Source organism: Bidens hawaiensis, unplaced genomic scaffold (assembly GCF_021521415.1).
Source record: "Bidens hawaiensis isolate Kalapana, Puna unplaced genomic scaffold, B.hawaiensis_p1.1 tig00024648_1, whole genome shotgun sequence".
Lineage (NCBI taxonomy): Eukaryota > Viridiplantae > Streptophyta > Magnoliopsida > Asterales > Asteraceae > Bidens > Bidens hawaiensis.
Window position 1 is genome coordinate 88 of NW_027493901.1, and position 144,179 is coordinate 144,266.

The following is a 144,179-nucleotide window of genomic DNA, read 5'->3' on the forward strand; positions in this document are numbered from 1 at the left end:
CATTCGCATTTGCTTTTTTTGATTTATATTGAACTAAACGCAATACTCTTCGCCAACTAATATCATACACACCGGTTTTAACAAACCAGTGGGTATACCATATACATGTAACGTATATCTTAAACCGGTGGTTTTAACAAACTAGTGTGGCAATATACATATAACATATATTTGTGGGTAGGCCTATAAGCATTCGGGAACTTACTATTCGTTTATGTATATCAATATAATAAATGAACGAAAACGAACAAGAAATTTCACTCGATTAACAAAATGAACGAACACGAATAGAGGTCATGATGTTCTTTCAACTATTTATGAACGTTTGATAATGTGTTCCTTTACCTTTGTTTACGTCCGTGTAAGTTTGTTTATGTTTGTTCGTTAATGACTTTTATTACTTTTCATTAATTTTTCTGATCAAATTTAACCCGGCAACGGTCGATGGGATGTTGAACACGACGGTGGTGACGACCATGGTGGTTAGATAGGTTGAAGACGATGGTGGCCGGAAAAGATTTGTTGATAAAAAGAAAGCAAAATAATGTATATGAAGCTGTGGGATGCAATCATGCAAGTATGAGAGTCCCTCATGACTCAGCTAATGAGAATAATCAAACACTCACGACCCAGCTTCTGATCACAGGTGTCATCATACAAAGCTTAAGAAATTTGTACAACTAAATCAGCCAAAAGTACAACAGTTAATGCATTAGAAAGTTGTCTTTTAATATATATAATAATTATTTAGAATTTTTTAATACATTTTAATAATTTTACAATCCTTCGCTAAATAATATTGAAGTAAATACAATACTCTTGGCCAACTAATATCAAATCAATGGGTATACCATATACATATAGTCGTGGGTAGGCCTATAAACGAGTCGAACATTCGGCAAACGACTGTGTTGTGAAGTGTTCTATGTGAAGTTCGTTTAATAAATGAACGATCATTAACAAGGAATTTCGTTCACTCAACAAAATGAATGAACACAAATGGAGATCATGGTCTTCAGTTTGGTTGGTGAATGTTTGATAATGCGTTTGTTTACTTTCATTTACGCCCGTTTAAGTTTGTTTATGTTTGTTCATTAAAGGTTTTTATTACTTTTTAATAACTTTTTAATCGTATTTCAGCCACATTAATTTTATGATTCTCTGAGGGCAATCTTGTCATGTGTAGAATTTTAATAAAAATGGGAAAGTATGTGATTAAAAGTTCGAGTTAAGTAAATATGCATTTAAAGGGTGGTGTACTAGTTATGTTTGTTGCTTCAATAACGTATACTAGTTAATTTTTTAAGGGAAAATTGGAAACAAATAATCTCACCTTTTGTGTATTGGTCGATAATAATCTCATCTTTAAAAATCACTAGTAATGGTCTCACCTTTTAACTATTTTTGTCTCACTGGTCCTCCGTTAAAAAATACTTAACGTCGTTATGTTTTTTCCCTAGTTTCGAACTGATTTTTTAGGGCTTTTGATTGGAAGAACAATATGAGTCGACTGATGTAAAACTTATTTCGAAACAGTGATTCAAATGGCTTGATTTTTGTTAATTGAAAATTCAAGCACCCGAATTGAAACATTGTTTCGTCGTTTGGATCACCATTTCGAGATAAGTTTTACATCGGTCGACTCGTATCGTTCTTCCGATCAAAAGCCCTAAAACATCGGTTTGAAACTAGGGAAAAAACATAACGACGTTAAGTATTTTTTAACGGAGGACCAGTGAGACAAAAATAGTTAAAAGGTGGGACCATTGCTAGTGATTTTTAAAGGTGGAATTATTATCGGCCAATACACAAAAGATGAGATTATTTATTTTCAATTTTCCATTTTTGAAGTGTTCTATGGGTGTTACTATGGGTGATTAGATAGCAGATATATATTATTTATTATTTATTCCTCTAATTATTATTCCTGCCTGTTTACAAACTAGTGTTCAAGCAATACAGTATGATAAAACTCGTTCAGTTTAATAATCCAATTAGTAAAATGAAAAATACAAAACCATTGAAGTTACAAAATATAAAAAAAAAAGAAACTGAATAAAATAAAATGCTTTTGAACATTTAGTTTTTGTATTAAAAAATAAGTAACTAAAGTAGGTACGCTAATGTGTACACAACTAATAATAACTTACTTTTCAACTATTAATGGAACTTGATATAGACAATAACAAACCTTGTCTTTTACAAATTTCAATTAATTATTATACAGAATAAATTTAAGTAATTCGATGACTATGTATTTACGAAACGTAGCTGAATCCCTTAACTGTAATCCCTACTCCGATGTCCTGCAAAGTTTACAGCTTCTTGAACCGTAGTAAAATTTCTTGAGTCATCTTTAGCCACCACAACGTCTAGTCGTATATTCATAGCCAAATTCGACAACTTGTGTTTGTCAATAAAATTCCATCCATTCAATGGTGGCAGATTATGAGGCCATGATAGCCACACTAATTGCTAGTGAGTCGAGTAGTAGTTCGGTTAAATTGGTAGATTTTATTGTCGGTAACATGTTGTTGGTTATCGGTCTTAAACCCTTTCCCACACATGTTGGTATAGGTTAAACTAGCACTAAGCGACATGTGGACGTCAAGTGGACTAGGAACTTCGTCGGTGTGGTCAAGGGCCATGTTCAATGTGAGCACGATCGCATCAAAGCAGTCAACACAGCTACTCTATAAGCTCTTTCCTGGAACATTTGGGTAGGCAACCTTGATCCCTTGGGCTCGTTTCAGGACCACAAGTGCTTCGTCCATGGTTGCTTGCATAGTCATAACTAGAAACTTGTTTATGGATATGGTAGTGGTGGGGATGTTACCCGTGGCAACATAGTGATGACATGATTGGTAATGTGGCGTTTGAGTGCACCACCCGTCTATGCTATGGGTGGTGGTGGTTTCACCCAAACAAAAGAAGATAAATGTTGTAATGATGAAGCATATGAAGAGAGTAACCTTCATATTGGTCATGGCCAATGTGTGTTTGGATTGTTGGATTTGTGTATTCTTGAAGCGTTATTTGTAATCCTAAAAAGATTAAAAGGTGTTAATACTTATTAATGACAAAATAACACTATCACTTTGATATCTTCTCGCATATTACATCCACATTTGCTTTTGTGCTTATTGATTTAAATCAAAGCAAATGCAATACTCCTTACCAACAAATATCAAACCACTGGCTTTAACAAACCAATGGGTATACTGTGTATCCGTGGGCTGGGCTGTAAACGAATCAAACATTCGACAAACTGGTCAACTGGAAGTTCGTTTGTTTGATAAATGAACGAACATGAATAAGAAATTCCTTTGTGTATCTCGCCTAAGTAATACTCTGAGTTAATTTGACTCACGAACTAATTTGGCTTGAGTAACTTGCTCGTTGGTTTGTTTATATTAGTTCATTTTCTAATTTACTTGTAGTTTGATAATGTATTATTTGAAATTTATTGTTTAAGACGTTTATAAAAATATGAATATATAAAATTTTTAAAACGTGAATAGGGCCACGAGCCAACTCAAGTTAAGAGTCCGAGTAGCTACAGGCTTAGTGTATTTATTCCTTTCATCAAGCACGAACCAAAAATATAGAGTAAACTAGAAGCCAGTTTGTTTAAACTATGCTAGAAGCTCTTTTTCCTGAAACATTTTGGTAGTCAGCCTCGATAGCTCGGGCTTGTTTCAGGACCACACGTGCTTCATCTATATGGCTGCTAGCACAGTCATATCTAGGAGCTGGTTTATGGATATGGTAGCGTTGGCGGTGTTACTTGTGGAAAGGTAGTGATGGCATGTTTGGTAATGTGGGGTTTGAGTGCGTCAACAGTCTATGCTACCGGTGGTGGTTTCGCCCGAACAAAAGAGGATGAATATGGTAATGAATTAATGATGAAGCATATGAGAGGGGTAACCTTCATATTGCTCATGGCCATGTGTGTTTAAATTGTTGGATGTATTTCTTGAGACGTTATTTATAATACTACAAAGGTAAAAAGGTGTTGTTACTTATCAATCAATGACAAAAGCTGTTAAAAAAAACTTATCAATGACAAAATGGCATTTTCACTTTCATATCTTGTACTGTGTCAACATTTGCTTTTGTGCTTCCAGATTTATGCTATTTTAACAACTCTATTTAGAAAATAAAGAAAAGAAAAAGCATGATTTCTATGTTTATATATTTGAAACTATTTTGAGTATCAAAAAGGTAAAGGTACAATGTTGTAACTTTCTTTAGTTTCAACTCCAAAAACTAATTTCAGAATATTAAAAAAGAAGAAAAGAAAAAGAAATCCTATATTATTATTATTATTATTATTATTATAACGCATATTAAAATTACGGTGGCGGATTGCCACCCATGATAGCAACACTAATAGCTAATGAGTTAAGTAGTAGTTCGGTTAAATTGGTAGTTATAACCGGTGGCATGGTTGTATTGGCGGTCTCAAACTCTTTCTCACACATGCTAACGCTTGTTAAGCTATCACTAATCCACGTGTAGATGTCATCTGGACTAGGTACTTCGTAGTCATAGTCAAGGATGTCGTTCAATGTGAACACAGCATTATCAAAGTAGTCAACGCAACTATGCCATAAGCTCTTTTCTGGATCCTTTGGGTAGTTGGCCTCGATACCATGGGCTTTTTTTAGGACCATACGTCCTTCGTCTATGTCTGCTTGCACAGTCATATCTAGGAACTGGTTATGGATATGGCAACGTTGGAGGTGTTTCTCTCAGCAACATAGTGATGGCATGTTTGGTAGTGTGGGGTTTGAGTGCACCACCAGTCTATGGTACCGGTGGTGGTGGTGGTGGTGGTGGTTTTGGACGAGCAAGAGAAGATTAATGTAATGATGAAGCATAGAGTAATAACTAGCTTCATGTTCATGGTTGTGTGTGTTCGGATTGTTTGATTTGTGTATTTCTTAAAACTCTATTTATAGAATACCATTATAAAGTCATTAATTACAAACAGCGTTTTGACTTTTATATTTTTTGCTTATTACATTCACATTTGTTTTTTATTTATATTGAAGTAAATGCAATACTCTTCGCCAACTAATATCAAACCAGTGGTTTTAACAAACATGCGGCTATACCGTATACATATAACATATATATCTGTGGGCATAGGCCTATAAACGAACGTACTGTTCGCTTATGTATGTCCATTAAATAAATGAATGAACATGCACAGCTAATTTCATTCAATTAACAAAATGAATGAACACGAACAGATGTCATGTTTTTCAACTGTTTGCAAACGTTCGATAATGTTTTCGTTTATCTTCGTTTACGTATGTTTAAATTTGTTTATTATTGTTCATTAAATGTTTTTATTACTTTTTAGTAACTTTTTGAATCAGATTTAAGCCAAATAATTTTATAATCCTCTCAAAGGTCAATGTTGACATTTTTAGAATTTAAAAAAAAAAATGGGAAAGTATGCAATTAAAAGTTTGAGTCGGGTGAATATGTACTTAAAAATTGTTTACTCGTTATGGTTATTGCTTCAACGTATGATGTACTAGTTATTTTTTTTAAGTTTTTATGTATGTTACTGTGGGTTAGATAATTGATATAAGTATATGATTACATATATATAATATATATTCATTCATTTAATTACTCCACATCAAATGGTATGGTGGCAAAGATAGTTTATTTTTAAAATGGTGGTCAGGGTTTGATCCTTACTACGAGTGATTTATAAATAATATATTTATAAGATTATTTTCTTCAAGCTTCAATAAAACCATAATCAATCTTAGCTATAAGATTTTGGGATATAGGTTTGTAACACTTTACTGATTTTCAAGCCCGGGTACAAAAGGCACACCGGAGTTAGGTAGCCATTCATTCCCTGCGATGAACTCATTAACGGTGAATTGTTGGGCGATATTTGGATCAGTTATCACATGATAACCTAGCCATTTGACCCTTTGGTCCAGCCTCACAACCCTTCGCGGGTTGGTAAGAAGTCAGTCTTGTTTGGTAAGACGGAATTTGACAAAGAAAATCAGTAGATGACCCTGGTCCAAAATTCCCATACTCCCCATAATAAATAGTTTCGTTGTAACCCTGATAATCAGCCCATCCTGCCGGGTCCACCAAGTCATCAAGAAAAGATTGCATAAACACGGTCTGAGCGCGGGAAACCCATGGTCTTCCTAAAAAAGCTTTTTTGTATTCTCCTATAATGGGCTTAAGATCATCTCCCGCGCGTATTTTACACCCTTGCAGTGAATATCCGCCGCTTTTATTAAGATGCTTACGGCCATTAGACGTCACAACAAACCCTCCTCCGGGACGTGGTTTCCTAAGGAAGATATCGCAATCTTGGAAAACAGCCTGACTAGCGCCGAAAATGAAATCCACAGTTCCAAAAATCTGACATTCTTTGTAAAATTGTCTGGCATTGAACGCATAAAGTGTATCTTGGTAGCCCTCAAAGCTGCAATGGTAGAGGGCTGATGTGTCGGAGCCAGAGAGGAACGCCACCGCTTGCTCAGCTTCCGCTCCCGCTGTGTTTTGAAACGTCAATCCCTTAGCAATAAATCTACGCCCCCAAACTTCTGCAACACAACATTATTTGTTCTTTAAGACAAATACAAAACTATTGAAGTTGCAGTTACAGCGTAACAAAAAAAATTTGTTCTTTAATTTATAAAAATGTATAGAAGGAAATAAATAAAACAAAATAAAAAAAAATTGAATGTTTACTTTTTATGTTCAAAAGTAAATAACTAAAGTACAGAAATAATAATAGCTTACCTTTCAACAACTAATGGAACTTAAAATTAACTATAACGATCTTTCTCCTTTTATCAAGTTTTATTTTATGTTCTGGATAAATTTAAGTAATTGAATATCTATTAAAATAACAATGGCTTAAGTTATATTGTAATCATTTGACTATGTACTTACGAAATGTGGCTGAATCCTTCAAGTCCCACACCTTGGTAGTCCCATTGTTACCACCGGAATGCTTGTTATTGGTGATGATTGTCTTACCTATTCCGTCGCCATACATAGTAATAAACTTAACATAAATCGTATATCTATTTTTAGTTTGAAATAAAGACTTGTTCTTCGTAGACTCCGGCTTTCACATAAATCGTATATCTATGACCCCATATGCGGTCTTGTCCTGCAGAGTTTACAGCTTCTTGAACCGTGGTAAAATTTCCTGAGCCTTCTTTAGCCACCACAGCGTTTGGTTGTATATTCATTGGGAAATTCGGCAACTTGTGCTTGTCTTTAAAGTTCCATCCGTGCAACGAAGGTGGATTACTACCCGTGATAACAACACTAATTGATAGTGAGTTGAGTAATAGCTCGGTTAAATTGGTAGATATTACTGCTAGCTTGTCGTTGGTTATATTAGCAATCTCAAACTCTTTCTCACACATGTCAATGTAGGTTAAACTAGCACTTAGCCATGTGTGGATGTCATCTGGGCTAGGTACTTCGTAGGTGTGGTCAAGGATCATGTTCAATGTGAACACGGTCCCATCAAAGTAGTCAATGCAAGTACGCCATAAGCTTTTTTCTGGATCGTTTGGGTAGTCGATACCTTGGGCTTGCTTAAGGACGTCACGTGCTTCGTTTGTGGCTGCTTGCACTGTCATATCTAGGAACTCGTTCATGGATATGGTGGTGGAGGTGTTACTCGTTGCAATGTAGTGATTGCATGTTTGGTAGTGTGGGGTCTGAGTGCACCACTAGTCTATGCTACCGGTGGTGGTGGTTTCACCCGAGCAAAAGAAGATGAATGTTGTAATGATGAAGCATATGAAGAGAGTAATCTTCATATTGATCATGGCCATGTGTGTTTGAATTGTTGGATTTGTGTATTTCTTGAAGCTCTATTTATAATACTAGAAAGGTGTTATTATTAATGACAAAATGATGCTTTAACTTTGATATCTTCTCGCATATTACATCCACATTAGCTTTTGTGCTTGTATATTTATGTTGAAGTAAATGCAATACTCATCACCAACTAATATCAAACCAATGGTTTTAACAAAACAAAGGGTATACTATATAACCGTGGGTAATGTTGTAACCGGACTAAGGTACAACAAACTATACATGAACTGTTCGACTGAAAGTTCATTCATTTAATAGAAACGAACATGAACAAAGAATTTCGTTCATGCAGCTCATTTGTATAATGCTCAAGTTAATTTTACTCACGTGCTGATTTGGCTTGGGTAACTTGCTCGTTGTTTCATTTATATTAGTTCCTTTTCTAATTTACTAGTAGTTTTGTTAGCTTGTTGGCTAGCTCGTGCAATAAATAAAAAAGATTTGCGTTATTGATATTGTATTGTTTGAAATTTGTTGTTTAAGACATTTTTACGAGTAAAAACTTACAAAACTATTAAAATTTAAATGGTGTCACGAGCTAACTCAAGTTAACAGTTGTAATTCATGATTGGACCATGCGACACTTCGTTATTAGATGATGATGTGGTAAGTTTATATTGTAGTTTTGAAACAATGTTTTCGAAAATCACGGGCATAGTCGTTACCATTTACTCAACCTTAACACTTTTGACAATCGACACTAACTAATACTAAAATTATAAACTATTGGCCGGTATACGCTACGACATTTATGCAAAATTTATTAGTTTGTTAACAAATTCAAAATGTGATCGGTCATTGGAAAGAAAGTATAAAGTGTCACACCCCAACCTAAGGCGGAAATGTCGGGGCGTGAGCATGATTGCTCATAGCTCGAGGTAACTATCATGCAATAATTGTGACGATATCTAATAATTAATTCATTCCAAAAATAACCAAATAATATCCAAAAATAGTAATTTAATTTCCAAACAATAATCCATGACAAAATAGAAATAATCCAAATTATAACTTAAATAAAGTGTTTCTTGAAATGGCCTAAGGTCTCAATCTAGCATTCTAATACTCCAAGTCTTCAGTTTAAACGATAACCTGTATATACATAAAAAATACAATAGTTTTGTCAACAAAAAATGTTGAGTGAGCATGCCATTAATTTTGCAATGATATATATAAATGAAAAGTAGCAAAACGCAAGTAAAGCGGTAAATAAACCAAACCAATGAGCAAATAAGTGTCAAGTGAACCATTGCCAAGCGAATCAGTCGCCGGGTAAAACTAGACGGTCGTATGATCATACTATATTGAGAATATGGTGGACCTCTTCGAATGCACAAATTAAACAAGTAATCAATTTAGCAACTAGGTCTAGCAATTCACACACAATACCACATTTTCTAATGTTAAGATATGTATAATATGAAATATTATAAGTACGTATACGCCCCCAAAACTTTTGAAAATATGTGAATACGGGGGAATGACAAAACTCACATATGATGCCTCTAGAACTCGTGACTCTTTTGGGCGAATGTCAGGTCGTTTTTGGGCATCAAATGCACCTGGGAATTTAACCAAACTAAACATTAATGAAATCCTTGGAAGGGGGAAAAAGAATCAATGAAATCGGAGTTCGTTTGATACCTTAAACAGGATGACAAAGTAAAAGTATCACTGCAGTGTCGGTTCTTGCGCAGTATTGACTTTAAGTAGATTTGAAGGTCTAAAACTTGATAAAATGAAGTGAGGTCGGTGTTAATCTTTCAGGAGGAGATTGAAGGTTAATATAGAAAAAGAATAAAGTCATTTAGTTGAATTTGGAGTGAGATATGGGTCTTCAAAGTTGACTTTCAGCTGCTGGTAGAATCTAGGATAGAGATAGTGAAAGATTTGGTATATTTTGTAGATGTTGGAGTGGAGTGTAAGGTTGTCCAAGATATTGAAGAGTCCAAGAAGTTGACTTCTGGATTTTTTTTTTTTTTTTTTTTTTTTTTTTTGAAACAACAAATTTTTTCACCTAAAATCCCTCTAACCTTGCACTTGCAAGGATTTGAACCCACCACCTCCACTTTAAAAGGTGGACACCATACCACTAGACCATTAGGTCATGGGTACTTCTGGATATCTTTGCAAGATTTGAACTATCTTTGTTAAGTCAACTATCATCTAAAAGGTAAATAGATAAAGAAAAAGAAATGTAGGAAGGAAATGGTTTTGCAACTTTAAAATGTTATTACTAGATACTTGGAATTGCATATGTTATTTAGTAGAGAATCCAAGGGGTTATATTTTTAGGAGAGTTGGAAGTTATCTCAAGAATTGGATAAAAAAATGTATGACTTATATGTGTGTGCATATCTCGACAGATTAAGGAAAAAGGAAGCACGTATATTGTGTTTTAATATGTCTATAATTATGTCATACAAATATGATTTAATTTTGTTAGCTTTTAAAAATATATGGATTTTACTAGGTTATACATGCACTTTTGTAGTATAAATAAAGAATAAACATTAAATAAATCATGGATGGCTGAAAGTGAATACTTATAATTGCAAAATTTTATTAAAGATTAGGATCTGAAAGATGTTCGTACAATGGCAAAATGAAAACAGACGAATATGGTAAAAACCCAAAATGTTACATAAAGCCCCTTTATAATCCTACTAGGTGATGGGTGGGTGCGAGTTGTAGGCCGAGGGGTACCTCGGGTACTCCAAGAATACGGACGCCACCCCCCTCATTTCCATTTCCAGGATGTCGCAACGGGTGTTGCCGTTGTCAAAAGAAGATCAACGTGGTGAGTTGTTTCCGGTTTGTATTGAAGAAGAAGAGTATGGTCGGTTTATTTTTTGTTTTTTAGTGTATGCGTTGTCCAATATATATTTAGTTAATTTAATGTTAACATTTAACATAAATTAAAGTTATTACATAATATTGTTACAAAATTAAAACTTTATTGCCTATATATGTGACTTTAATCCTCCACTTGTGGCCTAGTGGTAAAAGGCTTGGGTTCTTCAATGCAGACTCAAGTTCGAATCCCACTTATGTCACATTTGGGTGGATATTGGCAATGAAGGATTTGAGCTAGGCCTTGTGCAAAGGTTGTCAGTTCGAATCCTGAGTCCACCCGGGTTTTCGTCTCACCGTGTGTTATGCCAGAGAGTTCTGCTCTTGTGGTGGCACAACGGCTGCCAAATGGCTGTCGGCCCCATAGTTTCCCGGGGGAACGTCCAAGCCAAACTCTGAAGCCAGCGTGGGCCCGGTTAAGACAACATAGTCTGACCAGAGTGGGGGCATCGAGGCTCTCCAAATTTGGAGGGTGCGGTAGCCTAAATATAAGAAAGTCGTCGTTCTAAAAAAAATACGGGACTTTAAAGTTTAATACCTAATATTGTTACTTTAGGTAAACGTCAGGGACCAACAACGTAACTATGTCTAAATTATAACTTTTTTTCTATAAATAAAGATATATATATATATATATATATATATATATATATATATATATATTAACTAAATGTATAATCTATAATTTAGTTTTAGCTATATCAAAATGCTTAACTAAATGTATAATTTAATTTTAGTTAAAAAAAGAAAGAAAAGAAAAATAGTTTAAGGTACTCAAAGGAGGGGGTCACCACTTATGATAGTTTATAGGTCGGTCTTAATGTAGTTTAATTGGCATGTAATCCTATATTATTATGCATAAAAAATGATAATTCTATATGATTGATTTATTATGCATTAAAAATGATAGTTTTGAAATCCTATTGCAACACTATTTACATGTTGTATTTTAAGTTTCAGTAATTACATAATTAAACTCACATACTTATTTTTACATACTACACGTTATTTTTCATTTAGTTAGTTTCACGATTAACTCCACAACATTTTATTACGATAACCCTCAAGTTCCAATAAGTTAGCCAAAATAACCCTCAAAAACCAATACTATAACAAACCAAACCGAGACCAACAGACTTCCCATCACGTCTCCATCGCAACACGCATGCTTAAAACAACTGGTTAACTATTAAAGCCAGTGTTCACGGTCCAGTTTTCGCGGTTTTTATGTCAAAACGTGAACCAAACCGTTGAACTCTTAAGCCGAACCGTTAGTAACGGGTTGGTTCCGGTTTGTTTTCATGGTTTGGACTTTTATAAAAAAAATCCAAATTAGTTTATCATATTCTATGGTATAGTTCTCAACCTCTCGTTAGTTTACAAAATTTAACTAACACCAACATATTTTTAGGTTCTCATATAAAATATTTGAAAGGCCTATTAACGTTTTTGCGTGTTTGAATTTGGGTTGAGCCCATTTTTCTTTGTTTACTCAACATTTAGTAATGCATATAAAGTTATAAACACAATAATAATAATTATTTAATTATGTCCCGTAACATATTTGTTTTGACACACATATATAATATATAAAATATTCAAAAAATATATATAATTAAAGCTTCCGGTTTTATACGGTTGGTTGTCGGTACAAACCGTAAACCAAACCGTTCATTACGGTTTGAAAATTTTCAAACCAACCAACTGAAAGTTAAGAAAGAAAACCAACTATGAAACCAAACCGACCGGTTTGGACGGTTTCGCGGTGTCGAACCAAACCACAAACACCTCTAATTAAAGGGCAGCTTGGCCCAAATCATAAAACTTACTAAGCTGACCTTGGTTAAAGCCCAACTTAAAAACCTCCACCAAATTCATAAACGTGAAAATTGAGTCCCTACAGTCATGTTGGTCCAGTATCCAGTCATGACTCATGATATTATTATTGAAGTCGCAAAAGTTTCACTGCAAATTAAATTCAAGTACCAAACATCGATGTTTCTGTTGCATTTAGTGGTTCTATTCAAAGCGTTTAACCTTTCTATAAGCTTTTTATAAGCTTTTGGATATTATCAATATTTTGTTATAATGTGTTAGTTTACATAGAAGATTTTATTTTTATAAATAAATTTTCAAAGAAATTAACTTTTTCTGCAGTTTAAAACGTGAAATTTGTATATATATATATTTTGAATGGCTCCACCGCAACGCACATATCATAGATACTTTTTCTTTCTGAATGGTCAACAAATCCTTCAAATGGGCTACTGGCTAAATTCATCACATCGGGATACACTCACATTCCGATCCGGGAAAACCCTCACCTAAGGCAAATGCCAGTGAACACTCGCCCGAAGACACGACAGTGTGGTGAGATAAAACCCGTTCAGTTCATAGATCCAATTAGTGAGTCACCTACCCGTCTAGTCTCTCATTATCACATGGTACCGCCGAAACTAAATGGTGGGAGCATAAATCGAACCTAGGTCACATGAAACATCAAGTATCTTCCTTACCATTCCATCACAAGCTCATAGACCTTGCTTATAATTTATCAAACGGTAACACTTTTGATAATTTACACTAATTAAATACCGGTTATAAAATCTAAATCTAAACAAATTAATAAAGTCTTCGGTGTAGACCACTAGCTTGGTCTAATGGCAAAGATGTGTGTAGGGTTGTAAACGAACCGAACGAACACGAACAAGGCCTTGTTCATGTTCGTTCGTTAACTAAATAATGTGTTCACGAATACTTATCGAACGAGATTTTATGTTCGTGTTCGTTCATTAAGGAAACTAATGTGTTCACGAACGATTCACGAACACAAACGAACACAAATAAAATTGGCAGAGCCTAGAGATTGAGACCGATGTATTCATCAATGTGAATAATGAAAGCCTGTAAACAAATCGAATGAACACGAACAACCCTTGTTCGTGTTCCTTGTTCGTGTTCATTCGATTTGTTTACAGGCTTTCATTATTCACGTTGATGAATTTAAAAGAACACGGACACTTAATCTAACAAATATTTATGTTCATGTTCATTTATTTAAAAATGGACATTTGTGTTCGTTTGTTTAAAATCTAAACTAACATAATTGAATAAAGATAAACGAACATGTATGAACAAACGTAAATGAACACAAATATAACGAACTTAAATGAACACAAATTAACAAATATAAAACCTTTAAATAAATGACATATCCAGATAATATTTAATTATGGTCTATTAATATTAATACATAAATGAATATAAATAAACAGACATAAACGAACTTTCCGCCGAACGGTTCACGATAGTTCACCGAACGTTCGGTTCGTTTACAGGCCTAGATGTGTGGCTTACAACATTGGCGTAGCTTAGTTGGGCCACCCCTGTCGTAAATTTATCATTTTTCAACCGAAAATTTTTATTATGCAACCGGCCCCCTCCGTTTTTTTTGCGTTAGGTAAATTTATCCTTTTTCAGCCGAAAGTTTTTATAAATTGTATAAATGTACTTGTTTTCGGTCGAAATCTTGAGTTCAGCCCCCTCTCGTTATGAGTTTTTATTTTACATATTAAGTCAGGCCCCCTTGACGCATATGTCCAAGCTTCGCCACTGGCTTACAATAAAATGGTTATGAGTATTTTCGATATTCTTATCGATCAGATTTGAGCTCTAGTCTCACTATAGACGTGGGATAATACAAGTGGAAAAAAAAGACTTTAGCTGTTAAAAAAAAAATTCATAAGAGGGGGTTTTTCTTAAATATTGATTTTTCTCCTGAGTTGATGGCTTGGTGGTGGATATAATCGCGTGATACCACCAGTGACACGATGATACTCCAGTGGCATGTGAGTGTAAAAAAAAAATAAACTCTCCGGTCCGAAGGCAGACGTAATCAATAAAATCAACTTTCCACGAAAGTGACTTCAAAAGTCAGCACGTTTTAATATTCATTGCATATTAATTAATCACCAAACGACGTCGTATCCAGACACCTGCACATTGCACGGAAGGTGTTCGCCCAAATGCCTCTGTGAATTTAATTTGATTCCGATCTCGCATTCACGCTAATAATATATATATAATCTATCTATATAATATATATAGAACTGTATTTGAGATCGAGATATGTTACGGCGTGTTAGTCCACTGTTGAAGTTGATTTCCGGAGCTAAATCTTCTGTGCTGAATCAGGTACGGACATTTGTTGATTTGATTGATTATTTTGTGTTTATATGAATTGATTCAGTTTGTGTATATGATTTTAGTGATTTTATGTTAATAGTTGAGCTTAGTGTTTGCGGTTTGTGATTTTGATTTGATGAGTTGTGCAAGGTTGATTGATCATGTCAATGTGAATTGTTTAAGATCACTATTGCTGATGAGTGTGTTGTTGGAGGAGATTAGGCTGGTAGACGAACCGAACGTTCAGTGAGTAGTTCGTGAACCGTTCCGCTGGAAGTTAGTTTGTTTGATAAACGGAAGGACATGAACAAAAACAATTATTCATTTATGTTAATAGTTTAACCTAAACTGTTGAGATTAGTTGTTGCGGTGTGTGATTTTGATTTGATGAGTTGTGGAAAGTTGATTGATCATGTTAATGTGAATATATGCTTTAGGTGATTTAGGTTTCATGAGCTTTTGAATTGTTTAAATCACCATTGCTGATGAGTGTGTTCTCTTGGAGGAGATTAGGCAGGTAGAGGAACCGTGAATAGTTCGTGAATCGTTCCGCAGGAAGTTTGTTTGTTTGTTTGATAAACGGACGGACATGACCAAAAACAATTATTCATTTATGTTAATACTTTAACCTAAACAGTTGAGATTAGTTTTTGCGATGTGTGATTTTGATTTGATGAGTTGTGGAAGGTTGATTGATCATGCTAGGGCTAAGCGTTCGTTTATTGTGTTAACGAACGAACACGAACAAGAAAACTCCATTCGTTTAATTGTTCGTGTTCGATTGTTTGTGGTTAAAGTTAAATAAACGAACACGAACATGCTCCATTTGTGTCCATTCCGTTCATCTACAATCTTAGAGGATATCAATGTTGGTAATTCCGGACCGTATTCGCAAGCTGGTCGAAGTTGGTTAAGTTTCTTAATCACATTCTAGTTAGAATTTGGTTAGACTTTGTAAGCAACCGAGTTAGGGTTATATATTTTTGAGTTATATTTTCTTGATAATAATATTGGAAGTTATCTATAGCATATTCTTCTTGTGTGTTTTGGTGAGTTATATCAACTCATTCTTGAATCAAGATTGTGTGTGATTTGCAAGCCATGCTTATCAGTTTCATATGTGTTGTTGACTTCTTTAGCTCGAGAAACGACCTACATTGAATTGAAAGAATGTGCCTTTGTGAGATCATTGATTCTTCTGTGTTCATGAAGAAACTTATGAAATCTTATTAATTGCAAGACCAGTATGAGGTGTAGTGCCTTCACTTAAGTTGTGTACATGTATGTTAAATGTATGAGACAGTTTGATAAGCAAGCTTACCAGTTGCTTTAAAGCGAGTTAACAACTTGTTATCTCTTATTGGTGATGTCCTTTTCAAGCTCACTCCCTATAATACCTGCATATGTTGCTATTGATTTGAATAAGATAATTTACATGAATTTGAGTCAGGCAGTAGCTTATTAACATAAATTGGTATATCCTTCTTAATCTTACTTGAGTGTTGCAATGAGAAGGTGGCATATGGATTGAATATTCTGGAAGCATTCAGCACAGATTCCCTGAAGCAGGTATGTAACTATGTGCAGTCATTTTTAGTTCTCTATCCATAAGTTATCTAGTGAAACGTGCTTAAGTGTTTTTGCTGAATCAAGGTTTTTACCACTCAATTGTCAATATCATTCCTGATTGACCAGCATGGAAAAAACTGGTACTTGTTAGATAACTTTTGCTCTCACACATGAAAATGCCTCCATACATGTATATACCTAAACTTGGCAGAATCTCATGTAGCTTTACCCTTGTCTATATTCCTTAAGTGATTGATTCAATATTCTGGTTCGTTAGGTCATTTTTTGGTTTTTTATCTGATTTAGTTACTCTGCTGCATTACACCATTTCTTAGATTATATATCTGGCAGTCTAGTATCTTGATATATAGAATGATTATTTGAAAGTGAGAAGAAATAACTTTTCTTTTTGTATTTTGGAAGTCCTACTTTTAGAACATTTCTTAAATTTCATGAAATTTAAGCTCCGTGTATTGTGGAAAATTTTCTCCATTTGTCTATCTTCAGAAAACTATTGAAAATTTGGGAAACGTGTCCAAATGCTGTTGTTTTGTCAAGTCTAGAAAATTGGAAAACATGTTTAAATTCAACAGTTTTCTATTAATTCCTCCGAAGGTGTGTTTTAAAATATTGAGCAGCTTCAGTTGAAGGCATATCTATAAAAAAATTTAGTAATTAAATAAGTATTATTTTATTTACAAATTAAAAAGTTTATAAATAACCATTATACAAAACTTTAATGCCAATTTTTATATAACCATGTTATTTCATCATAGTAACAAGAACACATCATAGTTTCATTTATTTTTCTTTTACAAGGCAATGGGCATTATTATAACAACCAAACCAGGATAAATATCATTAAGATCTTGAATGACCTGTTCTACTGGTCTAAACTGTGGTGAGCAAATGACATCTTGATTCTAATTAACATAATGAACAATCGAGAGAACATGTTTTCGAATCTAGTAAAAGTAAGGCACATCTCAGTCACAGTTGGAAAAATACTTTAAGTTGCGATGGACAATAACTTCTAACAACCTCAATGATTTGGGAAATTCGTTAGTATAGCCTTCAGCCCATCTTGTATTGTTTTGTTTTATAAATTTTCTGACAAACATACAATCAAAACAACATATGATCATTTCATTGTTAAACCACTCAATACAGTCAGATAGTGATGATGGCTGTATCAAGATATTGGCAGAAGTCCCAAATAGAACAAAACAAAATGATTTGGAAAATGGAAACCACAATATTGAAATACATGCATGATTGTTCTTTATACACCCTATTGCAAGTTTGCAGTGGTTCATCTGTGTCTAAAGGGTTAAATATAAAATTATTTATCCATGAAACGGGTGATCAAATGGTCAAATATGTCAAACGGATTACTGTTATATGTAATAACGCATCAAACTAGAAATTTTTACCTAACCTTATCAAAACTGAATGTCAATGGCAATGGGTTTGACTTAATGTCAAAATCTATAATGGTGATGAAACTTTATGGATTGTAGTTCAAATCGTTGTTTCCTCATTTTCTTGTAATTCTTTCAATCGGTGTTATTGGAACCTAAAATCAACTAAACAAAAATAAAATACAGTGATGTTGTAACACAATGTGGATACAATAGCACAGCTGCAACCAGCAGATTCTATTGACATGTAAATAATTTGTAGGTAACACTAACATGCAATCATGCTGTATATATATTTTTTCATCAAACTCATCCACTAATGAATACACATGCTGAAAGGTTGCTCAACGACTGCATGCGCATTATATACTTCTTTTAGTACTAGATTTATGATACTAGGTATGTGTTCTAAATTTGCAGTGAAAATGCTGTACTTTCTTTTAGTACTATATATCTGATGTTCTATTATATATCAATAAGATAGATTAATTATATTCTGTATATTTTTTCTATGCACGTAGGCAGAAGCTGGAATCGTGTCAAAACCAAGGACTCCAATTATTAACTTTGTATTGGGTAATGAACAACACTTATCAAGCAACTGCAAAAATAACTATATTTACATAACTGAATATTCGTTTTACATGTCTATAAGTTTCTCATAGAGTATGATTTTTTTACATGTTTACCCTTAGGAGGTCCTGGTGTTGGAAAAGGTACGCAATGTACACGGATTGCAGAGACATTTGGATTCACACACCTAAGCGTTGGAGATTTGCTCAGAAAAGAAATCTCTTCCAACACTGAATATGGGTATCATGTTGTCCATTTTATGTTCTAAATTATTAATGTACTAGTTATATAAAAAGTGATATATTCTATGCTTTCAGTACCATGATTCTGGAAACAATCACAAAAGGAAAAATCGTTGCATCAGAAGTGACTGTTAAACTGCTGAAAACCGCCATTGAATCCAGCGAAACTGATAGATTTCTAATCGATGGTTTCCCAAGAAGTGAAGAGAACCGCGTTGCTTATGAACAGATAGTGAGTTTTAACTTTTATCAATCCTCTGTATTTCTAATTCTACTTAAAAATTGTGTATTTAAATATTTAACTAAAATAACTTTTCGATACTTTGTTCTTAAATTTGACATTGTAGCATTTAACGGCTTTTATAGATAGGAATAGAACCGGAAGTTGTGCTTTTCTTTGATTGCAATGAGGAGGAGATGTTGAAACGAGTGCTTCATCGTAACCAGGTGTGTTTTTGCTAAAATAGTTTTATATAAAATTATGCAAATTAATTTAAAACTCTAATGATTATCATAGGGCCGAGTCGATGATAATATTGATACCACCATGCAACGCCTTAAAGTGTTTGAAGCTTATACTCTACCTGTTATTAGATACTACTCTCAAAAAGGGAAGCTTCACAAGGTTTTACTTTATTATTTACATATTATCTTTTTTCTTATTGTTGTTATTAATAGTTTAATGCTCTTTAGGACTTTTAAGCGTCATCGATCATGTGCATGCTAAATTTTGCAGATCAATGCTATAGGAACAGAAGATGAGATCTTTGAACGAGTGCGGCCTATATTTGCAAAATATCAAGGTACCTAAACTCTATGCGTCGCGCTTGCATAGCTAAACTTAAAAAAAAATATTTTGTTGAATCTTCTTTTATGCTTGATAGTTATCGTTGTCGTTTATTATAAACTATAAAGCCGTTATGTTGTAGACCATAGCTCAAAGGTACACTAAATAAAACAATATGTGTGGACCATGTCAAGATGCTTCTTTTGAAAAGCAAACCTGGTAATCTTTTAGCACATGATGTTTAATGGGTCCAACAGTATGAATGTATGATTGTATTTAAGATTCGTTCAAGCTTTTAGAAAATCGGGATTTAGTCTCGGTTCCTTAAATCTTTTAACATGTTTGATTTTAATGATAAGACTATGTGCTGTGATTTAACTAAAAATGTGCTAGTTAAAGCGTTATGTCGCTGCCACGTAGGCAGTGGGGCTTTAACGCTGTGTAGTTCAGGACGTAAAGTCCTATGCATACAGTGAGGTTAGCCCACAACAACCAGTCCAACAGATATTTAAATGATCATTGATTTGGTTGATTTATTTAAAGTAAAAAAAAAATAGTTACACTCTTAAAATTTATTTCATGTCTCAATATGCTTCAGCAATTTTGACTAGAAAATGGACTTAGGCTAAGTTTGGCAATTTTAATGGTGTCTCAACTTGTAAACTTGTCATTAGTGTAGAAACAATTACACTTAAAAAAAAGTCTAGTTCTGGTTTTATCCGACTATGCCTAACTTTAGTTAGTTCCACCAACATTAGGGTAGACAAACAATAAATTTATTCATCAAAGCCCACATTTATTTGTAGTTTTTTAATAGGTTCAAATCTAAATTATTTTCTTAGTTAGATTGGTCTAATTTTAATCTCGTATAGCTATGTTCTGTATAGCTATGTTCTAATCGTTGGTTGTTGTGGCCCGTTGGGGCGTTTTTAATAGAGTTCTTTTGAGAAAAAACAATAAAATGTAATGTAATGTAATGTATTCAAACTAAATCAAACTAGAAACTGGTTATATCATCGTTAAGAAAAATTGGTTTTAAATAATCTTAGCTATGCTCTATTGGCAAATAACTGTCCCAACTTCACACTTGGCTTGTGACAGTCCTAACAAAAAGTGTATTTTTTCCAACGATTCGCAACTAACGGATAGTTATGTAACTTACGTGTCATGCCTAGTGGACCGTTGAAAAAAATGCACATTTAATTGGGCGTGTTATTTGTCAATAGGACATAGTTAGGATTATTTAAAACAATTTTTCTTAAAAAGAAACAAATGATTATAACCATGTAATGCTATCACACAGATGTTTGACAACTAGGCGTGCCATGTAAGCATCAGACTAACGGATGGTTAACTCACTAAGTCCTGGGCCATTGGTAAAATATACACTTTTAGTTGGGACCATTACAAGTCAAAAGTGACTGTAATTTGCCAACAAAGCATAATTAGAATATTTAAAACCAATAGTTCTATCAATTAATCATGCAAGTACTAATCAAAATAAAGGACTTTGTAGTGTCATTTTCTTTTCTCCAATCAAAATTCTGTCTAATTTTCTATGTTATTATAGCTAATTTGATCAATGATACTCTGTTAGTTAATTAAGACTGATTAGTAAGTTAACTTCCAACAACCTAAAGATTTCGATTTGATAATAATTATTAAAATTAGATATCATAAGTATGAAACCGTATGTTACCTACCAACCTAATTTTTAATAAAGATAATTAGATTATTCACTGTTTTAGATTATTCACTTAAACCATATTAGAGCATTCACGTCAGAGTTTCCATATATATCCCTATAATTTAACTATATATATTTTTTAAATTTTGATAAATTTTCAAACGCAACTCATATCTAACTTTTTATCTTATCTTTTTGTTCTTGTAAATCACAAACACTTATTTTCTTATTTTATACACCCTCAACAAAATATAGAGAGTTCTATAAATTTTTCTTATATTATAGAGAATCCAATGTAATGATGCTTTTGTTGTTTTCTCTATGATAAAGAACCTTTGGATATAGAGGCTTCAATGTAAATTTTTCGTTGTTTTAAATAGTAGAAGGTAAATATAACTTTGAGGATGAAAAATCAATGAGTGAATTGCTTAATATCCATTATGGTCGGTAAAACATTGTATTTATGTCATATGCCACTTATTCAGTTTCTTTACGTATTGTCTTACGACTATAAAATAGTCAAAATCAAAATAATATCCTGTTAGCAAACAAATATTTTCAAATAGAAAGTAAAATTTTTACATCTAGTTACTTGATTTTCATGTGTACGAGCGAATATGAATCTTACTGATCAAATAATGAATAAGAAAATATTAGTGATGCTATTTTTATGATGTTTGTACGAGTTATATTTGATATTGTTTTATGTTATTTAGTACAAGTCACTAATTTGGTTAAATACTTAAATGCATTTGAATCGTTTTAATTTTAACTAGCCGGTTACCATCACGTGGTTTTGAATTTTACATTATTAAATATGAATTATTATATATGATTGACTTTCTAGACAATAATAAGTCTCTTTTGAAACCGATGAGACTAGATGGTGGTAACGTCTTTCATATGCATATAAGTAGTTGAGTTGTACCCATTTTGTTGTAGCTATACCACCGATGAGTTGGGTTGGTGGTAAGGCCTTTTAGATGTACATAAGTAGTTAAGTTGTACCCTTTTTGCACCATGCTTAACGAGTTGTATCGATCAGCATGCCATTTCTATGCAAATTTACAGTATCGTAAGTCATGTTGGTGATAAGGTCTTTCATATGTACATTAGTTGAATTGTACCATTTTCGCAGTAGCTATACCATGCTTAATGATTTGTATCTATCAACATGTCATTCGTATGCAGATTTATTTTACAGTATCATAAAGTCCAATCAAAGCAAGTTTTCTGTTATACTAAAGAACAAATTTTTGTAATATTACAAACACGTTATTTTGTAATTTCTTAACTTGAGTGAAAAGTACTTGGTAAAAGTGAAATATTTATGCACATGGTACACCTCACATGGAACTTTTTTTTTTTTTTTTGTTAACTAAATAGTAGTTACAATTTTTGTCTCATATAATCTAGATATGCATACCACAAATTCCATATAGTTCGCCATAAGGTTTCTAATTTTCATTCTTGAACAAACCAGACGATGACACGTACAGTTTTATTTTATCCGTTTTTGTTATTATTTTGTATATTTTAAAATATGATGTCTCAAAAAATTACGAACATACCGATACGACGTGCTTGTATTTATTATGATATTGATATAAAGTTTATTTTAGACGATGTATGAATTATAGTTTACAAGTCATTCATGGATCATTATAAAGTCCTTAATAACAGACACTCTTTTGATTTACTTCAAACTTTCAGACAACCTTCATACGTCTTTTGAGCTATTTACATAATTGTTTTAGCGTTTTAATGTCATCTTTAAAAAAATTTATTTTCTTAATAAAATATTTTACTTAATAAAATGCCCATGCCGATATTATTGAAGCCAGTGTTAGTATCCGTTTTTATGTTATTCGGTTAATGTAAAATTCTATTTTAATGTGTGAATACGTTTTAAGTTAGGAATATAATTTTTTACCGCAAACGAATAAAGTCCGGCTACCCAAGTTACCCAATGACAAAAGGCGACATCATACGTTCACGATCACAGACAGCGCTGGGTAGCTCAAACCCACCATCTCATGTTCCGGGGAAACCCGTCCCCCGAAAATCCACCATGATAAATCCGATTGGAATCATATTCAAACTTGAGAAATTAGAATTTCCAATCCAAATCTCCACTTCTATTCAATTGTTGTCGAGCTAAAGTTCATTGTTTAGGTTATTAATAAAATGAACGGGTGCATTCAATCAATCGTGTTTTTATCTTTTTTTAGCGGCTGAAGTTTTTTTCACCTATTTTACCTTATGTTTAAAGTGATATTAGAATTCACAACCAATTAGTTGTAAGTCATACATTTTTACCATCAGATCAAGCTAGTGTTGTAATTACCGTGCTTTTCTCTCTTTTTCATTCAAATACTTTATTCTTATTTATTTATTATTATTATTTGTTAAATAATAGTTTCACGTGATAGGTCCTTCTTGAGTATTGTGCCTTAAATAAGGACCCATCAGATATTTTAATTGGAAAAATTATAATTATAATATTCTATGGTTCGGGAAAAAAAAATATATTCTGTGGTTCCGGTTTGAGATCTAATTACGTATCTCATTACTCATATCCAAATATAAAATATTCATATAATCATATGTTAAGATCCCTCATGCTAATTTTGGTATGGTAAAATTCGACTTTAAGTGAATAAAAAAAATATTTAAATATATTTTGTAAAATAAAGTCCCTAAATGTGACATTCTTCTGTTTTTTCCTAAATACTTAAATATGAACATGGTAACTTTTAAAATTGTTCAAAGTTCCATATAGTGACATTCAAGTGTTTTGATTATTTAAGACTTAATAGTTCATTACTTAAGAAAAATTTCAAAATTACATGTATTTTAAATAATTTAAGAACTTTAATTTAAAAAAAAAGAAAATAACGTATTGGCGTTTTATTGTAGTTTTTTTGCAAGTAGACGGGATTTATATAACAAAGTTATATTTAATAGTTTTTTTTTCTCTAATAGGAAAATAAGAAAGAGTTAGTTTTTATGGTATGATATTATACAAACATACCACGATTTTGCTCGTGAGATTCAAATCAAGTGTGACATAGAACATGCAATTACGTATGTAAGGTTGTGTGAGTAGATATTTGTTGGGACCCGTTAACATTTGGGGTCTTTTCACTTTTTAAAGGTGTGGATTGTCAAACTAAATGAAATATTTAATCTAAAATAATATAACATAATAATCCATTCAAATAATAGACTCACTTGGGGGTGTGCACACTTCGGTTTGAGCCGGTTTTAGCTAAAACCAAATAAGAAACCGAAACTTATGTTTTCAGTTATTTAAAAACCGTTTAGTTTTTGTTTTTTGATTTTATTATTTGAGGTTGAAAATATTGGGCCAGAAAAATATTGGCCCAAATAAGGAATCAGGGCCTAAATTATTTTGCTATTTGATCACTAATTTATGTGCGGTAATTTTTTTTTTCAATTTTGTATTTTTTACTTTTTTTTCTTATAGTTTTCGTATTTTATATTTAGTCCTTATACGTTTCATTTTTACAAGTTTGTCACAAAGTATGTTTCATTTTTAACCTAAACACTTTTCTACTTTCAACTTTGATCTTTAATACTTTTCACTTTTTTGTAAAATTTTTATTTAGCGTTTTAGTCTAAATTTTATAAGTTAACGCGCTGCAACACACGTATATTGTTCAACGTTCTTATGTCTATCTTTCTTGTTCAACTTTTCGGTTATAAGTCGACTTAGTTATTCTTTTCTATGCTTTATGTTTCAGTCTATTTTGCGTGTGTTAATACGCCACAACAGACGGCCATGTTTGAACCTTTTTATGTCCACTTTTCGTTCGGTTTAACAACCCGCCACAAAGCATGAGTCCAATGCGCCCCCCCCCCCCCCCCCCCCCAACACACAAGTTCGATAAATGTTTAAATATTACTTTTTAATTGTTTTACGCCACATCGCAACGCGATGGAGCTTAATACTAGTTGATGCTAAATCTCAACCCATTTTAAGATTTTTGTCGATTCAAACCCGAGTAACTCTGGGTCGTTAGCTCAGCTAAAGTAGGAATGGTTCTTTTCGGTGTTAGTCAGTAGTCCGTACGTTTCTACCCGTCTAATGTTTTCAACGGTCCCTTGCTTATTATTACTTCAGCCGTTATTAATAATGTAACGTTATTTATAAACATCAAATGGCTACATATTTATGTATATAAAATAAATAAATTATCATGGATTTTGCACCAAACCCACCACTAGAGCCTTGGTAGTATAGGCTGCAAAATTTACTCATCCGTGTCGGCAACGGTGCATAATTTCATATCTTTTATAGTATTATTATTAAATAAATGCCACCTTATCATGCTACACTATTTTAACCACATAATTCCACTTTCAACCTAAATTATCAAGCTACTAGGGTCCGCCAAATAAATTTCAAATTCAACGTTACAAGACAATTTTACAATTTTGTATTTTAAATTTTAAATAATATAATAATAATAATAAAAAAAAATGTTTACACTCCTTGGATTCTTGAATCATGAATTAAATAGTTGTATTTGTATAAGCTAGAAATAAACAATTTTTAAACCTTTAAACGTCAATTTGTTTGCAATATATAAGTTGTTAGCTACTAGAAATTAATTGCTTTAATTGTCCTAATTGATTGGGGTAAGCACTAGACTCGTTGCACCAGTGAGGGGTTCGACGTGGCATATGACATGGATGCATGAGACCCTTGAAACACGCCCCCTCCCACCACCGCCCCTGGCCTAGTCATGCATGACCTGACCGAAATGACCATCCTCATTCACGCCCTCAGTCTCCTCCTCTCTTGTATTAAATAAAAAACAAAAATAAAAAAATGAAGAATGATGGAGAATGAGAAGGATATATACCCATGGTTTAAAGGTGATGTTGAATGACGGAGGAAAGTTGATGTGATGAGTGAGGGAAATGGTGTTGAGAGTTGTATACCCCGAATTGAAAAGAGTTAGCAAATACTCTATTTTACTGCTTTTCTTATTTCAACTTAGGTCCTCCCTTTTAAGAGGTGAAAGTGGATTAGCCTGCATTAATTGGAAGAGTTATGATTTGGCGGATATATTTATTGTTTAATTAACCTGTGAAAGTAAATTTAGGTATAAAAAATGATATTATTATGATAATTGATTTTGGGTAAGGATTGCATCCCCTGCTTACGAATAATAAGTTTAGTAAACTATTCGTTAAATGTTCACCGAAAAGTTCGTTTGTGTATTTATATCTAGTAAACAAATGAACACGAATAAAAAGTTATGTTCATTTAGTTAATCAAACGAATATGAGCACATATATAACATGTTCATTCATTTACGTGTGTGATCGAGTCATAAAAGATTACACACTATGTGATTTCTCAAATAGTAATTCTAAACCTTGTTTTCTTTTACTCTTCGTAACTTGTCCATTACCGCGACCATTTGATGTTCATGTCATAATCATGGAGGTGAATAATGAATTTTGATTTTATGATAATGTATATTTTATCTACGGTACGTTTTACAAGCCGAAAAAAAATTGTTTCTACAAAAAAAAAAAAGAAAGAAAGAAACTGTCCTTTTTATACATTCTATTATACAAGCATGTATTATTATTTAGTTGGCAGTTAGATATTCTAACATCCACATATAACGTGTGCATGCTCTTAATAGAGCCAGAATCCTAACAAGGACAAGAAGTAATATGGACGAAAAATCTATTTAACGAAAAAAAATAAAAATCTAGTTAAACAAGTGACATGGGTTATCCATAACAAACCATAGTATGGTGTAACTATAGGAGGTGTGGTAGGTTCGATTCCTTAACTCTTCAACTAATTGTATGGTACTATGGTGTAACCAATAGTGGTTTTTATTGTTAGCATTATGTAACACAGTTGGTTTCTAATAGCGCCCCATAAATGCCGCATCATTTGGAAGTGGCGTTAAACACCGAAACGTGCAATGCACGAAGAGCGTGAAGGGGCTTGGGCGTCAGGGGTTTAACCGGCGTAAGGGCTTGGGTGTGTCGCCAGACTCTTTTCTAAGCAATCAAACCAATTCTTTGTTTAAATATTACGTGTTTTTGTGAGAATACTTAGGCTCTTCATTATGGTGGGGCTTTAAAACACCTTCACGTCATCGCCACGTAAAAAACGAAACATCGAAGCCCTTTTCTACAACGTCTCGTTGTGGTTGAAAGCCCCTTTAACGCCCCATTATATATACACACACATATATATATGTGTGCGTGTGTGTTGTGTATAAGAGGAAAAGGGCCCACTTTTCCCCCACATAGCGCCGGTCTTCATGAGCCCCCCTGGACGCCCCTTTCTTAGCGCCCCTCGACGGAGTTCAAGCCCAAAGACACCCCTTGAGCGCCCCAAAGCCCCCATAACGAAAGTTCTTAGTGAGAGACTCATGCTTACATGATAGTTACTTTTTTACGCTTTAGTTAAAGCACTAGACATAATATTATATTGTAGGTGTAATTTTTTATTTATTTTTTGAATAGTGTTTGGATCCACCCCATTACCTGAGTGAGACTTCCTGATATGTGATTTCAACTGTCTACACTGATTTTGACGTTTCAAACTTGAGTCACCCAAAAACACCATTAATGAGGAAACTCATCACTGTAAAAAAACCCCTTTGAGTCACGAGGTTTCGAACATGAAAATGAAACCTCGAGTATCCCAAGCCTTAACCATCACCCGATGCCATTAAGCAAGAATGTCAATTGCTATTACAGGTGTATTAATTGAAACGAATATAATTAAAGAAAATTCTAGTAACAAAATACCAAATATTAAGTTGAAAAGTTATGATTTGCATTCTTTTCTTTTAATTGGACACATAAGCATGCTATTTAATAATAAGAATAATATATAGTGATAGTGTTCCGCTTTTCTTCTTTTACGTGTGAAACAAAATAGATAGTAGAAAACGACCGAGCTCAACTGACTATACCCGTAATTTAATGCTTGTTTTATGTGTCGATAGTGAAGAAAACCTAATCTCTCCTTGCTGCCTATGATTAATAAATCCAAAAACTTAAACAAGACTGATATATCGGTGTCAGGTTTTGATGGAAATATGTTATTTGTTATGAATTTGAGACTCGGTGTCAGTTTGAGAGTCCAAATCCTATTGGGAGTAGAATGCAGATTAAGGAGTTGGATTAAAGAAGGTGCATGAGTTTGCCAGTAAAATATGTTTTTATTAACGCAAGTTAAATGTTTCTTTATAAGTGGTTTTTGTCATGTTTGGTGACGCAAAGAGAAACCATAATGATAAACAGAAAAATATTTTAAATTTTTTGATTAAAAACTGAATAATTAAGCAATACAAGTGATATCATTTTATAAGAATTCTAAATTCGACAGGTCTGCTAAATTTTCCAAATTAGATACAGTGAAATAAAAACTTGAAATTAACAACCTGAATAAACATGAAAAGTAAGTTAATTAGTGATTTACGTGTATCGAGCCTAGAAACGAAAGTCCAAAATAATCTGATGTAACAATAGACATGACTAAGTTAACGTTTGAGACTTGATGCATCAGATAGTTTTAAAAGAATGAAATTCCTTCCACATTATAATAAAAAAATAATATAAATAAAATAAAATAATAATAAGTTTTTTTTTTTTTTTACCTTTTTGCACCACATGCTCAAAATCTATCTAAACCCGACAAAACCCAACACGGCTACACCACATTTCACACGGCTCCAGCAATGCAATCCAAGCCCATAACCACTTAACCACCTTCTATAAATACCCACACCCAATCAACATATCTTACACATAACATTAATATCACTTGACTCCAACAATATGGACTCCAAGCTAGCCACATCACTCCTCATCCTAGCCATGTTCCACCTAGCCACAACCGCTACCTCGACCACGGTCAAACCCACCTCGAGCTTCATCAAGTCATCTTGCGCCTCGGTCACTTACCCGGCCTTATGCGAACAATCACTTTCCCCATTCGCCAATTCCATCCAATCCAGTCCGGCCCAATTGGCCCGGACTGCATTGGCTGTAAGCCTAAAACGGTCTCAGTCGACCCAGGCTTACCTAAACAAGTTAAAAAAATTAAACGGGTTAAAACCCCGCGAACGGTCCGCTATAGGAGATTGCCTAGAGGAAGTTGGTGATAGTTTGGACCGGGTCAGTAAGTCCATCAAGGAGTTAAAAAATTGTGACAAGGTCAAGGGTCAAGAGTTCATTTTTCATATGAGTAATGTTCAAACATGGGTCAGTTCGGCTCTAACGGACGAGAACACTTGTATGGACGGGTTCGGGGGCCGGGCCATGGAGGGCCGGGTCAAGTCGTCGGTTCGGGCTCAAATCACTAGTGTGGCCCATGTTACAAGTAATGCTCTAGCACTTGTTAACAACTTTGCTGAAAAGCATTAGTTGTGACTGGTGGGCCCTGGTGTGCTACTTCCACCAATGAACTTTTTTTGTGATATAAAATATATATTAGTAGCCTTGTTAAGTGTTAGCCCGTTTCAGTTACTCGGGTCGGGTTTGGATTAATATCTACGGATATGAAAGATGTATAAATAGTTAAATACTTGTTTTATGTTTTTCTTTTGTTTAGTATAATGATGAGTTGTAAAATAATTAAGTCTCCATTTTGTCTAGTTTTATTTGACCACAAATTATCAAGGATTGCTTTATATCTGAAAGATTATTTAAATAAATTTTGGATTAATTATGCTTAATGATTCCGAATGTCGCATAGCTTTGTCTTTTAAGTATTTTAAATTAATTTAATATTTTTCTAGTGTTATGAAAAAGAAAGTAGGGTTAAAATATCGAAAATGTCGGTAAATATAAAATGAATTTAAAAATCAACCTCACATGGGGAAAAGGAAAGGTACAACCGCATTAGGCTAATTATAAATTCGGTGTAATTTTATTATATTTTTTATATTTTGAATGAATATTTTTAAAAATATGTATACTTGACTAACATGCTGCATATAAACATTTACAAATAAAGTGTGAACTTAAATATGGCCTGGATAACAATGAGCATGAGGTATGTTAGAAAAAATTGCTAGTAGATAGTCAGGCGGTGGACTGAGAACTAGCGATTAATCGGAATTAATCGGATTGGGTATATTTTTCAGTTTCATATATACATGTACACATTTTTACATGTAATTTTCAGTTTTATACGTACACAAACATATTTTGGCCGGGAATTGGCTGGAATCTCGCCGGGAACCGCTGATTTTGGTCGGAGTCTCATCGGGAACCGCTGGTTTTGGTTAGAATCTCGCGGGAAACCGCCGATTTTATCCGGAGTTGACAGTTGATCGATTAATTAGCTGACCAGCCCAAAATTAATCAGTGAAGTAGGGACTAGCGATTAATCGATGCATAGTCGGGATTTTTACAGCACTGGGTACAATAATTTTGATTCCAAGGGTGAAAGGAGTGTTCTCGAGGAGGTCTCAAGACAGTCAGAAACACCACCTCGTGTCCCACGGGCCCGAAAAATTACACCCTGGCTTAGGGTCACCACATCGAATTAGGTAGGCGACAAGAGAAAAAGGATGGGGACTAAACAAATCAGGACCGAATGGCTTGGGGTGAACGTGAACACTACCCCGCCTCTTTCAGGCCGATGATGATCTGGATGGGATGGACACTCTATTTACCCTAAAATACATTAATTTAAAGAACATGAGATGATTAATTTTTTATTTTAAAAGCAGTAATATTATAACTTCTATAGTAAATGATAACGTGTAACAAACAAATAAAAATAGTAAAAAAAAGCAGTCGAGTTTAGAAAAACTGAAAGGTAACGACTTATTTATTTAATGAGTAAAAAAGAAGGGGGGCAAGAAAGCATAATTTGCTGGCATGGTAAATATAGTGGGACCTTCATACACGTGACTTATATGGGCCCTACCCATGTGGTATGCATAATTGATGTCGTTTTGTGAAAATATCAAAATCTAAGTACCAAACTTTTTGAAAATTATTATGTTATTTTTTTCAACATATTTGATTTAGAAAATAGAATCTTCGAGACACATAGCATAACGACTCGTTAGTTAATATGAATACTATAGTATAAATATATATAAAATAAAAGATATATAAAAGGTAATTCTAGCATTCATTTTTTTTCTTTTATGGAAATAACAAAAAGAGCAAACCACAGTCAACATTCTCATGATAGTTCTCTCTTTTTTTTTATTTTTTGGTGCTTTAAATCTTAAACACGCAATACTAAATCAGGCCTCTCATGCCTTTGATAACTAGTAAGAACAGGAAAGTAACTCATGCCATCATTCTCATTGTGTGATGGATCATTTGGCAAGCTCGGAATGAAGCGGGCTTCTCATGTGAGCTGAGGGGAAAATACTTTATTTCTACTTCCTTATCAATTACTCGTTTTCGTGGATAACACATGGAGATGCTAAAACACTTTCTAGCTTTTCCTAGCTCGTTAAATATAAGTCATTCAAAAAAAAAGCAACCTAATCATTAACCACGTCTTTTAAGAAGACAAACCTCGGATAATGGAATTAATAGGGAGTCTTGTCGAACATTGAAACCCGGACACATAACGTTGTTGAAACAAAGATGAAAATGTTAACGTACATGACACCTTTATCAATTAGTCACTCCACCTCACTTGTTGATATAAGCGGTAAGCCAATGGGATCATCATGAAATAAACACATAAGGGGAGTGGCAAAAAGCCGTGTGCATTGTTGGACAACTTTTCTTAATCAATGAGCCACCCCAAATAAGATGCATAAGTAGCCAGTATACTCAAACAATTCAACACAGTTTGAGTAGACGTGGCTTTTAAACATTTGTAGTCATGCAAAGAATTAAAGACTTTCAAGCTATCAAGATATCAAGACACTAGAGATGTCGCTATTTTACAAGGTGTAAGATGGTATATTCACATAACTCCAACAAATTAAGATTGACTGCACATAATTGTAGTCAAAACAGTTTTAAGAATTATATTGAATAGTACAAACGGCATACACAATAAGGGGTCTTTGAGGGTTGGTGTTTTTACACGTTATCAATTTTTAATTATCGTGGACAAGATTCTTTAGACTCATTTTTGAAATAAGTTTTTAGGTAAAAACTAGAAAAAATAAGATGGAGGTGGGCCCTTTTGTATGTGTCGGGGTCAGGTGAGGTGTTTTTAAAGAATAATGTTTTTATAATCGGGAATGATTGCATATTTTTTAGTGTTTTTTACTCCATGGTGGATCATTTTGATATGGGCCATCGGGAACTGGAAGGATCCAAAGCCCAATTTGTTTTTAGCACTTAAAACTTGAAAGCCGGAAAATAAACACTTGTCCGAAATCCCAATTATTTTCTCACACTTATTATTTACCTTCTCCTAACAAACCTGTAGTTAGAGATAAGCTTGGTATCGGTATCAAAATTAATGATACTGTAAATAGCTAAAAATATAACCGGTACAGAGGGAAAATCGGTAAAATACCGATACTGTAATGAACCGTACTGATCCTGAAACCTCAAAAGATGGGTATCGAATTGGTATTGAAGGTTCCAAGTATCATTTGCTCATCTCTACATGTAATAAAGCAAATTCATATTTTCTTCTTAAAGTTACTTTTCTGCTAGATACATTGCCCTTAAAAACAGAAGTGAAATTAGAAATGCCGTTGATCACATTTTCAAATACGGATCATTATCGACCCGGGATCATTTATACTTTATGTTATTAAAACAAAATTTTGCTTAAATAATTATCAAATATGAACCCAAAATTTTAAAATTCGTTAAATAACAAAAACAACTCAATAACAGTGGGAAGCCTTGGGTTCAAGCCCCACATACGATAAGGAGTAAAGAAATTTTCTGTGTTCATAAAAAAACAACAAAGATCATAGAGATATTTAAAACTCGAATCCTAGGTTGGTATGCTTCCTCTTCCTTTTTATATCATTTGGGTCGTTAACTCTTCCTTTACACTTTGGCTTATTACATATTCTACACTCACAATCAAAGAATCCCATGAGTAACATTCCTTAAATGTTAAAAAAAACAAAGATATATTTATTTATTTGCAATGTAATTTGATTTCAAAATAAGGTTACATGCATGTGAAGTGTGGTTGATATGATCGAGTAACAATCACATTTTTCGTTAGGTTTACTGAAGGCTTAGAAGATTTCAGTCTGTTTTTGGTCCATAATTGTTTTCTTGGGGTCCGAGTTATAAACCTGGATCGTTATCTCATATACACCTCTTCTTATGTCATTGAAATGTGTACTAAGCTAATTGCAGCTCGTGGATATAAGTCGTCTTGATCAAATCATGTGACTCTCGTATTCTTGTTTTATTTTCGTTTGTCTGTGTGATGATACTATTACGTTGCGTACGTTGATTGCTCTCATCTATACCTAACATATTTGTGTAGTCTAATATATACTTTGTTGTCGCATCATAACTCTAAGATCAATATGTTGATCGAACTATAACCAAAACAGCTTTTAAATTTATAAAATCAATCACAAATAAAAACAAGATCCAAGAATTAACCATCTTTGGAGGTACCCCCCCCCCCCTTCTCAGTGACGAGCTCACGGTGTCTGTTTTGCAGGTCATTAGAAGAATAACCATCTTTGCCGGACCTAACCCTCGTGGGAAACATCTACTTAACCCTAAGATTATCCGTAATCTGCCGGGGTCACTTAGTGTTTCTTCATTGGCGCCATCCGTGCATAAAAGCTAGAACTAATTTTCTCAGTTTTTTCAAAACCTCTGGAAAGATGGTTAAGGTTACTCCGGTGCCAAGGCCAGCGAGTGACCAAGAAACCCCGGTAACCAAAACCCCAGCTACTGGGGGGGAACACCGGCGAGTACACAATATTTACGAACACTACCCCGGTTACCCAACCCGGGGCAAGTGCAGTAAATAATCCTCCCCTGGGATTCACCGATACCCAGTTGGAGAGACAACAGACGAGGCTCCCCCGCCAAACACTTGATCAAGTTAAAGCGTGGGCGGAAGCACGTCAGAAGGAATTCCAAGCTGAGTTGGATGAACGCTTACGTTCACTCCAACAGGCTGACGAAATCGGAAGCACTCGACAACAGCTCAACATGAGTAATCAGTGCGAGTATGATAAAGATTGGGAAGAATCTGACAGTGACGCAAACCCGCGCCATGGGGCGAAAGGGAAGCGTAAACAAGCAGATTTCCACAGAAGAAATTTTGGAGAAACCTTTAAACCAAAAAACGCGGGTGGAAACCCACGTGACTTCTCTAAAACCTTCAGACCAACTGTTGCAAATGCGGGAACGTCCAAATTTGCAAGGGACATTGCGGAAGCAATTGCCACGAAAAGTGCCAAACAAATGTCCAACATAGGCACATATGATGGTATATCTGACCCAGACGATCATTTGAACAGATTCATAGCGGGGGCAACCGTCAGCAATTGGACGGAACCCACGTGGTGTTACATGTTCCAAATGACGCTTGTTGGGGCAGCCAGAGCGTGGTTCGACCGTCTACCGGTCCATCACATCTACGATTGGGCAGACTTCCAGCAGAAGTTCAGCCAACACTTCAGTCAACAAAGAAAGTATACTGAAGAGCAATGGACGATCCTCAACTGCATCCGAGAGGAAGATGAGTCTTTACTAAACTTCATCACGCGCTTCAATTCAAAAAAGCTAAGTCTGGGCACTATTAGCAAAGATCTTGTTCGCGCTGCTTTCATCCAGGGCGCGGAAGACCCAGAGCTCATCCGCACCTTAACGGGTAAAGATGGCATGCCATCCACGTGGGATGCTATCATGACAACAGCTAAACGCTTCGCGGAAACGGAAAAGCAACTGGGTAGAGATCTTCCCCAGAGCACAAACCTCTACACTCAAAAAACAAGAGAAAACAACGTCCTTACCGCCCGACAAAACAAAACGAGGAAGCTTGGTATTTGGCAGTCAATGGTAAACTTTGACACCTCATCCGGCTCGCACCCTCGGTTAGGCGGAAGGGATAACATGCAGTCGTCGAACCGGAACTCCAGATGGACGCCACTCACCGAAAGCGTCACCGAAATATTTGCCACCGAGAGGCTCCCATGGCCAAAGGCTCCAATAATCCGACAGCGTCACAACGCTGATCAGAGCAAATCCTGTGACTTCCACAGGACAAAAGGCCATACCACGGAGGAATGCGTATCCTTGAAGGACGTCGTCGAAGCATTCGTCAGAAATGGGAAACTCACTCACCTCGTGGCGTAATGGACGCTAAGCAGGCTAATGCGTGTAGAACCCCAGTTGGGGAAAACACGGATGAAACTGCAGCTTCAATGTTGGAGACTACATACTGCGTAAACAATGAGATTCCGAACCAGGTGCATATCGGCTCGAAAGGCTCGATGACACCCCCATCCCAAGAACATGGAAGGGAGCTCAATTACACAGGCTGCATGTAGATCAATTCCAAACTTGTAAAGAAAAGGCCTAAAGCCTCTTCTAATGGAAATGATTCTCTTTATCACATTGACGCTGATGGTCTTACATTTATACTTATGATCTGACCACACTGATATGCCGGTATTCACCGCATAAATAAGTTGGGAAGTCGTTGCGTGTGGAAGGCGGCAAAACCCGCATAAACACAAAACGGCAAAAATTTCTAAGGAAAAGATGAGGAAAACCTTCACGCAGGTCAGTTATAGGTGAAGTTTGGTCATCCCACTAAATGAAAGTGACGGTCCTACCCGCACAACCATGATAGAGGAAACTGAACATTAACCTATTGACAACCGCGCGTCGAAAGGATAACTTATTCAAAACACTGATGCCGATATTCACCGCATAAATAAGTGAGGAAGTAAGTCGTTGCGTGTGGAAGGCGGCAAAACCCGCATAAACACAAGAAACGGCAAAAATTTCTAAGGAAAACCTTCACGCAGGTCAGTTATAGGTAAAGTTTGGTTATCCCACTAAATGAAAGTGACGGTCCTACCCGCACAATCATGATAGAGGAAACTGAACATCAACCTATTGACAACCGCGCGTCGAAAGGTTAACTTATTTAAAACACTTAGAAAATTTCTAGGGAAAAGATGAGGAAAACCTTCACGCAGGTCAGATATAGGTAAAGTTTAGCCAAGTGAAAGTGACGGTCTTACCCGCGCAATCACGAAAGAGAACAAAACTTTAACCTATCATCTGCCACGTTGAAAGGTTAACTTATCCAAACTAAAGAAATTGCTAAGTTAAACTAAAATATGCGTGAAACAAAGATTCAAAAATAAGAGGGAATATACCCCCTTACCTTGGTAACCAAGAAACCGTAAGACAAGTGCGGGTACAGTGTCAAGGCGAAACCCTTCACATACTTAGCACCTGCAGGGAATTGAAGCCAAGAATACCTTGGTAACCAAGAAACCGTAAGACAAGTGCGGGTACAGTGTCAAGGCGAAACCCTTCACATACTTAGCACCTGCAGGGAATTGAAGCCAAGAATACCTTGGAAGTCAAGTAACTATAAGACGAGTGCGGGTACAGTGTCAAGGCGAAACCCTTCACATACTTAGCACTTGCAGGGAATTAAAACCAAGAAGGATCTTCTGGGCCATGCTTGTGGAAAGGGAAATAACATCCCCGCATAGCGGGAACGTTGAGAACTAGATTGTTTGAAGCTCCAAGATGGAATTGGTTGTTTAACATAATTGATCACTATGTCTAAAACTACCAAAACCTCGTGGAGAATCTACACAAATGAAACTCAACGCTCCTGACTTGCGAGGAGGTTACACACCTACCCGCATCATACCCAAAGATCAAGCAGAAAAGTCGGGAATTTCTGCACGTGACATTAGGAAAACCGCGGGAAGAATCCCCACGGAAAACCTTAAAACTACCCTTTTCAAAACCCTTTGCTTAAGTCCAAAAGTTCACCTCATTAACAATTCATGAGAAGAACATTGGACTGGGGGGACTTGAAGAGGTAGGTCCCAGCAGGGCCCAGTTGGACCCGCAAGACTCACCTTGAAGAGGGACGTCTGCGCAAAGACCAACTGGTTCCGCAGGACCCACCATGCTCAGAGAGATGAAGACCTTACTTGCAGTACGCCAGCTGTTCCCGCAGGAAAAGCCTCCCAATGGTGAAGTACCCCGCCTGTTCCCGCAGCTGCGGATACAAGCCATCAGGGAAGGCTACCCGCACTAATAGCAAGGCTACACGCACAAGGCACTAACTCTCAATAATTCAGTAATGTCACCTGAAGAAGGAATGAGCAAGGCGGGAATACTCCCGCCCAAATGAGCCAGTCCGTACGCTTCTGGATGATCTTTTGTACTATACCTGCCAAGGTATGGACAAAATAGACAAGATCTGACCAAAGCAGCCCATGAACCAATCACATGGTGACAGCTCACTGACAACAGTACGACGAGGAGCACGCTCTAGTACAAAATGTCACTATCAGCCGCTGCCTACTCACCAACCCTTGTCGTGGCACGTACATAGCCTGCAGTTGGTGGAAAAGGAATAGTACACAGCCGGCCATGTCACTATCAGCCGCTGCCTACCCACCAACCACCAGCATGGCACGTGCGTAGCCCACAGTTGGTAGAAAATGAATATTATACAGCTGGCTGTACCTGCTTGGAAACCTACCTTCGGCTATAAATACTCCAACACCTTGGAACGGTATCATATACGATCTTATACCATCATATATCTTATCTGCTCTAGCTATTTCTCTTAATATACATTTATATTCAGAGCAATCTAGTCTGATTCTCACGCCGGATGGTGGTCACAAGGAGGTACCCCCCCTTCTCAGTGACGAGCTCACGGTGTCTGTTTTGCAGGTCATCAGAAGAATAACCATCTTTGCCGGACCTAACCCTCGTGGGAAACATCTACTTGACCCTAAGATTATTCGTAATCTGCCGGGGTCACTTAGTGTTTCTTCAGTGTGTGATTCGGTTATCCCTATATATTGTGTGCGGTATGCAAGATTGGCTTTGCGCAACTCGTGATGGGTAAATGACTAAGAATTTATTAAGAGGCGGTCATTTTAACGTTGAGATGCTTAATCTAAAACTTAGTGTTGTACGGACGTTGAGCATCTTTGATGGGTGTCACACTCGGGTCGTATCTACACAACCCGACATGCAAAATTTGATGAAGACGTCTTCCCTTTTCATCAAAACTCGACATCAACCAATAATACTAATCTACCCATTACCAATTTTGAGGAACACATACCCACCAACCCTCCCACACCATCACCAATACCAAAATCCTCGAACCCACCCAAACCAAGCATACCTTTCTGTGATGATATACCGCCACCTCACCCCCTCACTGAACCCCTCAACAGTCCACTTCCCTCACCCTTATCCAGCCCAACAAACACATCCAGCCCGTCTCACTCCCCTTCATCCAGCCCACCATCTGTCCCCGTACCCACAGCCCACTTACCCTCTACTCAATCAAGCCCACCAAACTCCCCAACATCCGGCCCACAAAACTCTCTACCATCCGACCCAATCGACCAACCCACTCCACCTTCCGCAACATCCACAACCACAAACCCAACTAACAACCAACCCATTAACTCTCATCCCATGACCACTCGTGCAAAGGACGGGATCTTCAAACCCAAACACTTTGCTAATCTCTCTCAAACCATCACTCATCCTCTACATCACTCTTTATTCTCTTCCCACATTCCAAAAGGCATCAAAACCGCTCTCAAAAACCCTAAATGGATTCAAGCAATGCATGACGAACTAAAAGCTCTTCATGCTAATCAAACTTGAACCCTTGTTCCTCGACCCGCTAGCACCAACATCATTGGTTCTAAATGGATTTATAGAATCAAATATAAATCTAATGGGTCCATTGATCGCTACAAAGCACGTCTTGTGGCCCAAGGATTCACTCAAATACCGGGTCTAGACTTCTCTCACACCTTCAGTCCGGTCGTCAAGTCTTCCACTATCCGGGTTGTTCTTAGCCTCGCAACCATTAACAAATGGTCCCTTTGGCAATTAGATGTCAATAACGCCTTTCTTAATGGCCATATCACCGAAACCATCTTTATGGAACAACCGCTGGGTTTTGAAGACTCAAACCGACCCAACTATGTGTGTAAACTCAATCGGGCTCTTTATGGTTTAAAACAAGCACCATGAGCTTGGTTTCAGCGATTAAGCTCCTTTCTTCTCAATTGTGGCTTTCACAACAGTCGAGCCGACACATCTTTGTTCGTTTACAAACACCAAGGTATCTTAATTTATCTTCTAATTTATGTTGACGACATCATTATCACCGGGAATAATGCACATTTCATCAACAACTTCACATCATGTTTAATCAAAGAATTTAAAATTAAGGACCTTGGCCCTCTAAATTTCTTTCTCGGACTCGAAGTTCATCACACACAAAAGGGTCTATTTCTAAACCAATCCAAATATGCCCACGACATCCTCACCCGATCCGGTTTACTTGACTCAAAACCGGTTGCCACTCCTCTCACATCCAAAGATGTTTTAACCTCTCACGGCAACCCATTCCATGATCCTACTCTTTATCGCTCTCTTGTGGGCGCTCTTCAATATATCACCATCACCCGTTCTGATCTTTCCTATGCCATTAACCAAGCTAGCTAATTTCTTCAAAATCCCACAACCGATCACTTCCAGCTAGTAAAAAAGATTCTTCGTTATGTTAAAGGCACTTTATCACATGGTTTAACATTTGATCGTCCACCTAACACTACTTTACTAGGTTTTTCAGATGCAGATTGGGCTCGATGTATCGACACACGAAGATCCACATACGGCTATTATTAGTCCAGTAATTTGTATTCAATGTATTCAATGTAAATATGTAGTCAATAGTTTCTTATTTTAGAGGAGTAATTCTCTCCATATTATTAGTCCAGTAATTTGTATTTAAAGTGTTGTAAGATTAAAATGAAATTCAAGTTGACAATAGTGATTTCATAGAGCATGTAAAATGATGAACTAAGGGCATCTCTAATGGGGTGTTTCGAATCCTATGTGGAGCTGTTTTGAAATTCAACACAGGTGCCTTATCCCATTGGAGGTGGGTCCCGGAAGTGTAGTGTATTGGAAAAACAAAACCGTTTTTGAAGATGGGATAATTCACTATGGAGGGAAAAGTAGGTGATGAGTTGGCACTCTGAAACACAAACCTAATAACCACTGGAGTAGAAATAAAAGTTTTTGTAGGTTGGTTTAAAATCTGACATGGCATGCTGAGTTGACGGTTTGAAACAAAAACAGATATGCTGCATTGGAGATTGCTCTAATATCCCTAAAGTCGCTATCTAATATCTTTATGAAAGATTCCTGACATTAAAAACATGGTTTGAGAGGTAATTGGCACATGTTCGATGGGACTGGTCATTCACACAAAAATATATGGTTGCCATATATAGGTCTGAATTATATATTAGAAGGTGAGCCGTTTAATACTATTGATGCAAACACTCGAAGCAATGCCACAAGTGTCAAACAAATGATTCATAGTCTCCTCCAATTTGTCGACCAGATTTGGACGAATCTAGGAAGTCAATTTGAAGAAATCCGCCATACCAAAATATTAACTTTAATAGGAACGAAATGGTTCCATAGTGTAGCTAAAACCCCATATGGTAAAGACATAAAATCAATGTGCATCCGAATAGTCGAATAGCTCTACCTGTGAATAGTGACGGATCAAGGAATTTTTTACGGTGGGCTCACTATTCGGGTCGATTTGACGGTTCAGTTCGGTTAGATGGTTTAGGTCGTTAAGGTTTGTCACATAACAAGAATACGATACAATAACATAAGAGAAATTAAAAAACACATAATACAGATATGATGGTCTTTTCGAATTTGGGAAAAAAAACACTATAGTTATTCTCTTCTAGGGTTAACTACCTGAAGATGATGATTGAAAGTTTGACGACTCACTTTAGAAATATCTCATAGTGCCCGGTCGATGGTGGCTCGGTTGGGATATGATGGAGTTAAAGTATTGAATAACGTGGGTTGTTGCTGAATGTTTTGCTACTTGGAATGTCACTATATTGTGAGCATAGATAAAAGCTATGATTAATTAGCCATTTAAAAAAAAAGTTGTTTAAAGAGGGGCTTGAACCCGGATTCTAACAATAGGAACAAGGGATGTTTACTACTGGACCAGAGATCCAATTTGTTAATGGTTTCACTCACAAAGTATATGTGGGTTCACTATCATATTTTATATATATGTTCTATGTAAAATTCGAAACTCTGTGTGTTCCCGTGAACTCGCACCCTTAAACATAGATCCGTCCCTGCCTGTGAAGAAACTTCTTGATGCCAAAATACCAAATCCACCAAGCCCAAATATTATTCATTAGATTTAGATTTCGACCCAGCATCGCCCTAATATATTAGCATTAGCAACGTGTGATATGACTTGTGAGTAGAGAAGTACAAAAAAAAAACGGGTTTTAGACCAATTCATGGCAAACCAACCTGAACCGGTTTGATTAGAAAATCAGTTTCAACCAAACTGGTTCATGAACCGACTCAAACGGCCGGTTTTGGTACTGGTTCCCCTTTCGAACAACCAAACAGGTTTTAAAACCGAACCGATTAGGTTAAAACCGGATCTAAACCGAACCGAACCGACCTGGACCAGGTCGGCCTCTCTCGCTTCTAAACCGATTTATAAACCGAACCGGTTTGGATCAAACCGGTTTTAACCATGCTTTAACCAAACCGGTTTTGTACAATGTACACCTCTACTTGCGAGTGTAAAGGTATATCGGCCCGTAACAATGATGGGAGTTGTTTTAACTTTTATGGGCTTACTAGCACATGACTGGTGGCCCAAGATTAACAATGGGGCTAAAAACAAATCCAACATGGTAAATTAAGCCTACCTTATTTAGCTATCTATTTTTATTATACTTATATTTCTAAATTATATTGAACATGTATTTGAAACTACAATTCTTAGTCACTTAAGAACAAACATATTTATAACTCAACTTGATTGCCACTAGACTACTAAAGGTCTTTTGATAAACAAAACCTACCTGCCCACATTTCTAAGTGCGTAAACGAGCGTTTGGCATGTTGGGTATGTTGGCCGTAGATCAATTGAAGGTAGAAAAGTTAAAAGAACTAGTAAAAAAGAAAACGTGTGTGTAGTGTTATACTGATTAGAAGAAGGGAGAAAGAGAAGTTGTAACGTGTCAGACCGCTTGTTCGTTTACCAAGAAACGGAGGCGGGTCCTGACATAAGAAAATATTTAGGTAGCGTTTGGTATAAAGGAACGAGAGACGAAATGAAATGTGTCATTCCAAAGGATCCCTTATTTCACCTTTTTATAGCTTTTTTTTTTCATAAGTTAAAACTTTGTAACTTTTAAAATATGTTCCAACTTTTTAAAAAATTAAAAAGTCATAGGCTGCTTATGCTTAAAATAAGCAAATTAAATTGTCGACAATATTATTTATTTTATTTTCTTTTTTTACAAACACGTACTGGTGGATCGATTCGTTCTCGTTTCTCCGAATCAAATTTTGATTTTTATCCATCTGTCGAAGCACGAAATGAATCTGACCTGATCCATGACGATGTTTCCACGGATTTTCGAGATGAACGAACCACGTCTTGATCTTCTTCTTCAGCTGCTTGAGACCTACAATGGTTTTTTGGGGGTGTGGAGGTGACTGCTAAGATATCCTGAGGATTTCTTGTTTACAGACACAAAAAAGTGGTGGTGGCTCTTATTGAGCATGACCCCTTGATAAGGAGGTGGAGACCTCCTTATATAGAGAGTCTCATGGCCACCATCATGGTACCCTAATGGGCCTAGCCCAGTTAGGGTTACCTCCACAAAACCCCCTCAGCCCAATAACAATGTATTAGTCCATATAATAAAATAAGCCAAACATAATAAATTTAGGGTCGTAAAACCGGGTTTAGTACCATACCCCTACAAGCCCCCCCAAGTCCAGCGTTGCTCCTGGGCGCGCAAGCGTCTAGGTGGAGCGCTGGACTTTATGAGGTGTGTTAGGCTATGAGGCGGTTTTTTCCCTTTTCTTTGGCCTTGTCTTTATTGTCTTTGAGTTTTGGGAGGTTTTCTCCATGATGGTGACGAGCTGTAAAAATAATGAAGCTTGCGCGTGAGGCGGCTTACGAGCTATAATAATAGAGCCTGCGCGAGTTGCGGCTTACGAGCTATAACAATAGAGCCTGCGCGAGTTGCGGCTTACGAGCTATAATAATAATGAAGCTTTCGCGTGAGGCGACTTACGAGCTATGAGAATAATAATGAAGCTTGCGCGAGTTGCGGCTTACGAGCTATGAGAATAATAAAGCTTGCGCGAGTTGCGGCTTACGAGCTATAATAATAATAAAGCCTGCGCGTGAGGCGACTTACTGGCTGTAAGAATAATGGAGCTTGCGCGAGTTGCGGCTTACGAGTTATAATAATAATGACAGCTTGCGCACGAGGCGTCTTATGAGCTGTAATAATAATAACAGCTTGCGCGCGAGGCGTCTTATGAGCTGTATGAATAATAGAGCTTGCGCGCGAGGCGTCTTACGAGCTCTAAGAATAATAACAGCTTGCGCGCGAGGCGTCTTACGAGCTATAAGAATAATGACAACTTGCGCGCGAGGCGTCTTATGAGCTGTAATAATAATAACAGCTTGCGCGCGAGGCGTCTTATGAGCTGTATGAATAATAGAGCTTGCGCGCGAGGCGTCTTACGAGCTATAAGAATAATAACAGCTTGCGCGCGAGGCGTCTTATGAGCTGTATGAATAATAGAGCTTACGCGCGAGGCGTCTTACGAGCTATAAGAATAATGACAGCTTGCGCGCGAGGCGTCTTATGAGCTGTAATATTAATAACAGCTTGCGCGCGAGGCGTCTTAAGAGCTGTATGAATAATAGAGCTTGCGCGCGAGGCGTCTTACGAGCTATAAGAATAATAACAGCTTGCGCGCGAGGCGTCTTATGAGCTGTAAGAATAATAGCAGCTTGCGCGCGAGGCGTCTTATGAGCTGTATGAATAATAGAGCTTGCGCGCGAGGCGTCTTACGAGCTGTAAGAATAATAACAGCTTGCGCGCGAGGCGTCTTACGAGCTGTATGAATAATAGAGCTTGCGCGCGAGGCGTCTTACGAGCTGTAAGAATAATAACAGCTTGCGCGCGAGGCGTCTTACGAGCTGTATGAATACTAGAGCTTGCGCGCGAGGCGTCTTACGAGCTGTAAGAATAATAACAGCTTGCGCGCGAGGCGTCTTACGAGCTGTATGAATACTAGAGCTTGCGCGCGAGGCGTCTTACGAGCTATAAGAATAATGACAGCTTGCGCGCGAGGCGTCTTATGAGCTGTAATAATAATAACAGCTTGCGCGCGAGGCGTCTTATGAGCTGTATGAATAATAGAGCTTGCGCGCGAGGCGTCTTACGAGCTCTAAGAATAATGACAGCTTGCGCGCGAGGCGTCTTATGAGCTATAAGAATAATGACAGCTTGCGCGCGAGGCGTCTTATGAGCTGTAATAATAATGACAGCTTGCGCGCGAGGCGTCTTACGAGCTGTATGAATAATAAAGCTTGCGCGCGAGGCGTCTTACGAGCTATAAGAATAATGACAGCTTGCGCGCGAGGCGTCTTATGAGCTGTAATAATAATAAAAACTTGCGCGCGAGGCGTCTTACGAGCTACTTTATGTCCCGCGCCACGCGCAGATGTTGCATGAGCGTGCGCGTAGACTGTGATGTGTGAGCATGTGATGCGTAAGCATGTGTAATATGCGTGAGCATATGTGATGCGTGAGCATATGTGGTGCATGAGCATGTGGTAAGAGGATTCCCAACCTTGAAGTTTGGCGCGTAGCCATACGGGATATTATGAGATTCCCAACCTTGAAGTTTGGCGCGTAGCCATACGGGATATTATGAGGATTCCCAACCTTGAAGTTTGGCGCGTAGCCATACGGGATATTATGAGGATTCCCAACCTTGAAGTTTGGCGCGTAGCCATACGGGATATTATGAGGATTCCCAACCTTGAAGTTTGGCGCGTAGCCATACGGGATATTATGAGGATTCCCAACCTTGAAGTTTGGCGCGTAGCCATACGGGATATTATGAGGATTCCCAACCTTGAAGTTTGGCGCGTAGCCATACGGGATATTATGAGGATTCCCAACCTTGAAGTTTGGCGCGTAGCCATACGGGATATTATGAGGATTCCCAACCTTGAAGTTTGGCGCGTAGCCATACGGGATATTATGAGGATTCCCAACATTGAAGTTTGGCGCGTAGCCATACGGGATATTATGAGGATTCCCAACCTTGAAGTTTGGCGCGTAGCCATACGGGATATTATGAGGATTCCCAACCTTGAAGTTTGGCGCGTAGCCATACGGGATATTATGAGGATTCCCAACCTTGAAGTTTGGCGCGTAGCCATATGGGATATTATGAGGATTCCCAACCTTTAAGTTTTGGCGCGTAGCCATATGGGATATTGTGAGGATTCCCAACCTTGAAGTTTGGCGCGTAGCCATATGGGATATTATGAGGATTCCCAACCTTGAAGTTTGGCGCGTAGCCATATGGGATATTATGAGGATTCACAACCTTTAAGTTTGGCGCGAGGCCTGATGCGCGCATGCACGGCGATGGAGTGGTGACTCGTGAGTGCGCGTGCATGGCGGAGGTCTCTTGCGCAAAACCCAGATGGTGGTTTCCGCGGCGGCACATGCACGGCTGCGGGGTGAGAATCCGCGGGCGCGCGTACATGGTGGCGGAAGTCTGGTAATTTCTGGATCTGCAACTTTAGAACCAGATCTGCAACTTTAGACCTAAAATCCAGGTCTGTAATCTAGACCTAGATCTGTAAATCAGACGTAGATAGATCTGAAGCTCGGAGCAGATTTAAAACCATCACAGATCCGGATACCTGATCATTCGAATCAGGCCGTTTCTTTTTGCACAGATCTGGAAGCCTCTTTTTAGATCTATGGATCTTTTTGAGCTTTAATAGAACAAGCCTTGAAGCCTTTTTCTGTAAACTTCCAGATCTGGGTTTTTTCTGGGAGAGATCTGACAGCCGAGATGAAGATCGAAGGGTAGTTCGTTGCCGTCCCACGGATGGCGCCAATGTCGAAGCACGAAATGAATCTGACCTGATCCATGACGATGTTTCCACGGATTTTCGAGATGAACGAACCACGTCTTGATCTTCTTCTTCAGCTGCTTGAGACCTACAACGGTTTTTTTGGGGTGTGGAGGTGACTGCTAAGATATCCTGAGGATTTCTTGTTTACAGACACAAAAAAATGGTGGTGGCTCTTATTGAGCATGACCCCTTGATAAGGAGGTGGAGACCTCCTTATATAGAGAGTCTCATGGCCACCATCATGGTACCCTAATGGGCCTAGCCCAGTTAGGGTTACCTCCACAAAACCCCCTCAGCCCAATAACAATGTATTAGTCCATATAATAAAATAAGCCAAACATAATAAATTTAGGGTCGTAAAACCGGGTTTAGTACCATATCCCTACAAAATTAAAAAATTATAGGCTGCTTATGCTTAAAATAAGCAAATTAAACTGTCGACAATATTATTTATTTTATTTTCTTTGTTTTACAAACACGTACTGGTGGATCGATTCGTTCTCGTTTCTCCGAATCAATTTTTGATTTTTATCCATCAATTAATCAATCAATCAATCAATCACCTTCAAACACGGACCGGGGCTTCAGGTTCGTCTTTTACTTTCAGATTGATTTAGGGCTTCGTTAGATTAGGGTTTACACGAACGAACTTCGAATTGCTTGTATATATCTTCTTTTCTTTCATGTGTATGCTTAATAATAATAATGTAAGCCCTAATTTTCAGCTACCATTTAATCGTGTTGGATTTGCCTGCCATGTGTGATGATGATGGTGCTATGGCATGCTGATCTATGTTATGTTGAATTAAGTAGTGTTTTTATTTGGTTAAATTATTATTTATTTGTATGTATGTATATATATATATATAGGGTTGAAGACGGTGGAGGGGATGTGAGTGCTCTTACTCGTCGCAGGGGCGTCCTTAAACCTGTCAATTTCAGGAGCAATTCCGCCGCTTCAACTTCCGCCATATCCATTTTCTGTAAGAAAACTTTGGACCTCCTGAATGAGTCCGAAGAAGAACTACTCTCCACTTACTCCTCCCACGAGTTCAAACAAGAAGTTAATGTTTTCTTCGACAAAGATTCCGACATTCAAGTTGTATGTTAACTTTTTTTTTTTTTTTTTTATATAAATAATCGAAGTTTTATATAATTTACTATAAAACGATTACAATAAAGTGGCAGGCAAACGGGCAACAAGCTGCGCCGCAACCCCCTTTTGAACAGCAAAGCCAATCCTGCTAAAAACGAAGCTTTGAGACCTAGAAGCTGAAGAGGTTCCGTGTACGACGCGCTGAACCCTACTCAAAAATTTCACAGCCTCTGGAGCCAGAAAACCAAATGTATCAAAGGCAAATGGTAGAAAGACATGTTGATTATCTAAACAAGCTTTCTCGTGTTTAACAACTTTGCCCGATTCAGCCTTCAACGCAGCCTGACCCACAACAAACCCACGGTCCCTGAGCCCAACAAGAGGAGACACTCCTGTAAGATCCACACAGGCGTGTTTCCCCCCTGCCCACCCGAACACAAGAATATCAGCTGGTCGTAAAGTAGACCTCCCTTCAATAGGATCCGTGAGAAAGTTAACAGGGGCCTCCTTTTTAGCAGAAATCCCTGCCCGTTTAAGAACATCACACTGAACATCCCTAACCAGATCATGTCTGTATTTAATGCCAGGCAATTCTTTGCAATGCACCGCATGGTCACCAAAAGAATCCAAACAGACCTTGCGACAAATTGGGTAAGGTTCATCCGTCGGGAACATAGGGATCATTAACCGGTACTTAAGGATAGCCCGATACTCCAAACCCGACATACGTTGGCCTAATCCTTCAATGGGGATAGCCGTTAGAAAATCCTGAGCCCGAGGAGCCCGAAGGCATTCAAACACCGCCTTTTGGCGAGGGGATAGATCAAACTTCACTTCTAAACTCTTGACGATTCCACTAAATAAGGCACTCGCCACAACATGTTGGGCTTTAGGGGGGGCGGTGTCCTTATTAGAGAACCCGCTAAGATCAAAATCTGGAAGTGAAGTACGTAAACGATCCATCGCACACCCATAATCAGAGTCCAACCAATGAATATCACAACCCCGAAGAATATGGTCTTGCAAACACCACGACTGTGCTCTCGAAGCCACAAAAGCATATGTAGATACATCCTCGGCCGAACAGAGACCCAACCCCCCATAACGGATCGGAAGTGACGCCAACCTCCATTGGAGATCCCCAAAGAACGGACCTCCACAAACCACGATGTCCTCAATCGCCCGTCGAAGACCATTGTCAAATATAGAAACAGCTTCCCCCACATACATAGGTTGGCATGTTCTCAAACCGAACAAAAGCTTGGCGACTCCCATACATGAGCGAAGCAAAAGAAGCTCGCATTGAGGATCCCGAAGTCTTGGGAGACAGCTCATCAGTTCCACAGCGCTAGATGCCCTTTTCATAGCCAAACTGCTATGTTTGTTAACTAAACACACTCACTCATATGATGTTGCTGTTGTTTGTTTTTTTTCTTTTTTAAACTAATAATTATAGTTTATTGGGTTTTGATTTTTTTTTTACAGAAATTTGAAGATTTGAATCTCTCTCCTGAGTTAATGAAGGGACTGTGTGTGGATATGAAGTTTGTGAGGCCCACTAAGATCCAGTCCATGAGCTTGCCGATGATACTAACTCCGCCTTACAAGAATGTCATGGCTCAGGCGCCTATGGTCTCCGGGAAGACAACTTGTTCTGTGCTCGCTATGCTCAATCGCGTTGATCCTACGCTACCTGCTCCCCAGGCTCTTTGTTTGTGTCCAACCAGAGGACACGCTACTGAGGTTAGTTAGTGTTTCATTCTCTTTATATTACTAACTCAAGAGTAGTTGTATCTGCTTGCAATAAAATTTCGTTTATTGGAGACAAAAGAAAAAAAACATTACCTTACATTAGATAGGGACCATCTCTTGAAAATGTTTACATGCTACCTTAAACTGTAAGCTTGATTTAATTACAAAGTATATATATTATCCTCATAGATGTTGTGTTCTTTGACCGATACGCTAATTCAGTTTAAAACAAGACACACCGTTTTTTCTTTTTCTTTGATTTGGAGGTTGTCTGACTGCTCAGTTTGTGATTTCATAATTACAATAATAATATCTTTGATGGTGCAGACTATGGAAGTGGTACTGAAGATGGGACAGTTTACTGGCATAACATCGGATTTGGTTCTTCCTGCCGATATATCATCTAAAGCTAATTATAATCATATCCCAGTCTCGAAGAGAGCACCAGTGACAGCGCAGGTCGTTATCAGCTCACCGGGTACTACTTATCAATTGATAGCACTCAACAAGTTGCGTACATCTAATTTGAAGATCATTGTGCTTGAGGAGGCAGATCCTATGATGGTATATTCTATTTGCTTGTTTTGAACATTCATCTTTAATCGCTTTTGTAATATGTCTGCTAGCTTATCTGATCTAAGTCCTTAAGTTATCAACCTGTTATAGGGTATAGAAAAGTAACGTGTTTGTTCAATGGTGTTTGTATCATTTATGCATATCCAAATTACTGGTCTTTTTTGGCAACTTCAGCCGCTTACATGCAGTTGTTTATACCGCAATGAAATATCTAACAGCTGTCTGCAGCTTGTTATCTGTCATTTTCTTTAACGTATCTGGTTTATTTTGTTCAGCGTGCTTACAAAGATGATGCTGTAAGGATAATGAAGGAAATTGTCAGGTGGAGTCCCAAATGCCAGGTGTGTTGTCAGTATAACAACAACAACTAATTAATTATGTTAATCGAGTTCTGTATATGTTATTGATTTAAGCAAAAACAATGTGCAGGTTCTGCTGTTTTCGACTACATTCAGTGACAAAGTGAAGCCTTTTGTATCAACACTTGAGAAAGATCTTTTTGTACAAGAATTCCACCAATTGTCTGTTAACAAAGAAGAATTGTCTTTAGGTTCTTTCAAGCAGTATAAAGTGAACTTAGATGATGACATCTCAAAGCTTATGGTAATTAGGGATAAAATATTGAAGTTGGGCGATGGAGTCTGGCAAACAATTATATATGTCAGAGCTTCAAATCGTGCTCAAATGTTACATGAGGTGCTTGTTAAGTGTGGTTATGCGGTAACAACAATTAAAAATGCAATTGCAGGCGAAGATCTAGATAGGATATTGAAAGAATTCAAAGACGGGTCGAATCGGATTCTAATATCAGCAGATTTTCTCTTTTCAGGGTTTGATCAGTCTCGGGTTTGTATCATCCCTTTCCATTTCTTATGTTTTTAACTTTTTATAGTCTGATAATTATATTTTATTTCACAGGTTAATCTGGTGGTTAACTATGATATCCCAGTTAAAAATTGTGAATATCCTCCAGAGCCTGACTATCAAGTATACTTAAACCGCGTAGGTAGAGCAGGACGATATGGCCGCAAGGGTAATACTTTTTATTGACCTGTTTATGCTTATTTTAAACTTTCACCTTTTACGATTTATATAGTTGTGTCTGTATGGAACCATTGTTTTTGTTGGCGATGTTGGATTTATTTATTTTTGTGTCTGACATGGTTGCCATTGTTTTTGTTGGCGAAGTGGTTTGGATTCATGGTTTGAGTATTTGTTTTTGAAATATAGAGAGGGTGATTGAATCTTTATGGAAAACATTGAACTTGGTTAAACAAACTATTACATATGTTTGATGATCTAGTTAGTAGTGAATGTAGGACCACGACGTGAGTATACTTTTTGTTAGTTAACCCACCCCTCCAACACACTGGTCTTATAGACCCGCAAGACATCTTTCTTTGTGAACTAGCCATTCCACCTCACTTGTTAATCTAAACCAACGGTGTCGTAATGACAAGGATATCAAGGAGTGGCGAAAAGTGGTACTCAGAAGTGCGTTGTTGCACTTAATTGTGAAAGCACCCCGAATGAAATAGTTATAAAGACTTGTAGGTTATCAAAATATCGAGACACCATAAATGTACAAGGTGTATTTTCAACAAATTAAGGTTGATTGATTGCACATAATAATTGTAGTCTAAAACAATTTATATGGGCTATATGACAGGATCTAAAGCCCAGTTATTTAGATCATCTTTGTTGTTTAGCCCCACCGCCTCACATACTGATACCGTTGCCAAGCAATAGTATGCAAAGTGTGCGTTGATAGTACGTCCTGCACGGGCTTGAGTGATTCCAATATTGTTGAAATCTCGAGCTTCTCCTTCTGAACCTCACCCTCATAGTCTTCCAAGTTGATGATCATTACATCATCTTTCCTCCTCACGAACACTTCCTTTCTCAGATGATCAAGTTCCTGTTTTTTATCATTCAAAAGTGTAAGATACGGTTCCAACTCATCATCACTTTCAACTTGTGCAACCAAAGCTACGAGCTTTCCATTTGCACCTCGAACATAAGCTTCTTTATACTGAAGACTCTCACTTCAATCGCCTTGTTACTTCTAGCATGGAACCCTATTATCGCACGGAACTACGAATTGAACACATCGAGAAGGTCTTCAAACTTTGTCTTCATAACATTCTTGTATCCATCATAGATCTCGGTGGTCAGCATGTCAAAATCAAGCCTGTCTTGAATCCTAAACGTTTTTATGAAAGGTTTTTTTTTCACTAGCTAGTAATTAGTAATGTATCATCATTTCTTTATCACCATACTTTTATGAGTAACTAGTTTTTTTACCCGACGCGTTGTGTCGGGCAGGTAGATAAATCCGGACAGTGGTAAACCCAAGCATTATCGTTCCTAATTATTGAGGCGGTAGGTCGACGTAAATTCGGTCGATTTTGATTACGTGCGTTATTGTACGGAAACTAAAACAAAAAAGTTTTAAAAATGAGATGGACCAATGGGGTCGCGTCTGTTGGTAAAACTCAAGCGTTAATAAAGCCCGAGCGTTGTTGATCCCTGGTCTTGAGGCGGCGAATCTATGCAAATTCGGTCGGGTTTTTTCACGTTCGTTACGAAAACGGAAAATAAAAAAATTTGGCATTCCGTCGATTTTCATACGGTACTGGAACTAAAACAAAATGTAGTAAGTTTACGCAAATTAGGTCAGTTTCTATCACGTGCGTTACGATATCGGAACTAAAATAAAACAAATAAAAACATAACAAAACTAATTAGAAATGTAATTATCAAACCTTTAAAAAAGAAAAACAAAGCATAAAAAAACCAAAAATTATATAAAAAAAACTTGCCTAATGAAGCATTATCAAATGGACCAATCATGCATCAACATCACCAAACTTCTCTTTTATATACATTAATAATAATAATAATATTAATAATAATGTATCATTTTTACAAAACTTTTGCTTTAGTTATTTCTAGATAATAACTAACATCTTTGTTTGTAATACTTATAATTATCAAGTTTAGTGAATGAAATGAACTAAACTAAATCATCTCGATCTTTTTCATATTTTCAAAAAATTATGTACGGCAATGTATCAACTACTGAAAATTTTAATTCGTGAGGCGAAAAAACACATCGCCATCCGTGGGACTCGAACCCACGCCCACGTGGTTAAAAGCCACGCGCTTTAGCAGAAAAGCTAGAACAGCTTCATACTAATTATTGATAGGTATTCTTCTAAAATTAAACTATTAAACTTAACTTGTTTTGACATTATATTGACACAAGTTGATTGGCATAATTATTTGATGGCTAAATGACTAAACTTTAAAATTGCTACACTTAAAAATAGTTGATGATTATTTTTTGGAAAAAAATAGTTCATCATACCAAAACAAATAGTATTACCTTGATTTAATGTTTCCTATTTTTTTACCCAAAGAAATATAGTTTTCACGTCTATTTAGTGAATTGGAAGGTTATGATAGGCCGATAAAACAATCAACCTAATAGCGGCAGATCCGTTAGTTTCCGAGTATCTTTCCATAAGGACCATCACGAGATGCCATAGCTTCACAATATGTTCTTGAAACCAGACTTAGGAATAAAGCCAAGTTCCGTGCCTGACATAGAACAAGCCCGTCCTACCCAACCCGCGGGTACAAATCAGGTTAAAGTTCCTCAAAAAACAGTACCCTTAGTATCATTGTTAAGTGTCACATAGAATTTTATCTCAATAATAAAAAAATGTAAAGTATAATTCAGATCCATCATATCTTTTTTGTGGGTGAATAACCTGATTTTTCTGACCTAGACTGTAGTAGACTTTCGGCTCTCGAACGACCAGTACTATCGGGCATCTCCCAGTTACCTCCTAAAGCATGTCTTCAATGTCAAGAATCTTTCTTAAAGATAATGCCTCAACAATATTAAATATTAATATTATTAGTTCACATCGTATATGCATATTGAGTGTTTTATACACTTCATTCTTTTTTCAAATTCATCACAAATAAATAGAAAAATAAATTTAGTATTGAGTTGTGAGGCGGTGCTTAACCCAACCTAACCTAATTTTCATTAGAAAACTAATTTTTCTTTCTTTACATACACAGTCCAAACAAACGCAATTTTTCACTCTCATTAACAACACAATCTAAACCAATTTTCAACTAAATTACTAAGCTTTATGGTTATTTTTAATTCTCTAATGGTATTACAAATAAAAATAATAATTATTTTGCAAATAAAAAAATAATTATTTTATATCGAAGTTGATAAATTATTTATTTTAATTATAACAGTTTATGAATTCTAGATTTTTTTAAAAAGTAAATTATTTGAAAAGAGATTAGGAATAGAGTCGGAAATAAATATCGATCATGTTAACACTTAATATTATCCATTGCAAAAAGATTTTTTTTATAACTTTATATATATAGTTCTTTTGTAATCAGATAATGTGAAAACTTTTGTATATACTGAACCAATAGTATCATGCTTGTCTCAAAGAAATATCAAAACAAATAATATAAAAATACCCAACCAAGAGTCGGTGGACCGACCTTGGTTGGGGGTGGTTGGTTGAGGAATTTTAGTTTCCATTTTTTTTTAATTTCTTGGTCAACCAACCAAACAAACGAGAGTGGTCTTAATACTTGTAGAAAGCAATGGGGCAACTCTTGGTAACTATTTAATATTTTGTGGATTGCCCGTATATCATTATTCCTTTGTGTGAAGGATATTATATGGTTAAAATTGAAATACGGCCTCTTTCTTGCAAAAGAAAAGATATGCTTAATCTGAAAATTATGCACCTTTTACCGACATATGAATGCAAGGGTGTCAGCTTGTATACTTGGTCTACACTTGTGGAGGAAAAGGGATATGTTATTCGTACATCTTTTGGTTCTCCACACACCCTACATACGATCGTATAGGGGCTATACTAACGTATGGAACCCCACTTGAAAGGAGGTGCGGATAAGTCAAAGGGTGTGTGGATAACCGGTGCCGGAGGAAAAACTTACATTTTCATATGTATATACTTAGTGGACACTAACCAACAACACATCATTCATTAGCATTGGAAATATGGACCGCCCATCCATACAACTCGATAGCCCTGCTGGTACATTTTGTCCTTTTAAAATTGTATGGCAAAAGGAAAATGATTTTTTTTATTAAAGTAGTAGGTTTAATATAAAAAAATAGTTTTTAGGTACTTGACAATGAAGCAAATGACATTCAGGTGTTCAGTCATTTGAGATGGTTTAATTTAATTCCTCTCTTCTAGTGACAATCCACGTAGGCGATGACGTGTAAATGTATGGTGACTGAATCAGCCATCTGAGATAGCTAGATCCAACGTTATTCCTTTACATATTATTCTAACATGTGGCACCGCCATATGAGACCAGCCATTTGAGATAGCCGAATTCATTTCCAATCATAATAACCTCTCACGTGTGTATCGTCGGTGTAACATAATTAATATGTCAATTTTCACTAATCAAACGACTATGTAAACTTACTATATATTTTATATACTATTTCTAATTATCCTAGTAATAAAAAAAGTGTCAATTTTCACTAATCAAACGACTATGTAAACTTACTTTATATATTACTTTAATATATAAAGTAATATAATAACATATAGAAACATTATAGTTAATATAACGATGGTTATACAACACTAAATAAACTTATATAGTTAGTATCATATCATCTATATTAAAAATAATATAATAACATATAGATACATAATAATATTATAATTAATATCATCGATCACTTCCATTTCTTCTGTTTTTACAGTCTGATAATTATATTTTATTCCACAGGTTAATCTGGTGGTTAACTATGATATCCCAGTTAAAAGTTGTGAATATCCTCCAGAGCCTGACTAACAAGTATACTTAAAGCGCGTAGGTAGAGCAGGACGGTTTGGCCGCAAGGGTAATGTTTTTTGTTGACCTGTTTATGTTTGTTTTATACTTTCACATTTTACGATTTATATAGTTGTGTCCGTATAGAACCGGTATTGTTATACGTCCCAAAAATGCAACATTGGACTTGACCATACTTGATAGAAATGTTTATCTATTGGTCAAATGTCCCAAAAGTGCAACTTTGGACTTGACTATACTTGATCGAAATGTTCATTTATTGGTCACATGTCTAAATGAAAACTTGTGGGCTAAAATCAAAGTCATAGTGGTTACCATTTGGCAAAATGGTAGATGTCGAATATTAATAATAAAATCAAGGGGATGTTTCCTTTCATGGGTTGCTTCAGATGATGGATTCTGTCCTAACAAACTGTATACAATATGTTACAGGAGCTGTATTCAACTTACTATGTGATGATGAGGATCGCATGTTTATGGAAAAAATCGAGAGACAATTTAACCATAATGTTACCGAGGTAAATATTTCTTACAGTCTATTCTTATATAATGGAAAACTATATCTATGCCTTTTCGTAATCTATTGATACATGGTTGTGTCATGGTAATAGTGACAGTACGAACATGAACCACATGGCCTGTTTGTGTTTGTTTGTTCGAGTTTAACCAAACATAATATGTATGTATATATTTATGTATGCACACACACACATATATGTTGAGTTTCTATGGAATTTATAAACTTAGTTAACCATTTAACTAGTCACAATTAAGGCGGAAGCGTGATGTTTACAAACTAAACATATGTATCCATGTTTATATATATGTTACAAGTTTATAAAATGTGTACATGAACAACCTAATTTATTCATGTTATAAGATTACCAATAATCTATTTACTAGAAACCCGAAACAAGGATCAAATGATACGGAAAAGCTAAACTATCAAAGCTTGTAAACACTTACATTCTTAACCCTTTAAGAGTTTAGTTGGTGGTTGAAGAAGATGATGATGTTGATGCTAGACTTTCAAAGGGAAAATCCTCAAACGGAATGTACCCCGAGCCTCCAACACACACCAAGCTATGTTAGGAAGTTTGAACACGAAAAACCGAGACCCGAGCCTTCTTTTCTTCCTTGGCCGTAAACAAGAAGAAAGAAAAAGAGTGTTGTGTTTTTTTTTGTTTACTTGAAAGTGTTATTATAATGTATCTTGATCTTGATCTTTTATCATTACACACCATCATCCAACATGGTGTTAGGTTTTTGGTTAAGTTCACACTCAACCTTTTCATGACAAAATATTGACCAAGACATGGGGTGTGGGGCCCACCCAAAACCGGCCCCAATTATTATATATATATATATATTTTTTTTTATTTTATTTATTTTATAAAGTATAAAATAAATATATAAACACCCCATCTTTTATAAACCATTTTACAAAAGAACACATAGTTAAATAATCATTCCAATAATAATTATTTGAATAAATAAATTAACCAATTAATTTATTTAACACTTTCAAGTAATTATTCAGAAACCCGTTTTTCTGAATGTGTCGTGTTCTGTATTTGTCTTATAGATCTTATCTTAACAAATACATAATTGGTGTGTGTCTAACTCGTTATTGGGTATGACCCGACTTGGATCAAACACGGCTAGCCACATTAACCTAATTATGTGTCTCGGGCATACGGTATTCCAACAATCTCCCACTTGCACGAGACTCATAGGAAGTTAATGCTAATGGTGAATACCGCCTAACAACAGGTCACCACCCCTAGTGTGTTTGACTAAGTGCCATTCAATAACATCATCCCCTTCAAGTCCATACTTGATATGATATAGGTAAGTCTTATCATTACATCCCTTTATTACTAGATGTCCTGTCAAATCGAAGAGACACAGATTGATCATTCTCTCATTGATTTAACTTAACAGGCCTTAGACATCTAAACTCTCAACACATAAGAGGAACAAATCCCATCTTGACTGCATACATCCTTGTTGACATCTCGTATGATATCTGAGCTCTTTCTTTTACGTCATCGTGTTACCGAAAAACAAAGAAGAGAGTCAAGTTATCAGACTTGATGAAAAACAGGATTCAATATGCATCTCAGGTCAAAGGACACAATGATACTCGCCTTTACTCAAGGATTACTTATGATCAGTTGCACTAACTCCATGCAGTGATCCTTGATAGCGGATCATGTCCAATATTTGTATCCCACAAATATTTATGAACCTTGGTGGCAAACCTATGCCTTATATTCATCACATGAATATCAACCAATCCGGGTTCATAATAGTCTTACCTTCATACTTGTTCCCACAAGCATGATCGACTACGGACGTTTAGAACAACATAAGTTATTCATGGATTAAACATGCAAATATAGAACATAACTCATTGATTAATTAAACATAATTAATTTTCATGAGATACCCATTACATTCGTTCTTATACAAACACTAAACACAGATTAAATCCACTCACTAGAATACCGAAGTCCTAATGCACAAACATGACCCTCATGCTTTGGCCTATCGAGGAGCTTCGTGAGTGGGTCCGCAATATTTTGATCGGTATGAACTTTATGAATACATATCTTTCTCTTTCAACTTCATCCCTTATGTAGTTGAATCTGCGCTCAATGTGCCTCGTTTTCTGATGAGCACGAGGCTCCTTGATCTGTGCAATAGCACCTTCATTGTCACAGAATATTTCTAGGGGCTCCTGAATGGTAGAGATAATCCCTAGATCCATGATGAACTTTTTCATCCATGCAGCCTCTTGGGCTGCCATTGAAGCGGCGATGTACTCAGATTCTGTAGTGGATAACGCGACAACATCCTGCTTCGAACTCTTCCAAGAGACAGCGCCTCCATTCAAAATGAAGACATATCCCGACTGTGACCGAGAATCATCTCGGTCAGTTTGAAAACTCGCATCCACGTAACCCTTTACGACGAGTTCCTCCTCACCAGACCCATATATTAAAAACATATCCTTAGTCCTTCTAAGGTATTTTAATATATTCTTGACAGCCATCCAATGACTGTCACCTGGGTTGTGCTGGTATCTACTCGTTATGCTTAAAGCATACGAGACGTCCGGTCTGGTGCACATCATTGCATACATAATAGATCCTATTGCCGAAGCATAAGGAACATGCTTCATCCTATCCTGCTCTTCCTTAGAGCTAGGACTTTGGGATGAGCTTAACACGGTTCCTCTAGGAATAGGTACCAAACCTTTCTTAGAGTTTTCCATCCTGAACCTTTTCAGGATTTTATCAATGTACGCACTTTGATTGAGTCCGATCAATTTCCTTTGTCTATCCCTATAGACCTTTATTCCCAAGATATATGTCGCTTCTCCAAGATCCTTAATTGAGAAACGACTACTTAACCACGCTTTAACGTTTTCCATACTTGGTATATCATTTCCAAATAAAAGTATATCATCGACATACAAAATAAGGAAAATGATTATACTCCCACTAGCCCATTTATACACACACGCCTCATCACCGTTTTGGACGAAACCAAACGCTTTGATTTCTTCATTAAAACGATGATTCCACATCCGTGATGCTTGTTTCAACCCGTAGATTGATTTCCTTAACTTACAAACTTTATCAGGATTAGATGGATCAACAAAACCTTCAGGCTGAACCATATGGACATCTTCCTCAAGATATCCATTAAGAAAAGCGGTCTTGACATCCATTTGCCATATCTCATAATCAAAATGAGCTGCAATGGCAAATAATATCCTGATCGACTTAAGCATCGCGACCGGCGAGAATGTTTCATCATAATCAATCCCTTGAGTTTGCGTGAAACCTTTTGCTACAAGTCGTGCTTTGTAAGTTTCTAAATTTCCATGCATATCGGTCTTCTTCTTGAAGACCCACTTACATCCAACCAGTTTGGAGTTAAGTGGACGATCAACCAATTCCCAAACTTGGTTATCGTGCATGGATTGCATCTCGGCGCTCATGGCTTCAAGCCACTTGTCACAATCAGGTTGTGACATAGCATCTTTGTAGGAGATCGGTTCATCCGAATCGACCAAGTAGCAATCATCCACGAGAAATCCATATTTCTTGGGAGGTCGACTAATCCTACTAGATCTGCGAGCAACGTGTGTATGATCAACCATTTGATCATCTTCAACATCCTCGTGTTGAAAGCTAGTATCGACCAACTGTGTATCATCAAGTGATTCTTGAACCTCTTCAAGTTCCACTTTCTTTTCACTAGGTCCTTCCATAAGGAACCTAGTTTCTAAGAAGTATCCTTTGCGTGAAACAAACACTTTTTGTTCACTAGGATCATAGAATATATATCCTATATCATCCTTTGGGTATCCTATGAAGATACACCTGATGGATCGAGCCTCAAGCTTATTTGGGGTGTCACGTTTAACATAAACTATGCATCCCCATACCCTTAAATATGAAAAAGATGGAACCTTTCCATGCCACATTTCATAGGGTATTCGATCCACCTTTTTGGTCGGGGCCATATTCAAAATACGAGCCGCTGTAAGTAGCGCATATCCCCAAAATGACGGCGGTAGTGAGCTTCGTGCCATCATTGATCGAACCATGTCCAACAGTGTTCGATTCCTCCTCTCGGATACTCCGTTATGTTGAGGAGTTCCAGGAGGAGTGAGCTGTGAAATAATTCCACAATCTCTAAGATGACTTTGAAAAGCATCACTTAGGTACTCGCCTCCTCTATCGGAGCGGAGTACCTTGATTGTTCGGTCGAGCTGATTTTGTACTTCATTTTGAAATTCCTTGAATATTTCAAAGGCTTCATGTTTGTGTTTCATTAGATACACATACCCATATCGACTAAAATCGTCGGTAAAGGTAATGAAGTACCTTTCACTATTCCTACTAGCTGGCTTGAAAGGTCCGCATACATCCGTATGTATGATACCTAACAAATCCTTAGCCCTTTCATTTGTACCTTTGAAAGGCTCTTTGGTCATCTTGCCTTGAATACAAGATTCACACTCATCAAACGAACCTAACTCGTTTGTTTTCAAAAGACCTTTCTTTTGGAGAGTATTTATACGATTCTTGTTTATGTGTCCAAGGCGACAATGCCAAATGTAGGAATCACTCAAATCCTTTTTGAGTCTTTTAGTAGAAGTTTGATATAATGAGCTATTTGAGGTATTATCATGAACCAATTCATAAATACCGTTGTTTGGTACAGCTTTAAAATAAAAGATACCATTAGATGAGACATGCATTTCTGATCTTACAAATTTAAAGTCAAAGTTACATTGTCTAAGAAGGTGCACAGAAATAATGTTCCTAGTCAAACTAGGAGCATACAAAACATTTTTCAAAACAACTTCCAAACCACTTGGAAGCGATAAAGTGAAGTCTCCTCTAACGACCACGTGCACCCTTGCACCGTTGCCCATGAAAAGATTCACTTCGCCCTTCTTTAAGTCTTCATTCCTTTTGAACCCCTGCAACCAATTGCAAATATGAGTTCCACATCCGGTATCCAATACCCATGTGTTAGAAGAAATAAGATTTAGCTCAACATTAATCATAAAGACATTACCCGAGGTATGCGCCACATTCCTCTTGTCTTTTAGCTCTTTTAGGTAGACCGGACAATTGCGTTTCCAGTGTCCGGTCTCCCCACAACCAAAACAAGGATCATCCTTATGACCCTTCGGTTCCATAACCTTTTGTTTCTTTGCCATAACCGGTGATTTGCCCTTACCCTTAAGATGCACAGGGGGACCCTTTCTTTTTGCTACCTTAGCCTTAGGATTGGGTTGAGACCGATTCTTGGATCTACCTTCATTGATAGCAAACATGGGTAAAACCCTTTTGCCCATGCTCGCCTCGGCTGTTTTAAGCATTGAGTGAAGTTCTCCAATGGTTTTGTCCCACCCGTTCATGTTATAATTTAACACGAAAGTGTCGAACCTTTTCGACAAAGAATTAAGGATCAAATCCGTTGCTAACTCTTTTGAGATGGGACAATTGAGCTTGGCGAGGCGATCAATGTAACTTTTCATCTTAAGTACATAAGTTGAAACTGGTTGATTATCATCCATTCTACATGCATGCAAGGCTCGAACCGTTTCGAACCTTTCAACTCTTGATTGCTTAAGGAACATTTCCTTAAGTTGAGTAATCATGTCGTACGCATTATGGTTTTCGAAATCCTTTTGGATTTCGGGAACCATAGTCGCCAACATGAGGCATGACACTTGAATGGAATCTTCCGTGAGTTTGACCCAATTCATATATTCGACCTCACTTCCCTCTTCCGGTTCTTCGGGGATAGGTGTTTCCAAAACATGATATAATTTTTCTTGTTTTAGAACAATCCTTAAATTTCGGAACCAATCCGAAAAGTTATTGTGGTTAAGACGGTCTTTAGCGAGAATAGATCGGAGAGATACGTTTTGGACGTTAGGGATTATGTTGTCGTCGACGTGTGCGGCCATCTGCAGAATTTTAATTAAGTTCATTTTAGTGTTTTACCTTTTTAATTATTAATACCCTTTTATATATATACCAAATATAATTAATAATTAAAATCTAGAATCCAACGATAAACCCGACTCCGGTTAGGTGACCTTTTTCCCATTGTCGATTTATCAAGGTAGTTATTCATAACAATTGCAAACCCTTTTGCAACTTCTAGAGTTTATGGGACCGGTTCGAAATCATATTTCGTGTCGGCATGTTTATCCCATCAACACCTATTAGACCCCATGCTTGGGTGACCCTCTTCACATGGTTCTAATTTAAGTCGTCCTACTTGTATCAACTTGTAATATTAACATACAAACGGTTAGGTGACCTTTTTCCCATTTATATGCCAATATTACCTTAACATATTAATTTACTCTATGCGGTTAGGTGACCTTTTTCCCACTAAGAGCTTACTAATATGTTAAGCTTTATACAAAAGGATGGTGTTTAACTTATTATCCTTAATTTTAAAAGGGATTTTTAGTTTTAATAATTCTAGTTGTAAAACTTTAAATCATGTACTAACATGCATTTAGTAACATGATATTTTGAAACCATTTTCAAAATTCTAATTTATAATAAAACCATTTTATTATGGGCGTGAGACGGCTAGTTAATAAATCCATTTTATTAAACTATGTGTCACGTAATTACCGATAATTATTAGAACCCATTTAATGCTTTGTTAATTAATTCTATGTGACGAAGTTGATATCCTAATATCTAACAACCACACAATCAAACAATCAATTAACAAGCATACACAATTATACTAGACACGAGCCACTAAGTTAGACCACACTTGTTAGCCGAAACAAGTGTGTGTCTTAGGTCCAATCCTAAGGGACACATGACACATGGATGTTGTAGCTCCCACTCGATCCCGCATCCAAATGCTTCGAGCATCTTCTTCAACCCCGTTGTGATCCATTGGGCTTGAACTTGGGCCTTAGCTTCCATAAGCTTCCATTTGGGCTCAATTGGTGGGCTTAGGTCCTTTTGGGCTTGAATCCCTTTAATGGGCTTGTGAGACCCATTATCACCATACCCGGCCCAATTAGGCCAAAACTTCCAATTTTGCAATCTTCTTTATTTTACAAAAACAAATGTCCTAATACATATTTCTATAAAATAAAGATATTACAAATAAACTATTTATTACATACCCATATGAATAAATAATTACAAAATAGCCCCTAATTAATTATTACAAACCGAAACTTTGAATAATTAACAACAATCACAACATCAACCACAAACAAACATCCACTTTGGTCTACGGCTCGGTCTAGTTTTAACAAACATAACCCGTTATGTTTTAGGAACCCGTTCCAAAACCCCTTGACTTTATCGGGCCTAGCCCAACCCATTTGGGCTTGACCCAATAACTAGATTATGGGCTTCGGCCCACATGTGCAAAACACATGGGCTTCGGCCCAATTAAAAAACTCATGGGCTCGGCCCATTTAACCAAAAATGGGCTTCGGCCCATATAGCCTTTTCCCTTTTATTTCCGGTTAGCCCAATAACCATATTCAAGTGGGCTTCGGCCCAAATTCACCCGAATTGGGCTTCGGCCCATTAACTCGGTTTTTTTTTTTTTTTTTTTTTTTTTTTTTTTGAACAAAGCCAAAAACAATAACAAGATTAAATACAAAAAAAAAAAATCATGCATGTTAATTTTTTGTATAAAATCTTTCAAGGGGAAAAATATAAAACCGAGAACCCGAAGCTTAGTTTCCCGTATCCCGGCTCTTGATGCCATTTGTTGGGTTTCTATGGAATTTATAAACTTAGTTAACCATTTAACTAGTCACAATTAAGGCGGAAGCGTGATGTTTACAAACTAAACATATGTATCCATGTTTATATATATGTTACAAGTTTATAAAATGTGTACATGAACAACCTAATTTATTCATGTTATAAGATTACCAATAATCTATTTACTAGAAACCCGAAACAAGGATCAAATGATACGGAAAAGCTAAACTATCAAAGCTTGTAAACACTTACATTCTTAACCCTTTAAGAGTTTAGTTGGTGGTTGAAGAAGATGATGATGTTGATGCTAGACTTTCAAAGGGAAAATCCTCAAACGGAATGTACCCCGAGCCTCCAACACACACCGAGCTATGTTAGGAAGTTTGAACACGAAAAACCGAGACCCGAGCCTTCTTTTCTTCCTTGGCCGTAAACAAGAAGAAAGAAAAAGAGTGTTGTGTTTTTTTGTTTACTTGAAAGTGTTATTATAATGTATCTTGATCTTGATCTTTTATCATTACACACCATCATCCAACATGGTGTTAGGTTTTTGGTTAAGTTCACACTCAACCTTTTCATGACAAAATATTGACCAAGACATGGGGTGTGGGGCCCACCCAAAACCGGCCCCAATTATTATATATATATATATATTTTTTTTTTATTTTTTTTATTTTATAAAGTATAAAATAAATATATAAACCCCCATCTTTTATAAACCATTTTACAAAAGAACACATAGTTAAATAATCATTCCAATAATAATTATTTGAATAAATAAATTAACCAATTAATTTATTTAACACTTTCAAGTAATTATTCAGAAACCCGTTTTTCTGAATGTGTCGTGTTCTGTATTTGTCTTATAGATCTTATCTTAACAAATACATAATTGGTGTGTGTCTAACTCGTTATTGGGTATGACCCGACTTGGATCAAACACGGCTAGCCACATTAACCTAATTATGTGTCTCGGGCATACGGTATTCCAACAGCTACATGTTCCAAATGACGCTTGTGGGGGCTGCTAGAGCTTGGTTTGATCGTCTACCGGTCAACCACATCTACGACTGGGCAGACTTCCAGCAGAAGTTTAGCCAACACTTCAGCCAGCAACGGAAGTATACCGAGGAACAATGGACAATCCTCAAATGCATACGAGAAGAAGATGAATCTCTGCCAAACTTCATCACTCGCTTCAACTCAAAGAAGCTAAGTTTGGGCAATATCAGCGAAGATCTTGTTCGCGCTGCCTTCATCCAGGGCGCGCATGACCCAGAGCTCATCCGCACCCTAACGGGTAAAGATGGCATGCCATCCACATGGGATGCCATCATGACAGCAGCAAAACGCTATGCGGAAACGGAGAAGCAACTGGGTAGAGATCTCCCACAGAGCACAAACCTCTACACCCAGAGGACGAGGGAAGACAACGTCCTCACCGCTCGACTAAATAAAAAACGAAAGCTAGGCATTTGGCAGTCAAGGGTAAACTTTGACACCTCATCCGGCTTGCAACATCGGTTGGGCGGAAGGGATAATGTACAGTCGCACCGGAACTCCAGATGGACGCCACTCACCAAAAGCGTCACTGAGATATTCGCCACTGAAGAGCTCCCATGGCCAAAGCCTCCAATAATCCGACATCGTCACGATGCTGATCGGAGCAAGTACTGTGACTACCACAAGACAAAAGGCCACAACACTGAAGAATGCATAGATGTAAAAGACATGGTCGAAGCATTTGTCAGAGATGGGACGCTCGCGCACCTCGTGGCGCAATAAAGGCTGAGCAGGCGGGTGCGTATAGAACCCCAGCTGGGGAAAACACGAATCAATTCCAGCTTCAAAATCGAGACTACATGCTGCGTAAAGAACGAGATCCCGAACCAGGTGCGTATCGGCTCGATGGCACTCCCATCCCAACATGGAAGGGAGCTCATTTACACAGTTTGCATGTAAATCAATTCCAATCTGTAAAAGAAAAGGCCAAGAGCCACTTCTAATGGAAATGATTCTCTTTTAAGAACATCGAAGCTGATGATTTTACATTTACTTTTCTGAACTAATATGCCGGTTTTCACCGCATAATTACGTCAAGTCATTGCATGGGAAGGCGGTCCTACCCGCACGAACCCAGCAACGTGACAAACCTTCACGCAGGTCAGTTGAAGGGGAAAAAAGTTCAGCACCCAAAAATGAAAGTGCCGGTTTATCCGCATGAATCATTAAAGGAAACTGAATAATAACCTATCAACAACCGCGCGCCGAACGGTTAAACTATGCAACACTGGTGACGGCATTCACATTACGTGGAGTCGTTGCGTGGGAAGGCGGTCCTACCCGCACGAACCCAAAAGCGTGACAAACCTTCACGCAGGTCAGTCGAAGGGGAAAAGTTCAGTTATCCCATTAAATGAAAGTACCGGTCTATCCGCATGAATCATGAAAGGAAACTGAACACTAACCTATTGACAACCGCGCGTCGAACGGTTCAAAACAAAATCCTTAAAAGGATGAGGAAAACCTACACGCAGGTCAGATATGGGTAAAGTTTTGCCATCCTACTAAGTGAAAGTGACGGTTCTACCCGCACAATCACGAAAGAGGAAGCAAAACTTCACCTATTATCAACCACGTTCAAAGGTTAACTTATCCTCAAAAGGTGAGGAAAACCTACACGCAGGTCAGATATAGGTCTAAAGTTAAAGCCATCCTACTAAGTGCAAGTGAAGGTTACACCCGCACAATCACGAAAGAGGAAGCGAAAACTTTAGTCCATTATCAACCACGTTCAAAGGTTTAACTTAATGCCTTAGAAATTTCGAAAAGGAAAACCTACACGCAGGTCAGATAAAGGTTAAAGTTTAGCCATCCTACCAAGTGCAAGTGACGGTTACACCCGCACAATCACGAAAGAGGAAGCGAAAACTTTAGTCCATTATCAACCACGTTCAAAGGTTTAACTTAATGCCTTAGAAATTTCGAAAAGGAAAACCTACACGCAGGTCAGATAAAGGTTAAAGTTTAGCCATCCTACCAAGTGCAAGTGACGGTTACACCCGCACAATCACGAAAGAGGAAGCGAAAACTTTAGTCCATTATCAACCACGTTCAAAGGTTTAACTTAATGCCTTAGAAATTTCGAAAAGGAAAACCTACACGCAGGTCAGATAAAGGTTAAAGTTTAGCCATCCTACCAAGTGCAAGTGACGGTTACACCCGCACAATCACGAAAGAGGAAGCGAAAACTTTAACCCATCATCAACCACGTTCAAAGGTTCTTATTTTAAACACTTGGAAAATTGCTAATTTAAACTAAGTATGCAAGTCATAAGTTTATAAAGCAAGGAACCCAAGGAAGGAAATAACAAATCTTAGCAAAAAGATTAATATTTCACAAGAATATATTACAAGAAGGGCCGGGTAACTACCCGCCTAAAAGAATAAAACTATACAAGTCTATCATTGCAATGGGAAGGGATCTTCAGGATCAAGCTTCAGGGCCGCTTCCACTTGGACCCGCTCCGTCAGAAGAACGGGGTGGTTCGAGGAACGCTTTGAGGACAGCTAACCCATCATCAGCAGCAGCTACTTCGTCCACCTTCTCCACCACTGGATGCGGGAAGGCGGCGTATTGGTTCAATGCTTGGTCATAAATGGCTTCGGTATCCACATCGAACAAAGGGAAGTTGGAAGGCGGGACGCCTTTCTCAACAAACCCTAGACCAAGCATGAAGCCGGCCTTTTCCCCATCCTCATGAGAAGCGTTGAGGGCTGCGGTCATAGCATCATCGTAAGAGGTCTCTGAAAAGACCCGACGCACAACCTACAAAGAAAAAAATACAAGTATTAGAACCTTTTCTTACAAAAGAAATGCGTGAAGATAAAGCTAAACATACCTGAGGCAACGCTTCTCGAAGAAGCCATTGGAGGGCAGCTTGAGCTTCGGTGTGGGCGCGTTCGGCTTCGCTCTTGTTAAGGTTGGCAAGTAAAACTTCCTTAGCGGCAGCCTCTTCGACGCCCTTAAGCTTCCGCTCGGTCTGGTCAAGCACCCCCCTCTGGTCCAGGATTTCCTGGAGTTTCTTGGCATCTTCCATTGCCAAGGCATCATGAGCGCGTTGGAGAGCCTCTAATTTGCCTTTCAGCTCCTCATTCTCCAAACGCAAAGGCTCAGCAACGGCTTCAGCCTGGGCAGCCCTCTCGGTTGCGTTTCGCGCAGTGTCCCTGGCCAGCCGAAGCTGTTCATTCACAGCTTGGGCAGCCTTGGAACGGGCCTCGAGTCGCGCCTGGACTTCAACCTCGAGGGCCTTGAAGGCCTTCTCCTTGGCGGCGGCAGCTGCCACCAGCTGTTGGTTCTCCTCCCGGAGAGCACGCGCTTCAGATACGTCTTTGGCGTGAGCTGCTTTCAACTTGTCGTTTTCACGACAAAGCAGCTCGACGCGCGGCTGCATCCGGGCCTGGAGAACCCGAAGCTCATTGGTTAGCCTACCCTCCTGGTAGCTAGCCATGGCTTCTCCCAACACACCATGTGGAGCAGCGTGGCGAGCCCAGTCCACGCACTCCACAGGGGTACGAAGGGTTGTTCCTCGGCGTATGTTCCATCGTGGAACATACACTTCATTGGAATCCGACACTGCAAAAGAAACAAAGACAGTAAGGAAAAGATGATAAAAAACAAGGGAAAAAGAAAGGAACCCTACGCACCTGTAGGGTCAATGACAGGCCGATATCCGCCAAACCCATCACCTGAACCTAAAGGAAATCCATCCAACAGGTCAGGCAGATGGGAAGGTGGCAAAGATCGGCGGGAAGCCCTGCGCGTACCTGATGGTCCGGCTGTCGGTACCGATGGCGCGGGCATGGTGGCAGCCGCCGTGGTCGCCGTTGTCGCCGCCGCGGTCGCCGCCTCCTTAGCAGCAGCAGTAACCGCCGGCTCCGTGAAGGATGCTGTAAAAATCGCACTCACGGCCGGCGGTGACGTCATCTCGGCCGGAACAGTTGGCTCGAAGGAACGAGCAACTGGACCAGCGGATGCAGGCGCAGGCGCCTGGGTCGACGCCTCAGGAAGGCTGACCGAGCCTACCGTCATTGGCGGGGAAATACTCCCCTGCGTTTCACCCCGGAATGCGTCAACATCCACGCCTGCACAAAGAAGAAAGTGTTAGATAAAATTATGAAGTGACAAATCTAAGGCATTATGATTATACTTACGGGTTTTCTTGACCCTGAACGTACGGACGGGCGGGGAGGAACCCGATGGAGCCGGCCTCTTGGTACCGGTCACCGTCGTCTTCGTTGATTCTCCGGAGGTAACGGTCGTAGCCTCCGGAGCAGTGGTCTTCTCACCACCGGGCTTCCCCGCCACCTCTTCACTATCTGACCCCGAGTCAGATAGAACCACCGGATCAGCTGTTGAGGCCTTCTCCTTCCCCTTCACACCGGCAACAGCCTTCTTCTTCCGCACAAGGGGAGGACCATCTGCGGATTCCTCAGAAGAAGACAGGATGTAAGGATTTCCAACAGCGGGTACAGCATTGAGGGGTTCAGGATAGAATATCTCCTTACCTGGCCGCCGGTGGCTCAGGATCTCTTGGCCCGGCGGATAGACCTCCACAAACCTATCCGCCGTTTGCTCCAGGATGGGCAACTCATTGTCGTCCAGAGCACGAGTGCCCACCCGCACGGGACTGTCAGCTTCCCGCGGGAACAGGAGCGACTCCAAATTATTCCCCTCTGAAAGAAAAGAAACAGTTAGAAAATAAACTAATATCAGCAAGAAAGACAAGACATACCATAAGGAATAGAGTTCAAACCGTATTCGAGAAGGATAGGAAACCGAGACGCATCCTTCCATACCCGGCTCATCCCCAGCAGCACCATCCCGGACTCCGCAAACCGGTAAACCGGAGATTGGACCCGGGATATCTTCGCGAACCATTCCGCCTCCTGGTAGCTGGAAGCGTGAAGGCTCGGAAGCGCTTGACCCTTCTTGAACTTCATAGCAATGGGGATGGCGCGGGCAGAGATGTAGAAGAATTCCCGCTTCCACGATCGGAGACTGCGCTCGGTCACGCAGATCTTTAAACCCTTAATCCGGGTTGTCAACGTGTACCACCCCTGGACGCACCTCCAAGTATAGAAGGTCATCAGGCGGTCCACGTAAGGCTCAATACCCAGAATCCGGCACACCCACTCGAAGTGCCAGACCTTGGCAATCGCCATCGGATGCACCTCGGTCAGGTGCACCCCGTGCCTCTCCAGGACACGGTACATAAACTTTGTCAATGGGAACCTAAGGTTCCCATAAACAAAGAATGCAGCATATACCCCGATCTTGCCACTGGGGGCATCGTACACAGTCTGGTGAGATTCAGGAAACTCAGGCTCGAGAGACTCGAGCATGAACTTCCTGACAATGTACTGGTACTGATCGACAGGTAGAGCACACTGGCACTCGCCAGCAGTACTCCTATCGTCGGCTACAGCTTCAGCATCATGAGAAGACATTTTTGCAGAAAGAAGAGCGATTTCGGGAGAATGCTTGCCTGAAAAAGGGGAGTATTTGCCGGAAATCACTAAGAAGAAGAAGAAGAGAGGTGAAAGTGTGAATTGCAAATAACCCTCTTCCCCTTTATATAGTAATCGCAATTAATGCGGTGAATTTAATGCGGAGGAGAGAGAAACCAAAGGTGCAATGAAACTATGACACGTGGCAAAAAGCAAGCTGGCAACAGCTGTTGAAAGGACGTGTGCCAGTAATTTCGCGGCCACGCGCCCGAAAAAACACGCCCACGCGCCTGAAAAAGCGACTGGAATGACCATGTTCTGTCACGTCACCATAACTTCCTGCACGTCCTGACACAGTCAGAAGAAACTGTCGCACGACGTTTCAGATGTTTGGATTATTCTTATCCTTACCAACCTTTTGAATTTCAAAATTCAAAATTCGAAAATATTAAAAAATAATAAGCGGGAAAAAACCCCTTACCCCTTGGCAAACAAGTAACCGTAAGACGGATGCGGGTACAGTGTTAAGGCGAAACCCTTCACATACCTAGCACCCGCAGGGAATTGAAGCCAAGAAAACCTTGGCAGACAAGTAACCGTAAGACGGATGCGGGTACAGTGTTAAGGCGAAACCCTTCACATACCTAGCACCCGCAGGGAATTGAAGCCAAGTAAACCTTGGTGAACAAGTAACCGTAAGACGGATGCGGGTACAGTGAGGCAAAACCCTTCACATACCTAGCACCCGCAGGGAATTGAAGCCAAGTACCTCGGCAACCAAGTAACTATAAGACGGCTGCGGGTACAATGTTAAGGCAAAACCCTTCACATACCTAGCACCCGCAGGGAATTGACGCCAGGAATACCTTGGAAGTAAAGTAACCGTAAGACGAGCGCAGGTACAGTGTTAAGGCAAAACCCTTCACATACCTAGCGCTCCGCTGGGAATTGAAACCAAGAAGGATCTTCTGGGCAATGCTTGCGGAAACGAAAATAACATCCCCGCATAGCAGGAACGTCGAGAACTACGTTGTTTGAAGCTCCAGGACGGAATTGGTGGTCTTAACATAATTGATCACTATGTTCAAACCTACCAAAACCTCATGGAAAATCCATACAACTGGAACTCAATGCTCCTGACTTGCGAGGAGGTTACAGACCTACCCGCATCATACCCAAAGATCAAGCAGGAAAATTGGGCATTTCTGCAAGTGACAAGGACTTCCGCGGAAAGAATCCCCATGGAAAACCTTACGAAACCCTTTTCAAAACCCTTTGCTTAAGTCCAAAAGTTCACCTCACTTTATTAAACACGCATGAGAAGAACATTGGACTGGGGGGACTTGAAGAGGTAGGTCCCAGCAGAGCCCAGTTGGACCCGCAAGACTCACCTTAAACAGGGACGTCTGCGCAGAGACAAACTGCATCCGCAGGACCAACCATGCTCAGAGACGTGACGTCCTTACGCGCAGTACGCAAGCTGGTCCCGCAGGAAATGCCTCCCGATGGTGAAGGACTCCGCCTGTTCCCGCAGCCTCGGATACAAGCCATCAGGGAAGGCCACCCGCGCAGCATGGCTACACGCACAAGGCTCTTAGCTCTCGATCCTTCAGTGTCACCTGAAGGAATGAGCCAAGCCGGGAGCAATCCCGCACAGAGGCGGGAGGGGGAATACTCCCGCCAAGCCAGTCCGTATACTGAAGGATCTTTTACTGTACCTGACGAGGTATGGGCGAAAGATCTGATCAGAGATACGACAGCTCACTGATACAGTATGGCGAGCAGCATGCTCCTGTACTGTATCACTATTAGCCGCTGCCTACTCACCAACTACTGTCATACCACGTGCGTAGCCGGCAGTTGGTAGAAAGGGAATGGTGTGCAGCAGGCCTGGTCACTATCAGCCACTGCCTACCCACCAACTACCAGCAGGGCACGTGCGTAGGCTACTGTTGATGAACAGGAACACTGTTGCAGCCGGCCATACCTCCTTGGAAACCTACCTTCGGCTATAAATACCCCAAATGGTATGACCATCTGATCTTATCTGGTATGATCCAATAACATTACATTATCATATTATCATCATAATATACCTGATATCTGCTCTAGCAATCTCTTAATATACTTTTATATTTAAAGAGCAATCTAGTCTGATTCTCACGCCGGAGGGTGGTCACAAGGAGGAACCCCCCCCCCCTTCTCAGTGACGAGCTCACGGTGTCTGTTTTGCAGGTTATCAGAAGAACCATCTTCCAAGGGTCTAACCCCTCGTGGGAAACAGCTATCCAACCCCCAGGTTACCAGTAATCTGTCCGGGGTCCGGTTAGTGTTTCTTCATACCTGATCCCATCCATATTCATTCCATACAAGAGAACCGTTGTTTTGAATTTTCAAAGGGCCATTTTCATAAAAGAGTGCAAGCTCACTGCTGCATACCGGTCCTCCGGTCAACCAGATAACAACAGGATCCGTTTTACGACCCGTCGTTTTGAAGAAAAACGATATTGTCAATTAGCAGTGTACCAACTACCAAGGATCAACAACCTCAATAGTAGTATGTCTGCAATTGTAAATCATAGTATCATAAGTTTCGGTTTCACCAACTTCTAGTAAACACAACTAAACTAGGGATGAACGTTACCAACCGGTACCGGTACCGAAAATACCGATCCCGAAAATCGGAAATTCTTGGTACCGGTACCGAAAATACCGATCCCGAAAATCGGAAATTCTTGGTACCGGTACCGAAATATTCGGTTCGGTACCGTGATGGTACCGGTACCGAGGGTAAAGAGTCGAGAAATACCGGTACCGTACTGATCCCAAAACTTAAAACTTTGGTACAGATTCGGTACCGACGGTACCGATTTTGCTATCCCTAAACTAAACTGTATTTTAGGATACAAAGAGTTATCTTTCACCGTGTTCTTTAAATCCAAACTTGTATTTGGTTGTGAATCACTTATTTACTATTCAAGTTCATTAATCTCCAACCCTACTGAAGTCAAGTAGTGCAAGCTTAATAACTTCAAAAATCAAGTGAATTAAAGTACTTAGGGCTCAAATTGTACTCATAATTGAGCTAATTCAGCATCAACTTTGTAATATATAAACTCAGTTCTTATTCTTTTCGTCGAATTCGAATCAAAATCGTTATTTCAGTTCTTCATATCTCATATGTAAAGATAAAGAAATTTAGTAAATCCAAGTAATTAGGGTCAAACTGTACGGAAATTTCAAAGATGTCAACATATATTTTGTAACGATTAGAGAAAATTTTAAAATCGTACCTCCTGATGTAGTAATTAGGATTAGTTAGTGGTTGCGTTGGTGATGATACCGGCGGTGGTCGGTCGCGCCATAATCTGGAATAATCTGAGGCGGAAGTAGAGATCAGGTGTAAAATGACATCTCTCGATTTGAGGCGTTCGTGGCTGGTGATGAATTCCATGGCCGGCGTGGTGTTTGGATTCCGGTGTTCTTGGCTGAAAGGAGAGATATGAGGGGGGTGGAGTTTGAGGGAAGAGAGAAAGAACGGTGGGTTTTGGTATAATTTATTAGGTCAAATTAAATGGGTTTGGTTATTATACATTGGGATGTTAAAAGAGTTTTAAATTTTTGAGTGAAAGCTGACAGGCATGGATGACACGCAAATTTATTTTTGCAACTTATGACACTAGTTTTATGACGTACAAAAATGAGTGTCAAAAATCTTATAATTTTCAAAAATTATGACATTGTTTTAATGACTCATACAGTTGCGCGTCATAAATCGACGTGTGTCATTGTGCGCGTGTCATAGAAGCCCTTTTTTCTAGTAGTGTCCGTTGCCCTACCCTTACGTTTGAACATGTTAATTGATCTACAAGTTGTTTAAGGTACTGTATATCAGGTCACCAAGTGTTCAGAAGGTTTCGCAAAGGTCATCTTTCAACTAAAGCTTGCCATTTTACAAATCAAGATGTGACAAAAGTTTTAAATTCAAGAGTATTTTTTTCGGATTCGGAAACAATCAAAGACTCATGACAATTAATCAAATACCATAATCAAATCAAGGGTTCAAGAAAAACGTTCTTATTAATTAAATTCAACCAAAAAAGCTAAGTTCTTTAAAGCACTAAAACAAACTTAAATAAACAAAGTTGAATCCTACGTACTAGAAATTTGAAATAATCCTACGGTGGAAGATATTGAATCGTTGGGATTTCTTTGGATAAAAAATCGTTCGTCTTTCAAAAACTTGATGTGGAAAGATTGGTGTAGTTTTATTTTGTAACCTTGTTTTCTTTTGTTCGGCTTCTAGCTTCTTGCCAGTTGTTTTAATGAAATTTGCAGTTCTAAAAAAAATAAATTTGAAATAATTCAAACTCCAACAAGATAAAGAGAGAATTAGGAAATTTATGTCGAACAAAAAGGATAAAGAAAATAAACTTTAAATTCTAGCTTGAAGATAGGATTTTCGACATCAAGCTGCTACCTCCGCTCCGCCACTTCCTGTCGACCAAAACCATGTCTACCCAAAATTGATCTAACCTTCTTGTTTCTAGAGCGATTACGTACAGCTCATAATTTGATCGTATTTTCTTGTTATGGATTCTCCCTAAGTGATTGAAGTTTACCTTTGTAGTGGCTCAAGCACGTGTATTTAAGCTCGCTCTCCTCTCGGCTTAGATCATGATGGATTATCAACAATGTAGTCTCTAATATGTTGTTCTTTGGGTTTATCCATGCATTTTTCATCTTATGTTTAAATGTAATTATAACAACCTTTCGGTTCTAAAATCTAGTGTTCAATAAAACAATTGTATCATTTAATTTATGATAATATCCTTATATTTCCTTTTTCTTTCGTGCATTAATAAGCTTTTTTTGGTTTGATAAAGTATAAGACAAATAGAATAATTCATCTTTTTATATTAGTAAACTGTGTTTATTTATTTTCAAGTGTTTAAAAAAAAGTAAAAACTGTAATCCATAAAAATGCAACCGTTTTGATAGTGAGTGTGAGACAACAAGTGAATTGGTTTAATTACCCAACAACAATTAGTTACTATCTAATAGACAAATTGGAGCATAACATTGAACCAAAAACCAAACCATAAATATCAAAACGTTTATATTTAATCTTATTATTACTTTTTTTTTCAAAATCAGCCCATGTGAATAAAAACATCAGATAAAATGACTTTACATCTGAAGTGTGTGATTTGGTATGGGAGAAAGGCAATGGTTTACTTAAAAACCGAGATGTGAATTGTATATGGTACAAGCATATACAGGGCAACACTTGAACAAACTATGGTAAAGGTTGGAGGAATTAAGCATCACGGTGCCGAAATACCCGTACTCGTACTTGTACCATACCAAAAAAGTTGGTACGAGTATTGATACGTGTTTTTGTTGATTTTTGATACGAGTACAATCATGTACAGATACTATTCCATTCTCATCCTTAAACTATACCCTCTACGTACATAACATTTGAAACCGACCATCAATGAGTAAATAACAATGCAATAACTGACACATAGTTGATAAATTTAATGTATAAGACCTCAGCTCGAGTAAGGAAAGTAATTGGTTTTTGCTCACACTTTAGAGCATTCTCAACCCACTCACTATGTACTGTCTCATACTCATCCCTAAACTATTGTTATTGAACCAAACTTAAATTATTTTCTTCTGTAATTCAACAACGATGTCAAATGATAGGTAGATGAAACAATCGGGCATTAAAAAAACTCATAACTTCAAAAAAATGTACATGAAACAATATAAATATTTAAAGAATAAAACACAAACACAAAATAAAATTGATTTTGATTATATATAAAAAAATAATAGTTTTTGTAGGTGTCCTATTAAACAACAAAATGTTTTTGTGTACTTTGTTATTTTGTTGATGATTGTTGTTTCTTCTTGATCCAAAAACATTGTCCTTTGTGTTCGCGTATTAATTGAAGAGATTTATTATTTATTTGTAGGATCAACTACAAAACTGTGAAATGATTATAGATATTTACAGAACAAAAGGCACTGACAAATACACGAATATTTAAATAATCAATAATATTTTAAGGAAACAAATATTACTTAACTCGCCTAAAGTACTTTAACCGGAACAATTATATGCACATAAAGTACTCGAAGACTGATTGTGTTGTCTAATTTATGATGGAGTTAGACAATACTGTTATGTGTTTTATTAGCATAACTTGAAACCACATAAAAATGTGACAATTAGTAAATTCATTCAAACATTTAATGAATTACATGTATGTCTTTGAGATGCATGTTATTAACGAAAATGTGTATATTAAAACTAATGAAATTACTATCTTGTTGATAAAACATAATTTAATCACTAAACCTCAACTTAACAACATATTGTCAAAATTGTATAACATTGTTAGCATTCTAAATCTTATCTACTTATTTATGTTTGTATACAAATTACATTTAAAAATTTCAAAACTATTGTCATAGCAAGTTTAGTAAACAACAACCACTAATGAAGATAATAAGATACAAATTTACCATTTGGTTGCATATTTGTATGTTTTGATTTATATTTTATTTCGCCTTTGGTCTACAAAGATTTTCCTTCATCGACTTCGATTATCAGTTGAAATACTTTCTTTGGTATTTATCATAACTACTACACAATATTAAAGTATTATTGTTACATTCAAAAATGAAATTATTTAATAAAACATGTATAACATGTACCATAAGTGTTGAATTCCATCAAATAAATTATAACTAAAACTTACCTACGTTGCTAAGCCTAGTTGTATTGAACATTGTGATGGGTTATAATTATTTCATTGATTTTAATAATTAATTGTTGTTCCAACATTATCTATAAACACAATCAAATCAAACCAATAACATTATGATAACCAGTTTTTTTAAAATCTGGTTGAACCATAGTGAGCAGCCATGTATCTTGTACCTGGTATATTTGAGCGGTTTTATGGAACATCAAACCAGCCGGTTTTCATGGAAAACCGGTTTAAAAGCCCACCATATTTTTATGTTTTAGGCCTCTTTTTTGTGTAAGTTACCTATTTCATGTGATTTTTTTATATTATGATTATAGTTAACTAAAACTTCTTATTTGTTATTGTAGGAAATGAATTTATTTCGCACCTTTATTTTAAAATAAATATGTTTGAAAATTAAGTGCTTTTGTATTGTTTTTTGAATATGGATTAACTTATGAATGATACTTTGTTATGAAATCATGTATTTTTTTTTGAGTTAATGTTGCATTTATATGAAATTATAAGGTAAACTATACAAACCCGGTTGAACCTCGCGGTCCAAAACTGGTTCAACCGGTTGTACCATTTTTTAGTCCAATCCGGTATGAATAAAATATCGGTTTTTAAATCATTAATAATGGTATTTAAACGTATAAGATTTTTTATACTGGAATTTATAAATGCATTTTGTTTAAATATAACTGAATAAATATTGAAAAATGGTAACGAATACACTTGTTATATATATACCAAATGATGGAGAGAGAGAATAGTAATGTGGAATTCCTTTTTGAATCACATTAGATAGTTGACTTTGACTAATACTTTGATTGATTCTACCCGTATAACTAAGGCTCCATACAAAAAATGTGTGTTATTTAACAAATATTTACACTTAGGAAATTAGTTGTGATTTTAGCTTAAGTAAATTGGCATCTTTGTCAAACTGATAACATAAAAAACAGTATAAAAATTACGAATATTTTAAGAGTTAGACTCTATACCGACTTGTAACAAAAGGTTTGTTTGATACAAATTGTTTTTTAAAGATCTACTAACCGACATATAAATTTATATATAATTAAATATGTCATCTTATAAAATTAGAAAATATTTAACAACACTAAAGGCCTTTTATTATAATAATAAAAAAGCAATACAAACCATAAATCTGAATTAAAAATGACAATCCAACGCCAGAAGGAAACCAAGAGACGATGAAGAAAAATGTTTGACAAAACAAACCACATTCAAACAAAATATTAAAAACTTTGGTAGTGTTTGATATGGAGAAATGGAGCAAGAAATGAAATAAGACATTCAAAGGTAATGAATTTAGACATATTTGGTTGCCAAATGAAATGAAATGATCAATTACAAAGAATTCAAATCCTTCTAAAAATGTGAAATTCATTCCTCCCCTAAACCCTTTTTTAATTTTTCACTCATTTCATGACCTATTTATTTTTTCCATCCCTACCCTTGAAGATTATCCTTCCCAATTTAGTTTACACGAATTCAAGACTGCAAATTATATTCCGTGAAAAAGCCTTATGGAAATCTAATTTTAAAATTAATTTGTGATACTGAAATGTGACGATAGTTAATCATAATAACCTTTTGACATTTACAAATCGGTGAGCACAAAGTTCTGGTTTCAATTATACAAACTTGTTTTCAGACATAATGACCTATTTTCGATGTATATGTGAGCAGAATGTTACAAACTGAAATGTTCTCAATTATTTACAAAGGATCGTTCATCTTAACAGAGTGTAGACTACAATTTGTTGTGAAAATTAATAAGTGTTCTTTAGTATAAGAGGTGTATAGTTGTCATCCATAATAAATTGTATTTCATTTATTGTCTACCAAACAATATAAAGTAATGATTCATTTCATTCTTTTAAGATAACCAAACATGACAATGAAATAGTAATAATTCATTTTATTTCTTTGTCCATTACATTCCATCCTTCATTATATTCCGTCATCCATTCCATTACATCATACCAAATAGGCCCTTAATGTCTTTATTATGAGTCTTTATAGAGTAATTCAAGTCCATCACTTCTCTACCTCTAAAAAAGCCTAGATTTGGTTACCTTGTTTGATTTAAAACTATAATTAGTATAAGATTATAGATGCAATATAAAAGTATAGAGTAAATAAATATTAAATTATCATCTCATCTTGTAAAATCATCTATATGTACCAGTTTTCACCGGTTTTATTATTATCCTTCAAACGCCGTAACCCTAAATAATAAAAACTTAATGTCTTTACAATGAGTCTTTAGAGAGTAAGTCAAGTCCATCGCTTCTCCACCTCCGTTACATAAGCCTAGATTTGATTACCTTGTTTAATTTAAATTTAAAAGTATAATTATTATAAGGTTATAGATGCAATTTAAAAGTATAGAGTAAATGAATAGACCAATAGGAAGAGACCATGTTGACACAAACTCTATTGTTTTAATAGTATAGGTAGATTTAGATTCGTTCACTTTGATTGAAACCTCATGAAGTCCAAATTCGTTTTTGTTAATCGTAATCTTGTTTATGCTGAGGAATGGAATTTAAATTCCAAGTCCATTGAAATCCCTTGGATTAATTCCTAGCAACCAAACAGCTCCTAAGATTTAATCCCAGTTGTGTTTAAACTAACTTTTTTACTTTTAGAAAATAAAAATTCAAAGATGGTGATCATAATAGCAGTTGCAAATTTTGTAACAATTGTTGTTATAATCACACTGGCCACAATAGCATTCTTTTGGATGAAGAAGAACCATAATTAATGGTGGAGTAAGTTAATTTTCATACATCCACTTAATTTTTTATAAGTACTAGTACAACACTTTAATCGCATGTATAGTTGTATCCTAACTCTCTTTTCTTAACTAGTGACCATAAATCCTAAAGCATCGCATGCATTATTCATGAACTACAACGTGTAGTGAGGAGAGCAACTGCTAATTTTTCCATGACCAATCAGTTGGGAAGTGGAGGTCTTGGATGTGTTTATATGGTGCGTACCAAAAGGATGATCACCACAATATATGTAAACTTTTCTTTGGTACGGGTAATACCGATGGCTTTTATTTCAGGGCATGCTTGGAGACGGTATGATGATCGCTGCTAAAATATTTTCTTTCATTTGCAATAAATGATGACAGGTTCATGGATATAGTCGATATACACTCATGACTTCGACACCGTAATGTGGTACAGCTTCTAGGTTATAGCATTGAAAAAATTGCGGGTACCAAAAGAATAGAGCGTGCTATAATTTTAGAGTTGTTGCCAAATGGATCCTTGAGCCAGTTTTTGTTTGGTAAGTTTTCAAGACATGTATCATGACACTAGATGGTTAACCATAAATTCCATATTTGTTAATCGATTTTGTTATTTTAGCAGCCAAATGCCGGCTTTTGTTGGTTTACGATTTGTAAAATCACAAATGCGATTGACTTTACTGTAACATCCCCAAAATTTCGATCCAAATTTGACAACTTAGGAAAGTTGAGGGATCAAAAATAATATTAAAGACAAGTCATGGAAAAATATTAAATAAGGAAATTAAGGAAATAAAAATATTTCCTAAGTAAAGTTTACTAACATGAAAGAAAATTTCATCCCACATTGGAAGATGTAAGAAAATGGAAGCATTCTACTAAGGTATAAATAAGGAAGATGGAATCCATCCCACATGGAAAGTGTAAAGAAATAGAAGCTCTTTATAAACAAGAGATTTTCCATAGTAATATTCTTCTATGAATATCATGCACCAAGTGGTCCTAGCGGAGGGTGCGTAACACCCGACGCGCACAGCGCTCGGGCGAGGACGAGGTCGATGGCGACAGCGACTGCGAAGGGCGTTGGGCGCAATGTGGCGCTTTGATGGCGCACTTTGCACTAGAAATGACAAGCTGTCAAAGAAGAGGGACCAAAATGAAAAATAAATATTTAAGGACCCATCGCGCTACGCGATGAGTCCAAGAGGACGGCCATCGTGGTACGCGATGGGCCATGATGACTCACGAACACGTGTCACACTCTGGTGACACGTGGCAACACGACGAGACACGTGGCAGAACGTGTCAGACCACGTGGCGACACGTGGCGAGAATGTGTCGGTCGCGGTACGCGACGGAGTCAGGAAAGGAGCCCATCGCGGTACGCGATGGGACTCAAAATCGGCTATAAATAGGGTGGCTATGGCACATCCATTTCACACACCCGCAGCCACTCTCTCTCTACATCGTTTTGCGTGCCAAGAAGAGTTAATCAAGAACGTGCACGACCCGGTGTTTATAGCCAATTTTGAGTGTCGAACCTCGTAATCTGTGCCATAAACCCGGTGTTTTCCTTGAAGTGCGTGCCACTCAAGAAACCCGACATTTTCGTCTCGAAGTACGTGCACGACCCGGCGACACCCGAACGTTGCCTCGATTTGCGTGCCAAGAAGAATTAATCAAGAACGTCTCGATAATCGTGCATAGAGTAGAAGTGCTGCCCGTATAAACTTAGGAATATCTAACTCCGAATACCGGTGCAAGGTAAGGGGTTCTGCCTAAGTTATTATTTTATTATTATTTATGGCTTAGACCATAGTCGGAGGTATAGCTGAACCTTGATTATAATTATGCATAATATAATTTTTCTTAAGCAAAGGTTATAGTCAAATTATAGTTTCTTCTTGACTAAGAAACATAAGCAATTATATATCAAGGGTATAATAAATAGTATTTCTTTATTATTAAAGAAATATGATATTCAAAGAATATAGTTTGATTAATGTTTCTTCTTGAAGAATGAACTTAATATAGACATTTCTTCTTGAAGAAGAAACGTAGCATATGTTTGGTAAATAAACAAAGGGACTAAAGGTCCAAATGTTTTATATAAATAAATGTTTTATCAAGGTTGAAGTTATACCAAAATAGACTAAAGGTCTAAAGCTAAATCGTTGATCTAGTTATTTATACAAAGGTTATTCTCGTACTATAGGTCCGAGGTAACAAAACAAGAAGAGGAAATCAGTATCAGAAACTGATTATAAATAGAAAAGGTGAATACGCCACAAACCTTTTATAATGAGTCTGAATGTTTGCATAGGATTTACGAATCCTTAAAACTTTGTGTTACAATAATAAGAAACGGACACTCTGATTAAGAGTATACATGTGTATGGATCCAAACATACATGGTGACTCGGCATTTCCCCGAGGCCATGCATATCATCAACATGCCTATGAAGGTCTACGGGACTGTTCAGAGAAATGATATTGTGTATATAATTAATTGTACATGGTACTTAGGGTAATTTGATCCCAATTTAGTTGGGTGTCTAATGAGTAGTCACAAAGGTATTATTGTTGGTTTCACAAAGGTATTGAAAAGAGATTTTAGAGTCAGCGTTATTCACCAGCTTTGTGCTGACGTATTTTCCCACCCATATTACAGGGAAACAAGAAAGGTTAGAACATACAAGCAAGAAGGAATAGAAGATTGAAGTTATAGTCATTAGATACTATCTGGTGGCTCAGATATTTTATTGCAAAATATTACAAAGAGTTATGTTTTCTAAAGAAACGTATTGTAATCATTGAACGGGTATTTAAACACGACTTTTTAATAAGTTTTCAAAGTAATAATATTTTATTAAAGACTTCCGCTAAATTTAAACCGCAACTCTGATTTATTTACAAAACATGTAGCAACTATTGGTCACACGCCTAGGCCCTAAGATCGGGGTGTGACATTTACACTTGTAATCATAGCAGTTGTTTTCCATTAACTGCATTGTTGTAGCAGATGATTCTAAGCGATCCATTCTCCACTGGGAAAGAAGACAAACAATCATCAAGAATGAGGCGCATGCATTGGAGAAGTTTCATTGAGGCCCGGGGTGGCACCGGACCCCTGTTTTTTTCGCAGCATGGTAAATTTACCCGTTTTCGGCCGAAAATTTTTATACGTTGTGTAAATTTAGCCTTTTTCGGCCGAATATTTGAGCCCCCTTCGTTTGTGAAATTTTGTATACATTTTGAGCTCCCCCCCCCCCCCCCCACGTGCCTCAGTCCAAGCTTCGCCACTGGGCGCATGCATTATATTATTTGCACCATGGTTGTATAGAACCTGTAGTCCACTGGACGTTAAAGCTGCCAATATCATGTTGGATGAAAACTATGCGGCGAAATTGGGCAATTTTGGAACATTAAGATGTATTAACGCTGATAAAAGCATCTACAACAATAAATTTTCACAAACCGCCACATCAGTTTTCAAACTTCTTTTTAAAACCTTACTTTTTTCACAACTACAAACCGAGACATCATCACATAATCTCTCTATATAATAAACAAGTGGGTTTCCACAAAATTCTTCTGTTGTTTTTTACCAAATTTCTTTAAATTGCCACATGTCATTCTCTAATTATTTTAACTCTAAAAAATAAACAAGTTGTGTCCACCAAATTCTTCTTTTATTTTTCACCAAATTTCTTCAAATTTTTACATGGCATTTCCTAATTATTTTAATTCAATTTCAAAATCAAACTTGTGATGCCTATTAAATTTTTATCATCCTAATTCACATATATATATTACATTGAAATTCATCAATATTCAAGATAACTATCAAACATTTGTAATCGGATTCACATAATCAATTGTTTCACCTTCCTATATTCAATCGGATTAACAGCTTCAATCGGAGTCAATCGATTCACCTACACATATTCAATCGGATTCAATCGATTCATAGGTTCAATCGATCAATCTTCTTAATGCGATTCATTTAATCCAAATCATGTAATCTGATTCACGTAATTGATTTATATGTAATCCTTTGTCTTTTAATTGAAACTCTAATTCTATGATCATTATATAACACAAATTATTTACTTAGATATATTACAAAAAAATTAAAGTATGTCATCAGTTATCAATAAGTATTATTTAAATAAAGACATATTATCTTTAAAAATACACAATAAAATGTCAAAAAAAGCAAGTTAATATAGTACAAGATTCAATGTTAATAAATTAACGAGTAAATGTCCTCGAATATGCAATGTTTGAATTACTGTTATTCTTAGTGGATTGTTTTCAAAGAATTATGGACTTTTTTTTTGTTTTTAAGGAGATGATTTGTGATAACAAAAAGAATAGCCCCTACCAAATATCTTATCAGTCTGCACATCATAATGCAACTTTATATCACCATTATTATACAGTTAATTATAAGTAATTTTAAATGACCGGCTTAGGGTTCATGTTTAGTTTAAAATAAATGTGGTCAACGTATTTTTTTTAAGTAAAAATGAGTTTGGCTCAAACGAGCATGATCTGAAAAACTATTTACATTTTTTTGTGTCTAATATTATTTTTATATTCAACTGTAAATATATTTTTATGTGAATTCCTTGTCAAATAAAACAAAAGGGAAAAAAGAAAAAAACAATCACTTTATAAGTAAAATGTTTTTTTATTTCTGTTTGTTTTTAATTTTTAATATGCCAGCATGTTTATAACTTTTTGTAAAACATTCTCATATTAACACTTACTTCGCTACCAAGAATTTCACATGTAGACATTATGATTTCTTATGTTACAAAAACTATTTACAGATTTAATAATTATCAGTTACCTTAAAGAAATTGGTTTGAAAAGGGTAAAAATATGACTTTTGTGAATTGGGAAATAATGAAGTTGGTTTTTTTTGCTCCATATATTTATACGTAGAAATGGATTGTTTATTTTATTTATTTATTTATTATTTTTTGGGGTTTGATGTTTGACGCAGTTGAAACAGAACTATCGTGACTTAAAAAACAAAGAAATAAATTTAAGATCTTGATCAAGTTTAAAGATGACCGTTCTGGATCTGCATTTTCTTTAACCACAAGTGTCAGTCACAAATTACCAGCAACATATTGTAAATGAAATTCGCATCTAAAGGATAACTATAGAATTTTTTATTTGTTATTTTTGTAACATTAAATTTGCAAACTAATACATGTGTAGGGTGAACATATCAAATATTTAGTTTCGAGTTAAGATTTTGAGTGCGAGTCAAAATTCTTCAGTTTTTGGTCCAAGGGCAACTTAAGGATTTGTGAAAGTTTGGTTCGTTTGAGTTAAAAGTTGCAGATTTTTGGTCCTAAGGTAGTAAAAAGATTTTTTGTCACAATTTTGCTAATATTTTAAACACTTTATTTGTTTTTAGCATTATATTTATAGTTTGTGCATTTTCAAGAATTTAAATTTTTTGACTAACCCATGTGTCACACTTCTAACCTAATACTTTATATTTAATCAAGTTAACATATTTAATTATTATATTAATCACCTACTAAATTTTATATACCACATCTCATTATTATATTAATCACCTAATGAAAATACATACTACATTATTATATTAGCCACCTTAAAAACTTGGCTTTAAAAAAACTAATAATATATAATCTTTATTATATACCAACGACCTCGCACCCAATAATTAGAAATCAATCTACCCACCCAATCTCTTGTCGGAGCTTTAAATTCGGTCCCTGGTAAAATCTACCCAGCAATTGATTTATTTAAATCGTTCTTCTTCAGCAACCATCACTAATAGCTGTTAGTATCCTTCAAATCCATCAGATCCAAAACTCACATCGATTTTTATTAATTAATATATAAAGGGCCCCACATCTATCGGTCCTTCTCAAACTTCTTCAGCAGACTTTGGTGCTACAACGGTGACGTCCGGTGAGTGTCAGTCCGTCGCGTGCCAACTGTATCCGGACCTTGGGCAACCCACCCCGTTATGAATGCTCTAAAGACCGTCAGAACACAAGCAGCAGACCTATTGGAACACCGTGAGTGTACGTACATATGAATCTTTAAGGGGTACTTTATTAGAGTTGTCTAATGCCTAGCTAACACCGTTTTATTTTTCAATCGGATAGGTCTTACATGTACCCACCGTGCCGGGGTTATATAATTTAAAATAGATGTTTACGCTATGATTATCTACCACTGAATGTGGAGTGGGTCATAGTGCCATACGTTGCGCTTGTATTTGTTTGCATAATCGTAGATGGGTTTCCTTGATGCACAACCGATGGAGGAACAACTGGAAGTCCCGCTCCCAAGAAGGTTCCAAGTCATCCAATTACTTCACTCATGCGTGGCCGAGAGCTCATCACTTCATCAGTGCACAGCAACGCTATGCGAATGCACTTAGCTATGTCTTGACTATTAGAGAAGGAGACATGAATAATAGTCAGGACATAGCTAAGTGCATTCGCATCACGTTCCTGTGCACTAATGAAGTGTAGAGCTCTCGGCTACACATGGGTGGAGTAATTGGATGGCTTGGAACCTCTTTGGGAGCGGGACTTCCAGTTGTTCCTCCACCGATTGTGCATCAAGGAAACTCATTTACTATTATGCAAACGGACACAAGCGCAACGAATGGCACTATGACCAGCTCCACACTGTGGTAGATAATCATAGTGTAAACATTTGTTTTAAATAATATAACCCCGGCACGGTGGGGACATGTAAGACCTATCCAATTGAAAAATAAAACGATGTTAACTAGGCATTAGACAACTCTAATAAAGTACCCCTTAAAGATTCATATGTACGTACACTCACGGTGTTCCAATAGGTCTGCTGCTTTTATCTATATCTATCATGAGAAGTTTGAAGTTAACTACATTTGGGTCGTGTTGGTTTTATTTAAAGGGTCTTAGGCTTTGTAATTGCTGTTGACAAATTTAATTATATAATAAAGGGTCATAATTTTTATGTATTAAGTATTTTAAATTTAATTAGAAGCATGTATTAGTGTAAGTTTTCCAGGTAAGTTTTTATGTTTTAAGTATACTACATGAGCTTTGTTCTATACTACCTGTAACAGAACTGATTATCCAAGCCTAAAAGCATTATATATTACTGCAATAGATAATAAAATCTATTTAAGATGTTCCAGGATATTTTACATGTATAATATGGATTTCAGATTAGAAGATGTCAAATGAAATTGAAGCTTTCTTTGTGGTCATGAAAAAATAAAAATAATAACTTAAAATTATAGAAGAGAACTTTGAATTTTTGTTGATAAAAAAAGCAGAGAAGGGATCACTTTTGATTTTGCAAATAATATTATACTCACTGTTTATTTGCTAGCTCCAAGCATACGTGGGTGTGCTATTGTTTAAAATCTGCGGTGGTACTTAGGTTTTTTTTTTTTTTTTTTTTTTTTTTGCGTGACAGGTAAACTTGTAAAATGCTTTAAACAGGTCACTTTGGAGTTATCGGTTCTAAATATTTTCTTAATTAAATTTGATTATTAGTCTGTTATTTAATTAATTATTAACCAATTAAACGTGTCAAGATATATATCTTGTAAAAAGGGGTTGACTAGAATGCGTCGGACAGAGAGATTATTTTTATTGTCGGAAGTGATTTGGTTTTATTATTATTTTTGTTTGAATAGCGTTTGGATCCCATGCCAATACCTGAGTGAGCATTCCTGAGACGGGATGTCAACCATCCATACTGATTTTGACGCTCCAGGCCTAACTCACTCAAGAACACCATCAAGGAGGAAACCCACTACTGTGAGAAAACCCCCTTGAGTCAGGTTTCGAACCTGAGACCTCAAGGATCCCAAGTCTTAACCATCACTCCCATGCCATTATGCCAAAAGGCCAATTGCGATTTAGTGCACTTTGATTTAGTGCTCTTAAAATGAAAATGCATCTATCAAACAACTCTATTTTAGTGTGGCAATAAGGTGGTTGAGTATGAATTTGATAATTAAGAATTCAATTCACATAATATACAAAATTCGGTTTCTCATTCGAAATCCTTTGAATGAAAGATGCTATTTAGAAATAATATTTTAGACCAAAGAAATCATTTAACGACATATTCTTGGTCTCATACTTTGGTTTCATCCTCAAGATAAGGATGTAGTTTGGATTCCACAAAACCGACCATCTTCTCTCATCTACGTCATACCCTCTTTCCTTGAAACTACCATACCAAGTTACCAACTATGAAATAAGGGTGCGTTTATGAATTATTCAGATCTATCTCTTAATCTTTTATCTTATGAAATATTACACAATGAATTGTGTTTTAACTTTTAAAATATTATTTGTTAGCATTTAATATCTCTAAGTACGCTCATCCCAAATTGAATTTTAATTAAATTAAAAAAAAAAGCTTACACATTCTTAATAGGGAAAATGATCAAGCTGTCAATTTTGACCAATCTTATTCCAAAAGTGTTAATGTAAATCCCACCTGTTCAATCATGTCCACAAACCCGCAGGTCCACTCACTTATTCTACACCAGGAACCAAATGTCATGTGTACAAAAGCTTACAAGAATGTTTCCCGACGGCCGTCCAGTTTTCCAACATTTGACATAAATGTTCTCGACGACCGCATTGTTTTTCAAATCTAGGCGGACACTTATTTTATTTACAAAATCTCGGCGTTGCCTTGATTTTTTGAAATGTTAAGAAATCTTAAAATCTTGATAAATATGTCTCCTTTTTCACAATAAGAACCATCTTAAATGGGTTTTCAGTTCCACATAAAAACCAAAAAACCCATCACCAAAACCACCACTCTTCCCCCAATATCATCACCATTGATGTGGGTGGTCAACTCTTTCAAACCACCAAACAAAACCCCTAGCTGGCTCAAAGAACCTTTTCTCTAATCCTTTTGATCCATCAGGACCAAACAATATCCCTTTCATTGATAAAGACCCTGAATTGTTCTTAATCCTTCTTTCTTTATTAAGAACCGCAACCTTCCATGAACCATAAAGTATTGAGATGAAAATATTCTTCATTAATTTTCCTTCAAAATTCACTCATTTTGACCCACGGTTTACTCCTTTTGACCTCACCGATTATGGGCTAATTATATTGTTATTTCCTTCTATAAGTTTCCTTTACTTGTATTTATATTTGCATTGTAATATTGATGAAGTACCAAAAATATTATAATCAATAACAATACAATTTTGATTCCACTAAAATTTAGATGATATCAAAGTAGGATCACAAACTGCTCCGTCAACGAAACCCTAACAACCATTAGGCTTGCCACAACCATCATAAAACGTTGCCATGGCAGAAAGATACAGCGAATGTGAAGAATGGGTGATAGATTCGGGATCAACCGAGCATATCACATATAAAGCCGAGATCCTCCAAAACAGAACCAAAAACCGATTTGAACCCTCGGTGGTGATTCCTAACGGGAACGCCATACCCATTGAAGGAAGAGGAGAATGTGTTCTACCAGGAGGAACGAAAATAAAAAACGTTCTACACATTCCTAAATTCACTTGCAATCTATTATCAGTTAGTCGTTTGAATGACCTTCAGTCAGCAATAACCTTTTTTCCTGATTTTTGTGTTATGAAGAAACTTCACACGAGGAGCTTGATTGGTGTGGGTAAATGCAAAAGTGGTTTATACCAGATGGGGGTGATTGGTAAAGAAAGAAGATCCATGATGACGACTATTGACACTTGGCACAAAAGAACAGGTCATGCTTCCGGTGAAAGGTTATCTCAAATTGATTTCCTTAATAGTACCTCTTTTAATAAAAATTGTGACTCTTGTTCAAGAGCAAAACACACAAAACAGCCCTTTCCCATTGGTGGCATTAAGACTAGTAGTTGCTTTGAACTTTTACACTGTGACATTTGGGGAAAATATCGGTTCCCTTCCTTCTCGGGGGCAAGGTATTTTTTAACCATCATTGATGATTTTAGTCGGTCCGTTTGGGTGTTTTTACTAAAATTCAAACATCAAGCAAGCCAGTTGTTAATAAACTTTCACAAAATGGTTCACACTCAATTTGGAAAATTAGTAAAAAGAATTAGGTGTGACAACGGTGGGGAGTTTACTTCCAACGAAATGCTAAAATTTTATAGTGAACAAGGAATTCTTCTTGAAACCACTTGTCCACACACCCCACAACAAAACGGGGTTGTGGAACGAAAACATAGACACATAATCGAAACCGCTCGAGCATTAAGATTTGAAGCCAACTTGCCTAAACTTTTTTGGGGCGAGTGTGTCTTAACTGCCACATACATCATTAACCGATTGCCTTCCACGCCAACTGACAACAAAATCCCTTATGAAATCCTTTTTAATCAAAAGGCAGATTACAACTTCATGAGAACCTTCGGTTGTTTGATTTATTATAGTAGCAACGAGACCAAAGGCGATAAATTTGAAGAAAGGGGAAGGCCGGGTATTTTTTTGGGTTACCTGCCAGGGACCAAAGGTTATAAAATATTTGACATTCAAAACAAGAAAATCATTATTTCAAGACATGTGAAGTTCCATGAAAGTAACTTCCCTTTTGACAAAATCAACAGTGGCCAAATGGAAGATGATTTATTTGATCCCATTCTTGATAAAACCCAATACGAAGATGAAAGACCACCCGATCTAAACAATTTGGTTGGGCTTGAACAAAGCAGAAACAATGAACAACTTGCACCATCACTTGAAGAAAACCTTGAAAGCAATCATTCTGGCCCACCTGATTCAAATGAGGTTTGTGGGCCTGATCTAGGTCCAAATGTTGAATCTAGCACAAACAAAGAACAAGCTGAAATATGTGACATTCGTCAATTTCAGGTTAACTCCGCTAACTCAACTCCGTCAATTCAAACTTAAAGATCATTGAATCTATAACGCACACCTCATTACATTTAAACTAGGGTTTAAATGACGCTTGACACTTACTACATGTGTAGTCTTTCGGGAATTGCACCGAAACGCAAACGATTTGACGCAAACAATTGGTGAATAAACGAAAAACGTCAAAACAATAATTATGTGATAATTATGTGTTAGACTTATGTGTTATGTGATAACATTGTTATAAACGTTAACTCAATGTGCTAGAACTAGTTAATTAAGTTAGAAAAGTAACATTTGAAAGTGGAGGGACCTAGATGTAACATGTTATTATTAATAATAATAATAAACCTAAAACCCTAATCTCCCTCTTTCCCTCACTAGACCGATCGGCCAGCCCCCCCTCCCCCTCTCTTGCGATCGCCATTCACACACACACATACAAGCAATCTTTCAAGCTTTTGATTGAAGATTAAGGTGCTAGGAAGGTATAAACAAATATCCTATGCATCCTCTATGCTTAATTTTCGATTTTCAATGGGTTAATTATAAACCCTAGGTCCGATTTCTACATGTTATTGTGTTCATATGATTTTGTTTGATTTGATGGTGTATTGATGATGATTTGATAACTAGAATTGATATTGTTACATGTTAATTGTTGTGTCTTGATTTTGAGATAAAATAAAACCCTAATCATGTATGTAATGTGTAATTGATGTGCATGGATAATGATTATAGAGTCTAGAGTGTTATATGAATGAATTGTGGTCTATAGATGGTTAAATTGTTGAGTTTTGTTGCAAACAGTTTCTGGACAGATTGTGTTGTTGATGTTCAATTGACTGTATCTGGGTGTAAATGTGAAAATTGGTTGAGATTATTGATACTACAGTAAACTAGGTTGAGTCTAGTTTCTAAAGAATATAAATTTGCAATTTTTGGACGTGTATAAGTTAACCTTTATGATTTTACAAAAACGTTGTGCAAAGCTGAGTTGTTAGACCTGCTGTTAGGTTGTTTTGTAAATGTTATATCTCATGAACTACGAGACCAATTGGGTTGGCTCCACTTCTGTAAGTTGAATTATTGAGTTAGGAACCTAACCCAAGTGGTCTTGCATTTATTGGATTTTTCGTTTAACGGGAATTTCAAATAACATTCTGTTACGCATAAATTTGACTGTTATGAGTTTGCTGTGGTAAATTGATCTTTGTGAGAAATATGTATGGAATAAAAATACAAAAAAATATGTTCTGGAAACCTAACACATACATGTTATTGTGATGATTTTTGGTAAATTAATTGTGATGTTATGATCGGTGGGATAGACTAGTTTTTCAAGTAAAATTCTGTCGTTAAGAAACTAGTTGCTGAATTTTGTGAAAGTTGCATGAAACATGATAATTGCTAACTAATTGTCGTATTTTGACCAAAATACCCTTGCGGGGAATAATTGCTAATTGATTGTCATGATTTGACCAAAATACCCTTGCGGGGAATAATTGCTAATTGATTGTCATGATTTGACCAAATTGCCCTTGCGGGGAATAATTGCTAGTTAATTGTTATGTATTGACCAAATTGCCCTTAGGGGAAGTAATTGCTAGTGATGTACATTATGAATACATGACACGTAAATAATTGCTCACACATGTAACGTATCACAAATACACTTGTTAAAGTCACACACGATTCACAAACGAAACACGAAACATGTTGTATGCATAGGTATTATGTGCCGAGTCTAGAGACTCGATAATAGTTCCGACACTTAGAAAATCTCTTTGTTGTTTTAGAACGCTAGAGAGAGTTTTTGTCGGTGACGCACATCCTTTGGTGAATTATTTTGGGAAATTCTTCGCAAACAGTGAGTTCACTTACCCCTTTTAAACTGTTTTCAAACGCTTTTCACTTGGGAGAGATAACATACTCCGAAAACGCATTTAAGATTTTGTTAATATAGATTATATATCACTTGTAAAGACTAAGTGGCAAACGCAATAACTAAAGTCCTTCATTCACATCGAACCGTTTAATATTGGATAATAGCGAGTCATTGTTGAGTAGTACTACTGGGTTTGAAAAACCCCACCCAACGCTAAACTCGACTGGAGGTCGAGTGGGTGTAATCTTGGCTAAACACATACCATGGTCGGGATAGACCTGGTGGCAAGGCAAATGATAAACAGTCAGCTTCGGTGTCGAACACTTAGTAATACTTGTTTTATAGGCTAGCTACCTATAGATATATAATTGACATAACACTATCTGGTAACGCAAAACGCTTAACGCAAAACGCTGAACGCAATAAAGAAGGATTGGTTCATCCACCAACTCGATGTGAACAATGCATTTTTACATGGTGATTTAAATGAAGAGGTGTACATGAAGATTCCTCAAGGTTTTTCTAAAGAGGGAGAAACACGAGTTTACCGATTACGAAAATCGCTTTATGGGCTTAAACAAGCCTCACGGAATTGGTACAAAAAATTCACCAATGCTCTTCTTAGTTTCAGCTATATTCAATCAAAGGCAGACCACTCCTTATTCATCTATCGGCATGGGCAAATCTTTGTTGCGACACTTATCTATGTAGATGATGTGGTTATTGTTATTGTGGGCAACAACGAAGACAAGATACAAGACACCAAGAACAAGCTTGACAATCTGTTTAGCATAAAAGATCTTGGAAATCTCAAGTATTTTCTTGGTATAGAAGTTGCCCGTACCATCGAAGGGCTTGTTTTGAGTCAACGAAAGTATATTTTAGACATTCTTGAAGTTAGTGGTTTACAAGGGTGTAGGCCAAGTTCTTTCCCGTTTGAACAAAACCTTAAACTTAACAAAAGCGAAAGTGAACCAAAATTTGATGCCGGATAATTTCGTCGATTGGTAGGAAGATTACTTTATTTACAAGCCACTCGACCCAACATTGCTTACTCGGTTAACATCCTAAGCCAGTTTGTGGCTGATCCAAGAAAACCCATTTAGAAGCGGCTCATCGAGTGCTACGTTACCTAAAAGCCACACCTGGGCAAGGAGTTCTTCTCCCTCGAGAAGGAGGGTGTAATCTCACAACTTATTGTGATTCAGATTGACTTGGATGCCCGTACACGCGTAAATCTCGAACTGGCTATTTGCTTTTGTTAGGTGGAGCACTGATCTCTTGGAAAACAAAGAAACAGTCTGTTGTTTCTCGCTCTTCGGCCGAGGCAGAATATCGGTCAATGGCCTCTACCGTAAGCAAGATCCTATGGGTTCGTTGGCTTTTGAAGGACTTCGAAGTGTTTTTGACCAAACCGACTCCTCTTTTTTGTGAAAACCAAGCGGCCCGCCACATTGCCAATAATCCGGTCTTCCACGAACGTACCAAACATGTAGAGATGGATTGCTACTTTGTACGAGAAAGAGTAGACAGTCAAGAAATCAAACCTCACTACATTGACACCAAAATGCAAATTGCGGATAGTTTTACCAAAGGCTTGGGATCTCAACAACTTAAGTTTCATCTTGACAAGTTGGGCACTCGAAACTTACATGCTCCAACTTGAGGGAGAATATTGAGATGAAAATATTTTTCATTAATTTTCCTCCTAAATTCACTCCTTTTGACCCACGGTTTACTCCTTTTGACCTCACTGATTATGAGTCATTTATATTGTTATTTCCTTTTATAAGTTTCCTTTACTTGTATTTATATTTGCATTGTAATATTGATGAAGTACCAAAAATATTATAATCAATAACGATACAATTTTGATTCCACTAAAATTTAGATAAAGAGCCAAAGCTTTTGGCATTCAACATATCATCGTTGAAAAATAAAATTATAAAACAATGCTCCGGGAACATTTTAAAAATCAAGGTGGCGATGAGATTTTGTAAAAGAACTAGGCGGCTGGGGAGATTTGAAAAAACAAGGTGGCCACCGGGAACATTTATGTCAAATGTCAGAAAACCAAACCAGACGGCTGCCGGGAAACATTCTTGTAAGCTTTTGTACACATGGCGATTGGCTCATGGTGTAGAATAAATGAGCGGACTATTGGGTTTTGGAGTGGACATGATTGAACCAGTGGGATTTTCATGGACACTTTTGGAATAAGATTGGTCAAAATGGACAATTTGGTCATTTTCCCTTCTTAATATGTTAAATGGTAAATTATTGTAGGGTTAGGTTAAAATACAAAGTAAACAAAAAAATGAAAAGTGTGAGAAATAATCTAGTCCATTGATATTAGATTTGAATGATTGTGATTAATTTTAAAAGGAAAAAAATGATGGAAAGGGCATGATGAGTTAGTGTTTGGTTGTGACTAATTGTTAATAATATTGCATATTTGATTTAAATATTTGCTGGAATTCAAATACATTTATTAGTTTTTGTATTTTATAGGTTCAAGATCAGAACCATCTAAGCGATATAAAAAGTGACTCTATCAATCCAACTGTCCATAATTGACATCACTTTGGAATGCATCTTTAGAAAATAATTAGAAGAACACTTCATGTCTACTTACTTATTGTCTATGAATTGGATAGAACTTATCATGCATAATTTATTATAAAGTTAAATAAATTAAAGGATTTTGATTATATTTGGTGCGAAAGTCACGGAAAGAAAAAGAAAGCTTTGAATGACAGAAAAGAGATTTAATCCTATTATAAATGAAAACATTTATGTGCTTTTGCCAGGTAGTGGGCTAGCCACGTGAGAAGAAAATAATCTTTTTGGGCCGCTGATTAAAGAGACACAAATTATTATTCTTGATTCTGAGTTTAGAGTTTTGGGGTGATGGCAGTTGTGGGGGGACGCGCGATTGGACGGCTGTTAGGGTTTTGCACACAACAAGTTTTCTCTTTACAACTCTTGGATGATTATGGTGTTCATGGAGATGCAAGGTTAAAACCCCTAGTGACCACTTCATGTGTAGGGTTTTGTGTAAACTAATTATGATCGGATTCTTAGTGTTTTAATGGTTAGGAACTTGGTTAAATATGTTATTTAATCTTGCTTGCTTTATTAATTGATTGTTTAAACAGTTTGTGTTTTTTATTATTGAATCTTGCATCACTTATCTGTTTAACACTTGGGGTTAGCTCTTGTGCCATTGAACTAATAATCGTTAGTCATTGCAACTTAATTGGTTTTTATAATATAAAACTGGTAATTGGGTAGACCGGGTTCAGTTGTGTCAACAATTCGGTTAATGTATTCTTTGTCATCACAACCCAACTATTATGTCTAGTATTTACTTCGCAATCAGTTTAATTGAAGTGCATAGTGACAATCACTTCATCTTCTCCTTTTTTAACCTGAAAAAGGTAAAAGAAAATATAACATAATGAAAAAGACAGATATACCCCTGAAGAATGTGATCACATTCATCACAACTTCTTTTTGACATTTTTAAGTTGCCTTAAAAGGTTCATATAAAAATACATATTTTTATGAAAGAAAAAAGAAAAGAGAATGTAAGCAAGAGAACCGCTTATGGGTTCTATACCTGGGATCGAAGACAATGTGTTTTCAAGGTATCATGCTGGTGGTAAGGATTTCTTCGAATGTAGGAATCCATGTGTAGGAATCCATGTGTAGCTCGTTTTACAAACTTTGTGCACTCACCTCTTCAAGTTCATTCAAACTCCTTCCATTAGCCATGTATCATCATCCACCTTCCAAATTATATCATCTACACATGAAAATATTCTTCAAATTATGTATAACCATTTTGGCTTTTGTCATAGTTTTTGCCAATCTGGTTACTGATAGTAAATCAATAGGTAACAGATAGAAAATTGAAACTAAAATGAAACGGATAGAAAAACGGCTCGTTTTCGGATACATGCACACCACCGAAAATAAACCATAGGGCTGCGATAACCAACTGGAGATACAGTTCACCACTCCGGCTATGAAACCGTGTCTAAGATCGCCACTCAAGATGCCAAGATCGAGCTAGCATAGACGAATCAGTTTTACCTCAAAATCCATCGAGAGAAAATCAATATATCTTTTTTTTATCAAAACACAAAACTACCTTACATTCCTTTCAAGTTTCAACGTGAGTTTAAACAAGAGAATTACATGATCAAAAACTACTGACATGGGATAACTACCCTTGACCACTACTAACAAAACAATCATATTTAAATAAAGAAAACAAATAGTAAAAGTGGAAATAAGATTGTAGAATTAAAATTAAATCTAGAAAATAAATATGGGATATTTGAGTCTTCATGCTGCACGTGGTTGTGACATCACAAGACCTCATTTTTACATTTGTTTAGTTTTTTTAACAAATATAAACAAACCAAACCACTTTTATTTTTAATAAAAGTAAACGAACTGAACCATTTTATTAACAAAAATAAATAAACCAAACTACTTTAAAAAAAATAAACGAACCGTACCACTTTTTCTTTAACAAAAATCAACGAAATGAACCACTTTTTTGTAACAGAAATAAACGAACCAAAACATTTTTATTTAACAAAAATAAACAAAACGAACCATTTTTTAACAAAAGTAAACGAACCAGACAACTTTTAACAAAAAAAAAATAAACGAACCGAACCACTTTTTTTAACAAAAATAGACGAACCGAACCACAACCACCGTTCTAACATGAACCACTTCTGCTCGAAACGCGTTCTGAACCGAACTCTTTCAACCTGAGTTTATTTTTATTAGAAAAGTAGTTTGGTTCATTGATTTTTGCTCAAAAAGCTGGTTCAGTTCGTTGATTTTTATTAAGAAAAAGTGGTTCGGTTCATTTATTTTTATGTTAAAAAAGTGGTTTGATTCATTTATTTTGTTACAAAAGTGGTTCAGTTTGTTTATTTTTGTTAAAAAAATAGTTTGGTTCGTTTATTTTTGTTAAAAAAATCAGCTCGCTTATTTTTGTTTGAAAAGTGGTTCAGTTCGTTTATTTGTTAGAAAGGTAGTTCTGTTCGTTTATTTTTGTTTAAAAAAAAAGTTGTTCAGTTCATTTATTTTTGTTAAAAAAAAGTTGTTCGGTTCGTTAATTTTTGTTAAAAAAATTGTTCTTTAATTTATTTTGGTTTGAAAACTTTAGTTTTAATTTAAAAATACTCTTTTGCCACATCATCGTACACGTCATCAAAAACTAACGGAATCTAACTCAGTTAGTCAAAAGCTCGTTGGCGGCGGCTAATAAGTCGAATCTTGAGACTGTTGTGATACATTTTTGAAGTTTGACTTAGCATCGGCAAATGAGACAAAATTTGAATTATTAAAAAAATCCCAAAATTTTATTTATTTATTGTTCCAAAAAAATAATAATAAATGTTATTCTTTATCCAATATCCCAAAATTTTATTTATTTCTTGTCAAAGAAAAATAATAATAAATGTTATTCTTTAAACATGCAACCGGCTGCTGTTGTTACAACGAAGTGAGACAACAAGAAAATTGGTGCAATTAATACAATTTGTTATAAACTTGTAAGGCCTCGTTACCGGTGCCTTACAATTGGACGTTGGATTTACTCATAAATACAGTTCTAAATATTAGAGTTAATTAAAACTTTGCGCGGAATATAAAACTTTTAATAACATAACAATAATAAACCATAACTTGTCTTAAAATATTCTTGTCTTTCAAATTTAAACAATAAGTACAAAACATCATCAGTGTTCAGATGCCAGACTCTTATTCTTCTGCCATGTGTCCCCGCATAAGCTAGCTGTCTCATTATACTCACCGGCGTGCATACTAAAAGTCAGCTACGCTGAGTGATTTATAGTTAATCATATATCATATAATACATACTCTTACCTTCAATCATGCATCCGAAGATACATAATGATTACTTTACTAACTTACTTTCATTACATAATTTCATACATACGTTCATACTTTATTACTTTCATACTATATAATTACTGTTCATTCTATCTCAGATATTATTAGGGTCTGATCCCTCTTTCCTTTGTCTATCTCAGATATTATTAGGTCTTGATCCCTTTCTTGTCTATCTCAGATATTAATAGGGTTTGATCTCTTTCTTCTCTATCTCATATATTAATAGGGTCTGATCCCTTACTTCTTCATCTTCGTACATACTGTCTTTACCTACCCGTAATATACATATACTTTCTTTTATCATTCATACATACTCATATGTTATACATATATCTAACATACACATTCAGCTATCATATACATACCTCCCTTGTCAATACGTGCAATATCCGAAGATCGTTCACGTACCGACAAGCTTTCATTCACATTCAAAATATATATACATATATAACATATAAATCATACATGGCATACACTTACCATTTAAGGTAAGTGTATTAACTATCACATCGAGTATGCACACAGCCCCGAAAACATAACAAGGAAATGGGGATAGAAACTCACCCGGATCCCGTTACGCTCAGAGCCAGTAGTAATCCCTTTCTTTAGTTGTGCACAGCTAACTGTTAAATATATATATATATGTGTTAATTAACCGTATAATTAATTAAGTCGGTATCTTAGTTAACCAACGTATTTTTCTAGGTTGGGCTTGTTTGTTTAGTTCATGATGATGAGCTAGTTTTGTTTTAACTTAGGATATGGGCTTAGCATCTTGTGGACTTAGTTAAGTCAGTCCCAACTGTCCATTTAGGCATTTGGGCCCAACTGGGTTCAGACCCAAACCAAACAGACAACTGTGTGCCCGAGAACTCAACAGAGAACCCATGTTTGACCGAGAACTCCTTGTTTGACCGAGAACTCTGGTTTAACCGAGAACTCCTTGTTTGACCGAGAACTCATTGGTTGCACGTGACCGAGAACTCAACAGAGAGCATCAGGACCGATAACTCTTAACAGAGAACCCAGGTCTGATGCTTTCGACCTGTTTGTCTATCTTTTCATTACTATCTTATATCAAAAGGGTATTTCATTAATTATACATCTATTATGGTATTCTTTTTAACCGTTAATGTTTCCTTAACCACGTTCGGCCAAATCATGACACGTGTAACCATAAATCTTGGACCTTTATAGTTTAAAACGTTCTAAGGCTAGATCTAGGGTTTATTTCATGAACCGTTCATAACCATAAGTTCGTTAAGTCCATTTTAATCCTCAATTTTGCAACTTTATGGTATAGTTATACTCGATTTACTATCCTACTAAGTTTCATGCAAAACCAACTTCGTTTACCCGTCCTTTTCACAAACCGAACACTACTCGTTTTACCCAAAATGAACCAACTAACCCGTTTATTATAAAGTTCGTTACTTTTTCAATAATCATGACCCGATCTATCATCCTACCAATTTTCATGTAATTTCCTTCATGAAAAGTAAGTCTTTTTAACAAAAACGTACCTTTGAGATTTTTGCCTGAAATCACTCGAGAGGCTCAAAACCATATCAAACGAACTGCGATTTGAGTGATTCAAGCGGCCACGGAACCGTCTTGTCCCGATCTACAAATCCATCAGCTCATCTTCGCCGAAAACAGTCGCCGGAAAAGCTGAACAGTCGTCGGAATCTTCATTTTTGAGCTCCTACGGTTTTCCTGATAAAAACCGGACTTCCTGACCTCTGATCGAAGATCTAATCGGTGGAAATCTTCTTTTATATACCATGAACACTCAGTTAAAATTTGAGACCGATGTGACGGCTAGATCTCCAGGAATCTTTGTGTCTTTGAGGGTGGTTTTCTCAAAACGGGAATTGAAGAAGTGTGTGTTTTGATGGTGTATAGATGTATGAAAATGGAAAGGATTAGGGTTTTAAGGGGTATTTATACTCCCTTAAGCCCATGGACCTTAGGCACATCTTTTCTTTTTGATCCATAATTAATTACATCTAATTAGCCTACTTATCATTCCATCTTTTTATTTTACTATTTTTTTTTTATTAACTCAAGTAAACTTTTCCATCTTAAATAAATAATATATTAATTATTTATTCTTAGAAATTTCGGGATGTTACAAAACTCAAACTAGTTAATAATAGGAATATATATAAAAGGTGCATTTACTGTACACTAATGCCTTAACGTACGGTAGGTACGCGAGACGCTTAAAGGCAAAAAACAAAGGAAAAAACCTAAAACGCTCAGAAAACACTCACAAAACTTAAACGCTCAGCAAACGCTCAAAAAACGGTCTTCGCGAAAAAAGTGAAAAGTTGATCGATTAACCATCCAAAACTGTTTTTTTCGGTGAACAAATGATTGATTGGATATGTATTGACGATTCCGAGATATTTGGATGTGATTTCATGAACCGATTCGTGAAAAAATAGGTTCGCGTAAGTAATGTACGTTAAGACATTAGTATATTGGATCTTTTCACTATATATAAAACATGAACAAAAAACTAAACCATATAAATCAAATCGTTTACAATTAAAACTAAACAATAAACAAACTAAAACAAATACAAATTAACCGACCATCACATCCCCACACTTATCTTTTGCTTGCCCTCAAGAAAAACTCTAAAGCAAACATCGACCTCCATCATAGGTATGTAGATTATCGCCATTAATACTAGTAAGGTTTAAGGTCATACCCAGTTTCCCAGACTGACACTGTTTTTAGATTGACATCTCACAAATACGGTTAAATGTTATAATAAAAACAATATAGCCGCCCAGACATGTGTACTTTGTTTCCGGTTAAGGCACACATGCTCATACCACTCGTAATATAACATCTCTCCTCTCGGTTTAATATATGGACTAGCAAAAAATGTGCCAGTATCACTCAGCTCTCAATATCACTCATAAGTACATATCAATCCATCAAGCTGCTTTGGCACAAATGCAAATCAAGAGGTCTTTAAAAGGGGGTGTAACGGGGCCAGGTGTAAGGGTATGGAAGGGAAATATATAAGTAGCTCAAACGATCCGACCCGGCTTATTACAAAACATCTAAATAAACGAAACTACTATACAACTAATTGACTGAATATGTACATCTAAATAAGCAAACTATCAATATACTGATTTCACATTTTTTTATGATATAAACAGACTTCAACGAACTACAGAATACATAACTGAATATAAACAGACATCTTTTTGTCTTTTTCTCAATTTTTTAAAGCATAATAACGTGATGGTTAACCAAGAGATAAATACAAATACAAAGCAAAAACAAATACAATTACAGATACAAATAACCTAGTAAGCCGGATCGTCTCGTAACATAATGTCGGGGTTAAACAAACAAAAAATAAGTCCAAGAAATGTTTTCTAAGGGACCCCCCCCCTCACATTAACCTCACCTCATATGTGTAATAATGAGGCCCCAACCCCCAATACCTGTTGGACTCGGTCTGCCCAAGAGACATATTATAATTGATGTGGCTAGTACGTTATGATCCAAGTCGGGCCATACCCAATAACAAGCTAGACAAACACCGATAATATTCGTTTACATATGATGTGATCATAACAAATGAATATTAACACTTGAGTTATTTGGAAAGAGGTTTCTAAATAAAATGTACTTGTGTAATAAACAAATCATATGGATGATTTATGTGTTATGAGAGAACATTACATAGTGTTATTTAAGTTGGTTGAATAACAATATGTGAATAATAATAACCAAGCATGTATCTTAACATATAATAAGTTTTATAAGTTATAAGTTATAAACTTATATATATATATATATATATATATATATATATATATATAAAACTTTATAAAAAAAAGAAGGAAAAGGAATAATACTCTTTCAAATGTAATATTATTATATGTTTGAGTGGAGACATGCAAGGTGAGTGGAGACATGCAATGGTTATTATTGGTGGAGAGAAAGATATCTTTGAATAAAACCAAGTCTTTCTCTTTCATTCTTTCATAACACACATAATTTTCAAGTAAACTTTTCTCTCTTCCTCTCTTGGGTATTTTCATCCAACATAAGAAAAGAAGAAGAAAATTTCAAGTGCAAATCCTAGCTAGAAGTGGTGTGTTGTTGAAGCTTGGGGTATGCTAGCTTGAGGAGCTTCCATATTCAAGTTCTTACCTTTCAATCATCATCTCTTTCACCCGGTTTTGTCATATTGAAAGGTAGTAGTAACATGCATGGACTTATAGTGACATGTATGTATTTGATAGTGTGTAATTCGTATTTGGATCCGGGTTTGGGTTTTGCATGTTTAAAATTGGTTTTATACATATCATATTAACAAAATTTAAAACTTTTATATCCGCTGCGCTTTTGGTAAAATAGGGATTTTATCACTTTGATAATCTTGTTAAAACCCAACAATACCCACACTCACGCTCATCCAGACGAGACTTAACCTATTTGCCTCTATCACTTTTGCATTTTGCCAACTGTGATCCCGTAATCCATGAACATCAGTGAAAGCACTCAAAATGACATGTGTGTACTATATATTATATGTGTATTATATATATTTGGGTCAACTCACACACATATCGGAGGAATAGGGTTGACGATATAAACATGTGTACCTGTCCCCAAGACTCGTTATACCCGCCTAAACGACCCCATTTTCAACTTCTCGTAATAAAAACATTTGTGAGTAAGAATAATGAGACGCTGAAAAACCAACCATGACCAGAAACCTATGACTTGGCATTAATGGCAATAATTAATAGTTAACAAATTTGATTTCTGAATATTCTTCGAGGTACTATCGGGCTAAAATTTTTCAAATTTCCCCCATCCCCACACTTGAGGTTCACATTGTCCTCAATGTAAGAACACTTAATATTGTCCTCAAAGTTAAAAAAATGATAGAACGATTAATAACCATTTGAGGGACGGGGTTGAAATTGACTTTTTGACTATTAAGTAATTTTAAAATTTCGGGGCTTATGTGAGGCGGTTCTACTAACAATTATACAATTACACATTTAACGTTTAAAAATAATAAACAAAATGAAATTATGAAACCGAAATCACCTGATATCAATGTGACTGGAGAAGGACCAGTCGGCTCGTGAACTCTCAAAAACACTCGTGTACTCTTGTCTCATCCTATTACCAAACTGACAATCGAACCTACAAAATCTCGAGATGTGTAGAAGCAAGCTTCTCACAAGTGTAAGACATAGGTCTTTTAAGAGTTATGAAAATGAATATTTTTTTAATTTTATTAAAACAATTACCGAGCCAAATTAATTCGTTTCATAATAAAATCTGTTAAGTTAATTAAAAACGTTAAAAGACCTAGCTCACTTTCGTAGGAATCACGATTGCATTTAGCGTATGCAACAAGCCCCCCCGGTAGCCCGGGAGGACGAGTGGGGTCTCGCGAGGGTTTATAGTGAACTACACCCACAAAGTTCGATTACAACAAAATATACAAGTAAAATCAAGCACAGCAGTAATTAAAAGATATATAAACATATAAGCCCAACCAGTTACCCAAACATGATCCCCCAAAATATAATATAATATAATATAATACAGACCATGATACTAATAAAAACTAAATAAAGTGAAAAAGGGTAACCAAAAAGCTACTGTACTAGTGGATCATCATCTGCCTCACCTGCGGATCCACCTGCGGGTCCACCGCAATGATCAAAGACGGTGGGAGCAGTACCTGCGAAGCAACAAATAATAAACGAAAGTACTCATCATATCGGGCCCGCTGGGCCCTCTGCTCCTCCTGTATCTCCAACTGCCGCTGATAAATCATATCCAATGTGACTGGCTGGTGCGGCTGTGAAGATGATGATGCTGACGCATGTCTCAGCGAATGCTGCTGCTGAGGCCGCTCCATGCGCGGGACCCGAATGTGCTGACGATGAGTCGGAATCCCCCGCTGCATGGCCACGTCTGCTGCAGTACCCTCTGGTGGTGGTACCTGTGGTCCCTGTCGGACTGGGATGAGTACCTGTGGATCGTTATAAGTACATATCCCGATCCTCTAAGTGTCTGCCAATGAAAACGGCCGTGTAGGCGGTCCCGGAGTGAAGTAATCTATCGGATATCTATCAAATACACCCAATGTCTCCGCAATCCTGGTATACGGCCCCAATGCTAACTGGGCCGATGCACCATGTATACTCTGGACTCGTGCGAAAGATGTAAGGAGCAGCATTGCGATGTTGGCCTCCCTGCTGTTAATCATGGAAAGGAGGCACAACAAATCGAAGTTGCTACACTTATCGCGGCCCGAATGACGACCAGCGATAGTGTAAGCAACGATGCGGTGTAAGTATCGGTGGACGGGGTTCCTGATAGCGGATGCTACCACAGAACTCAAATGGGCCCCGTCCGCGATCTGTCCCCAAAACTGATCCAGATCAGGCTCAGTGAGCCAAAACGGTCGACCCTGCTGCTGATGTGTCGTGTATCCGCGGAAGCTCTGTAAAAACGCGGAGGTCTAAACATCCTCCCACGTGTAGAAGCCCGTCACGACAGCAAAATCAGGGACCGACATCTCATACACATGTCATCCGAGTGAGAAAGACACGTCATGCAGCTCGTCGAAATCGGGGGCGGTGTATGAGAATGTCGAGTAAAACTCGCGTGTGAGCTCGACATATGAAATCGAGTCACACTCGAGTACCGCCCACCACCGATCCGACATCAATCCCTGGATAGTGGTATCTGCCCCCAAAGTACCTAATAACACCCAATCAAATGTCCTCATACGTAAAAGTTGCATACCTCTCATCCGCGTGTACCTGGTGTACTCCTTGGACGGATCATAAAATCTAAGCACCTGATGAGGCGTGCGGTGTCCATCGCCCACGATATCCGCTCGCTCAACGCCCTCGATAATCGGCACCTCATCACCATCATAACGTATGATGCGGGGCCCAGTCCTCTGTCTCTTGCGCCTCGAAGACGCTGATGCCCCAGACATATTTGTGAAATCAAACATGTAAGTTAGATATGTCAACGGTCAATGTGGTGACAACCGTATAGCATTTCTGTCGCAGTTGTTCCCCATAATTAAATAATATTAAAATATTAATAAAATATTAAAATAAAAATAAATAAAGACGAAAAATTCGGGGACACCCTGTGCGTATATAAAAACCAGATTAACCCGCCCGAATGGAGATTGTGTACGGGCGGGTAATCAATTAACAATTCAAACTGTAACGGTATCCCCGAGACTCGATTAACAAAACATAAGCAAACATGACTCGGCACGACTCGATTAACCACAAACAACCAAACAAAACAAAACAGAACTAAGTGACTCGAACTATTTAACACACAAACTAACTGTCTCGAAAAACATGCACATCAAACAACTGATATGACGATTCGGGTTTTGAAATATTAATAAAATATTTTGAAAATAAGTTCACATAAATCGTTAAATATCGAACAAACACAATCATTAGTTTCATAATAAAATAATGATTTTTTAACTGTGAACATCAAAACCCGACTCGTCACTTTGAACAATCCCGCTTAGTCAAACGAATAATCAACCCGACCAACCCGTCAACCGTAATAGCTAACTAGACAAACTAATCCAAACCGACAACCCTTTCCAAAGTAACAACTAGTAATCCCGAACTAATATCCCAACAAACCCAATCGCCCCGACATTCCAAATCAACCCGATAGTAATTCGACACTAACCAGACAACCATAAATCCCAATAAACCCCACTAATCCCGCAAACCGAATATCGACGAAATAAAATAATAATATTAAAATGCATACCTCAAAATCGACGAACTAAATTGACTCGAATACGAAAGACGGTGGTGGACGCGGGTTTTCTGTGGTGAGTGGTGGTGATGGTGACTGGTAGCGGCGGTGGTGCAGTGGTGACAAGGAGAGGGAGACGGAGATGGTGGTACGTGGTGGTGTGACTGGGAAGGAAGAAAGACAGCGGTGGTGGTGGTAGGATGTTGATGGTATTTGGATGGTGGAGGTGAGATGATTGAAGAGAAGGTGGTGGTTGTGGCGAGGTGACTGTGGTGGTTATGTTCGCCGGAGAAGAAGGAGGGGAAGAGGGAAGAAGAGAACGGAGAAGAAGAAAGAAAGAAAGAAGAAGAATAAGGTAAATAATATCAATCTCGGGTTCGGGTCAAATCATGACCCATCGCGATACGCGATGGGTCAAGTTGGATACCCATCGCAATACACCGCCCAAATTTTTTTCAATTAGGGTTTGACCCCATCGCGATACGCGATGGGGTGTTATGTGGCGTCATCGCGTATCGCAATGACGTCATATGCCAGGATGTGCCACCCTCCATCGCGATACGCGATGGAGGTAATACGAAGCCCATCGCGTAGCACGATGGGTTCTCTGACATACTAAAAATTTTTATAAAAATGCAGCTTTTTGGCATCCCGACATCACCCTAGACACGTGCAAAACTCAAAATACTGTTACATACCTGGAATACGTGTGCATAAACAATGCTTACCGAACTTTTCTATTTTCTGAATCTTCAACGAACTTCCCCACACTAAGCGTTTACTGCACAAAACTCGAGACGACACTTAGTACACGATTCAATAAAATAAAACAAAACTGGACAGACACTTACAAACCCCGAGTTGCCTCCCGTAAGCGCTGAATTTAAAGTCTACAGCTCGACAATGCTTCGAACTCAATTATCTTCATAAACCGATGAAGTTACAATAAAATTCACTGATTCCTTATCCAGTTCGTGTATGTCCTTCATCTCCAAATATGGCTTCAGTCTATAGCCATTTACCACTTGCCTCAAATGATCATCAAAGTCTTCAATCTCGAACTGACCATGATTTTCAACCCTTATAATCAAATACGGTCCCGTCCACTTACTTTTCAACTTACCCGGGAAGAGCTTCATCCTTGTGTTGTACAACCATACTCGTTAACCAACTTCAAAATTCTTCAACCGGATGTTAGCATCATGAACTTTCTTCATTTTCGCCTTGTAAGCGGACGCGCAATCGTATGCCTCGTCTCTCAAGTCCTCGATCTCGCACAAAGCCAATTTTCTCGCTTTACCTACATCATCATAATCCATATTGACCTGTTTAGTAGCCCAAAACGCTCTTTGTGCAATTTCAACCGGTAAATGACAATCCTTTCCATACACAAGTCTATAAGGAGTGGTTCCAATTGGCGTTTTGTAAGCGGTTCGGTATGCCCATAAGGCATCGGTCAACTTGGTTGACCAATCCTTTCGGTCCATCCGAACAGTTTTCTGTAAAATCTGTTTAATTTGCCTATTGGAAACATCAACTTGTCCACTCGTTTGTGGATGATAAGGAGTTTCAATTCTATGATCAACACCATATCGTTTAAGCAATTTCCAAATTTAAAATTCTTAAAATGAGATCCCCCATCACTTATGATGGTTCGGGGGACTCCAAATCTCGAAAAAATATTACTTTGAACAAAATTGCAAACAACTATGTGATCATTTGTCCTAGTGGCTATCGCTTCAACCCATTTAAAAACGTAATCGACAGCCACTAGGATATATACATTACCGTGTGAATTCGGGAACGGGCCCATGAAATCAATCCCCCAGACATCAAAAATGTCAACAACTAGGATTGGGTTCAAGGGCATCTCGTCCCGCTTAGAAATACTCCCGAGCTATTGACACTTTAAACAGTGTGTCGCGAACTCGTGAGCATCTTTAAACAATGAAGGCCAAAAGAAACCACTCGCTAAAACTTTTCGAGCGGTTTTCTGGCCACTGAAATGACCACCACACGCAGACGAATGCACGTGTTCCAACACTGATCTGACATCCTCCTCGGGTATGCATCGTCTGATCATCTGATCTGCACCACTTTTAAACAAATCCGGATCGTCCCAGATGTACTGTTTAGCTTGGGACATCAACTGTTTCTTCTTTCTCCTTGGCCAATGCTCTGGTAAATCACCGGCAACTTTAAAATTAACAATATGAGCAAACCAAGGATTTTGTGAAACTGCCAGGATTTGTTCATCCAGGAAAGACTCGTTAATGGGCCCATCAGTGTTCCCATTGTCCACCATAATTCGGGACAAGTGATATGCAACAACATTTTCACTCCCTTTCTTGTCCCGAATCTCTAGATCAAATTCCTGTAACAACAAAACCCATCTGATAAGCCTCGGTTTTGCATCCTTTTTATGCATGAGGTACCTGACAGCAGAATGGTCAGAATATATAATAACTTTACTACCCCAAATATAAGACCGGAATTTATCTAAAGCATATACTACTGCTAGTAACTCCTTCTCGGTTGTGGTATAATTTAATTGAGCATCCGAAAGGGTTTTACTTGCATAGTATATGGCAACGGGTTTCTTGTCAACCCGTTGACCCAAAACAGCCCCGACTGCGTAATCACTTGCATCACACATTATTTCAAAAGGTAAACTCCAATCGGGTGATTGCAAGATCGGGGCTTCAACTAATTTCAATTTCAAAATGTCAAAGGCCTTAGCACATTCATCATTAAAGTCAAACGGGGCATCCTTAAGTAATAAATTACATAAGGGTTTGGTAATGTCACTAAAACCCTTAATAAACCGTTTATAAAACCCGCCATGCCCCATAAATGATCTAATGCCTTTAACATTTGTGGGATGAGGTAAAGTAGAAATGACTTGGACCTTAGCCCGGTCCACCTCGATCCCCCGACTCGAAACAACATGGCCCAATACAATTCCCTCTTGGACCATAAAATGGCTCTTTTCCCAACTAAGAACCAAATTCGTTTCGATACATCTTTTCAAAACTTTTTCGAGTTGGTTTAAACATGACTCGAAAGATGTGCCGAAAATCGAAAAATCATCCATGAAAATTTCCAAAGACTCCCCCACCATATCTGAAAAGATACTCATCATGCACCTCTGAAAGGTGGCAGGGGCGTTACATAACCCGAATGGCATTCGCCTAAACGCGAATGTGCCATACGGGCACGTAAACGTGGTCTTTTCCTGATCTTCAGGACGAATAGCTATCTGGTTATACCCGGAATACACATCTAAAAAGCAATAAAATTTTGACCAGATAGCTTTTCGACAATTTGATCGATAAACGGAAGCGGAAAGTGATCTTTTGATGTTGCCACGTTCAGTTTACGATAATCAATACAAATGCGCCACCCGGTTACCGGCCGAGTGGCGACCTCGTTACCTGAGTCATCCTTGACGACTTGGATGCCCGCCTTTTTCGGTACTGTCTGTGTCGAGCTCACCCACATGCTGTCTGATATGGCAAAGATAATGCCAGCATCTAACCACTTCAGCACTTCCTTCTTCACCACTTCCCTCATGTTCGAGTTCAACCTCCGCTGAGCATCGTGCGCTGGTTTGACAGCCGGATCTGTTAAAATTTTGTGCATCACAATTGAGGGACTGATTCCCTTCAAATCCGCTATCGTCCACCCGATTGCTTCTTTATTCGCAACCAGCACCTCCATCAAAGCATTTTCCTGTTCAACAGATAAGTTAGAAGCCATAATAACAGGCAATGTATTATCCTTACCAAGAAAAGCATATTTTAAATGCTTTGGGAGCTCCTTCAGCTCGACTTTCGGTGCTTACAGCATTGACGGTTTCAACCCAGTATCAATCTTCTCGGGAAGCGGTTCCACCTGAACTGACCATGGTGGACGGTCTCTTCGCACAGCTGTGATCTCCATCTGTCTTTCCTCCTTTTCCAGCAACTCGTCTGTTTCCACCTGTAACCTGTCAAACAAAAAACACGTATCCGCTGTTCCATCCGAACTCACGACAGAGTCGTATAGTGGGATGCACTCGTCAATGACATCAGCCATGAAGCACTCGTCATCGACCGGAGAATTATTTCCAAGTGTGAAAACATTAATTCTCAGCTTACGGTTACCGAATGCCATATCAACAATACCATTTCTACAATTAATGTTGGCATTTGCGGTAGCCAAAAATGGTCTACCGAGGATAATCGTAGGCTGTTTAGTCCTCTCACCCGAAACATAATCGAGGACTAAAAAGTCAACTAGAAAGTAAAAGTCTTCCACCTTGACAATAACGTCAGTCAATATTCCTCGGGGCAGTTTCGGTGTCTGGTCAGCCAAGACAACCGTGGTGGCAGCCGCACGAAGCGGGCCAAAATCGTACTGGTCGTGTAAACTGCCCGGGAGAATACTGATGCTAGCTCCAAGATCTAGAAGCGCCCGAGTCATTTTAAAATCACCCACTTGAATGGGTATAATGGGCGTTCCTGGATCTTGTAACTTGGGTGGAAGAGCACCCGAAAGAATTGCACTCACATTATCAGTAAAATCGATCTGTTTAAGAATCTTATAACTCCTTTTTTGCGTGCACAATTCTTTTAAATACTTAGCATAGGCGGGAATTTGTTTTATGGCATCTAAAAGAGGAATGTTAATTTTGACTTGTTTAAACGTTTCCCACATTTCTTCCTGTTGCGGGCCTCGTTTTGATGCCATCTTCGCCTTTGATGGCGCCAACAAAGCATCGGGATATGCAACAGTTTTCACCTTTTCCTTATCCTTAGAGTTGTTGGTGTCATCCTTCATAACCGAATTATTATTTTTTAGTTTCACTTTTATTAGGTTTATTTAATTCAATCGGTTCCTGCTCGTTATCACTGACGAGATTTTCATCAATCTCTTCCACCACCCCATCAACCAAAGGTGGTGGACCCCCAACCTTATTATCATACTTCTTACCATTACGTAAAATACTTACCTGATTGACGTGCTTTTTCGAATTGGAACTGTGATGATTCGGGTTTACTGTGGTGTCGCTCAGAAGTTGGCCTGCATTCTTTTGTAATTTCGCCATGTCTGAAGCGAGCTGACCAATTTGCTTCATCATTTCCTCTGACGATTTATCCCATAACTCGAACTGTTGTTTTGTCTCATCCTTTTGATCAGTCATAGCTTTCAATAACGCATCCAACTTCGAGTGTACTGACTCGTCCGAATTACCCGAGGACCGTTTTTGTTGGTCCTGATTACCCGAAGTATTTTCCCCCGGTTACCGCCTCTGTTATACCCCCAATTTTGATTACCCGAGCCCTGCTGATAACCGCTCTAGCGGTAATTACCCTGCGATCTGTTCTGACTCGATCCCTGAAAGTTTGGGTTCAACTGAGAAGACGCGTTCCCGTAACGAAAATTCGGGTGGTTCCTCAAGCCCGGGTGATATGTGTTCGAATTGAACCCTTGACCTTTGGAATCCCCGTAAGCATAACTGACTTCCTCAGTATCTGTGACATTCGTCAATTTCAGGTTAACTCCGCTAACTCAACTCCGTCAATTCAAACTTAAAGATCATTGAATCTATAACGCACACCTCATTACATTTAAACTAGGGTTTAAATGACGCTTGACACTTACTACATGTGTAGTCTTTCGGGAATTGCACCGAAACGCAAACGATTTGACGCAAACAATTGGTGAATAAACGAAAAACGTCAAAACAATAATTATGTGATAATTATGTGTTAGACATATGTGATACTTAATTATATTATGTGTGATGCTAGACAAGAAACAAGAACTAGTTAATTAAGCTAGAAAAGTAACAATTAAAAGTTGAGGGACTAAAGTGTAACATCTTGTTATTATTAATATTAACCTAGAACCCTAATCTCTTTCTCTACTCTCCCTCACAATTGACGGCAGCCCCCCCCCCCTTGCTCTCCCTTGGATCGGCTCACACACACACACATATCTCTTGGTTTTTGATCTTGTTTTTTACAATTAAAGCATCCTACACCCGATTCTAGCCATCTTCTACCTTCCTCTTGCTTATTTTTGTGCTTTTGAAGGTATAATTATAAACCCTAGAATCTGGAAATTATATATATAATGTTCATATGACTTGTTTTGATTAGATGATGGTTAATTATGTATTGATTGTTGATTTGATAACTAGAATGGATGTTATTGCATGTTAATTGCTTGTTTCTTTGATTTTGAGTTCAAGTAAAACCCTAATCATGTATGTTGTGTGTATTTGATGTGCATGGATAATGATTATGGTGTCTAGAAGGTCATATGAACGGATTATGGTCCATAGATAGTTAATATGTTGAGTTTGGATGCAAACAGTTTCTGGACAGATTGTGTTATTGATGTTCAATTGGCTGTAACGGGGTGTGAATGTGAAAATTGGTCGAGATAATTGATACTACAGTAAACTAGGTTGAGTCTAGTTTCTAAAGAATATAAATTTGCAATTTTTGAACGTGTAAAAGTTAACTTTTATGATTTTATAAAAACATTGTGCAAAGCTGAGTTGTGAGACCTGCTGTTAGGTTGTTTTGTAAATAGTATATCTCATGAACTACAAGACCAAATGGGTTGGTTCCACTTCTGAAAGTTAACTTGTTGAGTTAAGAACCTAACCCAATTGGTCTTGCATCCGTTGGATTTTTCATTTAACGGGAATTTCAAATAACATTATGTTGCGCATGAATTTGACTGTTATGAGTTTGCTGTAATGTTTTAATCATTGTGAGAAACCTATGTGGAATAAAAATAAAATAAAATATGTTCTGGAAACCTAATACATGTATGCTTTTGTGATGATTTTTGATGAATTAATTTAGATGCTATGATCGGTGGAATAGTATAATCTTTCAAGTAGAATTTCTGTCTCGGTGAGACTAGCTGCTGAATTTTGTGAAAATGCATGAAACATGATAATTGCTAGTTAATTGTTATGTTTTGACCAAATTGCCCCTGCGGGGAATACTTGCTAGATAGTTGTGGTGTTTTGACCAAATTGCCCCTGCGGGGAATAGTTGCTAGTGATGTACATTATTAATACACGACATGTAAATAATGGTTCACACATGTATCGTATCACAAATGTACTTGTTAAGTCACACACGATTCATAAACGAAACACGAAACGTAATTTGTGCATAGGTGTTATGTGCCGAGTCTAGAGACTCGATAATAGTTCCGACACTTAGAAAATCTCTTTGTTGTTTTAGAACGCTAAAGAGAGTTTTCTGTGACGCGCATCACTTGGTGATTTATTTTTGAGAATTCTTCGCAAACAGTGAGTTTCACTTACCCCTTTAAACTGTTTTAAACGTTTTTCACTTGGGGGAGATAACATACTCCGATAAACTCATTTAAGATTTTGTTAGTAAATTATATATCACTTGTAAAGGCTAAGTGGCAAACGAAACAATTGAAGTCCTACACATCGAACCGGTTAATATTTGGAATAGCGAGTCACTGTTGAGTAGTACTACTGGGTTTGACAAACCCCACCCAACGCTAAACTCGACTGGAGGTCGAGCGGGTGTAATTTTGTCTAACACATACCATGGTCTGGCTGACCTGGTGGCAAGGCACTTGATAAACAGTCAGCTTCGGTGTCGAACACTTAGTAATACTTGTTGTATAGGCTAGCTACCTATCGATATATAATTGATTTAACACTATCTGGTAACGCAAAACGCTGAACGCAAAACGCTAAACGCTTTATTTTATATAAACTTGTGAACTCACCAACCTCGTGTTGACACTTTTAGTATGTTATTCTCAGGTAGCCGAGGCGGGCGCGCGGTATAGGATCATGCATTGTTTGAAACGCTTTTGTTTATGCAAACTGATTTTAAACTGTTGTCATTGGGTTTTAAGTCGTCCTGCGTGACGCAACTTTTGTCTTTTGGTTTTTTACGCTTCCGCACTTATTTTCATTTAAACGTTTTTATGGTTTGATTATAACTAATGATTCCGATCCTGTTAGTTCACACCCTCTGACGGTAAAACCCCGTTAGTGGATTTTGAGGGTGTGACAGATTGGTATCAGAGCCATTGGTTATAGCGAACTGGAAGCTGCATGCATACTAGACTATAACCGCGATGACCCATTAGTTATAATGATACGCACTGCATATGTTTGTGTAGTCTTTGTTATCTTATCTCTTTACCTCTTTCACTCATACGCGCGCATACACGGCTTACCTGTAAGGATGTCGACGCCATCGTCATCATCATCCGACCCGATGTCTCACGCCCCTGGAAAGGAACCGCGTCTTTCCAACTCATCGCCACCCCGAGTAGTCCCGGAGCTCGACGCTCTTGCACCGAAGAGGTATTGCTTATCCGGAGGCATGTACGAAAACGAAGTTTAGCTGGGATTGGTACCCTAATATGATTAGGCGTATGGTTTATCGCGAAAAAGTTCCCCCGCTAGCTCACCCGAACCACCCTGCTTACCCCAACACCCTACCACCCATAACCGAACCTGTGGAGCGAGTTCTCGCAGCTGTCGTTTCTTGTTTGGAGCGTGACGTTGGTTATATGCGTTGTACGAGTGCGAAAGTTTCAGGACTGTTAAAGGATGGAACCGAAACTAAAGAGGAAATTTCCCGCCTGACAGCAAGGAAATGCAAGAGGTTAGTGATCAACAGATGAAGATTATGAGAAAGATGCAAGCCGAGATGATAGACTTGCAAGAGCAACTCCAAGTAGCAAGGACCCGAACCGAGATAGCTTTAGAGCGTTGCGATGTCCTACAAATGCAAATTGCTCAGAACGCGGCCGAACCTGAGGCAGAGCCTGAAGCGGAACCCGAGGAAGATCCTGAGGAGGAACCTGAGGAAGATCCCGAGGAGGAACCGGAGGAAGAACCGGCTGAGGAGGAGGCACACTCAGAGGTGTCCTCAAACGATGACATCTGAGAATGATAACACCTAGATGTCTGGAAGAAACGCTAGACACGGACGTGGTAACATCAACTTGACTGCAGCAGAACTCCAAACTCTGCTAAACGACCACGCGGCGGCCGCTCTAGCTGCACATGTCCAGAACCAAGCTGGAGGTCCAATTGGAACGTGCACCTTCATGAACTACCTTGACTGCAAGCCCAGTACGTTTAAGGGCACTGAGGGAGCTATAGGCTTCCTGCGTTGGGCTGAGAAGGCCGAATCAGCGTTTGAGATGTGTAATTGTCCACCTGCCAGTAGGGTCAAATTTGCGGCTGGAACACTTGAAGATTCTGCTCTCACTTGGTGGAATTCGAATGTACAGATTCTTTGATTAGAACTGGCTAACGCTATAAACTGGGAGGAGTTCAAAAACATGATGCGAGAAGAGTACTGCCCTAGGGAGGAGATTGCAAAGTTGGAATCCGAGTTTTGGTCATTGAAGATGGTGGGTTCAGAAATCGAAGCCTACATCACCCGTTCTCACGAGTTGGCTGTGATGTGTCCACGGATGGTAGACCCGCCGAGTAAGAGGATTGAAATGTATATTGATGGGTTAGCACCGCAAATTCAGGGCATGGTGACGTCTTCCAGACCAGCCACGATTCAACAAGCGATCCGGTTAGCTCACAAACTGACGGATCAAGCAGTGACCCAAGGTGCGCTACCACCTAGAGGTTCAGCCCCTAAAGCCCGTGACCACCCGAGCACTGACAACAACAGCAACAACAACAACCCGAGCAATGGAAAGAGAAAGTTTGACAACACCAGATCCTCATCCTCGAACCCCCCACAGCAACAACACTACCGTAAGCCCGAACTCACTCGGGGCTTCAACAATCAGAGTCACAATAACAACGGTGGCGGGCAGGGTTCGAGCGGATATGCTGGGAAATATCCGAAGTGCAACAGGTGCAACTATCATCATGCTGGGCCGTGTGACCGTGTCAAGTGTCTGAGATGCGGAAAGATGGGTCACCAGGCAAAGGAATGTAGACGAGACCTTGCGGCAAAGGGTGCTCCTAAACCGCCTATGACGACTAAGGGATGTTTCGAATGTGGTCAAGAGGGTCATTTCAGGAAAGATTGCCCCAAACTGAAACAGAACGAGAACAATGGAAGTGGCAGTGGTGGTGGAAGCAATGGCAAAGGAAGGCTTTCGTTATTGGGTCGGGTCAAGCCCGCAATGATCCGTATGTGGTGACTGATAAGTTTCCTGTGAACGACTGTCTTGCTTCTGTATTGTTTGACACTGGAGCTGATAGGAGTTTTGTGTCGAAAGCCTTTAGCCTACTCTTAGACTTAACTCCAACCCCGTTAGATGCTAAGTTTCCTGTTGAATTAGCTGACGGTAAGACTATAGTAACGACTTATGTACTTGCGGGATGTAAGCTAAAATTGTCAGGTCATATTTTTGATATTGACCTCATACCTTTTACGCTTGGTAGTTTCGATGTCGTTGTCGGCATGGACTGGTTATCCGAGAACCGAGCGGAGATTATATGTCATGACAAGATAGTCCACATTACTACCCCTTCCGGCGAGATCATTTCGATCCAGGTCGAGAAGAGCGGCATAACCACCAGCGTCATCACCCTCATGAAGGCGCAGAAGTATCTACGAAAGGGTCATCCGGCAATTTTGGCGCAAATTGTTGAGAAACCCGCGGAGGAGAAGCGAATTGAAGATATACCGATTGTGCAAGATTTTCCGGAAGTTTTCCCGGAGGATTTGCCCGGACTCCCTCCTATTCGACAAGTCGAATTCCAAATCGAATTGACCCCCGGTGCAGCGCCCATAGCACGAGCCCCGTATCGGCTCGCACCGGCGGGGCTTCAGGAGTTGACCACCCAATTGCAAGATTTGTTGGATAAAGGTTTTATCCGACCTAGCTCATCGCCATGGGGAGCCTCTGTCTTATTTGTCCGAAATAAGGACGGGACTTTCCGCATGTGCATCGACTACAGAGAGCTGAACAAGGTGACGATTAAGAACCATTATCCATTACCCCGAATTGATGATCTGTTTGACTAGCTTCAAGGATCGAGTTACTACTTGGAACTCGAGACGTGGACCGGAGTTCACGTGGGAACGCGAGGATCAAATGATGAAAAAGTATCCTCACCTTTTTGAATGGCTGACCAAACACAGAAAACCGCGAAACCCGACAAACCGTCAGCAAGCACCGGAGGTATGAATTAAATTTCGGGACGAAATTTCTTTCTACTAGGGGATGATATGACAAACTGAAAATTTTTCTTACTTTTTCACACTCATCACGACTTGACTCAAATTTTCGGGACGAAAATTCTTTAACATGGGAATGATGTAACATTCGTCAATTTCAGGTTAACTCCGCTAACTCAACTCCGTCAATTCAAACTTAAAGATCATTGAATCTATAACGCACACCTCATTACATTTAAACTAGGGTTTAAATGACGCTTGACACTTACTACATGTGTAGTCTTTCGGGAATTGCACCGAAACGCAAACGATTTGACGCAAACAATTGGTGAATAAACGAAAAACGTCAAAACAATAATTATGTGATAATTATGTGTTAGACATATGTGATACTTAATTATATTATGTGTGATGCTAGACAAGAAACAAGAACTAGTTAATTAAGCTAGAAAAGTAACAATTAAAAGTTGAGGGACTAAAGTGTAACATCTTGTTATTATTAATATTAACCTAGAACCCTAATCTCTTTCTCTACTCTCCCTCACAATTGACGGCAGCCCCCCCCCCTTGCTCTCCCTTGGATCGGCTCACACACACACACATATCTCTTGGTTTTTGATCTTGTTTTTTACAATTAAAGCATCCTACACCCGATTCTAGCCATCTTCTACCTTCCTCTTGCTTATTTTTGTGCTTTTGAAGGTATAATTATAAACCCTAGAATCTGGAAATTATATATATAATGTTCATATGACTTGTTTTGATTAGATGATGGTTAATTATGTATTGATTGTTGATTTGATAACTAGAATGGATGTTATCGCATGTTAATTGCTTGTTTCTTTGATTTTGAGTTCAAGTAAAACCCTAATCATGTATGTTGTGTGTATTTGATGTGCATGGATAATGATTATGGTGTCTAGAAGGTCATATGAACGGATTATGGTCCATAGATAGTTAATATGTTGAGTTTGGATGCAAACAGTTTCTGGACAGATTGTGTTATTGATGTTCAATTGGCTGTAACGGGGTGTGAATGTGAAAATTGGTCGAGATAATTGATACTACAGTAAACTAGGTTGAGTCTAGTTTCTAAAGAATATAAATTTGCAATTTTTGAACGTGTAAAAGTTAACTTTTATGATTTTATAAAAACGTTGTGCAAAGCTGAGTTGTGAGACCTGCTGTTAGGTTGTTTTGTAAATAGTATATCTCATGAACTACAAGACCAAATGGGTTGGTTCCACTTCTGAAAGTTAACTTGTTGAGTTAAGAACCTAACCCAATTGGTCTTGCATCCGTTGGATTTTTCATTTAACGGGAATTTCAAATAACATTATGTTGCGCATGAATTTGACTGTTATGAGTTTGCTGTAATGTTTTAATCATTGTGAGAAACCTATGTGGAATAAAAATAAAATAAAATATGTTCTGGAAACCTAATACATGTATGCTTTTGTGATGATTTTTGATGAATTAATTTAGATGCTATGATCGGTGGAATAGTATAATCTTTCAAGTAGAATTTCTGTCTCGGTGAGACTAGCTGCTGAATTTTGTGAAAATACATGAAACATGATAATTGCTAGTTAATTGTTATGTTTTGACCAAATTGCCCCTGCGGGGAATACTTGCTAGATAGTTGTGGTGTTTTGACCAAATTGCCCCTGCGGGGAATAGTTGCTAGTGATGTACATTATTAATACACGACATGTAAATAATGGTTCACACATGTATCGTATCACAAATGTACTTGTTAAGTCACACACGATTCATAAACGAAACACGAAACGTAAGTGCATAGGTGTTATGTGCCGAGTCTAGAGACTCGATAATAGTTCCGACACTTAGAAAATCTCTTTGTTGTTTTAGAACGCTAAAGAGAGTTTTCTGTGACGCGCATCACTTGGTGATTTATTTTTGGGAATTCTTCGCAAACAGTGAGTTTCACTTACCCCTTTAAACTGTTTTAAACGTTTTTCACTTGGGGGAGATAACATACTCCGATAAACGCATTTAAGATTTTGTTAGTAAATTATATATCACTTGTAAAGGCTAAGTGGAAAACGAAACAATTGAAGTCCTACACATCGAACCGGTTAATATTTGGAATAGCGAGTCACTGTTGAGTAGTACTACTGGGTTTGACAAACCCCACCCAACGCTAAACTCGACTGGAGGTCGAGCGGGTGTAATTTTGTCTAACACATACCATGGTCTGGCTGACCTGGTGGCAAGGCACTTGATAAACAGTCAGCTTCGGTGTCGAACACTTAGTAATACTTGTTGTATAGGCTAGCTACCTATCGATATATAATTGATTTAACACTATCTGGTAACGCAAAACGCTGAACGCAAAACGCTAAACGCTTTATTTTATATAAACTTGTGAACTCACCAACCTCGTGTTGACACTTTTAGTATGTTATTCTCAGGTAGCCGAGGCGGGCGCGCGGTATAGGATCATGCATTGTTTGAAACGCTTTTGTTTATGCAAACTGATTTTAAACTGTTGTCATTGGGTTTTAAGTCGTCCTGCGTGACGCAACTTTTGTCTTTTGGTTTTTTACGCTTCCGCACTTATTTTCATTTAAACGTTTTTATGGTTTGATTATAACTAATGATTCCGATCCTGTTAGTTCACACCCTCTGACGGTAAAACCCCGTTAGTGGATTTTGAGGGTGTGACAGATTGGTATCAGAGCCATTGGTTATAGCGAACTGGAAGCTGCATGCATACTAGACTATAACCGCGATGACCCATTAGTTATAATGATACGCACTGCATATGTTTGTGTAGTCTTTGTTATCTTATCTCTTTACCTCTTTCACTCATACGCGCGCATACACGGCTTACCTGTAAGGATGTCGACGCCATCGTCATCATCATCCGACCCGATGTCTCACGCCCCTGGAAAGGAACCGCGTCTTTCCAACTCATCGCCACCCCGAGTAGTCCCGGAGCTCGAAGCTCTTGCACCGAAGAGGTATTGCTTATCCGGAGGCATGTACGAAAACGAAGTTTAGCTGGGATTGGTACCCTAATATGATTAGGCGTATGGTTTATCGCGAAAAAGTTCCCCCGCTAGCTCACCCGAACCACCCTGCTTACCCCAACACCCTACCACCCATAACCGAACCTGTGGAGCGAGTTCTCGCAGCTGTCGTTTCTTGTTTGGAGCGTGACGTTGGTTATATGCGCTGTACGAGTGCGAAAGTTTCAGGACTGTTAAAGGATGGAACCGAAACTAAAGAGGAAATTTCCCGCCTGACAGCAAGGAAATGCAAGAGGTTAGTGATCAACAGATGAAGATTATGAGAAAGATGCAAGCCGAGATGATAGACTTGCAAGAGCAACTCCAAGTAGCAAGGACCCGAACCGAGATAGCTTTAGAGCGTTGCGATGTCCTACAAATGCAAATTGCTCAGAACGCGGCCGAACCTGAGGCAGAGCCTGAAGCGGAACCCGAGGAAGATCCTGAGGAGGAACCTGAGGAAGATCCCGAGGAGGAACCGGAGGAAGAACCGGCTGAGGAGGAGGCACACTCAGAGGTGTCCTCAGACGATGACATCTGAGAATGATAACACCTAGATGTCTGGAAGAAACGCTAGACACGGACGTGGTAACATCAACTTGACTGCAGCAGAACTCCAAACTCTGCTAAACGACCACGCGGCGGCCGCTCTAGCTGCACATGTCCAGAACCAAGCTGGAGGTCCAATTGGAACGTGCACCTTCATGAACTACCTTGACTGCAAGCCCAGTACGTTTAAGGGCACTGAGGGAGCTATAGGCTTCCTGCGTTGGGCTGAGAAGGCCGAATCAGCGTTTGAGATGTGTAATTGTCCACCTGCCAGTAGGGTCAAATTTGCGGCTGGAACACTTGAAGATTCTGCTCTCACTTGGTGGAATTCGAATGTACAGATTCTTTGATTAGAACTGGCTAACGCTATAAACTGGGAGGAGTTCAAAAACATGATGCGAGAAGAGTACTGCCCTAGGGAGGAGATTGCAAAGTTGGAATCCGAGTTTTGGTCATTAAAGATGGTGGGTTCAGAAATCGAAGCCTACATCACCCGTTCTCACGAGTTGGCTGTGATGTGTCCACGGATGGTAGACCCGCCGAGTAAGAGGATTGAAATGTATATTGATGGGTTAGCACCGCAAATTCAGGGCATGGTGACGTCTTCCAGACCAGCCACGATTCAACAAGCGATCCGGTTAGCTCACAAACTGACGGATCAAGCAGTGACCCAAGGTGCGCTACCACCTAGAGGTTCAGCCCCTAAAGCCCGTGACCACCCGAGCACTGACAACAACAGCAACAACAACAACCCGAGCAATGGAAAGAGAAAGTTTGACAACACCAGATCCTCATCCTCGAACCTGTTGGAATTACGTATGCCCGAGACACATACTTAAACTAATGTGGCTAACTGTGTTTGATCCAAGTCGGGTCATACCCAATAACAAGCTAGACAACACCAAATGTATTCTTTTAATGATTTGATCATTTAAACGAATACCGAACACTACGTGTTTAGAAAATTGGTTTTCTAAACAAACACAGTTGAGGATTTAAATAAATTATCTGGATAATTTGTTTATATAAATTAATTATTTAATTGGTTAAATAATTATGTAAATACATGTACATTTTATATAATTAAGTTTTATAAAATGAATGGAGATGGTTTTAAATGGTTAAAACAAAATAAATAAATAAAAAAAAAAAAAAAAAAAAATAATTAACATAACCGGCCACCCCATGTGGGTGGGGGTTTTGGTCCAATCAAAACTTTGTCTCCATGTGATGACAACTTTATACATCTCCAATAAGATTACATGCATTTTGGGTCTTGACTTGGGCATTATTATTAAAATTTTGAATCAAGAAAATCATCCATCTCTCTCTCAATATTCACGGCTCACTTGAGCAGAATTTTGAGAGCATTGTGAGCTTGTTAAAGTGTTCATAAATCCTAGCAAACAACTTGGTGTTGTCACAAATAGCTTGGGTATCACACTCTTGAGGTCTTCTTCTTTGGAGGCTTGCCATTCATCCACCATCATCTTCAACAACTTACTTGTTCTTCTAAAGGTAGAAGAAGGTACAATTTACATTTTGTGAGCATCTTGTTCTTGTAATTTTGATCCTTGTTCATTGGGTTTTAGATTTAACATAATGGTATGTTCATAACAAGTTATAAAATCTAAGCTTCCGTTGCGTTTTCATGTTAAATATGGTTAACTTGAACTTTGATAATCTTGTATAAAACCCAACAATGGCATCAAGAGCCGGTTACAAGGACTTATGCTCCTTACATGTTCATAGATTTCGGTTTTTTCATGGGTGGAAAAGGGGTCCGAAATTTTGGTGGATTTTACCCCTCATGGTTTTGTAAGATCTTGACATGCATGAAAAGATCTTAGGAAACCATTATTAACATTTGGATGTTGAAAATAAAAAAATAAAAAAAATTTGGGCCGTAGCCTCTTGGGGGGGGGGGCGGTTTTATTTGGTGTTTTTTGGGCATTGGTTGCTTAGGTTGCATGCTTAGAACATTTGGTATGTTTGATTGTGTCATAACCGAAACCTAGACCTTGGATGTGTTGATTGTTGTTTGTGTATGTTGATTATGTTTATTATTCAATATGGTTGTAATAATTCATAATCTTAGGCTTGTGTAATTTATTTATTCATAAGTTGGTATGTAATAAATAGATTAGTTGCATTTTCTTTTTTTAGAAAAATATGTATTAGGATACATTTTGTAAAAATTGAAGATGCAAGAATTGGTGGATTTGGGCCTTGGACCGAAATTTTGGGCTTGTTGGGCCTAACCGGCCCATCATGGGATTCAAGCCCATTAGGCCCATAAATTTCACTCTTGGGCCCAAGAAGACTTTTGGAAGTTTGGAGCCCATTTACAAGCCCAACAAGAACACAACAACTTGGAAAGGATACTTGAAGCATTTGGATGCAAGATCAAGTGGGAGTCAACATTCCATCCTTGTGTCATGTTTTGTCCCTTAGGTGTGACTTATGACCTATACTTGTTTCGGCTAACAAGTATGGTCAAACTTAGCGGTTCTCGGTTATGACTATATTTTGCATGTGTATGCTTGGTTGATTGTTTTACTTTATGTAATGTGTGGTTGATAGATATTAGGATATCCAAACCGTCACATAGGAACGACAACAAGCATGAAACGGGTTCTAATATATATTTGGTAATATCGCGTCAATTAGTTTAATTAAATGGGTTTATTAAAACTAAGCGATTACTCACATATAATAAAATTGGTTTTATTATAACTTGAACCTTGAAAATTGGTTTTCAAAATCGCCATATTACTAAATGCATGTTAGGATATGGCATAATGTTTTTCAAACTAGAATATTGGAAAACTTAAAAATCCCTTTTTCATAATTACCAAGGAAACAAGTCTAACACCATCCTTTTGTATGACACTTAACGTATTAGGGAACTTTAAATGGGATAAAGGTCACCTAACCATTTTGAGCAAACTAATATACTTAGGGTAATATTAACATATTTGTGGGATAAAGGTCACCTAACCACTTGTATGTTAATCTTACATGTTTATACAAGTAGGACGACTTGAATTGGAAACCATGTGATAAAGGTCACCTAAGCATGGGGATCCAATGGTGTTGATGGGATTAACATGCCAACACGAAATAAGGATTTCGAATGGTCCCATACCTCTAGAAGTTGCAAAGGGTTGCAATTGTCAAGGTTGACTACCTTGTTAAATCAAATAACGGGATAAAGGTCACCTAACCGAAATTTGATTTATCGTTGGATTCTAGAATTTAATTATTATTTTAAAATCTGAAATAAAAGGGTATTAATAATTAAATTGATTATAATACTAAATAAAACTTTGTTAAATTTTGTAGATGGCCGCTAACAATGCAAACACCTCTACCCATAACACCCGTAACCTATCCTTAAGAACCATCCTTGAAAAGGATCGTCTAAACCATAATAACTTTATGGATTGGTATCGCAACTTGAGAATAGTTCTCAAGCAAGAAGAGATATCATATGTCTTAGACGATCCCATTCCCGACGAGCCTAACGTGGAAGATGAGGAGGCTTATAATGATTGGGTCAACTACACCAAAGATTCGGTGCAAGCCTCTTGCCTCATGTTAGCAACTATGATTCCCGAAATCCAAAAGGATTTCGAGCATCATGGGGCATACGACATGATAACTCAATTGAAGGAAATGTTCCTTCAACAAGCTAGAGCGGAACGTTTCGAAACGGTTCGAGCGTTTCATGCATGTCGTATGGAGGAAACCCAAAGCGTCTCATCTTATGTCCTAAAGATGAAAAGCTACATTGAAAAGCTTCGTAGGTTGAATTGTCCCGTCTCAAATGAGTTGGCTACGGATTTGATCCTCAACTCTTTGACCAAAAGGTTTGAAACCTTTGTCATGAATTATAACATGAATGGATGGGACAAAAGCATTGGTGAGCTTCACGCAATGCTAAGAACGGCCGAAGCGGGAATGGGTAAAAAGGTTTTACCCGTTCTAACAATCGATGAAGGGAAAAGGGGACATAACTCCAAACCCAAAGCAAGTGTTGCTAAGGGCAAGGGCCACGTTCAAGGAAAGGGAAAGAGGAAAGCAATCACGCCCTACAAACCGAAGGAAAAGAAGCAAAAGGTTGCGACGCAAGATCCATGCTTTGAGTGTGGAGAGATAGGTCATTGGAAAAGGAATTGTCCGACCTATCTCAATGCATTAAAAGATAAGAGGGATGCGGGGCATACCTCAGGTATTATCTTTACTATATATGTTGAACTGAATGTTATTTCTTCAAATACATGGGTACTTGATACCGGATGTGGAACTCACATTTGCAATTTGTTGCAGGGGTTCAAAAGAAGTAAACAACTCAACAAAGGGGACATTAGTCTCTTTATGGGCAATGGAGCAAAAGTTGAAGTCCAAGCTCAAGGAGACTACATGTTAAAGCTTCCAAGTGGTTTGGAAGTAATTTTGAAGAATGTTTTGTATGCTCCTAAGTTAAGGAGAAACATTATTTCCGTGTCTCTTTTAAAACAATGTGGCTTTGATCTTAAATTTATAAATTGTGATATTCATGTTTTGATGAATGGCATGTTTTATTTTAAAGCTATACCCATGAATGGTATATATGAAATAGATCAAAGTGGTATGTCACATAGTAGTTCAATGTACAATGTCAACACCAAGAAACTCAAGAAGGACTTGGGTGATTCCTATCTTTGGCATTGTCGCCTTGGACATATAAGCAAGAATCGCATGCAAACTCTTCGCAAGAGTGGTATTCTAGAAACAAATGAGTATGATTCATTTGATGTATGTGAATCTTGTTTACAAGGCAAAATGACAAAGCAACCCTTTAATAAAACTTTTGAAAGGTCAAAAGAATTATTGGGTATCATACATTCGGATGTATGTGGTCCTTTTAGACCAATGACTAGGAATGGTGAAAGATACTTCATTACCTTTATTGACGATTATAGTCGATATGGTTATGTGTACTTAATGAAACACAAAGATGAAGCTTTTGAAATGTTCAAAGACTTCAAAACTGAAGTAGAAAGACAACTCAAGACCACAATCAAAGTACTTCGTAGTGATAGAGGAGGTGAATACCTAAGTGGTGTTTTTCAAGATCATCTTAAGAGTTGTGGAATTATTTCACAACTTACTCCACCTGGAACACCACAACATAATGGTGTGTCTGAAAGGAGAAATCGTACCCTATTAGATATGGTTCGATCAATGATGGCTAGAAGCACTTTACCTCTATCATTTTGGGGCTATGCTTTACTTTCCGCTGTTCGCATATTGAATATGGCTCCAACCAAGAAAGTGGAGAAGACACCTTTTGAAGTATGGCATGGAAAGGCTCCATCGCTATCATTTTTAAGAGTTTGGGGTTGTGAAGCTTATGTAAAGCAATACACCCCAAACAAATTAGAAGTCCGATCCACTAAGTGTATCTTTATAGGTTATCCTAAAGATGATTTAGGATATTACTTTTACGATCCTAGTGAGCAAAATGTTATTATTGCTCGAAAGGGTAAGTTCTTGGAAACTAAGTTCCTTGAGGAAGGAACTAATAATAGAACAGTGAAATTTGATGAGGATCAAGAATCACAAGATGATACACAATTGGTTGATACTAGCACTCAACAAGAGGTTGTTGAAAGTGATCAAGTGGTTGATCAAAACACACAAAACGTTCGCAGATCTGGTAGAGTTAGCAATCCACCTGAAAGATATGGATTTTTTGTAGAAGGTTGCTACGTGGTAGATTCGGATGAACCAACCACATACCGTGATGCAATGTCCAAGAATGATTGTGACAAATGGCTTGAAGCCATGAACGTTGAGATGCAATCCATGTATGACAACCAAGTTTGGGAATTGGTTGAACTACCACTCAACTCCAAAGCTGTTGGAAGTAAGTGGGTTTTCAAAAGGAAAACTGATATGCATGGAAACTTGGATACTTATAAAGCAAGACTTGTAGCTAAGGGTTTCACTCAAACTCAAGGGGTTGATTATGATGAAACTTTTTCGCCTGTGGCAATGCTAAAGTCTATTAGGATATTATTTGCCACAGCTGCACATTATGATTATGAAATTTGGCAAATGGATGTCAAGACCGCTTTCCTAAATGGATATCTTGAGGAAGATGTCTATATGGTTCAGCCTGAAGGTTTTGTCGATCCAAAACATCCTAATAAAGTATGCAAGTTAAAGAAATCAATCTATGGATTGAAACAAGCATCTAGAACTTGGAATCATCGTTTTGATGAAGAAATCAAAAGTTTTGGGTTCATCAAAAACGCTGATGAGGCTTGTGTGTATAAAAAGGCTAGTGGGAGTATAATTACATTCTTAGTATTGTATGTCGATGACATTCTACTATTTGGAAATGACATTCCAACCATGGAAAGCGTTAAGGCTTGGCTTGGAAGTAGATTTTCCATCAAGGATCTTGGTGAAGCTGCCTATATTTTGGGAATAAAGATCTATAGGGATAGGTCAAGGCGCTTGATAGGTTTGAACCAAAGTACATACATTGATAAGATCTTGAAAAGGTTCAAGATGGAAAACTCCAAGAAAGGTTTTGTACCTATTCAAAGAGGGACCATATTGAGTTCAGCTCAATGTCCATACTCAAAGGGTGAGCAAGAGATGATGAAACAAATCCCATATGCTTCTGCTATAGGATCCATCATGTATGCGATGATATGTACTAGACCGGATGTGTCATGCGCTTTGAGCATGACAAGCAGATATCAACAGAATCCAGGAAACAGTCATTGGATGGCTGTTAAGAACATATTGAAATACCTTAGGAGAACTAAGGATATGTTTCTGATATATGGATCTGGTGAGGAGGAACTCGCTATAAAAGGTTACACGGATGCGAGCTTCCAAACTGATCGAGATGATTCTCGATCACAGTCTGGGTATGTGTTCACTCTTAATGGAGGAGCTGTCTCTTGGAAGAGCTCAAAACAGGAAGTGGTAGCATTGTCCACTACAGAATCAGAATACATCGCCGCTTCATTGGCAGCTCAGGAAGCTGCATGGTTGAAGAAATTCATTACTGATCTAGGGGTAGTCTCTTCCATTCAAGACCCCCTAGAAATCTTTTGTGACAACGAGGGTGCGATTGCACAAATCAAGGAACCTCGTTCGCACCAAAAGACAAGGCACATAGAGCGGAGATTCAACTACATAAGGGATGAAGTTGAAAAGGGAAAGATATGTATTCGCAAAGTTGGAACTGATCAAAATCTTGCGGATCCATTCACGAAGCTCCTAGAAAGACCGAAACATGAGCGTCATGCGAGTGGCTTAGGACTTCGATATTCTAGTAATTGGATTTGATCTATTTTGTATTAAAGTTTAAAAGACTTTTGTAATTTAACTCTTTTATATGATTATGGAATCTTGAGTTAAATTCTAATTTTGCATGTTTAATCCATGAATAAGTTATCTTATTCTAAAAGTCCGTAGTCAATCACATTTGTGGGAACAAATATGAAGCAAGACTATTATGAACTAGGATTGGTGGATATTCATAAGGAATGAATATGGAGCATAGGATTGCTGCCAAAGTTCATAGATATTTGTGGGATACAAATATTGGACTGACCCGCTCTCAATATTACTACATGGAGTCGATTGACTTGATCATTAGTAATCTTGAGTAAAGGAGAATTTCATATTATCCTTAGACCTGAGATGTATACTGGGTCTTGATTTTCACCAAGTATTACACTTTGACTCTCCCCTTCGCTATTCGTAAAAGATGGTACATAAGGATGAGCTCAGGTGGAGTATAAAGTGATAGTGAGAGGCGTATACAGTCAAGATGGAATTTGTTCCTCTTATGTGTTGAGAGTTTAGATGTCTAAGGCCTGATAAAGTTGAATTGTAAAGAGAATGATCGCCTATGTCTCTTAAATCCAACATGACATCTAGTAACAAAGGGATATAATGATAGATTCACCTAAATCATATCAAGTAAGGGACTTGAAGGGATGATGTTATTGAATGGCACTTCGTCAAACACATTAGGGGTGGTGAACTGTTGTTAGGCGGTATTCAGCACTTGCATTAATTTTCTATGTATCTCGTGCAAGTGGGAGATTGTTGGAATTACGTATGCCCGAGACACATACTTAAACTAATGTGGCTAACTGTGTTTGATCCAAGTCGGGTCATACCCAATAACAAGCTAGACAACACCAAATGTATTCTTTTAATGATTTGATCATTTAAACGAATACCGAACACTACGTGTTTAGAAAATTGGTTTTCTAAACAAACACAGTTGAGGATTTAAATAAATTATCTGGATAATTTGTTTATATAAATTAATTATTTAATTGGTTAAATAATTATGTAAATACATGTACATTTTATATAATTAAGTTTTATAAAATGAATGGAGATGGTTTTAAATGGTTAAAACAAAATAAATAAAAAAAAAAAAAAAAAAATAATTAACATAACCGGCCACCCCATGTGGGTGGGGGTTTTGGTCCAATCAAAACTTTGTCTCCATGTGATGACAACTTTATACATCTCCAATAAGATTACATGCATTTTGGGTCTTGACTTGGGCATTATTATTAAAATTTTGAATCAAGAAAATCATCCATCTCTCTCTCAATATTCACGGCTCACTTGAGCAGAATTTTGAGAGCATTGTGAGCTTGTTAAAGTGTTCATAAATCCTAGCAAACAACTTGGTGTTGTCACAAATAGCTTGGGTATCACACTCTTGAGGTCTTCTTCTTTGGAGGCTTGCCATTCATCCACCATCATCTTCAACAACTTACTTGTTCTTCTAAAGGTAGAAGAAGGTACAATTTACATTTTGTGAGCATCTTGTTCTTGTAATTTTGATCCTTGTTCATTGGGTTTTAGATTTAACATAATGGTATGTTCATAACAAGTTATAAAATCTAAGCTTCCGTTGCGTTTTCATGTTAAATATGGTTAACTTGAACTTTGATAATCTTGTATAAAACCCAACAGAACCCCCCACAGCAACAACACTACCGTAAGCCCGAACTCACTCGGGGCTTCAACAATCAGAGTCACAATAACAACGGTGGCGGGCAGGGTTCGAGCGGATATGCTGGGAAATATCCGAAGTGCAACAGGTGCAACTATCATCATGCTGGGCCGTGTGACCGTGTCAAGTGTCTGAGATGCGGAAAGATGGGTCACCAGGCAAAGGAATGTAGACGAGACCTTGCGGCAAAGGGTGCTCCTAAACCGCCTATGACGACTAAGGGATGTTTCGAATGTGGTCAAGAGGGTCATTTCAGGAAAGATTGCCCCAAACTGAAACAGAACGAGAACAATGGAAGTGGCAGTGGTGGTGGAAGCAATGGCAAAGGAAGAGCTTTCGTTATTGGGTCGGGTCAAGCCCGCAATGATCCGTATGTGGTGACTGATAAGTTTCCTGTGAACGACTGTCTTGCTTCTGTATTGTTTGACACTGGAGCTGATAGGAGTTTTGTGTCGAAAGCCTTTAGCCTACTCTTAGACTTAACTCCAACCCCGTTAGATGCTAAGTTTCCTGTTGAATTAGCTGACGGTAAGACTATAGTAACGACTTATGTACTTGCGGGATGTAAGCTAAAATTGTCAGGTCATATTTTTGATATTGACCTCATACCTTTTACGCTTGGTAGTTTCGATGTCGTTGTCGGCATGGACTGGTTATCCGAGAACCGAGCGGAGATTATATGTCATGACAAGATAGTCCACATTACTACCCCTTCCGGCGAGATCATTTCGATCCAGGTCGAGAAGAGCGGCATAACCACCAGCGTCATCACCCTCATGAAGGCGCAGAAGTATCTACGAAAGGGTCATCCGGCAATTTTGGCGCAGATTGTTGAGAAACCCGCGGAGGAGAAGCGAATTGAAGATATACCGATTGTGCAAGATTTTCCGGAAGTTTTCCCGGAGGATTTGCCCGGACTCCCTCCTATTCGACAAGTCGAATTCCAAATCGAATTGACCCCCGGTGCAGCGCCCATAGCACGAGCCCCGTATCGGCTCGCACCGGCGGGGCTTCAGGAGTTGACCACCCAATTGCAAGATTTGTTGGATAAAGGTTTTATCCGACCTAGCTCATCGCCATGGGGAGCCTCTGTCTTATTTGTCCGAAATAAGGACGGGACTTTCCGCATGTGCATCGACTACAGAGAGCTGAACAAGGTGACGATTAAGAACCATTATCCATTACCCCGAATTGATGATCTGTTTGACTAGCTTCAAGGACCGAGTTACTACTTGGAACTCGAGACGTGGACCGGAGTTCACGTGGGAACGCGAGGATCAAATGATGTAAAAGTATCCTCACCTTTTTGAATGGCTGACCAAACACAGAAAACCGCGAAACCCGACAAACCGTCAGCAATCACCGGAGGTATGAATTAAATTTCGGGACGAAATTTCTTTCTACTAGGGGATGATATGACAAACTGAAAATTTTTCTTACTTTTTCACACTCATCACGACTTGACTCAAATTTTCGGGACGAAAATTCTTTAACATGGGAATGATGTAACATTCGTCAATTTCAGGTTAACTCCGTTAACCCAACTCCGTCAATTCAAACTTAAAGATCATTGAATCTATAACGCACACCTCATTACATTTAAACTAGGGTTTAAATGACGCTTGACACTTACTACATGTGTAGTCTTTCTGGAATTGCACCGAAACGCAAACGAGTTGACGCAAACAATTGGTGAATAAACGAAAAACGTCAAAACAATAATTATGTGATAATTATGTGTTAGACATATGTGATACTTAATTATATTATGTGTGACGCTAGACAAGAAACAAGAACTAGTTAATTAAGCTAGAAAAGTAACAATTAAAAGTTGAGGGACTAAAGTGTAACATCTTGTTATTATTAATATTAACCTAGAACCCTAATCTCTTTCTCTACTCTCCCTCACAATTGACGGCAGCCCCCCCCCCCCCTTGCTCTCCCTTGGATCGGCTCACACACACACACATATCTCTTGGTTTTTGATCTTGTTTTTTACAATTAAAGCATCCTACACCCGATTCTAGCCATCTTCTACCTTCCTCTTGCTTATTTTTGTGCTTTTGAAGGTATAATTATAAACCCTAGAATCTGGAAATTATATATATAATGTTCATATGACTTGTTTTGATTAGATGATGGTTAATTATGTATTGATTGTTGATTTGATAACTAGAATGGATGTTATTGCATGTTAATTGCTTGTTTCTTTGATTTTGAGTTCAAGTAAAACCCTAATCATGTATGTTGTGTGTATTTGATGTGCATGGATAATGATTATGGTGTCTAGAAGGTCATATGAACGGATTATGGTCCATAGATAGTTAATATGTTGAGTTTGGATGCAAACAGTTTCTGGACAGATTGTGTTATTGATGTTCAATTGGCTGTAACGGGGTGTGAATGTGAAAATTGGTCGAGATAATTGATACTACAGTAAACTAGATTGAGTCTAGTTTCTAAAGAATATAAATTTGCAATTTTTGAACGTGTAAAAGTTAACTTTTATGATTTTATAAAAACGTTGTGCAAAGCTGAGTTGTGAGACCTGCTGTTAGGTTGTTTTGTAAATAGTATATCTCATGAACTACAAGACCAAATGGGTTGGTTCCACTTCTGAAAGTTAACTTGTTGAGTTAAGAACCTAACCCAATTGGTCTTGTATCCGTTGGATTTTTCATTTAACGGGAATTTCAAATAACATTATGTTGCGCATGAATTTGACTGTTATGAGTTTGCTGTAATGTTTTAATCATTGTGAGAAACCTATGTGGAATAAAAATAAAATAAAATATGTTCTGGAAACCTAATACATGTATGCTTTTGTGATGATTTTTGATGAATTAATTTAGATGCTATGATCGGTGGAATAGTATAATCTTTCAAGTAGAATTTCTGTCTCGGTGAGACTAGCTGCTGAATTTTGTGAAAATGCATGAAACATGATAATTGCTAGTTAATTGTTATGTTTTGACCAAATTGCCCCTGCGGGGAATACTTGCTAGATAGTTGTGGTGTTTTGACCAAATTGCCCCTGCGGGGAATAGTTGCTAGTGATGTACATTATTAATACACGACATGTAAATAATGGTTCACACATGTATCGTATCACAAATGTACTTGTTAAGTCACACACGATTCATAAACGAAACACGAAACGTAATTTGTGCATAGGTGTTATGTGCCGAGTCTAGAGACTCGATAATAGTTCCGACACTTAGAAAATCTCTTTGTTGTTTTAGAACGCTAAAGAGAGTTTTCTGTGACGCGCATCACTTGGTGATTTATTTTTGGGAATTCTTCGCAAACAGTGAGTTTCACTTACCCCTTTAAACTGTTTTAAACGTTTTTCACTTGGGGGAGATAACATACTCCGATAAACGCATTTAAGATTTTGTTAGTAAATTATATATCACTTGTAAAGGCTAAGTGGAAAACGAAACAATTGAAGTCCTACACATCGAACCGGTTAATATTTGGAATAGCGAGTCACTGTTGAGTAGTACTACTGGGTTTGACAAACCCCACCCAACGCTAAACTCGACTGGAGGTCGAGCGGGTGTAATTTTGTCTAACACATACCATGGTCTGGCTGACCTGGTGGCAAGGCACTTGATAAACAGTCAGCTTCGGTGTCGAACACTTAGTAATACTTGTTGTATAGGCTAGCTACCTATCGATATATAATTGATTTAACACTATCTGGTAACGCAAAACGCTGAACGCAAAACGCTAAACGCTTTATTTTATATAAACTTGTGAACTCACCAACCTCGTGTTGACACTTTTAGTATGTTATTCTCAGGTAGCCGAGGCGGGCGCGCGGTATAGGATCATGCATTGTTTGAAACGCTTTTGTTTATGCAAACTGATTTTAAACTGTTGTCATTGGGTTTTAAGTCGTCCTGCGTGACGCAACTTTTGTCTTTTGGTTTTTTACGCTTCCGCACTTATTTTCATTTAAACGTTTTTATGGTTTGATTATAACTAATGATTCCGATCCTGTTAGTTCACACCCTCTGACGGTAAAACCCCGTTAGTGGATTTTGAGGGTGTGACAGATTGGTATCAGAGCCATTGGTTATAGCGAACTGGAAGCTGCATGCATACTAGACTATAACCGCGATGACCCATTAGTTATAATGATACGCACTGCATATGTTTGTGTAGTCTTTGTTATCTTATCTCTTTACCTCTTTCACTCATACGCGCGCATACACGGCTTACCTGTAAGGATGTCGACGCCATCGTCATCATCATCCGACCCGATGTCTCACGCCCCTGGAAAGGAACCGCGTCTTTCCAACTCATCGCCACCCCGAGTAGTCCCGGAGCTCGAAGCTCTTGCACCGAAGAGGTATTGCTTATCCGGAGGCATGTACGAAAACGAAGTTTAGCTGGGATTGGTACCCTAATATGATTAGGCGTATGGTTTATCGCGAAAAAGTTCCCCCGCTAGCTCACCCGAACCACCCTGCTTACCCCAACACCCTACCACCCATAACCGAACCTGTGGAGCGAGTTCTCGCAGCTGTCGTTTCTTGTTTGGAGCGTGACGTTGGTTATATGCGCTGTACGAGTGCGAAAGTTTCAGGACTGTTAAAGGATGGAACCGAAACTAAAGAGGAAATTTCCCGCCTGACAGCAAGGAAATGCAAGAGGTTAGTGATCAACAGATGAAGATTATGAGAAAGATGCAAGCCGAGATGATAGACTTGCAAGAGCAACTCCAAGTAGCAAGGACCCGAACCGAGATAGCTTTAGAGCGTTGCGATGTCCTACAAATGCAAATTGCTCAGAACGCGGCCGAACCTGAGGCAGAGCCTGAAGCGGAACCCGAGGAAGATCCTGAGGAGGAACCTGAGGAAGATCCCGAGGAGGAACCGGAGGAAGAACCGGCTGAGGAGGAGGCACACTCAGAGGTGTCCGCACTTATTTTCATTTAAACGTTTTTATGGTTTGATTATAACTAATGATTCCGATCCTGTTAGTTCACACCCTCTGACGGTAAAACCCCGTTAGTGGATTTTGAGGGTGTGACAGTATCATCCTCCTCGTCATCATAAAACTCGGGGCAATTTTCTGCTTTGTGCCCGATTTCACCACAGTCTTCACAAACCGGGAATTTTACTCCAACTTTCCCGACTTCTTTCTTCTTACCCTTTCTGTACCCAGCCAGTTCACGTTCTAACTCAGTAATTCTTTCAGACTCACTCGTGACTGACTTATCCGATCTGGATGAATTACCCCGTCTTCGTATTTCAGCTGCTGCTTCTGCCTTGGAATCTTCACACATGAACTCTAAATATTCCCAATCATCTTCCTCAGGCTGATTCAACAACTGACTATTACACGAGGCCTTAAGATGCTTTTGGTCCTCGTATGTCAAACCATCAACAAAGCACTTTACCAGTTCCCACAATTCGATTTGATGATGTGGGCATTTTCTGATCATATCCTTATACCTGGTAAAAGCTTCATGGAATAACTCATCCGGTAACTATGAAAAGTGACGAATGTCTGAACGGGCCTCGGTAGTCTTCGACTGTGAATAAAACTCGTTTAGAAAGAGTTGTTGCATCTCAGCCCAGTTTCTGATACTGTGTGTTGGTAACGAGTTAAACCACAGTTTCTCTTTGTCTTTTAAAGAGAACTGGAATAACCGCAACCGGACTACATCCTGATCGAATGTACCATCACCAATAGACCCGCAAATAGCCGAAAAATCAGCTAAGTGTGAATACGGGTCTTCCGAAGCCATCCCGTTGAAATGAGGAACGATGTTGATGTAAGATGGCCGGGATTTAAAAGTTTGCTGTCCCGGCACTCGTTCCTGTGGGACCAACGGGGATGCTCCGTCTGAGATAGCCGGTCTGAACCGACTGTTAACACCATGAGCCGGGGCTATGTAATTTCTCCTTTGCCCCCCCCCCCCCCCCCCGTGGTTTCCCATACCGCCCCGGTTAACCGGAATACCACGAACTCTTTCGGGCCGTTCCGCCCGATTTACCCTTTCTCGATCCCTTCTTTTTCTGTTAACTGGTTCAGCCCGTCTTCGATTTACCGGCTCCTCCACCTCATCTTCATAATTATTTTAACCCTCAACCTCCGGTTCACCAACCTCGTTCTCGGGTTCAGCCTCCCGATTTCTCCTAACCCATTGATCAACCTCATCATTAGCTGCCCGAAAACCCTCGTTTCCATTATTCTCTTCACCCTCATCCTCATATTCAGTCGGAACACTCGATCGAACATCATCAATATTTATCCGAACTCGGCGGTTGGGGTTATTGTTTGGAGCGGATGGTCCGGATTGGTCAAAGTTGAGGTTTAGGTTTCGGTTAAGGTTTCAGTTTCGGTTTTGATTTCGGTTTCTGGAGGCACGAGCTGAGTTGTTTTGGTTATTCTGGTTATTGAAGTTTGGTGGTCGGGTATGTTTTCTGGGTGAAACATTTTGGTTTGTGGAAGTGGATCTTGGTTTTGGTTATTGTTCTGGTTCTGGTTTTCGTTTTGGTTCTGGTTCTGGTTCTGGTCTTCCATTTGTGAGTTTCTGTTTTGTACTCGGTTCTGCCGAGCTACTTTCTCGATTTCGGGCTCGTAAACTGTCGGCCCGATTGTCGGGTGCGCATAAACCTGTAATCTGCACAACTGACACAACCCGCGTAAAATGAAAAAAATACAAATAAAATAAAGTAAAATAAAATTTAAACTAAAAACTGAAAATTAAATAAAACACGAAAATCAAATAACACGAAAAACAAAAAGCGCACTAACTCCCCGGCAACGGCGCCATTTTGATGACCGTCGTTTGAGTCAATCAAAAACCTAATTATTTTAAATAGTTAGAGCAAGTAGGGTATCGTATCACAAGGAGTATGTGGTCAATGCAATTCGTGTAACAGATTTAATATTATGAAGTAAACGGTTATAGTGCTGATCACACAAGCAATAGTTTAAATTAAGAGAACTAAGCAACGAACAAGTAAACGAGTATTAAGCAGTTAACAAAGTAAACCACACCCGGGAATTCAAGTAAGCAACCAACAGTATCTCATGCAACCTAACAGATTGATTATTAACAATTAACTGAAAACTGATCAACCAGACAAAACCTTAGACGTCAACAATTACTTTACACACGGCACTGGTTATCAAACAGTCATTGCCAGTGTGACTCAGTTAAGGGTAATTGTACGTTTTATCGTATTCAATCTAACCAAACAGTTATATGACTAATTATCTAGCAACTGGTAACAGATCGTTCAGACCAACGTAAACCTAAACCGACCGAACACACAGAAATACTAAACATCAATAATCATATATCAATCTTCAATAACAAAACATAAGTATTCTTAATCACATGAGAAAAACTGTAAATGGTTACAAACTATACATCCCGGGTGCGATTCTAGGAGATTAGCCGAGCCGCGACATCATCGAATCTTCAATACGGATGATATGGATCGTAGATATGGTCTTGACACGAGCTAGGATAGTGGAAATCGCCTCTTGTAGCTGCTGGAATCGCCTATGGTTTGTCCAAACGGAGTTAGGGTTTTCTAAGATGTAAAATAAGATATAAACCAAAAATCCCGTCTGCACCCCCCATCGCGATACGCGATAGGGTCTTCAACGGTCCATCGCGTGACCAGAAAGTCAAAGATAATTAACACCCCATCGCGATACGCTATGGGTCTTCAAGTGAGCCCATCGCGTATCGCGATGGGTCTCCTCACCAGCAAACATCATTTAACTTCTCGTTTCGCGTGCTGGACATTCTGGGTCTTCATTCCGTGCTACAACAGGTCCATATTGAGTACTTTAACGCCTGTGACCTGAAATCCAATAATACACGTATGAAGTATCGATAGTTCTAAAATAAACAGTTAAAACTAAACAATAAACAAACTAAAACAAATACAAATTAACCGACCATCAACCATATAAATCAAATCGTTTACAATTAAACTTATTACTTTAGCCCATGTGAATAAAAGTATCAGATACAACGATTTGGCATCACAAGTTTGTCTGATTTGATATGAGAAAAAGGAAATGGTTTACTTAAAACACCGAAATGTAAATACATGTATATAAGATACAAGCTGATACAATGAAACACTTGAACAAATTGAGGTTAATTAAGGTTGGGTAGCAGATTCTTTCGCACACCTATAATGAATTCTAAACTTGCACAGGAAGCACTTAAGGATCATCTGACGCTTCAATTCTTCATAACATTCATCGCATAGACCATCAGCATCAATCCCTTGTACAAAGGTGAGAGGGTGCTCGTGATCTATGGTCTCAACTGTTTCTCCAAACTTGACATTGATATACCAGAAGATAGTATCATAACGCATAGAATAGAGTTGATAAGTAGATCGTTCACATTGACCTTTTACAGGTGCGCAAGCAGTGTGAATAGACGAGGCACACCGGTTGAAATGATAGAACCAGTCTACAGGGTTGAATGTAATCTCACAAACCTCACAATAGTATTCGCTACTATGGTTCTTGACTGGATAGTAGCTTAGAATCAGTGAATGTTTGTCGTACCTGTGGCTTATCTTTCTAGGTAATAATAAAGCACACTTCATATGCAAATAATAATCACAAATGGAACAATGAAAGTCCCCACGGCTTACAGTCCACCACCTGCATGCCTTACAGCTCTCCCCTGGTGAATCTTCTAATCTTTTGAGGAGATGGTTAGGGTGAGCTTCATGTTTGATTACATCGGGTATGAATCCACAATGGATATCCACATAGTATTTGCACTCCTTGGCTCGCATCCATATGCGAACCCATTGCAAGGTAACTTACAAATGTGACAATTAAACACACCCAACCACTTTCCAGTGACTTTTGGCAGAAGAACAAGCTTGTGTTCTGGATGGTCGTGACGGTTTTGTATTTCATAGGGTAGCTTCATGCACCACTCATGAACAACAAAACTACAATGTTCGGAGCACTTGTAAACGGGCACATTGGTGATTGGCCTCACACATCCATCACAGAGTAGTTCCACTTTTTTCATTGGATCATGGAGAGAAACTGACCCATTAAGGAGTGTGTCCAAACGAATCAATGGATGTGGATGACTAGAATGCGTGAAAATTTCGCTTTCAGTAATTGATTTGCCTTCATTCATAAAATGGTGCTTCAGAAGGTTAGCACTCTCATCAGGAAATGGAAAGGAGATTACATCAAGATGCTCATCGTCTTTAAAATTTTTGTGAGTTTTCCAGACACCTAATTAATGAATGACATATTTAAAGTGAAACTTAATTTGACAAACACAATATTTAGTATGAAAAAGAAAAGGCATAAATAATAATAAGTACCTGCGGGCATCAAGATAGAAGATGTAAACGCATCTTTCCTTGAAGTTGCACAGTCAACATGGACATAATATCGACATCTGTCACATCTGTAATTCCATTTATCGAATAGGAAACGTTTATCACAAACCATGCAATGGGGAAAGAGTTTATCCTTCAATTCAATATAATGAAATGAATATTTAAGCGTAAGTGAATGAGAATGATGGAAACTTCCATCCGTAGACTGTTGGATAAGTAACTTAGCTGGAAGCAAAGCACAATTCAAGTGGATCCTGAAACTAAAACAAGTGGTACAAAGGTAGAAGGTTCCACTATGTTCATCACCACAAGCGTTACAACCGGATATCATCCGACTCAAATAGCGTTGTAGTCGGTGAGGGTGACTTGGGTGCTCCATCTTCTGCTCATACATGGTAGCACATATTATGTCCATGTTGAATTCACAAGTGGAACAATGATAATTGTAGAACTTTTTTCTGCTACTATCGCAAATAGAACATATCCATTCATAATCAGCAATGTCAACTTTAGCATTTTCTTCTGTGCGACTGGACTTGAGATACCTGGGATCATCTAACTTAAATTGCTTGGACAATGTAAGATTGTGGTCAAGATGTAATGGGTGGTTGTGATGGGTTTCAGGAAGTTCTGCACAAAATTTGTGTAGGGTGTAGTCACATGTCTCGCAGGAGTAGTAACATAGATGAAATGAATAGATCTCTTCCTCACACATTTTGCACGTGCCAAAGAGGCCCTCTTTCATCACAAAATTTTCATCACCTTCGTCTTCAAATTTATCTTCATCTTCATCTTCATCTTTATCTTCAACTTTGTCTTTGTCTTTATCTTTATCTTTATCTTCAACTTTGTCTTTATCTTTATCTTTGTCTTCATCTTCATCTTCATCTTCCTTGTCAGAGTTTTCCTTGTTGTAGTGAGGCTGCAATGGAACAAGGCTGAGCGGATGCCCGTGACTAAAGTGTATGAACGGCTCCATTTCTTTGTCATCTTCACCGGTTCAACATCCAAAGATTAAAAACATTTAAAATATATGTGTTATGCAATTGATATAAGCATGACATCTCTTCATCCCAATGCAAAACTTATTATATAACTAAGACTTAAAAGATGGTAGTTCATAAATCAAGCAATTAAGGTTATTCCTAGTTTCTAATATATATCTTACCTTCTATAGTTCTAATTTTGTGGCTAATCTCATTTCTTCAAAGCCTTATATAATTCTTAAATCATATTAAACATATTATATTCTTGTAATTGTCCTTACTATTAATGTAGATATGATATCAATTGTACAAGTCTCAAGTTAATCAGAACACTTACGTGAAGACTCGGTCTTCTGAATGCTTGATGATGAAGATGAAGCCATGATGATGATTAAGCCTCTAGGCAGCCTTCAGCCCTTCAATTTGATGGAAAAATTTCTTTTCTAGCGTTATAAATAATAATACATAATTTGATACAAGCAAACAACTAACGCATAAATCATTTTAACCACCGTGTTTACATGTTATCCTCTTAAGATTTCAACTTCCCTCAAACTGGATATCTTAAGTACTGTCAAAGGTCATTAATATTTCTAACATTCTCCAATTTGATCGCTAGACCATCTGACTATGAACTCTATACGTATGTAATATAACATTAATTGGAACAAGTGATTAAACTTGATCACGTTAATTAGGCTTTCTTACGATGACATCAAAGCAGACACATATAGTCGATTGCATTATTATCAATGTAAGACCCCTACCAATTATAACAATGGCATCATCTCAAATTTATTGAAATGTGGTAAAGAATGTGTTTGTCTACGTTAAAAATTATAGTGCACAAATATTCATAAGTACAAACTTTACATTTGAGTGAAGTGGGCAGATAATGCCTAAAAATGTTTACATGGCATTCATAAAATGTCTAACCCATATTAAGTACATGATCAATGAATATAGAGGTGCACAAACGGTTCAAAACCCTAAACCAGTTCAGTTTGGTTTAAAAAAATGACAAAAGACAAAAATCAGCTTATGATCGGGTTGAAACCGGCTTTTCGAAAGTTTCTTGATCAATTTAGACCGGTTTTGGCCGGATTCGATTTGGGTAAACCGGTTTGGAACAGGTTTTAATGTCAAGGATTATAAACCGGTTCCAAGCCAAAGATTTTTATTGGTTCCAAACCGGTCCTACAATACTAGTTCCAAACCAGTTTGGTTTAGTTTGGGTCGTAGGTTCGGTTAACCAGTTTCAATGTGCACCTCTAAGTGAATACTTTGGGCAGCAGACCATTGGTAAGTGGATCAACTAATGTGTCAACTGTACTAATATAATCAATATGGTCCTTCAATTAAAACTTGGTGATGATTTATAACAAAGTATTATGTAACTAATCAACAACTTAAAGATGCTTAAAACAAATGTATCCTTGTAATTCACATCATTATTCTAGATGGCGAATCCTAGCAATGAACCGATTTTCATTGATGATGAAGTTGATGGATATGTGAAAAACAAAGACCTTTTAAATTGCACTGTCTTTATTTTATTTTATTTTTTTGTGGTTTTTGATGATGTTTATTATTTGTGGACATTTTGCAATTTGCATTACACATTCTGATATACCACTTCAAAAGACACTATTAGAGAATGTGTCGAAAGAATTTTGATAATTCAAGACTATAGTTTTTTGGGTGTGAGGTTATAGTATTTAGAGTAGAATACAAGAAATTTCAAATTTTCGTATCAAAAGGTTCATGTTTCTGACATGATTTTCAGGTTCACTTTGGGTTTAACAGGCCAATCCGATCGAGAACACGAGCCGTTTACAAGCCCCTAATTGTGGGTTGTTTATCCTTAAAAACAACACATGTCTATGTTTCCCATAAAAACATTAAAGTTTTACTTAAAACAAAAGATATCAGGTACTTCCAGCTAGTTACTACTATGTCTTAACGATATATGAAATGAATAAGTATGGTTAGGTTTTACACATGACATATATGTCGATCAACAAAACAAACTGAATGTCAATGACATTGTATTCAAGAACAAGGTCATCTTAAATTTAAAGCAGGTACCTTAATTAATAGTAATCTGAAAACTACAACTACACCTTAAAAATAAACATAAATTTAAGAACATCTACCATTTATGGACTTATTTTACTTAGTAATTTCCTGAAATCCATATTTATCAAAAGCATATATTATTTAGAAAACAGATAAAGAAAAAACTAGCATCCCCTTCACAAGGTGTACCACTATTAAATTTGAGCCTTTAATCAAACACTTGGTGTGCATTCCCAAATTAAATTTCCTTGTATGTATATTAATTATCCAAACCAATAACTAGAGGAAGTAGGTAGAGACATTCATACCTGTAGTGTTGCAGATAAAGCTTCTTCCTTTGATCAGCAGGTAAATTGTAAACACAAAGACTGAAGTTTGGATGAATAAATAGAGTGAGTGGGATGAATGAATGAATAAAGGTATTTGCCATCTTCAAGAAACCCATATTCCATCAAAAGTTTGATTCTTTGAGTGACTGAATCAAAAGCAATTTAAATTCGTTGGTTACCTTTACGTTTTCATTTCCTAAATTGTCGGTTGCAACTCTATGGTTTCAGAGTTCATAAAACAATATATATATATATATATGAACAATATATATATATATATATATATATATATATATATAAGGGTCCAGATAAGAACAAGGAGTTTTCAAAGAATAGTAATAACCAACAATTTTTTGACATTTGGCATTACAAATTATGGTGAAAGACTAGGAAACTATGTCGGTTATAATGATGAAAGAGTAATTCTAGGAAACTATGCCGGTTTTTGGTAGTTTTAAATCTTAACCATTGATCAACATAATCCAATGGCTATGATTTATTCCTAGTTTTCCTAGAAAACTATTTATTTTTTTAGGATAACCCTCCCCTATATATATATATTTATATATATATAGGGGGAAGTTAATGTACAAATGAAATTAACGTGAGAATCAAGTAGAGTAATTATGTAATTTCATCATAGAGTAATTACATAATTACTCTACTTATATATATAATTACTCTCTATATATATAGTATATAAGGGATGGTTCAAGAGAGAAATGATATTATTGTAATAAATGTAAGAAATAAATATGGATCACTAGTTTTGTTTTAAGTTTTAAATGTTTAAAGCTAAACAAAGAAACTATTAACTATTCTCTTTCTTCAATTAATTACGCACTGCTTGCGGTGCGCGCATATAATGTATATATGTGTGAACCCTCGGGTGGGCAAAAGTAAAATTGCACTAATTTTGACGTTAT

The 144,179-nt window shown here is 37.6% G+C and overlaps 4 protein-coding genes and 2 pseudogenes across 5 annotated transcripts; 3 read left to right on the plus strand and 3 right to left on the minus strand.

Moving 5' to 3' along the window:
- Nucleotides 1-5,928: 5,928 nt before the first annotated feature.
- Nucleotides 5,929-7,054, minus strand: LOC143569768 (pectinesterase 2-like). The gene is made up of 2 exons (XM_077055599.1): nt 6,949-7,054; nt 5,929-6,596 (listed from the first exon to the last, which is right to left on the minus strand). The coding sequence occupies exons 1-2, from the start codon at nt 7,052-7,054 to the stop codon at nt 5,929-5,931; spliced, it is 774 nt and encodes a 257-aa protein (XP_076911714.1).
- A 34-nt stretch (nt 7,055-7,088) lies between these two features.
- On the minus strand, nt 7,089-7,652 carry LOC143569769 (putative pectinesterase/pectinesterase inhibitor 17). The gene has a single exon (XM_077055600.1). The coding sequence runs from the start codon at nt 7,650-7,652 to the stop codon at nt 7,089-7,091; it is 564 nt and encodes a 187-aa protein (XP_076911715.1).
- A 7,225-nt stretch (nt 7,653-14,877) lies between these two features.
- LOC143569770 (UMP-CMP kinase-like) lies at nt 14,878-19,900 on the plus strand. Its single transcript, XM_077055601.1, has 9 exons — nt 14,878-14,943; nt 15,035-15,160; nt 16,435-16,503; nt 18,446-18,500; nt 18,620-18,737; nt 18,815-18,971; nt 19,106-19,186; nt 19,257-19,364; nt 19,476-19,900. Exons 1-9 carry the CDS (start codon nt 14,878-14,880, stop codon nt 19,548-19,550), a joined length of 855 nt encoding a protein of 284 aa, XP_076911716.1. The 3' UTR covers nt 19,551-19,900.
- A 9,139-nt stretch (nt 19,901-29,039) lies between these two features.
- On the plus strand, nt 29,040-29,963 carry LOC143569757 (21 kDa protein pseudogene; annotated as a pseudogene).
- Nucleotides 29,964-42,141: 12,178 nt separating this feature from the next.
- Nucleotides 42,142-87,631, plus strand: LOC143569771 (DEAD-box ATP-dependent RNA helicase 38-like; annotated as a pseudogene). Its single transcript, XR_013141794.1, has 9 exons — nt 42,142-42,167; nt 47,321-47,552; nt 49,032-49,289; nt 49,626-49,862; nt 50,150-50,215; nt 50,304-50,720; nt 55,701-55,815; nt 56,199-56,284; nt 87,620-87,631. The product of XR_013141794.1 is annotated as a DEAD-box ATP-dependent RNA helicase 38-like (transcript).
- Nucleotides 87,632-138,635: 51,004 nt separating this feature from the next.
- Nucleotides 138,636-143,505, minus strand: LOC143569772 (uncharacterized). The gene is made up of 5 exons (XM_077055602.1): nt 143,433-143,505; nt 141,183-141,288; nt 139,842-140,849; nt 139,342-139,749; nt 138,636-139,282 (listed from the first exon to the last, which is right to left on the minus strand). Exons 2-5 carry the CDS (start codon nt 141,226-141,228, stop codon nt 138,636-138,638), a joined length of 2,109 nt encoding a protein of 702 aa, XP_076911717.1. The 5' UTR covers nt 141,229-141,288; nt 143,433-143,505.
- Between the last annotated feature and the right edge of the window lie 674 nt (nt 143,506-144,179).

Coding starts and splice junctions, on each gene's coding strand:
- LOC143569768 (XM_077055599.1), bottom strand. CDS start 7,054: ATGTATGGCGACGGAATAGGTAAGACAATCATCACCAATAACAAGCAT. Junction 6,597..6,948: donor GAAGGATTCAGCCACATTTC/GTAAGTACATAG, acceptor GTTGTGTTGCAG/AAGTTTGGGGGCGTAGATTT.
- LOC143569769 (XM_077055600.1), bottom strand. CDS start 7,652: ATGACAGTGCAAGCAGCCACAAACGAAGCACGTGACGTCCTTAAGCAA.
- LOC143569770 (XM_077055601.1), top strand. CDS start 14,878: ATGTTACGGCGTGTTAGTCCACTGTTGAAGTTGATTTCCGGAGCTAAA. Junction 16,504..18,445: donor GCACAGATTCCCTGAAGCAG/GTATGTAACTAT, acceptor CTATGCACGTAG/GCAGAAGCTGGAATCGTGTC. Junction 19,365..19,475: donor AAAAAGGGAAGCTTCACAAG/GTTTTACTTTAT, acceptor TAAATTTTGCAG/ATCAATGCTATAGGAACAGA.
- LOC143569772 (XM_077055602.1), bottom strand. CDS start 141,228: ATGGCTTCATCTTCATCATCAAGCATTCAGAAGACCGAGTCTTCAC. Junction 139,750..139,841: donor TTCTATCTTGATGCCCGCAG/GTACTTATTATT, acceptor TTCATTAATTAG/GTGTCTGGAAAACTCACAAA. Junction 139,283..139,341: donor AGTCACTGGAAAGTGGTTGG/GTGTGTTTAATT, acceptor TATGGATGCGAG/CCAAGGAGTGCAAATACTAT.